This window comes from Corvus moneduloides, chromosome 7, assembly GCF_009650955.1.
Source record: "Corvus moneduloides isolate bCorMon1 chromosome 7, bCorMon1.pri, whole genome shotgun sequence".
NCBI classification, from domain to species: domain Eukaryota; kingdom Metazoa; phylum Chordata; class Aves; order Passeriformes; family Corvidae; genus Corvus; species Corvus moneduloides.
The window spans coordinates 21247197-21358122 of NC_045482.1; the positions used below are offsets into that span (position 1 = coordinate 21247197).

General features: G+C 37.9%; 1 protein-coding gene and 1 long non-coding RNA gene across 12 annotated transcripts; one reads left to right on the forward strand and one right to left on the reverse strand.

Annotated features, from left to right (window-relative positions):
* Positions 1–19312: 19312 nt before the first annotated feature.
* LOC116446427 lies at positions 19313–22462 on the reverse strand. The gene is made up of 4 exons (XR_004241217.1): positions 21913–22462; positions 21445–21573; positions 21243–21312; positions 19313–20826 (listed from the first exon to the last, which is right to left on the reverse strand). It is a non-coding gene; the product is annotated as an uncharacterized LOC116446427 (long non-coding RNA).
* A 170-nt stretch (positions 22463–22632) lies between these two features.
* On the forward strand, positions 22633–104075 carry COBLL1 (cordon-bleu WH2 repeat protein like 1). Of its 11 annotated transcripts, none has more exons than XM_032114208.1 (14): positions 22633–22812; positions 65925–66104; positions 73130–73331; positions 74252–74480; positions 76126–76164; positions 77043–77137; positions 77264–77503; positions 86165–86309; positions 87252–87320; positions 92212–92470; positions 94964–95049; positions 96397–98009; positions 98639–98821; positions 101537–104075. In XM_032114208.1, the coding sequence occupies exons 1-14, from the start codon at positions 22739–22741 to the stop codon at positions 101621–101623; spliced, it is 3501 nt and encodes a 1166-aa protein (XP_031970099.1). In that variant the 5' UTR covers positions 22633–22738; the 3' UTR covers positions 101624–104075. The 11 variants fall into 11 exon arrangements, with proteins under 11 accessions (XP_031970099.1, XP_031970101.1, XP_031970107.1 ...); XM_032114210.1 differs by lacking the exon at positions 22633–22812 and adding an exon at positions 22832–22929; XM_032114216.1 differs by lacking the exon at positions 22633–22812 and adding an exon at positions 28326–28369.
* Positions 104076–110926: the final 6851 nt, after the last annotated feature.

Sequence of the window (110926 nt, forward strand, 5' to 3'; positions counted from 1 at the left end):
AGCAATCTGGTAAGTGCTTTCTCAGAACCTAGGAGGTCTGAATACAGAAAGATAATACATCATAATAAAAATTGTGGTAACCATTGTTTTTTGCGAATACTTAAGACTCCCCAAAATAAAATTGTAAAATCTATTGGGAACCCCTCACAGTCCTCAGCATGTGCAGGATCTCACCACAGTCTTAGTACTTCAAGCAGAGGTGTGCTGTGCACAAAAGTGGAAGTAGTGCTGGGAGTAGCAATATCCCCAACTTCAAATGCTCAGTGGTGACAGAACTTCACGGAGTGCATGGAGGGAGAAGAATGTTCCACAAGCACTTGTTGGCAGGATTTTCACATCAAAAGCTGGTAGTGTGGCTCACTGTTTCTCCAAGTTCCTCTCTCCAGCTGAGAAGGCATTTCAGGACACCAGATGTACAATTACCATTCTCACAGGAGCTAAGCAGACAGTTTGTGACTTTTTAGAGTAGCGTGCTTCTTATCGATCACAGAATTCTGAGCATTCACAAAATACTTCCTCCTGAAAGTTGTCAGATTACCCCACCATGTACCACCTGAGATTCCCTAGGGAATTTTCCTTCTTCCTTAAGTTTCTCTCTGGAGGGGGGAGCAAAATGGCTCACGTTTGCTAAACGGATATATTTTTATATATTTTGCACACAAAGTCTTTATATCTCATATAACGTCCATACATTGCGCACATTATCTGCATCTGATAGGGGAAGGATATTTATTTACTAAATACACTATTTTAGTATTTGTGACTCACTGGAGAACAAAACTTAAAAGTAGTGTGAGGATTTATTTCGAGTCTGGTGTGAACATGGGGTAAAATTTAGGGAGAAAGTAATAAAAGTGGCAGACTAAACAAATGTATTGTGGGTGAAAAACATGCAATTGAACAATTCCCATAGCAGGAATGAGGGAGAAATCCAAACTGAAACATAATGCACAGATGAGTTATATTTTTATAGTAGTTCTGTTATATAGGGATCTAATTTTAAAAGCAGTTCTTGAGTTTTGGCCGAAAAAGTGTGTTGCAACATTTGTTGTTTAGATTTTTTTTTTTTTTTTTTAAGAATTGGTGCAAATTCTAAAATATTCAAAATTTGAATTCAGGCCAGTGAAGGAAATAAGTAGAAGCTTTTTAGCGTCTGTCATTCAGTGCTATTGGAGAAGTTGAAATTCAGGTACATGCTTAGTACATGACTCAAAACTCTTTATGGAGAGAAAGTAGACTATATGGTTATTCCTCTTTCTGCTTATCTTTCTGTTCTCTCCTAACTAAATGTTGATTCTAGGTGCTTCATAAGACAATATCGTATGGCAAAGCTGTAGTTGCTGTATGGAATTCCAAAATTGCATTGAAGAAAAGTTCAGGAAGGTCTGAATTTTCACATGTGATTTCCTAAAAGAGACAGTATCCACTAAATACTGGAAATCCCCACCAAGATCATGGACTTACTGTATTAATACAAATACAGAAGTAATGAACTGAAGACAAAGTTAGAAACAAGTGAAAATTACTATTAGATACTGTAGGAATAAATTACAGATGTCGTTCTGTAAAACCTGCATTGACGTGGGGTCATGTAAATTATCTTTCAATGAGCAGCTTACATCTGCCACAAACAGCACACTGGGCAGACTCTTCAGCAGTGTCCTTTGTCCTGATGGAGGCAGGAAAGCTGACAGTAGTGATTTGCTGTGTTGCCAAGAGTGCCTGCCTGAGTTTGCATAGTGGGATGTTGAAACCACCTCTTGGGACTTTTGTTTCTAGAAGCAGGGGCTGTCTTATTTTATTCTCTGTATTCATACACTGCTTAGCACAGTGACTTCTGGTTGATGACAGGGCCTTCTAGGTGCCAGTAGCATAAGCAGTAATTATTATACTCTGGTCATATTTTACTGTTTCTCTACCATTATATCTTGTTCCAGTCATGAATGGGTAACATAAATACATTACTGGGTGACAGAAGGTCCCTTTGCTTTTATTTTTGGTTATATTTGGGGAAGAAGAAGGTTTAGAAGATATCTTCTTAATGTTTGGTTCATTGCATTTTATGGCTCATAAGAAAAGGACATGGGTGTCACATGCCTTATTAGTTTTTGCAGTGCTGCATGAAAACAGCTGTGAAAAAGCAGTGCATTGTCTATTATGCAGAATATGCTCAAATACAGTTATGGCCGTTGTGGAACAATAATTAACTCATCAAAGGAGAAATAACTGGGGTCATGTGACATTTGATGGAGTGACAGCTGCCTAATTTTGGCCATCTTTCATATCAACCCATTTGGAATGATAATTTTGAGGACAAAAGACAAATATTTTAAAGCTTAAACTGTCTGCTTGGAAAAAAATGGGATATACCCTACAGGGCAACATAAGTTACATGATTACAGGGACTTATATTTAAAACTCTTTCCCTTATACTGAGCACTAACTTTTTCCTTTCATCATACCTTTTTCTGTCACAAAAAAGGAATGTGTCTAATGAACTTCATCAAGTAAGTTTCAGGCTCTTTTCTATCATATTGCAAGAGATACATTACTGAGAGGTGACAAATATCTTCCCATGCTGTTTGACTGAAGAAGTCACTTGACTAGGCACTCACATAAAAAACCCCTGAAATTATAAAATATGAACACATGCAAACAATGTTCTGGTCACATAAATTCACTTCTGCTTTGCTCCTTCTCTTTCTAGTTTTTCTGTGGTTTATTTTTTCCCAGAAAGGATCATCTGTCTTTTGAATTGGGTCCTTTTATATCACAGCTCAGTGTTCTGATGTGTGAAGTGGAAAGTCTTCTCTATTTTTTTTACATTAATATTCTTAGCATCAGCCTACTATAGAATAATAGACATCTTAAAATAACCAGAGTTTTCATAGAAGGATTATTATCTTCCCTGAACTATGTAGTTAGCTGTCTTCCAGAGAAGAGAGAAATCCCTAAAGAGATAGACCCCTAAAATTAAATTTTGAAGGAGGTAACATGTAAGACAATACCATAACAGTGTTTTCCAGCATTTTAAATTAGTGGCATGCTGTATGTTGACACCAACTTTTGTAACAGTGCTAGTCTGCCTGCCGTGTGAGACAAATGGTGTTCGCGGACTTCCATTCATTTATTTAACAGTATATATTAAATCTGTTCCCATTTAATGACTGGGCAGTGGAATGGAATATTATCTTGTCTAAGGGGACAGTAATTCTTAAACTATGCAAAAAGATTATGATATAGCTCATTTTGTACAGAAATCGTATTATCCCAAGAACAATCTGTAGTGTGCTGGTCCTTCTAGGGACTTCATAACCACCATGAAGCCTTCCTGGGAAGGTGGGACAAGTGTACAGTTACCCAGTTATCATAGGATAATTGACATTTTCAGTCTTTCAGAAATCAGATGTAATTTAATCCAGATTTTATAAAAGAAGAGTAGGCCTCAATGGTGAAATGCAAATACAGAATTGATGGCATATCAAATTGTTGCTTTGGGGTTCTGTGCTACTTGTCCCAGCTGTGGGAAAAGCATGTGGATGCAGCAGTCTTAAACGAAGGGGATCTAGACAATAGAGATATAAAGCACTGTCAATTTTCTTAATTTAGGTTCAGCTACAAAAGCAGTGGAAATTTCTGGCAAAATGTACATTTCTTCCTCACAGTTTCTCCCTTCAGCCTGTGTTTCTAGTCTACTGCATTAAGTGGTTTACAGGGCACTGCAATAGGAAAAGACCATGAGAGTGAGTAAGCTGGATGAGTATTGTGACTTTGTAGGTAGAGACGAGTGTGAGAAGCTTGAGCAGAGGGAATGGTGTAGCTGTGGATCCTGTGGATCTGCAGGTGCTCTGAAGGCACGTGCCGTTCTACTTATGGAGAAGTTACTCATTGTGAAACTGAACAAGAGAACACATTGAATTTCTTGCACATGAAAAATACAGATAACATGACAGAGAAAACTTGTTTTAAATAAAGGAGGAATATTTTAGTCTACTTTCTGTGAATATCCAATCTTGTATTGCCTAAGAATAACAACAGAAAGATATTAACAACTCTGCTTGCTGTAAACAAATTCAAGCACCTGGGATTGATTCAGTCACCTCTGTCTACTCTGAAGTCCACTGCAACCATTGACTAAAAGGGCAGGGAAATGCAGAAAGATGCAAGGAAACTTGAAACAAATCTTTCCATTTGGCTGCTTCTGCTGCTATTAAACACCAGCTGAACCAGGAAATCAATATAAGCATTCAAAATGCAATAGATAATAGACAGGAATAATAGATAGGAATTTCCTCTAATACACACATAACTCAATCTGTAGAAGTAAAGAACTCTGGAATTCTTGGAGCAGAATTTGTTCTGAAAGATTTTCTGAGTTCTGTTGCATGCTACTTTGTATTATTAATTGCTGGTAGTCTGTTCCCACCTTCTTTTATAGGAGTGCAGTTCTTCCTTAGATGGATGTTCCATTGTAATTTTTTCCCCTTGGAAGACTGTGAAACTTGTAAGGTGCTTCCAAGAGGGCTTATTTCTTGGAGCTAAAGCAGGATGCAACAAGAAAAACATCCCGAAATTTTAGTAGGGCATCAAAAGAGGAGACTCCTGGAACTGAGTAAGGAACTTCGTTGAAAATTTGCATACACTCTCAACTAATGGTTAAGGCTTACAAAACTAAAGCCGAAAAAGCCCCCAACACTGTTCTTGTTCTTTATTTAGATATAATCTGGGAATTCAGAATGCGTTTGTAACATCAGGCATTTTAAACTTCCCAACACATCCCCTCTGTAGCCATCCATTATTACAGTAATTCTGCTGTTTCCTCTAGTATGATGCTAATCCATGACTCGTGGGAGCTTTTAATAAATATGTAACAGAATAAGTGGTAAGTCAATACAGCCCTGATGATTTTTCAGGTGTTACCAGAAATTGGGAAATTTGGTTGTTGTTTTAGACATAGACCAGCAGATGGTGCTCGAAAATTAGTTCCATCAGAACTAAGTGGTGCATTTTCAGTTTGGTTTTTTTGTTTGTTTTTATTTGTTTGGGGGTTTTTTGGTTTTGCTGTTTCTAGAACGGCTATTACACATATTTCTTCATTAAATGGGACTGTGAGTAAGGATGGAAGAACAGAATACCCAAGAATTTTTGAAAATCAGTCTCTGAATCCTTACTGGGTTTTTTTTCTAGCAATAATTGTTGGGTTTAATTTTGTCATTTATCTTATTATATTGCTTAATTTCAGTTCAAATGCTAACAGCTTTATCTTCAAACTCTGGCTTTTCTCATAATCAGACTGAGATGCTTTGTCTTGTAGATTTAAGCATAAATGTAATAATATTCGGAGGGGTGATGGTAGATGCAGATGATAGTTATTAACTTTTTTTAAAAAAATAGAAAAATTCTCTGCTTGAGCTGAAGTTTAGCTGCAATGATATACAGTAATCTTAAGAGCCTTGGGAATTTTATACACAGTACATTAACCATAAAACTTTCTGCAAGTCAGAACATCCATTGTACTTATGTGTTAATTTTGTGTTCAGAAAATAAGCATTAGCCTGTGTTAAAATGCAGTAAATTTAACATACTCTGCCATGCTGCTGACTCTCAGTCTATGGCTGTGATGACCTGTTGACATGCTATATTGCAGGTTCTGTGAATGATATGCCCAGGTACTTTGAAACTTGGCAGCTTTACAGTTCCTGCTTTCTTTGATATTTCACTTGCAGGCACCTTGATAAATTCCCACTTCAGTTTATGTTATGGAGTGTGAAGATTAGCCTAACTTGGGAGCTGTGTAAGCCCCACCCAAGGTATATAGTCTATTTTTAATTAAATATATTGGCAAGTTAACGAAGATATTTTGTTTGAATAGTGAAAGCTTAACATTGGCAGTAACTGCCTTGAGGTAGCTGTAGTGGGAAGGAGAGAGATTTGATGAAAAATGAAAAAAGTGACGAGTGGTGTAGTGGTGGTGACATTTTGTGAGGGAAGGATGAATTAGACTGGTCTTTGGCAGGACAGGCATGTTATGTACAGTACTAACTTGCATATCAATGGAGACAGCTACAGAATTCACAATGTAAGAAGTCTGTGACAAGTAACAAAGTTTGGGCTACATAATTTCCAGGAAAATGCAGGTAGTGTGCACTACACTGGAGTTTGGGACATACAAATTTTATATGTGCATACACACAAAATCAAAACCACCTGTGCATTCTTTGGAAAGAAGAAAATGCAGCTTAGAAACAAGAAAAACTTGCAAAACAATATGCAAATAAAACAAGGTACTGGTCTTTGTCTCTTGCTGCATAGCCTATTGTCATAGACACAATCTTAAAAATAATCTTTCCATTAGTGTTTCAACAGATGTGTCAGGGGAAAAAAAGTAAGGATTTTTCTGTTCTCTGTTAGGTTGCACATAAAAGGAGGGACCTTAATACAGGATCTTCAGAAAAGCATTTTCAAGTAATCACAGCTCTCATAGTTGATCTGCACATCCCTCAGTTAGTTCTTGGCACACCTGTAGCATCCATGAGAAGTGTGTCTCTGTTGGTTTTCTGATGTCAGCTACTGAGACTGCTGCGTTTCCAGCAGAAAAAACCCCAAATTGCTGAAATGTAAATCAGGATTCAATTCAAAGCTCTGTACACATACAAAGTGATTTTCATGGAACTTAAATGTATGACTCAAGACTTTTGATAGATTGAGGATGAGTCAGACTACCCAGAAAGTCCAAAGCCATGTATATGGATGTGACTGGCAAGCTGTAGGCAGAGACAGAAATAGGAAACTGTTTTTGTAACTGCCATGTCACAATAATCCAGTTTGGAAGTTACATATGCTGTGATGTGTCTTTGAACTCAAAGCTAATCAAACAGTTTTCTATTCCTCAGTTCTTATTCTGCTGGCAGCTGAGGCTCCTGTATGTGGAATACCACTCTTTGCTTTCTCAAATACAGGAATGAAGTAATTTGTTCATATTTTTAGTAACAGGCATTGTAATTGTGTGTACTGATTTGGTGGACTGTATGAATTACCTGAACTTCCACGGCTGAGTTAGGGACAAATACAAGCAAGTATTTTGTCCGTGCATCTGGACTCTTTGAATACACCTATTAGTCTATACTGCACATGAAGTTAGAGCTGCAGCTCGTGTGCAGCTGGAAGTAAAGGCCATCCATTAGAGTCATTCTACCCCAAGGCAAGATGCTTTGGGCATGTGCTTATGAAAGAGGTCAGAAGCTCCTGTGAAAATAACAAAAATGATGGTGAGTAAGTTAAGTATGGCCACAGATCTTTGTCACACTGTCATCTTTTTTTTTGGTTTTGACTGTTAGTGCTTTTGTTGCTTTTTTACTCTTGTTGCATATGACATTTACTGTGCTCCACATGATGTTCATCAGTTTTATTGTTCCAGTAAAAACTGTGCTTAAAATCTTGTTTCCTGCTCTGATTTCATAATTGTCTTCAAACAGTTTTATTCACATTCATCTTTGGCTAAGGGATGAGATCATTCTTCTCTTAAACTGAGTGCATATATTTATATTTTTGTAGATCTCATCCACAGTAGATTTGGCCAGTCAGAAAACCAGCATGAATATGCTGAGATGGAGGTCATGGGGCTGAGGGTCATGGAGTTCAGGCATCCAGTTGTTGCTGACTGCTGTTTTTCTTTAAAGAATAGGAGATTGCTGTGTCACAGGCTCTGAAACCCCTGGCAACATGTAGTGGACAAAGACAGCGGTAGGCTCAGAGCAGGCCTATACAAGCCTGGTGGTGTAGCATCTGTTTTGGTAACAGCTTCAACAGGAAGCTCTTTTCACCTGATGCTTGTGTGCTACCTAACATATGCTGTCCCCCACACTAAATTGGCCCTTCAGAAAAATGCAGTATTGATTATTTCAAAACCTGGCTCTTGCAGTAGGTTATTGAGGCTTTAGAGAGGGGGGACTATTCTCTAGATCAGAGGCCAAATGGCACAGAACTAGTTATATCCACAATATGCATCAGTCCTTGATGTCCCCTGGACAAAATAGAACACTGCTCTGGCTTTAGGCGTAATTTGTGCGTGCAGGTGTTTAGAACTGTGGGAAGGATGCACAACACCTCACACGCCTGGTAAAAGACTTATAGGTAGCATTATACAGAAGGTATGGGAAAGAATAGTAGCTGGTACAGTCAAACCACACCAGGGCTTGATCTGGCTCTATGTTGCTGTCTAATTCAGCAGTATAGACACAGTCTGCCTTGGTGACTGGTGAATAGTGTGTGATAGATTATCAATTGCCTATCAACAATATCTGGAGATGCTACTGTACCATTTAACATTTTCAGACAATGTCAGAGCAGGCTGACAGGGACTAGTATAGACCTCTTTATGTAGTTCCCACTTAAATAGGCAGACTGGAATTAAGTCCAGAATTACAGTGGTTTTCTGTTCTACCTGCAGAGGGCATTCATACTGTTCAGTACACCACTCCTCTCCAGCTGATAGTGAAAGGATTATTTATGGTTATGTCAGTTAAGGGTGCATGAATCAGGAGCTTTGTGATAATTGGATTATTGAGCATACCTGTCTTCTGTGAAGCTTCTGAGAACCTATAGCTGAGTATATATGAAACAAATGAAAAATGTGGTTGTGAGAGGAGTTGTAAAAGCTGGTTGGGTATTTTCCTAAGCAAAAATACATTTTGCTAGCTGAACTACTTTTTCATTTTAGTTATAAAGTGTTTTATATTATTTTTGTGAATTTCTAACCCTTTGCATTTTAATAATTTTTTACACATAGTTTGTGCACAGTACAAAACACTTAAACTCCTTCCTAATAAAGCTACTCCACAAAGCTTGTACTGAACTTGCAGAGAGTGGAAAAAGTTACAAATATGAAAATTTTGGAAAAGACATAATGAAATCAAGCTAGAATGTAGAAAGATGATATTTTAATTTCTTGGAACCAAGAAGCATAAGATGAAAGAGATAATTATATCAGGGCTGTTAATCAAGTGTTTTTCAAAGTACTTGTTTCAGTTTTAAATTTATTATGAAAGTGATCATCGTTTTTGAAGAGGGGAGCATGCCCCTTTGGCAAGCTCTGGAAGTATCTTCATAAAGTATCTCTGGATCCTGGAAGTGGCAAGGACAAGGAATGTAGACTAGCTGGAAGAACAAGTCTGATAAATGGTAACCCAGGCCCATTGTATCAGACAATGGCAACTGCTGAATAAACACTGGCAGAGCAGTATTAGTCTGCACAAGAGACAAGCTGAAGCACAGAACACTTGAGAACCTATTCATAATATAGCTGTTGATCCTTGGATGCCTCTGGAAGTGAAGATGACTGTTAGAAAGTTAGCAGTCTAATAGTTGAGAATAGAGCTTTAAGAAACAGAGAAAAAGGGACAAGAGTGGTCTCTGCCTCTTTTTGAAACCAGGCATTCTATTTCTGGGGATTTGCTCTTAGCACAGACTATCAGACAATATTCTAGGAAGTCTGTATTCATTATATCAAAGTGATTGTGAAGTATCTAATTGAGAATCCAGGGCACTGAGATGAAAATAAGGTGCTTGTCAGGAGGTCATCCTTGGCAGCAGATGGACCTGGATTGCAGTACACAGAATTGCTAGAACTGCAGTTTCCTTTCATGTAATAATCCAGTGTGTATTCATGAAACTGAGTGACTGAATGCTATATTTCAACTTCCACTGCCTGAAAGCTCTCTCCTTGGATGCATATATTTCTGTAGTCTCTTTATACTGTCGCAACCTGCTTGACACAGATTTCTCCTCTGAACTCTCCTCAGCTCTCTGACAAACCTCATTGACTATTCCTTAGTGGAACTTACATAATAAATATTTGAGTGTGATCACTGCAGATGGTGTGCTAAGACTTGCTGCTCTTAATCATATTTTTAATACTGAAACCTTTCTGCTTATTCACACTTCCAGTAAAAGGGTTTATGAGCCTTAACAATTTGAGAAGTGACTAAGGTTACAGTGAATGCCAGGTGCAAGAAATTCAGGAAAGCTTTTATTGTTGACTGACACAGAGATCTTTTTCTGTAGAATCTACCCATCCTTACAATGGGCTCTGAAATACTGGGTTTGTGGTGCCTAGTGCATGTATTTAGGTACGGGAATACAAAAAATACTCTTAGGCCTGCTGGATCAAATGTTGCTAAAGAGATTAAATTGCAACAGTTACCTGACTTTTGTATGCCTTTGGGAAGTGAAAGGGAGAACTGGAGGAGCTGTTGGAACTTGCTGTTTGTTTTAAGTTAGGCAAGGGATTCTACCCATCTTTTCTGTTTCATGTATTGCAGATTAAACACAGGTACTATTCAGGAAGGATCTGCTGGTAAAGTAGATCTCGAAGCAGATGAGGAGAGAGATTTCTAGCAGTAATGGGAAAAGGTGTTACCACCCCATGCCTTTACTACCAGTTCCATGGTAGCAACCATAAAAAATTAAATAGATTAGATTATAATTCCACTGTTCCAAATAGGTCACATTTTTTGTCATGCCAGCTATGTAAATTTGAGACTTGACTTCAGAGGCTTTGAACTGATTTACAATTCAGTAAAATATCTATGGTTTTTTTCATTGGACAAGTTAATAATCTCTGGAAAGTATATTTGGTCTTGATGAGACTTCTCACATAAAAATGATAAACTGTACGCAAAAGCTAAAACATATGGTATAATCAGGTCCTGAGGTTTCCCTATAATTTCCAGCATGCTTTTTTCTTACCTTTCTTTTACCAGCTATTAATTTTCTCCTTCAATAATTTAAATCCTTTCTGTTAATCTGTAACTGAAGTACACTTTGCAAATGAAATGGTACAGTTCTAATCAGATGGCAATCCGCTATGGCATTTTGCTGTGTGTGATACCCGCTGCTATCTGGTGCAACCTGGAGAGATCTCTGGAAAGGCCAGCTTGCTGGATAAACACAAGAAGTAAGCTGTGTTGCATAGAAGGATTTAAGAAATACTATTTCATTTTCTTCTTTCCAGCATCAGGTTAAAGTTCTTACGGCTTAAGCACACTAGAGATTACTAGAGTTCTCTGTCATATCATACTGACTTTGGATACCTTTTTTGTGCTGTACTCTTGGTTTTTACTTGGATGAAATTTGATTTGCACAGCCATCAGAGAAAGCTTCCAGGTTTTAGTCTTTTTTTAAAGTAACTGCGTACAACTTAGATTAGTGTTTCTAACAGTTAGCTACACATAATTGCTACACAATTCTCTTCACGGTGACTGTGATAATGAATTCTGAATGCTGCCCTCACTATCTCCCCCATGTTCTATTTTGCTGAAGATTGTAAAGGGCTTCTTTTCTTATCATAAACGCCAGATGTCTAGGACTCTTAAACAGAAGTAACTTTCAGACTATATCTCATTATTTGATTTAGAGTTACGAGAGAGGCTTAGTTAAAACTAGAAAAATGGGCATCTGTAAGGATAGAACTTCAGTACATCACAAAACTGCTGCTCTGAAATCTACCTCCTGGATTTTTTCTCCTACAGCATTGATTCAAGTCTCTCTCTGAACTTAAACTGTGGAATGTGTTCAAAAATTACATTGAAAAAGCCATCAGTTAGGAGGGATCTTTGCAATGATCAGTAATCTTTGTCAGTACCTGCCCAGGCACATGTATAGCACATATGGATATGCTGGTACAAATTCACTCAGAAAATAGGACAGCAGTTTCCAGCTGTCTGCCTTGTGCAGGTGAACAAGCACGATTTTCTGGTTATAGTCTCAGTTACAAACTATGCATGAAAAAACCTGCTGTATGTAGCATTAGGACATGAATTCTTAATAAAATAAGAAGTTTGCAAGATAGTATTGTGTCATATAAAGCAAGGTACATGTTGTCCACAAAAATAAAACCTATTAGGAAAAAGAAAGAAAAAATTTAAAAGCTTCCACATAAATTTAAAATAGTTTTAAGGTAATTCCCCCTTCCTCATTATTCTCCATCTAAGTGATCCCTAAGTCTAGTCTTTTACCTGCTTGTGTGTAATTTAAAGGGAAATGGAGATTTCAGTATCTGCGACCTTTGAAAAATGAGATTTTCAGCAACCTTGAAAACACTTGTGCATGCACCTTGAAACATCAGGTAAATCTGCACCCTTAGGAATCACAGAGGATCTTGATCTTGCCCTTGAAGCCAGTAGGCTGGAGCTCACCCATGGTGTGTGTTTGTTCTGAATTGGTGAGTCAGTAGAATAGGGCAGAATAGGTTCTCCTCTTTTTCAAGAGTAATTTCTATTATGTTTAACTGGAGAAGCATTACATGTTTCTGTGATGTGACTCTTAGAATAGAACAGATTCACTTTTGTTATTTGCTTTGCTTTCAACAGAACATGTATTTAGTCTGATTTGTAATTCAGAAGCATCATAATAACTGTATAAATTGTATTCATGTTAACTATCATTGGTTTAAGTCTTTATGAACTAGAGTTTACTTTTTTCTTACTATTTTGTAACAGATACCATTTTTATCATGAGGAGTAAAAATCTGTTATTTTATTAAAAGATATGGGCAAAAATAATTTAATTTTATATTCAGTAATTGCAACCAGAAATTGCAGTTGTCTAGATATGAGCAATTTAGTTGTTTCTGCTATTTCAGTTTGAAATACATAATTCGTATTCATATTCAATACCTTTCAAGTTTACATAGGAATGATAGTTACTTGATACAGCTGCATCACTTTGTTTCTGTTCTTTTCATACATTAAGACAGTAACAAATCTGATTTGCTGAAGACTGTTGATCAAGTAATTGGAGCACAGATCTTGAGGAATACTAGCATTAAGCTCTTTCAGTCTTGACTAAGGATGAAATTGTGGCAAAATTCAATTGCAATTTTTCTTTATGCACTCAGCAGTTTTTTTCATCAGTGGCACGTGAAATGCAAAAAAAGGTGATATGGAAAAGTTTAGAAAAGGAACAGGTTTTTATTATTAGCATTAGTATTATTATAGTTGTTGTTGTTATTGCTGCTGCTGTTGTTTCTTATATAAATATCATGATAGTTATACAGTCTATCCTAATAGTTGCTCTGATCTAAAGACGACAGAGTGACTTGGGGATTTAAAGCCTCAGTAAGCAAAGTTAACCATCTGTCCAGCCCAAGGACATTACTTTTACTTGTAATGAATTACTTACATGAATTTGTTCCTGTACCTTTATGTTCCTTAACCATGTAATCTGGCCTTTCCAAACATTTTTAGTGGTTGATGCTCTCTCTCATCTCAGTCTTCATAATTTATGCTGAAAAATGTCATGTTTCCTTTTAGCCTTGATAAGCGCAGTCTATGTTTTAAAACAATTTCCTTCTGCCCTCATAGAAATCTAGCTCCTGAGCCACTGTGCAGCTTTATCATCCTGTTCTTTTTCATTCACTTTAAATGTTTCAAAAATTTTCTGCCCTTGGGCCAAGGATTTTGTAAGGTGCATCTTGAATTACTTAAAACAGGTTATGCAGCAGGGTTCTGTCTGTAAAACCAGGAGACAAGAATTCACTTAAAAAGTGGTTTTGTGACTCAGCTCAAATTTATATCATTGTGATCAGTCTACAATTGCTTATTTCTCAAATGCAGTTTCATAAGTGGTAAAAAAAAAACAAAACAGTACAAACTATTTAGGGTGACTCTTTATTTACCCTTTCTTTCTTCTGCTTCTACATCTGGGCAGCTCAATCCTGTTTCAGTCTTTTCTCTTTAACTGTTCGGCCTAAATACACTCTGAAGCATTAATTAGCATATACATGTTTATCTTTGTGAACCTTAGTCTGGAATGAAGCCCATGAACTTGGATTTGCCTATAATGGCCTGACTTTTAAAGTTCAGCCCAGTCAATAAGCATTTCATACACTCCTAGAGAGAGAGAAAACATCTCCTTGTCCTGGTGCCATCTCTCAGGCACACTGGCCTCAGAGTTGTTAATGAGGCCATTCAGCATTGCCACTTTACACAGCATCTAAAGTCAGTACCCAAGTAAGTCGTTCAGCAGAGCTGTAATTTACCTTCTAACACCACCAAACTGCCTTCACCAGCTCTTTGAATGCTTAAGTGCTTGAAAGGTGTGGTGCATTACAATGTAAAAAATAAGACCAAAAGCGAAATCTTGAAATAATAATTACAGTAGGTTCAAAGAAACCGCCTACATCTATAGCATTCCTTTACCTTTATTAAAAAATGAGGTCTTTCTGTTTTAAAGTCGGACTTCCAAATACATGTAAAGAACCACGAAACATGAGAATGGCCTCTCTGTGTCAGACTGAATGTTTTATCTAGCCTGGTATCCTTTCTCAGGCAATGTCCAAAAAATGGATGTGGAGGGAACACTAGAAAAGGAAGGGAAAACATATATACTCCCATAAATATTCCTATCATCAAGCAGTCTGTGGTTCAGGAACTTCCTGAGCCAGAGATGGTGCTTTGTATTTAAGAACTCTTGTTGGATTTCTTTACCATTAACTTGCCCAGTCTTCTCCAGGAAGAGATGGGGGATAAAATGAGTGTTCTTTTCATTTTCTAACTTTTGTTTCTGAGAAAAACATTGGCCCCATTCCACAAAGTCAGAAATAGCTATAGTGCTGTTATAGCAGCTCAGTGGCCTATGGCTGCAGTTAGAATGACAATAGCAATTTCACATCTCCTGGCATAAATGCAAGACGCTGGAGCTACAGGTTAGTCATGGAGTGGGACTGACATGCATTCAAAATAGTTTTGCTGTATTTAGTTGGATTTTTCCTTCCCAAGGAAAAGCTTAAAAATACCTTTAAGGAGCTACTTAAAAGCTGAATCTTCAGATGTTTTAATTGTACAGTCATACTGCTATGAATAGAAGATTGCACAGAACATCTTCTAAATCTGGTCTAATGTCTGAGTCAAATTGGGTGAGCTAAGGGCATTTCTTTTGCAGATTCCATATGGAGCATTTAAAGCCCTATCCTAGCTTGTTAATATTTTTACTTTATATTTAATGAAAATATTTGGACATTTTTATGACACTTTTGTTTCTGATTAGTACACAGTACTTAAATAGAGTGAATTGATAGATGTTAATGTACAGTAAAAAGCAATGTAAATTGCTGCCTGTATACATGGTAATTAGTATGTGAGAATTCTAAGCATGGTTACATTCATTTTCATGCAATAGTAAACAGAACAAATCCAAACTAGATTGTTAAGCCCTTTTTTCCCTCCTGATTGTGGCAAGATACAAATGAAACTTTCCAAACTGTGCCTTACTCAGTGCATAGTAAGCAGTGATTTTAGCACAGCAATTTGGAATCAAGGAAGACTGCAAGAACAGCATCTCTGATGCCAGGAAGAGTGCTTCCTATGGTGTATAGACAGTATCCCTCCATTAAAAACAAATGGGAAAACGAGTGCTAGAAAATGGTTCAAACATTTCTTAAATAAAATTAAACTTAGCTAAAACTTAACTGCTTAAATTAGAAGCATTTAATGATGCCGAATATATACACTGCAGTCTGGTACAACAATAACAAATAGGTATGGATGCAAGTTGTGTTTTTCTACAACACAAAGGCAAGACAGCTTTCTCAGTCTGTGTTGCCAGGGGCATATTGTTACATGCGAGACTACTTTGCTACTTAATTACCATTTTTTGTTTCCAGGGCAGAAACAGCGATATATACACTGGTGGATTCTTACCAGAGAATATACCTTGAGCTATCCTATCCTGTGTACTGTTGCTAAGCATAGCCAAGGAGAGAAAGAATTTCTCTTCTACATTCTCCAGAAACCTGGCTCTGAAACTGAGTTGTTAGCCTGAGCTGAGCTGAGCTTCACACCTATGCTAATTTAAAACTGTCTTTGACATGTCTGCACAAGCTGTGTTGACTACACATAGATGCTCACTACCGAGGTAATTCTGCAAGGAGACAATGGCAAACTGCAGAAAAGAAGCAGTCAAAGCTGGGCTTTGAAATTACTTGAAATTATTTATGCAAGCTCTCAAACTCAGAGCAGTAATAATTTTCAGATCAAAACCTCAAAGAATTTCTCTAACTAATGTTTCATCTCCCCGTGATGAAACTTATACTAGATGTAAAACCACATTCAGTTGTAATACACAGCCTTGGACTCCTGTCCAGTGTGTTTGAAAAGGTTGGTGAACTCTGCCAGGTACTCTGACTGAAACGTTCGTGTAAGTATATGTTCATGACTTTTATTCAAATGTTTATTGGGGAAAAAAAATCCAGCTTTCTAAAAGCTTAGAACACTAATAATTTCTGGATCTATGAAGAAGAATATGTGCCTACAATGTGACTTAAATAGAACTTGGTGCAATGTATTCTTGAAACTGCCAGCATATGAAGGTGGGATGAGCCTTTTTTCCCAACAAATACTTTTCTCCAGGTCCTTAGAATTCACTGTGTGCACATATGTAATCAAAATTATCTTTGATTTGTCTGTGCTGAACATCTCAGTACCATCTTGTGTTTAAAATAGACATGATGTGTCCCTTTGGAGCTCATTGTGGGGCCCCTTCCAGCTGTAGGTCCCTAAAGCAGACCTGAATAAGCACACTGCACACAGAGCAACTTCACTTTCTTGTTAGCATTCCAGAGGAGGAGCGTCTCTTCCCTCTCTCCTCCCCATTTATTCAGTTGTCTAATCAAAGTACACAGTTCCTATCATCCAGTAGAAGCATTTACCTCCCTCTCCATGCTTCAAAAGCATCTTAACATAACGGCATTAGATTCTACTAAATGTATGCAGCACCTCCGAGGCTGTCCAGAAGCATGAGAGCTGTAAAGTTACCCAGGCTAGTTCTGAGCAAGCTGGCTAAGTACCAAGAGATACAAATTTGTGCAGCATAAGGCTTCTCCTCGGCTAATGTATCTTGTTCTCATGACACAGTATAACCATAGCAATATAGATTTCGGGACCTAAGATAACTCATCTGCTTATAGCATAGCTATTGCTACATTTTCTGTATCACTGTTGAAGAAATCCCCAAATCTCTTTTGGATCTAAGTGAATTTTTCTAATAGAAAAAGGAGATTATGTTTCTTGTAGTGTTATATGATACAATAAGCCATAAGTTAATGCCTTACTAATCAATTGAACAGATATTATGAATGTATTTCTATCCAGAGGTGGTATTCTTCAGAAATGTTTTTTACTGTTTAGGCTTTGCAGACTTCAGTGTTGAGGATTTTGCACACTATGTGCATTCATAATGTGGAAATTTAGTGCATGAGAGAAATTTAGTGAATTTGTAGTTTCTTCTAAACCCCCGCTAAGATTAACATTTAAATTAGTTCTTACCTATGTTTCATTGCAACTACTGTGGCTAACATGATTTGAAAGAATTAGACAAAACTGTTTTAAAAAATAATTAACTTTGCAACAGGATCCTTTACAGCATATGTGATTCTACGCCTTATATCACTCACTACTCAGCATCGTCTGAAGCTTTCTATTACTCAATTGCAATGTTAATCCACAGGAATACCTCACTAATTCTTATTTAATGCATCCCCAAAAATACTGCTCAACAACAAAATAACTTAGAAATCATGACATGTAAGCAGTAAAACATTTGCTTTGATGATCCAAAGGCAAAAATAAAATACTACCAGAGTGAAAACACAAAGGCAGTAATGAGAGTACATCATAGTATTATCACACAGGCCTTAAGCACAACCTAAAAGAACAATGTATCTCTAAGAAAGTGAATGCCTGTAATATATGTATTAGGAGCAAAAACTATTTGGGACAGTATTATATGTAGTATTTACTATTGGGAAAACAAAAAGGCAGAAATTACTTAGTCCTAGTAGTATGTGGGGTACTTTTTTGTAGACTTATTTCTGCTTAGTCTATCAGGCCAAAGCTGGACACGCCCCAGCACCTCAGTGTCTTGTAGTTCAGAACTGAACACAGGATTCGAGGTGTGGGCTCACCAGTGCTGTGTATGGGGGACAGTGCTCTTCAGTGAAGGGCACAGTTTAAATGGGCTCCCAGACCTGTCCCTGTGCCTACAGCAACGCTTTCAGTGGCTGTATACATGTGTGTGCATGCCTCCCAAAACCTAACCCGCATTCTGGAATGCAAACGCAGAAACAGCAGCTGTTCAACAGCACGCAACATAAGCTGACTGACTACTCTGTAGAAAAGGAATTACATATGGATTTAGTTTTCATTTAAACAAAATGAAGAATCATATAATAATTCCTTGTTTTATCTTTATACTAGAAGGGTAAAAACCTGATTTTTATCATGTCTGCTATACATGATAAAATGTATAGAATAAACAGCTCAGCTTTCTAATATATTTTAATTATGCATCAGAAAATTAAGAACACCTTTCAGTTCATAATCTGACACCTACTTTGCACAGTGTTATTCAAAACAACTACAGTGTGACACAGTATGATTTTCAATGTACAAAACTACATTAGGAGTGCATTCAGGTTACATCCTTAAATCACAAAATGTCACTAATAACCTGTTACCTATTAAGAAATTTTAAAAGACCTTGTAAGCAGACCTTTACAGGAGTGAAAAATATTCTAAGGTTCCCCTGGTCTATTTAACACTTCAAAAAGCTTTCACCTTATGCATAATGGGCATACCTCTTTGAAAATCATACTGTCTATTACATTTCTACATTACATTACATTTCTACATCTTTCATTCAAAAATATTTGTATTCACATTTCTGGCAACTTCTTGAACAAAGGAGAGCAACCACAAGTACTAGGACGACTTTGGACTGTTACGAAAAATGCCATGGGATACTGCTGCTGTTTTAGAACAAGCAAAGCTTTGTTTTTAGTGATTTAACTTATATAAAAATCCCATAGTTAGTAAGACACCTGGAACTTAACGTCTCTACCTAAGATAGAAGTTCTCCTTCAAATACCAATTGCAATTAGCAGTTCTCACTACATGCATTGAAAAATTTGAAGGTTATGCTAACAGTAATCAGAATCTGCAAACATTTATGCTAAATACACAATAGCACTGAGTACATGCACCAAGTGCAGTGGCTGGCAGCTTGCCACAGGGATTAATGCCTCCAGATAAATGATTGTTTTACCTCAAACCATCAACAAAAGATTACGTTATTGCAATGGTGCAATTAATAATCTACCACTTGATTATTTGTTACAATGATATCTTCATGGATCAGGTTGAAAAATCGAGGGAACTTGAAATGTTTGGTTGTGGGGTTTTTTTTTTCCATTGGCTATTCAATAGGAGAGACAATGAATAGTGTGTTAATAACCCACTTGGTATTCTCTGATGTGGCCTTCTGTTTACTGTGTATGAGAGTTATGTTTGCTTTGTATGAATGATGTCTTGAGCTCAGGACAAAGTTGGAAACTTTATAAAAATTGAAAAATTTTAAAAAGAGCATTTGATGCTGTCAACTTTTGAAATTTGAACACAGAACTGATTTTCTATTGATAAAGAAATGAAGTGCCATAGGAGTCCAGAATCTGTCTCTAAGAACTGAGACCCCTAAGAGAAATGGTATCTCCGGTAACTCAACTATTTTAAGTCTAGTTACTGTAAAACTGCCACTGCAGACCATGGCCTGCAGGCACTCAAGTTTAGAGCCTACAGTGTTTCTAGTGATCAGAATTTCAGATGTGTTTAGCTAACAACCAAGATAAGAGTAAGACATGTGGCGGTGTAAGACAATAAGCATAACCCCTCCCCTCTTAAAATGAGATTGGCATTATTTAGTGAACTGCATTTTTACATAATCTCCCAGGCTCTATTGGAAATTGTCACCATTGATAATGTTTTTTTTAGTTATTTCCCTAATGTCACTTTTCTGCCTGGCATTGCTGAGTTTCTAGTATGAGCCCATGTGAGCTATTCAATAGATTGCAATCTTTCTGGCATTAATACTTGCCAAAAGAATTAGACTATAGCATGTACTAGTTTTCAAATGAGATTATAAAGGGAGTGCTACAACAGTTCCTTATCTGTTGGTGGTGAAGCAAAGTTTATTAGAAGGGATCACAACATGACACAAACACATGTAATTATTCTAATTAATACACAATCAGCTACAGGGTCTTCAGTTGAAACATCATTATAATCTTGAATCATCTCACACCTTTGCACCATGGAAGTTTCATTACAATTTAGAAGGTGCTGTCACATAATGGTTTTGCTCAAGAAGTAGCTGGTTGGAAACAGAGAGTTCTTTTGTACTTAAACTAATGCTACAAACTGAATGCAGAAAGTTACCGTGGCCTGATTGGAGGAACAGTCAAAAAAGAATTTGTCAACCTTCGTCCTAACCTAGGAAGTTGTGCTGGTGCATCCTCCCTCTTCACCCCCTCAGCCCCTTTCCAGGCTGCAGTGTGATCTGAGAAAATGCTTGTTAGGCCTCATCCTTGAAAACATCACCTGGGCTCAGCTCTTTCTGAGCTTATCAAAAAACACTGTCTGCTCTCAGGAACTTCTAACAAGCTTCTGTTTTTCTCCTGACCAGCCTTGGAAAAGATTTCTCTGGCCTGAATGGCGTAACACTCCTATTCTCACGCTTTTAAAGAAAGTGCTGACCCAAACTGTAGCCAGGATGAAACATTGTTATGACTAAAGCCCACTCTCTTGTGACCCTATAAACAGTAGTCCAAAATGGGGCCCTTTGAGCTCTCCTGGACCACAGTGGGCCTGTGACCAGCATCTCCCTCTGAGTGGGACGCCTCTCAGAGCCAGCAAACCCTGAGGTTTGCTATACCTGGAGGATCACTGAACCACGGCGTCTCCTGGGCTGATATCCTCTCCTCAAGGCCCGATCCTTCGCCTGTTGGGAGATGCAAAAGCATCCGAAGTGAGTATTTTCACTGACCTATGAGGGAAATTTTTCCACAGGTACCTTATCTTGCACTGACTCTTTCTGCCTGCGTGCATACCCTCCGTGCATATGCTATAGCAAATCTGGAAGTTAGGTTAAGTTATAGTTATAATTTAGGCTAAGTGCTGTTAAGTGTTATTTCTCTGTTAGGTTGTTAAGGTTTACACTGTCTTTACACACAGACACACACATACACCTAGGTAGTTACAATTAATTCCTGTTTTGATTGCCTGGATTTTGTTTGGTTTCGTTGTTGCTTGCTTTCCCCTTGTTGTGCCTTAGTTGCCCTTTGTAAGTAGAATGAAATTTGCCAAGGAATTTGTTGTGCTTTGTAGTTTAACAATAAATCTGACTTTTGCTCATACCTTTGCTGGTCATTCTTTGAGCGATCTCAAGCAGAAGTGGCCAAACAATTTGAGGAGTGTGAGAATAGAACTGTCAAAAGAGAAAACAGGTCCAAAACTTACATAAGGTCTTCAATGAAATGGTTCCTGAGACTCTTAATTGATCAATTCATTGAACATTGCCTCTCTGAGAACTGGACCATGGAAAATCCATCTGACTCACCAGTGATTAAGTTTTTGGTTTAAGAAACATACACAGATTAATGAGGTGTGCCTGATAATGGCATGTGGTTATTCAGGGTGTGAACAACCTCTAGGGTCTCTCGAAACAGGTGGCTTCAGGCTTAGTCTCCTGTGAAAAAGCAGAAAAAAAATCTTTATTGAAGAAGCACAGTGCAGATGAGAGGGCATATACAGGGAGAAGCAAAATGTTATTAAAGTACAATAGCTGTACAATGCTACATACAGTATTACACTAGCTATGAAGAATATTAACATCAAGTATTATAAATATTGACATCGAATGGTCAATGATATTAATTTTTTCCAGATACATAATCTTAGAATTAGTCAAAAAAAGGACTTTATAATTGGATGCAACGTTCTACTTTCTTCCTATGGAGAAGAAAGGTATAAATGCTTTGACGTTGGCTATTTTTCAACTTTTGTTAAGCACTGGGCAAAATATTACCTGTATAAAGAGTTGTATGTACTGTGCAATATCATCTGGTCCCACGGCAGAGCAGGAACGGCGCTCTGTGCTGACACAGGTACACAGCGCATTAGTGCCCGATCTGCTCAGCATAGAAAAGCTGAGGTGCCGTCATGCTCGGCGAGCAAACGCAGATCAGGCTGAAATCGCCCCTGACCCCGGGAGCTCGTCACCCGTGACACGGTGGGGCTCAGCCGCGTCCCGGCGCGCTCGGCAGCGGGCACAGGGCGGCCCAGCCCCGATGGCCGGGCAGAACGGATTTCCTGAGGGTGCCGGACCCCACCGCGGGGTCCGACCGCATCCCGGCCCCGGGCTCCGCGCCTGGCTTTCCCCACCTGTGGGGATTTCGCCTCGCGCCCTGGTGGCTGGAATGGGAAAGGGCTGAGCCCGAGGCGGCCGCCGGGACGGTTCGCTCGGGGACAGGAAAATTCCAGCCGAGAGGAGCGGCCCTGCCCCCGCTGGCCGCTGCAGCCCGCGGCCGGGGCCGAGCGGAGTCCCCACTCCGGCCGCAGCTGGAGGGACAGCCGGGTGTGTGGGGGCGGGAGGAGGCGCTGGAACGGGAACAGGGAGTCTCTGTGTCTCCGCGCGTGCCGGAGCGGGGAAGGTTCCGCCTTTCAAGTTTCTCGCCGCCAAGTTCGGTTTTGGGTTGGTTTTTTGTTTTTTTTTTTTTTTTTTTTTTTCTTCTGTGTTTTTTTTCCCCTCCGCCCAAGGTGTGGTTCCGGGAGCGGCAGGAGCCTGGCGCAGCCCGTGACCACGGCCGCCACCCCGAGCAGACGCCTAGTGTCCCCGCTGCAAACAGCGGGGAATGCCCGGGCTCGGGGGTATGGCGGCGCCAAGGGCTACGGAGCAGAGCCGCCCTCTTCAGCCCGCCCCGAGCAGGTGAGGCGGGGAGCCGAGGTTGTGCGGGCGGGTCCCCGGCTTGCGCCCGCCCTGCGCTCCCTTGGCCGCCGGCATGGACGGCGGCGCTCGGCCGGCGGCCGCCTTGCCACCCTCCGGGTAAGCACAGCTGAGGGCGCGGGCGGGAGCGCGGCCGCCCCCGGCTCCAGAGGGACGGACAGCCGGCGGGAGCCCGGCCGTGCCGGGCCGTGCGCAGGGCTGGGTGGGGTGAGGTGAGGTGAGAGCGAGGGGGCAGCTCGGGTCGGGGAGGCCGGTGCCGTGCGCGTCCGGCTGTGAGGTGCGGCGCTTGGGAGGCAGCCAGCGGCGAGAGGCGGCTCCCCAGCGCTGGGGGCGGGGGTGCTGCCCGTGCCCCTTCCCGGGGCTCCCGCGGCGGGGCCGAGGCGGAAGCCCCGGGCGGGACCCGGGCAGATGGAGCGGCGCGACCGTTAAACGGCAGCGGGGGCGCCGCGCCTCGAGGGCACCTCGGCCGCTCCCCGCGGTGGGGCTGCGCCGCCAGCCCGTCGGGCCGCCGGAGCCCTCCTTGGCGGTGCCCGACCGAGCAGCGGCTGCAGCGCCAGCCCCGCGCCGCGGGCATTCCCGCAGGGACGAGCCGCGACCCGCCCGCCGGCACCGCCGTCCCGGTGCCTCTGCCAGGCTGTGGCGCTGCCGGCGCGGGACCTGCTGGGTGCACGGCACTGCCGGGATCGGCGCCTCTGGGAAATCCCTGCAGGTCGACGCTTGCCAGTCGGAGCATCCTCAGGTGTGCGGAGCCAACTTGCAGCTCTCTGGGTGAGAGTGGCGGCGGTGTGGGAGGACTGTGCCCTCCTCGGTGCTCTGGGAAGTGCCGATGCTGGGGAAAGGAAAATAAACAAGCAGCATCTGTTGGCAGTTGTAAAAGGGCTGGCTTGTTTCTTTTTACATGTTAGGGCCCGCTGTTTTAATTTTGCTTGTAGTATGTCAGAAAATACAACTTTATAGAACATGTTTTTTAAATCTTAAATAAAACTACCTCAGTTATAGATCAGTAGGAGGAGGATTTTTCCTTAACTAGTCAGGTACGTTTCAAGAAAATTAATTCACTCAGTGATTTCAGTAGGAAAGAGAGAGTGAATAAAAATACTGGCAAGACTGCTGAAGTTATCTGTAAATAGAATGGACAGAATACATGGTGGGTGTTATTTTTTAACGTGAACATTTTCGTGAAGCTTCCATGCTGTTTACAAAAATGGATTACTTGGATTTCTGACCAAGTGCCTACAGTGTAAACAGGTGCAGATGATGGCAATTTACTGTAGTATTTGCAGCAATAATCAAATCAGTTTGAAGTCATGGCTGTATGGAAGACTCAAAAAGGGAGGGGTATTTATTCACTTAAGGCCTTGTCACCATTCCACATTTATATGTAACCATTAAGAAATGAATTTTATATTGTTAATCAATGTAGAAGGTATAATTAACTTATAGATAATTACTGCATTTTTGAGACTCCGGGTACATAAGCACGTTTGGAAGGACTGCGTGTAGGATAATAGTGCTTTATTCCAAGTTAGAAAGTGGCAAAAGCAGTATGTCTTGAATGTCTTCAGTTTTACTTGTGAACAGGAATTTAAAAACAAGCAAAAATACACAATTAAAACTTTGGCTGTTCTGACAGTTCCTCTAGGCCCGTTGCCGGCCATAAAGTTGTTTCGTGTAGTGAATTTTGGCTGCTGCTTGATGTCTAAATTCCCTTTATGTGTCTTCAAGCATCTGTTAGCATCCATTTCTCAGTTTTGAGAAACATGTAGCTAACAATAGTGCTCATTGCATTAGCTCTGCAGAGAGATTTTCAGGCCCTTTATCAGCTGTTCACATATCATTTAGTACTTAGAAAATCAAGTTGCCATGACTTTCTTGCTGCAGAAGTTCTTTATTGACAGTCTTAACTGTTTCCTTAAGATGGTATCATTTGCTCACCAAGTCGCTGGATTTGAGGAAAAAAATGTGGATATACCAGAAAAAAAGACAACTCCCGGTTTTACTGAAACTGGTCCACAGTTACATTTTTGAATGGTATGCAGTTACTGTGGTTCCCTCTCCCTATGTGAGAGATAGGAAAATTTGTGCAATCTGGGAGGAATTTCAGTTGAAATAGCATTTTTCTTTAAATGTATTACCAAATGATGTAATATACTGCATTAACTTCTTGTTAACTTGTCTAGCCAGGTTGAAAGTATTGTTAATCTGCAGCTGAAAACTGTTTACCAGCCAATGTGTTCTTAAATCACTGCTTGAAGTTCTGTGGAGTAATTGCTGGTAACTCTTAACAGCTGAGAAAGTTTGCTTATGCTAACTGCTAAGAAGGTAGTGTTTTGTGAATTTTCAAGCACTGGTGTTTGTTAAGGCTTGGAACCCCTATATAATTTAATCACTCCTGGCTCTTTAATACAGAATTTTGTTATCAGATCTATGGAGACAAGCTTTGGGAAACGATCCTGTCTCTTTTTTTTTTTTTTTTTTTTTTTGCATGCGGGATTATGCTTTCCTATTGAAAAATTGTTTATTAAAATTGGTTGTGGATAACAATATTTGTCTGAATTTGGTGAGAAACATGCCCATATTATTCTCTCTGTACATCCAAGGTAAATAAGGAAAGATTTTTTTAAAAATGGCCTCTGCTGGATTTTTTTGTCGTTGTTGTTTATAATATGGTGAATAGAGAGTGTGCCCAGCAACTGGCTGGAATATTTTGGAATATGATGAATAGGAGGTGTGCCCAGTAACTGGCTGGCCATGACACATAGTTTCTTCCCCTAGCAGGAGAAACTTGGCTGGACCTACTTTGAAGGTGGTTTTATAGCTCATCTATCTTAGCCTGAATCTGAGCAGCACTCATGGCAGTGAGCTCCTGCCAGGCCAGTTGACAGAGTCTGCTCCTGTTCATCACAGAGCTGAATTTGCTTTATGAAGTGATAGGAAAATGTGTGATTTAATACTTACAAATAAAAAAAGAAGTGGCTGTGGTTGGTATTCTACCTTTTGAACACAATTTTCCTGCTGTTGCTGGGCAGCAATCCTGTACCCTGGAGCAGATACTTTTTTACATTACAAGTAGATGCCAGTAGTTGACACAGGATTTTACCATGAAGAACTGTATTATGGCTTAATGTGCCATTAGAATATTGGAGCAAATGTGGATTTCGGTAGATTTAATATTGATATCTTTTGAAATACTAGAATTCATGTTGAGATCCACCTTTAATTCAATTGTAGTGTTTCTGAGAATATTGCATTATTTAATTTGTTCCCTTAAATCATATTTAAAACTATGTGCTTGCATACAAAATATCAGCTTTTGACCTGCTTTACCCAAGCAAACCCCCTTTGTTTTTGTTATTTTCATTGTGTGTCTAACAAAGACATGCTTAGGAGATAGAGGTGGTTGCGTGGGGAAAGGGGCAGGGCCAAACAGCTTTGATTACCTTAGTGCCAGAAACACTTCTCTGTGTGTCTTCAGGCTCCCATTCACTGTTGCTTGGCCTGGTGGATGTATTTGAAAAATTTAAGGAGAGCAGGAGAGAAGTGTTTTTCGCATGATTCACAGGGCTGTCTCAGGAAGTGAGAGATGTTTTCAGAAAACCCAAGAAATTTACCTTTTCACTTGCATGTAACTGAGTTTTTATCAAATCATTTCAATCACATTACGGGTCTCTGGAGATATCAGCTGTGGCGCAGTGTTGGCAAATGTCTGGTGTCAGGCTTGGAATACTGATTTGAGCTCTCTTCCTTCTCTTTCAAGTGTTCGGTTGAGTCAGCTCACAACATAGCCACAGGTTTGTTCAAGTATAAATGAAAGTCCTTCCTGTTGCAGAGTGTGGGAAGGGACAGCAAGTAGCTTCAAACAAGCATTCTATGCCCAAGCCACAGCAGCAGAGTGGGGGTGGGGACTTGGGTATGCATCTGAATTTGCTCAGTTTGGTGCAATTTAAGTAAGGGTGAAACTACATTTTTCTTTTGCAATGAATTAGCTGTTGCCATTGCTCTGTATATTGTATGCACATGTTTATCAATAAGTGCAAGACCTTTTTTGCTTGTGCTACTAAGTGGTAGTAGCACTGTCTAGGATCAGAGGTTAGGCCATTATGGGTCTAACAAGTAGTCCTTTCTTAGATGTGCTTCATTTCTTAGACCGAGGACTTCAAGATAGTACTTACATGTTCTTCTCACCCCGATGACACTGATGAAGAACAAGTAAATGAGCAATGCCAAAATGGAAAGAATTTTTAGAATTTGGGACTGTAGAGCTTGCTGGATGTTTGAAGCAGGTAGTTAGCTCCTTTGTGGATGGATGCCCATCAGGAGCCACTTGAATGCTAATCATTCCAGGGGCCAATTTGCCAGCTGAGTTCCAAATGTACACATAACTCTTCTTGGGATGATTATGTTGTTCTTCTTAATGTATCTGCCTTAAGCAAGGCAACCTCAAATAGTGGAACGACACTGGTGCTGTTACCTGAATGTTGTATTTAAAAGCTGTTTACTCAAACTTTGTCAAGTCTGAAGTCATAGCTGGGTGCCTATGGAATAGTTACTGGTAATGTTCCCTGCTGGAGTGTGTTGCTGTGGGAATGAGATCAAAAAAACATTAGGGGGTGGCATGTGGATACTAGGGTGAAAAAATGTGTAGGAGGGTAATACACAAATAGAGATCAGCAGAGTTATTTCCAAGCTTTGTCCAAGTGTGTTTGTATCCTGTGAAAAAGAAAAGTGGGAGCAAGATAGTGAGGTATCAAAAGCATTTGAGGGGAAAAAGTGCTTGAGACTGGAAGCTGGGTTTTGGTGTTATCTTAGGATAGGTTCTTTTCTTTTGACTGTTACTGGATCTTTTTTTTTAATGTACTTTAAGTGAGATAACAGTGTTTATGTAAACCTGAAGATCACTATTTGTTTTGAGTAGACACATCTGTGTTGGGTGGAAGAAGAAAAGAGTCTGTTGTAGGAGACCAAAACCCTAGATTCCAGAGGAAACTGAAGGTCTCTATGGAACTCCTGTCGTCTGACAGATATAGTAATTCACTAGGAATATTCAAGTCACGAACAAAAAAATGCCAGATCACTCCTGTAATCTGGCAACATTTAAATAGGTCTCACTCCAAAAAGTGCAGTGCTGTTTCTGACAATCTTGACTGTAGCTTGGAAAAAAATTTCTCAGCATGCTGGTTTTTCTAGCCTGACTGCTGTTCCGAGCTGCCACTGTTGTAGTTTTATGCGTACTGTGGAACAGCAGATGCCAGATTATCCAGCCAGCCCTTGGAGCTGTAACAAGGTTAGAATGCTCAACTAAATATTTATTCTTTTTTTGTAGAAATTGACAAGTCAGTATAATGAGTTGCTGTGTTAATGTAGTGGATACAAGGAATACCAGGTGTTCTCTTTTATGGCTGCTTGCAAGTTAAACCAGATCTGATTGTGTACTTTCTTTTCTTTTCACCTGGCTCTCACTTTCTTCCCCAGCAGCTGCCCTGGTACTCTAACTTAAGTTCACATAGGTGCCTGGAGTTTGAGAAAGTTGCTCTTTGCTGTGAGTATCGCTGTGTACAGCTCTAGCACTCAGAGCTGATGTCAGGGCATTAGAAAATGACAAGAAGCCGAGATGTTGGCTCCTGGATTCCTGTAGAGTTCTGTGGCTGTGCCCAGCCTTAGCACAATGAAGGGGAAACTCTGACTGTGCAGTGTGCAACAGTGGAGGACTCAAGGGGGGCTCAGAACCACCCCTGCTGTTCTGAGCTGTAGCAACCAATTAAAAACTTGACACTTCACCTGAATTCTCTCCTGAGTTAAGGTCCCACAATTAAACATGCAGCTCTTTATGAAGTAAATTTAAACACTTACTAACTGGAGTTCCAGTAGATGTGTTCTGAGTTAAAATCTTCATGGGATAGACAGGTGGATAAAACTGCATTTTTTTCATGGCTTAAGAAATGTTTTTTTTTTTAATGCAGAAATGGAATACCATGGGAATTTTTGTAGAATTCAGGGTTCCTGGATTTGTTTTTATTTGCTAGGAGGTTATCCAGTTCAGAAGGAGCATGTGCTTTGTTTGGCTGTTGTAAATGATCAGAGTGCCATAGGTGGTTAAAGGATGAGTCCCTAATCTATCTATGAAATGTTTCCCTTGGGAACTTGTATTAATGTCAACTCTGCTGCTTGTGTATGGTTATCAGGATTACTATTCTCAGTTAAAGAAAATAGAGCATGTGAATATTTTTAGCTGTGCTTAATCTTTCTTCTGTGAGAAAGCACTGGTTTTGTTGCAAGCTTTAGCTCTACAGAGGCTCTCATTGAAGAAATAGTACAGCTTGGAAGCTTTCTTAGCTGTGTTTTAAAAATACTTTCTGCACGTTTATTTGATTTTCATTTCTCTGCTGGAAATAGAGCTACTTGGTTTGGAATCTTATTTAATAATAGACAAACAAACCTCTCTTTCCCAAACAATGCAAACAGTTGCTCTGTTAAATAAGAAATGTTGTGAGCTTTTATTTTCCTCCAACAGAAAGAGTCAAAAAACCTCCAGCAAGGAGAACACCATCCTATCTCAAAAGAACATCATTAGAAATAATGCATATTTTTCTTTGAAATCAAATCAATTTTTACTCTAATATTCCTGAGTTATTGATATATTGATTTAACAATCTTTTTTTTTTTATGGGCCTTGGTTTTCTGTTGAGAATTATTTTTCCCTTTTGATATTTTACCTTGCTTTAATGTCAAACCTTCAGATGGATTTTCTTCCAAAGACTGAAGCTCTTCTATACACGGGGCTTGACAGGTAACTTTTAAATGTTTTGTAGTGGGAAGAGCATAAGCATTTTCAGCTCTCCCCTTAGTACAGACTTCCCATTGACAAAGTTTTCTGGAGGAACTGCTTCTTCTATTCTTTTCACAAAATGAATTGCAAATTTTTTTTTTTCATTCAGTTTGACTGTTCCATGTGTTGTTTGGGTTTTTTGTCCGTCTGTGTCCCCTCCCTGGTGTTCCCCATCCCCCATTTGATGTGCTGGGATCTTTGCTGAATTAAGTGAGTTAAATAAGAATGTTCAAGGAAATAGGACCATCAGTAGGGTAGCAATGGAAGCTTTGTGTTACTATTGCCCCGAAACCTTTTATGTGTACGTATTAAAGTAATTTGAAGGGCATTAGGGAAGAATATGGTGTGTTGAGTTTGGTTTGTGGCTTTTTTGTCATTCACTAGTTTGCCATTTGTTTAAGTATCATTGTATTGCTCTTGACTTTTGTAAAACCTACATCAGTCCTTTTGTTCTGTCAAACTAGGCTGACAAAACAACTGGGCATAATATTGCAGGTATAGGATAATCTACTGGGCTGGCTACTGTTTAACTGTTCTTGTGACAGCAATGTTGAAAGCACTTTTTATGAGGAATAATGCTTTGTCTCTGATCTAGTAAAAAAAAAAGGAGCCAAAATATCTGTTAGTAACAAAGTTGAAAAAACAAATGTTTACAGCTTGTCATGCTGGGTTGTAACCCTTTGAGGCAAAGATGAAGTATTTCTTTCCTTACTAGCAGCTATGGACTTAAACATTCTTTCTCATTAAAAATTAATGTTGTGCAGAATCAGAAATGTAACCATTCTGGCTTTGAGAACATAGAAATTATTTGCATGGATGGATGGTTTTTTTACTTCTTTAGTTAGTAAGACAAACAAGGTGTGTGTTAGTTGATGACAACAGTGTAATAGGTGGAATTTCCAGAGGTGGAATTTCTGATGACTTTCAGGCATCTTTGTAAAATCAGAAATTCAACCTATGCAAAAAAATTGGGCTTTAATTTTTAAATTTTTTTTAAAAAAATTTTAAATTCAGAATCTTTAACTCCACATAAATCAGGTACCATTATATGTTGAAAGTTGTTCCTAGGTTCCCAACTTTAATTTCTGAAGAGTTACTGCTTTTTCCGTTTACCCTCCCAAGTCTCCAGACACAAACCCTTCTGTATCCTCTGCTGGTCTCTGATTCATGGTCTCTTACTTCCACTTGCCTGCAATTTTGATCCTCTCCTTCCACCCACATTACAAATCAGCCTCACTAATTCCATCCTTGGCACCTTCCTTAAGCTATATTTACTTCATTCAGTTTTTAAAGTACTCACTGCTTGGAGAAAGTTTCTTTTTGCTGAATCTTCAATAAGATTGTAATTCTACAGCTACTAGTAAAGAAAGATGTACTTAATTTTTGCTTGAAGGGGTAAGAACCCAGCAAGTTGAGTGGATCTTTTAGGATTCTGGCTTTGTGCATTCTTTTAAATCTTCAGATTTAAAAGGAGCTTGATCTTTCCATATGTTTGTTGTTTTGTTGGAGTTGTTTTTTTTTTTTCCCCCTGCTCCCATTCTGCCTTTATCTAATTCCTCTTCCCCGACTTCACTCTGAAAATATAAATTCTTCTTTTTGTAAATGTGCTTTTGTGTTTAAATATTGTGTATTCTGTTTTACCTAGCTCAGTGCATCTTATTCCCTTGTACTTACATGGGCATGGAGAATATTTTCACTACACTGTTGAAGGGGAGAAGGGTTTCCCAGGCCCTTTTATGTGGCACTTTAAAGTGAAGTCATTGACTGTCTTTGCAGTTTCTGATCTCATCTGCTTGCTTATCTATGGTTGAGTAATGCCTTGGACATTGCAGGACTTGAAGCTGAGGTCTTAAGGCAGGCAGTGATAGCTAGAGACATAAAGTAGGATGGTTTTTTTTCTTTATTCAAGTAAGTTAAGAGTTTACCTATGACTTTTTTGGGCCAGTAGTAGTAATTTTATTCATGTATTATATGCTGTCCTTTCTCAGAATTTGATACATGTATCTATAATTTCACATCTGCATGATAGGTTATCAGGACATTTGTTGTAGAAATGGATGGGTCAGATGTGTCTTTACTCCTTCAGCTTCTTAATGCTTCTCTCTTGTTTCCTGGTGGTTGATTGGGGTTTTTTTGGGAGTAGGGAGAGGGCTCTGGTTTTCTGCCGGGTGATATGTGCAGGGATCAGAGGATTTTGGAACCTAGATAATTTTTGTGGTTTATTTTGATGGTTCTTTTGCAGCGCAGGGCACAAAATCCCCCCTTGCAGGTGTTGTTGAGATATTCTCAATACATCATGCAATGCTTCTTCACTTTCATAGAAAAGCAAGGTGAAAATGTAGAAGATGAGGAAAACCAAAGCATTTTATAAGCACTTCTTCAGAGCTGGTTGTCAATAGTGAGGGTATAAAAGAGAATCTGAAGAGGCTTATTTTGGAAAAGTAATAAGGATCTGACATCACTGTCTGAACTGTTGGAATCTGTCTTATTTCTAAGCATCTTTCTTTGGCTGTTCTCGTATTTCCACTGCCCAAACATTCTTACAAACTTTCCAGTCTTCCTCCCAAAATACACTGCTGTAGTGCATCTTTATCCATAAATCTTAAGTTAATAAAGGAGGAGAGAAACGCAATGAATTGTAAATGTTAAATTTACAATTAAACCTTGAAAGTATATAATGATTTATTTTAGAAAAAAAAATGGGGATTTGGTACTATGATCGTTTTAGAAATACTCAAATCAATCAGTTCTTTTTTTTTTTTTCTGATGATGTTCTTTAAGATACTGCTTATAGGCGCCTATTGTTAGGTTTTCTTCCTGCTTTTTCTTACCCCAACATTTTCCTGGATTTTGTAGTTATAATATGTAAAGCCTGCTAGCTAACAGGTTTACAGGAATTTTTTTTTTTTTTGAAGACTGCTTGCCAGTATTTAATCCAGAATAAGATTTTATGTTAAAATTGAGACTGTTTGGAAATAATGGCACATAACATAAATGCTGAGATTTTATCCTATACTATGTCAAGCAGTATTTCATGCGTGTTGAGTGTAGATGGAGTCTTTGAAATTATTTGGTACCCTGACTGAGTGGTTTTGTGGAAAGATCTCTGTAGTGTTGGTCACCGCTCTGCCCCTCTGCATAAGAGACAGCTGTCCTGCATTCTGTCTCCACTAGAGAAGAGCAGCTGGATATTCCTTCACATTTCCTGAATGAAATCTGTGTATTCTCTGATAGGCTGATGCTGCCTCTTCCTGCTCACGGTGTGGAGTTGGATGGTAGGAAATGACGTGTCCGGTGAATTGTTTATTTTGTAAAAATGTTTGTCAGAGCCACTTGGAAGAGCTTTAACAACTTAAGGTAGAAATGCCCTTGCAAAATTCTACCCTGGTTCATTGAGAAGTGTGCAATTAATTTGCCAATAATGTACTCTCAGAAAGGAAAAATAGTTGAGTGTGTAAAGAGTTCTTCTGTTACAGGAAAACAAAAGCTCCAAGTTTAGAAGTATTTTATAATGTTTTAACTTTCATTTAAAAATAATTTTAAAAGCCTAATGAGATCTGGAAAACTCTGTCTATACTTACAGGCATTTCCCACATCCTGTCACATCATATTTCACATCTCAGTCATACACTGACTGTTTCCTTGAGTGAGTTTGTGGTATCATGTGAATATATGCTCAACATGGTCAAAAGATCTCCTGTCTTGTCTGCAAAAGACCACATGATCCTTTATCAAAGACAAGAGGGCACAGCTAAACATGGCATAGCATTAGTTGCAATTGTGAACAGTCATTTAACTCAACTCATTAAAAAACTTTTGGATTCTGATGAGAAAATGAGATCCATCAAAAAATGGGAGTCACATTTTCAAACTGTCGTAGGTGTGCCAGTATTGTGCACCAGTATTGTGTACCATTGTGTTTACCAGTGACTTTGATTAACAAATATTTTCACTTAAATATTTAAGTGACAGTGAGAAAGAAGTGACTCTTTATGAGAAAGTGATTCTTTCAAAGATCTGACACTGGACATGGATTCAGATTCTTCCTCTTCCCCCCATTTTTTTTTGTTTGTTTGGGTTTTGATAGTCGTTGAATAATTAACAGAGGTTGCATACCTCTCTCCCTCCCTTAGGGACTCTCTAGGTAGAAGGAAGTTTGTGTTGCTTGTTCTAAATTGAGTAGGTTTGCTGCTGCTGTTGAGGTGGTGGATTCAGGTTGTTGCAACTTCATGTCCTCTTCTTCAATCAGAAGAAGCCAGTGATAGGTTACTGGTAATCAAATCATGGAAATCTGGGGTAGTTCCTTTTTGTGTTTTTAATGTTAGATAAGGCTTTTCTTTGTCTGTATTCATCTTAGGATACTGTAGTTTGGGATGTTTTTGAAGTGTCAGCTTTCAATTTTTGTATCCAAGGAGAGCCTTTCTGCTTTAAGCTAATGGCATTATGCTAGTGACTTTGTATCCATGTAATAAAAATTTAAAATATTCTGATAATTGTCATTTTATGTGTGTCAAAAAACCAGTGGGATGGCCATTAGCCACAATTTCAGTCTCTTCTCTGATATGAAGCCAGAGTTCTTTCCAGGGATTTCCTCCTTTGGGAGGCGTTCAAAACCCAACCCGTATTTACTGGGAGAGAGAAAATGTGGTACTTGGGGGAGGTCGATGCGCTTTAAGTAACTGACACTTAGAGTTTTACTCTGCAGAGTGAGGGTGAACTTTTGAAAAGTTCACAGATTTGCAACTGAGTTTTAGTGCTCCCTTGTTTACGTCTTGTTCTGCTTCTATGATCTGTATAGATAGCTGTTCATGAACTTTTTGTCCACGTTGACTGCTCTGGTTTTCCACTTCTTAGCTTCAGTTTACATTCTGTAAAGTACTGATCTGCTGCAGTTAAGTGTGGGGAAATCATGGCAAATTTTGGAGATTTTAGCAAATAAACTCTCTGCAACTTGCCCCAGACCTAGCTCCTGCCGCTAAGGACACTGGTCAAGGTGGTATTCTGATCTGCATCCTTGTCACTTTGGCTTCTTCTGCTGTATGGTGTTGGCAGTAATTTTGCCTGTTCTTTGCCCCTACCACAGGGTTTTTTCTGACCAGACAAATCCAAGGTTCTCTGTTGCTCTTGAATCAGTGTCATTAACTTCTAAATAAGAAGTTTGCCCTGTATTGGTGTTAGTAATTGTCTTTTTGTTTCCACTGAGATTGTGCTGACACGCAGTTTACCACTTTCTTGAGGATAAATGGATAAAAAATGTGGATGTGTTACAGATGTAGCTAGCAAAAGTTTCCTCATTTTATAAGTTTTAGTGGTTTAATGTATTCAATAAGCAAGAATTTCTTCTAACACTTTAGAACAAATAAAGTGGTTAAGAGTTAAGCACTCTTGATCTTTCTATTTCTAAAGTGTGACAACATGTGAATGGCATGTACATGAGTTACTGCATGGTTACAGAGTATGAGCATGTAAATCATTCAAAATGCTATTTGGCTGGTTACTTTCATGGGCAAGAATGTGGAAAGTACTGCATTTCTGACAGGATTCCGACTGCTGTGATAACACAGGATACAGAATTAATAAGTAATCTGTGTTATGTCTGATCAAATGTTTTAGACATATATTCTTTTAGGCATTTTACAGAGGTTTGGTGTTATATTCAGGGAAAACTTCTAAATCCAGGAAGAACTTAGAGATGGTTTCAGATATCAGGAATTTGTGTGTTTTACAGGCTTTAGGAGATCTGGCAGCTTAGATATTTTTGTCCTTTCCTTTGGCATCCAGGAAGTAAGAAAACCCTTTTTGTCTGAATTTTCTTGGGTGGTTTTTTACATGACTTCTTGAGTGGGAGAAGTATGTTACTTTATTTGGTTAACGTTTATAAACTGAAGTCACATTGTGCCAAAACTCACAGTAAACATCTATGTACTCTGTAGATCAGGTAGGTACCATGTAAGAATGTTCATAAGGAAAGAACCAGGAAGGTAAAATGCTGCTATGTTGAAGGGTGCTGTTTCTTATAATGACAAGGCACTCAGTTATGGGGACTCTGATAAATAAAGCATGTAGACAAAGTGCCTAGCTGTACTGTAAGATGAAAACAGGATGTTGGTTGTATTGCTGCAGGACTGCTGTATAAATCAAAGGATATGCTGTTATTGCTGTTTAAGGAAGCTGTACTCCCTTAGAGTAGTTCTGTATATAAAAGAATGGTAATTGCTGTGCTTATCAAGGACTGGCAGTTCTCCTTTTCCAATTGTGACCTGGTGAATCCACCTCTAGCTCATGACTTAAAGCCTTGCCAGTTATTTTAATCCCCTATTCAATAGAACAAACAGAATGGGGTTATTTTTATCTGTTTATTATTGCTTAGAACAACCCCTTTGCTATACTTAAGTCAAAGGTGATTTAACTGAAGAGGATGTGAAATATTTCCCCAGTGCCTGTTAAACCCTGCTGGTTCAAGCTGTATCCAGTCAGTTGCGGCATCTGGAAATGGCCAGTTGGCTTTCTCCCTGTGCCGGTGTCCTTGCTGGGTTTTTTTGCATTCACTTATAGCTTCTTTAAATTTTTGTTTGATAGCCTAAGCTGGTTTTGGTTTGTTCTCATACTCTCTTTTAAAAGACTTCTTTGCCCTGTTTGTAATGTTCTACTGTTTCTTAATGCCAACTAGAATGCTGTTGCATTTGTTTTTAAAATTAATTTAATAGTTTTTATGCTTCTAAGCACCACATCCACATATACTTACTCTCCTCAAGAAGAAGGTTTGCCAAAATATTTTCCTCCCTTTGATTTCTACCAGTTTATTTTTGTCTTCAGGGGCATCATAGAATTACTTGGCTTGGAAGCGACCTTTGAAGATCTTCTAGGGCAACCCCCATGGCAGATCTGTAGGGCACTGTAGGATGGCCTAGATCATCATTTAGGAAATATAAGTAAGTTTTTCTCAGGCAGAATTAGCTGAATCTGGAACAACAGTAAGTACCTGGATAAAGGGTGAATTGGTATTCCTGTGATATACTTAATGTCCTTAGAGAAATTTTTTTGGAAAAGTCCTCAAAGCCGGAACTATTTTGGTAGAGTGATTTTAGCATAACAATTTGCACTGAGTAGAGTGTTGTCATCCTCTTAGCATTTGTACTCAAATGCACAGTTAGCCTCCCTGCAGTAAGAATCCTGACCATGAATCAGATGGGAAACCATGCTGCTGATGGAAGCAGAGGAACAGAGAAAGAAAGGGAAAAGGCAGCAATGGTGAGTCAGTTGTGCAGTACTGTAAGGGAAAGCAGATATAATTCGTTCCTGAAAAAATCTTCACATAGCACAAACTTAATATAGTTTTAGTATCAATTATGCTTTGTACTGAAACATAAATTCATCTTTCAAATGCATAGTTGTCATGAAGTTGGATACTTATAATGACTACTCCATTGTTTACCATCACTTACCTACATTTAACTGAAGTTCTGTGAGGGAAGGATGTTGCAGGAACTTTGCAGGCTTATGTAGGCAGCTGTGTTTAGGCTCTCAAGGTACCTATTGGTACCTCCTTTTCATAATTTATGATTCCTTATGGTACCCTTTTTTCAGTATTTTTTAATCAAACATGTTGGTAAAATAACTTTATATTTAAAACTAGGATTTGATTGTATTCCAATAACAAGTAATGGATGTGTTCTTGAAGAAGTGAGGCCTTTCTAATCTACTTCTTTCTGCTTTTTCACAGCGGTGGAATAGAAGGAAGAAGGTTCAAAATCTTGAAAATGTTTCATTTTATTATTAAGTAGTTGTAGGAACTATCAGGTGTGAAGTCTTTTTTGAACCACAAGGAGTTTCTGTAGTACAGATCAAGTTATATTGGATGTACTTGGGAGGATACCATATTACATATAGAGATAAAATTCTGGGAAGGGGAACCTTTTCTGGGGCCAGAAACTTAATTTTTGAAAACATATTTGTCAGTTATCAGATGTCCTAGTGTCTGTAGTGGTGGTTTATTAAATCAGGATAAGGATTTAGGGTTGAACAGTGATTTTGGAAAATGCACATAATATCTAAGTAGTCATGCTCTCTGGTTATTAAAGATAAATTTTACATTCTAGCTGTTCATATAAATGCATAGTTCTTTAACAGGCCAGAAGCATGGTTATCGGGAGACATGCTGTGGAATTACCCTAGTGTGACCTTGTAACTGATGGATTTGGAAAGCATTAAGCATTATGTGAACTGGTTCAGTACTCTGAAGGCCTCTTAATTGTACTACCAGTATTGTTTTTCTTGAAACTTCTAATGAAGGGGGACGTATTCTGGGGTCCTTGTCTCAGTTACGCACTCACACAGGCGGTTCTCACTGTGCACTTGCATTGTACCTTAAAATAATTGTGATTTGTTTGCTTGTTTGGTTTATTTTTAGTTTGGAGCAAGTGCTACAACTTTTCATCCACAAAGCAAATAGCTGTTGCTTTTGATTAGTAACTCAAACCTTGGCAAGTACGTAAATTCCTCAGCAGGGCACTGGTTTTGAAGAGCTACTTATGTTCCAGGGAGAAAAGTTTTGAACAGATTGTTTTAGAACATGTGATTTTTATTTTTTTTTAAACTTTTTTTCCTGCTTCTGTACTACATTATCTGCACTGATTTACTCCTTTCCTCCAGGAAACACATTTGCATTAAAGATCCGGTCTTCTGTTTATTTAGTTCCTGCTGCTTATTGCTTCCATGGGGTCCTCTTTGACCTTACAATTAACAGAAAAATAACTGATATCCTGGGAATTAAATCAAGAAGACATTAAGTACACGGAGCCCATAAATTCTGATGGATACTTTCACTGACCAAACTTCTGTTTTGTCATGCTAAGATCGTCAGAAGTAAAAATAAATAAAAAGATTTAAAAAACCTATAAGGAGCATGTTTTTCATAGAACCTCTGATGCTTCACTTAAGGCTTTAAACTGCAAGAGTGAGGGATGTCACCAGTTCCTATTGTTAAATGTTGGCTTTGCCATCAGAAAAATGTCAGTATTTTCTGGAAGGTACTCTGACCTGACCCGAATCAATTTTTATTGTTCTGAGCTGTTTTGACCAACTAACTTTTCGGTAGAACAGTTGCATTGCACCATAACATTTCAGTCTCAGCTGATACACCCCAACTTCTATTTTAATTTGGTCAGCTGATGTAAGGACTCCTTCTGCAATTAGTGCAATACTGAAATAATAGTAAGTATAAGAGATCATTCAGTTTGCTTTTAAGCTTAATTATATACAGCAAATCCAGTGAAATAACAGTGAGAGCTCTGCTTTGTTGGTTTATTTAAATTGTATTGTTATTATAATTTTGTTAGAAATAAACAAGACTGGTGAGAGATAAAACTGCCATATCAAAGAATTGAAAGGGTTGACCACAATGTTGTCTGCTAATGTCATTTTAAATGTCTAGGCTTGCTAATTTAGTCTGATTTGAACGTAACAGTGTCATGTTTGGAGACACAGGATGCCAAGAAAGGAAGCAGATGATTTACATCTCTTAAGCTTCCATGAGTGGGAGTTTCAGATTTGAGTTTGGCAATAAAATATTGAGATTCTTCAGAAAGAGCTACATGATAAAAGAGGGTGGGGTACCAAGGCCTGCAACTGGTTGCTTTGGCAACTAAGCTTGTATGTAACTTGGCCAAAATGGAAGGGATGATTACTTTAATATTTTCGTTATTTAAAAAAATTAAAAGAATATGATCGGGGTGGGCAACCTGAAAAGGCAGTTTCATCCCTCCACTGGAGGAGGTAAGAACCTGGCATTGTTAAGTTTATGGCTGGACTTGATGATCTTAAGGGTCTTTTCCAAATTATTCTGTTTCTGTTGTTTCTTTCACCCCAGTCACTTAGCTGCATCACTTAACATGAATTGTGATAAAGTTATGTGGTCATGTAATTGTAAAATGATAGAGAAATGATTGCTTGGCCTAGCTGTAAAATTTGTCTTGCAATTTTCTCAGAAGTTTTTGTCATTGTTTGATTCTTTGCTTGGTGATTCTTTGCTTTTGACAGTCACCTGGTATCCTTATTTGCCACCTCTGACACCAGAAAGCTAATGATATAGAATATTTTTAAAGGATGTTGGGTCATACTTGCAGTCTGAAAAAATGTTTTACACAGTCTGAAATGTTGCCATGGCAGAAATATCCCCCATTCAACCCTGTTTCACATCAGCAAATACGCAGAAAATGGAATTATGAGAATATAAATGATGGTGAGCTTGAGCACATAATGTGACCTTATGCACAGAAATAGTGTGTCTTACGAACATTTTTTAGCTGAGTTAGGGGTTTTTTTGTTTAGCAAAAAGATTCAGCCAGGCTGCTGCTGATTATTTAGAAGGTGTGGTCTTGTGATGCATATAATGATTAGCAGTGGGACCCAGTGAGGTTGTGTAGCCAGTGGCTCGTCCTTGGATCGAGAACAGGGTGAGAGGTTGGTGGACCTTACGAAGAGGCATCCAGAATCACTCAGTTTCCTCTGTCTTTACCTACTGTAACTCCTATTTTGACAAGTGAATTCTGGCATCTCTTACTAGCAGGTCACAGCTTGTTTGAGACTTTTTACATAAATGAAGGCTCAAATAAAGCTGTATTCTATTTTTTTGCTCCTTGTCAATATGTCTGAGTCAACACTAGACCAACTTTCTCCAAAAAACTTAATTTGTGGCTGTCCCAGAACTTTCAGCACAGAACCACTTATGTATTAGGGTAGTGGCAGTAACATGGTTACATCAATTTTCCATCCACCATCACTCCTCTGTCCTATTGAAATTGTTAAAGAAGTCTTCAAGACTTCTGAGTAGAAACTGGGACAGGGACAAGATTCTCATAGCGTGATGGGGCTTCTGCATCATGGATCTTGGACTCCTGGGAGTGATAGGATAGTAGTCACACGTCCTAAGTTTTTAACTTGGCAGCTCATAAGATCGTTTCACTGAACAGTACAAAACTAGCTTTGCATGTGTGTTTAGCTTATGCTGTGAAGCATGCTATGCTAACAATACAGACAGATATTTTTGTCTCTTCTGGATTTTTTTTTTTGATCATGTAGTACTTGATTGTTCATTTTAAAAAAAAATTGTGTTCTAAAAATAAATGGCACACATGCAGCTGTGTAACCAAGTGACCCAGGGGAAATGAGTTCCCATGATCTATGTGTATGTGCAAGTGATTGGGACCAGAACTTGTTCTTTGTCCAATAGTTCAGTTGTGCCTGGCCTCAAGGGAACATGCAGCCATGCTCCTCGTGCAGTTAACTTTCCATGGGAATGTAAGAATGTGCCTCTCACTGCTGGCTAGGAATAGTTGTGTGAAGGGTTTTGTTTGGCTTTTAAAATTTTTTTATATCTAAATTCTTGTGGGTTGTGCAGAAATTTGGACTAGATATTGATTGCACTTTTGAGGAAGTGTTAAATTGTGTGATACCGCAGTTGTTAAGAACTGGACTTAAATGTTTTTGCATTGCAGTGACAAGAGCTATACAGCCATTTATTTTCTGTCATTTATGTTCTTGAATAAATACTTCTGTTCAAGGATATTTGAAAAATGAAGGGAAGTATTTAGTCATCTGCATAAATAAATAACTATGAAGTTCTCAGATACCTAAGATGTGAAAACATAGATTATTTTTGTTAGTTTTGGATTTTTGTTCCACATTGGGTGAGACAGGACTAGGATTGGTAGAATCCTTTCTTTGGTATTTGATTTTATGAGTCTAAATTAGGCTATTTTTTTTTTTTCCCCCCTTGCTGGGGTTGTGTGTGTGTGTGTGTGTGTGACCTCTTATCTAGAACTGAAAATTCTGTAATGGTGTATCATAGACCAGTTGCTATTCCAGTTACTAATGTCCAACTATGAAAGCCTAATGCATTGGCTAGTTTCTGCTGTCCAGAGATTTTATTTCAAAGCTGTGAAAAATACATACAAATTAATTATGAGCACTAATATGTCTTAAATAAGGAAATTAAAAAGCAGAAGAAAACAAATTCTTACAATTCAAACAAAAGACATGCTAGTTACTTCCATATCTCTTCTTAGACACAGCTTCCTTAACGTCCATACTTTTAAGGATATGGCCTTGATGAACAGTGTAGCTACTTCCCAAATTTGTCCACTTTCATTTAGCTTTCTATTAATAATGGCATAAGTATCAGTAGAGGGGAACAGAGACGCATATTAGGAAGCATACTGGAAGCCTATTAGATTGCATCCAGTGTGTCTATTTTTGCTAAAATAGTTACTTTATTTAGAATTAATGGAGTTCACTTCCAGTAGTTGCATTTAGCACATGACCTTGCAGTGTTACATGTCAACAGTATCATAGCTGATGTTGAACTGATGAACTGGGAAGTTCTTGTATGAAGTGTTGGAAGTGTAGTTACTCAGTGTCTACACACCACCAAGTCAATAGAAGCCCCTGCTCTCCCATTCCAAGCAGAGAAAATAACAGACATATCTTTATAGTAGTAAGAATTTTCTTTGAGTTCTGTGCTTGACTGGTGGTTTGGTTTGGTTTTTTGAGAGGGAGGTGCCTTAATTACTTTTCTATTAAATACATGATTTTTAAGCAATATTGACACCAGGCACTGATGTTTTGGTACTAAAATGAATTTATTTTTCCAGGCCACTAACTTCTTAATTTAGTCTTTGTCAGGCGTATGTTCTGAAACACTTTATTAGAGTGCTTTAGTATGAGTCCACAAAGTAGGCAAATATGTGCTCAAATCAAATTTGTATAGCTTTGGCAATCAATACTGTTACATAATCTGCCTTATCTAATGTTAAAGTCACAGCTATATTGGCATATTTCTTTGCCCATATATTAATGTTATGCTATCTAATAGCAAAGTAATCTCCATATACAAACAGTTTTAAAAATACAGGGAGCAATCTTGTAGCAGAAAGAACGGCTTATAGTTACTTGGCAGTTGGAATAATTAATAAGTCCACTCTTGAACGTCTGTCTGAGGGAATAAAATAAAACTTTCTGTTTTTTAGAATTCTTGCCCTCTGGAGTAAGAAAAATGATAGCAGATGAATTGGTGTTCTAATTTATATTATGGTGCAACTGAACAAAAACACAACTTTCTGTTTATTTTCATTTGTTAGTGATGGTACTTTCAAACTGAAAACTTAAATTGATCTAGGACTTCAGCAACTAAAATGGTTGTGCATAGTCATATAGTGTCTGTTAGTTCAGAATCTAGTGAAATATCAAATTTATATCTTGAAGGGACTTTTTGTTTTATAAAGTAGAAAGTAGCTTACAATCCTGGATGACCTCCAATTTTCCTTTGAAAATCGATTTCTTCACTAAATGAACAGGAATGGCAGTTTTTGCAAATATTTTTGCTTTAACTCAAACGTCAGGGATTTGAAATTTGGGAGAGAAGAAGCCAACAAAGCAGATTAAATAGACTCCTAAGTTTAGCTTTGGAATACTACTGTACTAAGTCATCTAGATTGGATGAAATTAGGTGTGATTCCTTTATATATGAGAAGGAAAGTGTTTTAAAAACATATGATAGTATTGAATGCTGTGTTAAGACTTTTTCACATACTTTTTTTAAAGTTAATACTGTCCTTTCTTTCAGAGGAAGAGAGAGACCTGTTTGAGATTTTGCCATCTCAACATGGATAAAAAGTCATGGTATGAAGAAAATTCTTTAGCTTTTGTATGAAAATGCACATGCTTTGGGAAGATTTTTTCTTAAATTGTTTCAAAATGAACTGAAAACCTCGAAATAGGTATCAATTCCTAGCCTGTCTTTACAATAGCAATCTTGTGTTAATGCTCTTAAATAGCATTTTATGAATTTATAAAATACCCTGACAATTCTGAAGTAGGTGCATCTTTTATGATTTGATTTATATTCTAGGCATATTTGTTGCTGGAAAATGCAATGTTTGAAGATAAACTACTGAACCCCTCTCCTGTTTTATGCAGATGGGATTAGATATGCTCTGATTTGTCTGGAGAAGAATAAACAGCAAAGTAGTTTCAAAACAGCCTACTTGCAGTGCCACCCTGTGGCTTTCTTTTTTCATGGCTTCTATTAAAGCAACCGGTTTCTGCTGCCTCATCCCCAGAGGGAAAGTTACTTGTGAACTTACAAGATGTCTGTGCTCCTAGCTGCCGACCTGGTCTAACCAGGATAGTACAGCACTTTTTTGGAGCCTATCTTTAGCATTATTTGTCCTTGCTGAAACCTGCTTAGATTAAGAACCAGAAACAGAATTTCTGAGCAATACCAGTTCATTCACCTAGTGCATCAAATCACTAAGCAGTGCCTGGTTTGGTCATTGAAAAGGAAAGATCACACTGGAGCTGGAAAGCAAAATGTGTCACTTCTCAGCAATAACTTGAAGTACTATGATAATTTGTCTCATCAGTTCCAGCAATGTTACATATGCAAATATTTTATTTCCAGGTAGTCAGTTTTCTAGGCAGATGGTTTAACTTGAAAATTAGGTTGCCTAGGTAGACACAACACTGCTTATGGAGGTAGTTGATTTTATTTTGTATTCAAGAAGTCTGCATTTTTGTTGACTTGAACTGAGGGATATCAGAGAGACTTTGTTTTTAAAAGCAGCGTTATGCTTTGAAGTAGTAGTGCTTTGCCTTGCACCATTTTACAGAGTTGCTCAAATCTTGGTGGGATAAGTACCTGGATGTTTAAGACTGGTTTTCATATATAGAAAGTAATATCATGTGGAAGATATTTCACACCAAGCAAACACATAGGAAGGAACTTCTCAGCACTGCACCTGCTTGGCATGTCTTGGTGAGGAGAACCTTTCCTTCCTCACAGCCAGCTTAGGTTTGGTAACATCTCCGAATGAAAGGCAGGGGTTTACCTGTCTGTATTTTCTTACCGTCGTTCTGGCAGGGAGCAACAGAAGAGCCCCTTGTACCCGGGTGGGAGCAGTAACATCCCCGCATCTGGGCTCACTGCCACAGTCCACCACCCCTAGGCCTGCCACTCCCCAGGCCCTCACGTTTAGATACATATTTGAGTCAGTGCTTTTAGTGTTGTAAGAGTTTTTAATGTAGCACTTTGAACATGCTTTCGGTATTTTCTTGCTGCAAAGTATTTATTTTAATGAAAGACGCTTCCTACGCGTGCCCTGCTGTTGGCCCATGGCACTGCCTGGGTTTCAGTGCCTGCCCCAGAGCTGCTCACGCTGTGCGGAGGCAGGGCAAGTGACTAAGGGGACAAATCAAGTCTGGGCTAGCAAAGCCTCAGCGTGCCTTACTGAGACACCTCTGGGCTTCAGCGTCGTCACTGAGGGCTTTGTATTTTTCAGTAATAGAAACGAAAAATGTGAGAGCATGGTAAGTATCAAGCTGTATACTTAATGTGTCTAGGTTTTCTCTGATAAGCAGGTGCTTACATTTCCATTTGTCTCCTAATTACAAAAGTTATACTTGGTCTTTTCTGGAAAGTGGATGTTTCTTTTTCCAAATTAATATATTTTGTGTGTAAATTGTAAATAGAGCTGTATGTATGTGGTGTCTGAGTTCCTGCAGAATCTTAAAACCAGCAGTGGAAATATCTGATACTACAGTCCATACTTGTACTGTTTGTTGGAAAGTTTTGTAGTAAAGTTGGAAAGTCTTAAATAGTGAGAAATAAAAATGCAGTTTTCTTTTTGCAGTGTTGGCAGGATGATTCCTTTCTTTGTCAAGAAGGGTTGCACTTTTTTTATTTATTATTTTTATTATAAATGCAGTGTGTATCTAAGCAAAATGTTGAACAAAAAGCTTACAAAGAAGCAGTCCAAAACTGTAGTTTTATTTTTGTGAAAGTTTGGAGTGCTATAATACTTGCAGTTAAATATGTGTTTTGGTAAGTCTAGATTTCCATGTAGGAACAACCAAAGGCAGAAGTGGGTGTGAGGAAAAGGGACAGAGAAGTTTCTGATTACTTGTCTTTATTTAGGAAGCTTGTTTAGTCTTTCTAGTTCACATCAGGCTTCTGCAGTAGTGGGGGTGTGTAAACTAAAGTGTCCGTGATTTAAGTTAGTTGTTGCAGAAGTCCTTCAGGCTGCTATGAATTGCAAAGGAAGGAACAAGTTAATGGTCCTTTAGATTTTGGGTTTTGTTTTTAAAATGACTCAAGTATAAGTCATAGACAATTGTGATTACTCCTTCTTAAAACAGAAGACAGAATATGGAAATGTACACATAAAAGTATGTTCTTTTGTATCACAGCTCCTGAGTCCTTCCTGTATTAGAATTTTGCCTGGCACAATGTCTCCTTCAATACCATAGATCACAAAAGGACTGTAATTTTATTTTAAGAAAATACATTTCAAAACTTGTATCCCATGTATCAAATTCTAGTAAGTCTTCAGCATGGTGATTAAAAGCCTACTAGTGTGTTTTATGGCACTTTATTTCACTGGGAAAGAAAATAGCTGCTCACTGTTGTGGAAGTGAAATTCATGACTGTGCTGTAAGCCCTGCCATATCCTTTTGATAGGTATTTTTGTTTATGTCTTTCTTTAAAATTAAAATTTAGAAAATTGTCACAAGATCTCACCTCTAAAACTTTCTGTCTCTAGGAACCTTTATGAAAAGATGCATTTTGGTTTGTACAAACAGCTGACAGTGGGAGGGGAAAACAGCAAAAAACCCAAAGGAAAAAAACCCCAGTTTTGATACATGCTTTTCCTTCAGTTCTGGGATATGCTGTGTCTAACTTGGGCTGTGTGATGTTTTATAGGAAAAAATATTGCCAGAAATAGTCACTTACTGTAACTGTTTGCCTTTCTGTTGAAGGCTTGCAATGTTTACAGGGCTACAGTAAAACACTGAGTCATAAAAACTTGGTGTATTGTATTCTTGAGTTTAAAAGCAGATAATACAGATAAAGCAGACCAAATGTTCCGTGACTGTAACCATAATAATATAATGCTTTTCTAGCAGCGCATCAAGACAAGACTCCTAGAAACATTTGTGAACTTGCTGTGGTATTAGAGGCCTATTGCTGCATGTGTAAATATATTCCTTTTTCTCTCTCTCTCTCTCTTTTTCTTTTTTTTTTTCTTTAATTTGGTAGAATTTCATGGTTTGTAGTCCGCACAAATAGAAGTGTTTGAATATTTGTATCACATCCTCTTTTAATCTTTTCTGAGTAGGTGGAAAATCAAGGTGATGGTCCAAATATGTGAAGAGCTTTTGAAGAACTTGGGATTTATTAGTATACAAAATTTTGTTAAGCATTTTTGTGCCTTTGTACAGAGCAGACAGTCTGCACAGGCAGTACGGCACTGTGCGATGAGCTGTACACCCCAGGTAATTAGGGAAGGTTATGGAGCTGATTATCTAGAGTGATATCATGTGGCATGTACAGGACAACCAGGGGATCTGTCCCAGCCAGCATGGTTTTGGCAAAGGCAGGTTCTGCTTGACCAACCTATTGTACTCCTATAACAAGGTCTAGTGGATGTTGCTTACCTGGGCCTTAGTGAAGCCTTTGACACCATTTCCCACAGCATTCTACTGGAGAATCTGTGGCTGCTCATGGCTTCGATAGGCATACTCTGTGCTGGGTCAAAACCACATGTAACAGAGACTGAATTCACTTGCATTTCTGAATGTTAATTTAGAATTAGGGATTTGAAGCAGAGAAAACTAAATGAGCCTTTAAAATTTTTTTTTTGGTACAAATAACATTTTCATCATGCTGACCTGTTACATTCAATCTTCTTCAAGATATTTTATACTGTTTTGTAATGGTGCCGTATCATCTCTGCTTTATCTAGAATAAAGTCTGTATTTTGGAAGGCATATTTCCTTATCTTTTATTTTTTTGGCTCTGTTGATTTGAGCTTTCTTCTTCAGAATGATAGAGAGAATCCCCAAATATGACTAGCTGCCCCTTCCAGAAACTGGTGTGTTACACTCCCAGTTTAGTTGTCTGTGATACTGATTCCAAAGATAGATGCTTATCTTAATTAAGGAGGTTATGTGTGTGTGTGTGTGTATTAAGAAAGAACGAACACTGCATTGTTCTTCCTCATTCCTGTCTCTTGGGTAGCAGGGAACCTGAGGCATATTCCTTCCCATGTGCCATCTTTATAACTGTGGACTTTTGCTCCCCAGATGACTTCTTACCTCTCTATCTGATGAATACCCTCTTGTAAATCAGTTTCACCTTCTGTAAAGCAAAACTCTCATTTGAGTTGTTTGATGTCATTATTAAAAAGGGGAGGACTTTCTATACAGATTTTAGTATTTACAAGTATAGTATGTACAGATTTAGTATTTACAAGTATTTATCCTTGTAGTACAATTAACTGTATAATTTTTCCATTGTCTTGTGTTTACTTCACTTTGAGGAAGTACCTGAAACTTGCATGACAAAGTTTATATCTATAATATAATATTAGATTTTGTTCTTTTTTATTTTCTCTGTTTATCATCTGATAAGCACAGAAACTCAAAACATTAAGAGAACTGTTGCACCAGATGCACTGTTCTGAAGAATGAAGTGAGGGAGTGCTGGATGAAGCAAAAACAAAGTGTCCCTGCTTCACAAACTGCTGTTTAGCATTGAAACATTGCAATTATTTTTAATGTTTTGTTTTGAAAGGAGGAGAGTATTACTGAACTTGACCAGAGGTACAGGTTTTTTAAAACTGCATTATGCTGTGTGTAAATATTCAGAACGAGAAACTTGTTTAACTTCTAACTAAAGCTACATCTAAATTTCTTAACTGCAGCAGTGCCATAGAAAGATCTGTCACAGTACAGACTGTTCTGTCAAGGAATGGATATTATTATGGAAACTTGCATGTGAAAGTGGATCTGAAAGCTTCGGAATTAAAAGATGGGATTTTTCCAGAAGAAAATCATTGCGGGAGCTTTATTTTGTCTGTCATTCTTTTAAATTAGCTTTCTAGGCCTCTGGGAGTGATTTAAGTAAGCACTGCAACTCCATTTGGAGCTGGAGTTCTCAGATCCCTAAAAACAACACTGTGGGTTTTTCCGATTTGTTTCTCGATGTACTGGACTGTTGAATCCAGTAGTGACATTTAGTGTTCCAGAAAGTCTTTGCAGTACATGGCTCCCACTTCTGCTGGTTAAGGAAGACAATACTGCTTCAATTCTCCTGAATGTCAAAATAGATTGTGAAATATGGGAGGTCTGTAAAATCGTACAGAATAGTCATTACAATAATATGTTTGTTAGAGAATGCAAATTCTCTTTCCTTGCAGTTCTTTGTCATAAATGAGCTTGCTGGGCCTAAAAGATATTTTTAGCATTACAACTTTTAAATTTTTGGATACTGTCTCTTTTTAACTGTGTAACTTCAGTCACAAGTCAAGTTTTCCACATTATTTGCTTTCATGATGGTTTGGCAGTGGCTATCCTCTTTTGAAGCTCTAGCACTTCAAAGAACTGTATGGTTGTTTCCATTTGTGCTCGGTAACAAGGGTATCACAATTTCTCAATGTAGTTTTTCAGTGATGGCACTTAAAAAAGAAAAAAAGTCCAACAACAGCACTCAGTAATGTTTTGGGACTTAGTTCTGCCAAGCCACCAGCTTCCTTGTACCATAGCACTGCGTGTGGGTGTGGGTTACCTGGAGGTGTGGCTGCACCACCTGGTGAAGGCATGGCTGGGCCAGGGCATGGCTTTGGCTTCAGCCTTTGTGTTACAACGTAAGGAGCGCAGTAATGAGGGCACAGTGTCATCAGGTAGTAACTAGTATGTGGGTACTAAACCCCAGAGGGTTTTTAGTTTTTAGTGCTGAATTCCACATCTTTCACTACTATTTTAACCATGTTGTTTAATAACACAACTTACAGCGGGTAGCAGCTTAATTTGGGGGAATAATCTGAATGCAAGATTTGTGGTGATTCTGTTTTTTTACCCCTCTTTCTAGATCAAAGATTTAGGGCTATCTCAGTATGCTATTAACCATATGTCATATTTCAAGCTTTGGTAGATGAGTATAAGCTGGGATTTTAAAAAAGTAATTATTTAAGCATTAATCAATGATCATATGATAACATTGGAGCAAGAGATGCATAGTTGTTGATCCTAGCTTTTCTGTAGAGTGTTTTTGGTGTAATGTGTATTGGCAGAATTCTCTAAGTTGGTATCTTCAAAATAAAAACAAGCTGAAACTTCCCAGAGGCAGCTGAATTAGGCCTGTTCGTGGCTTTCCTGCCCACATGCTCTGCTAAATATAATAATACAGTTGTTTCACAAAACGAGGGAGGGTTATAAAGGTAGCTTTACTGTGACATTAAATCTGTCTTGACAGCTTTCCCAGAAATATGAATATAGTAATTATATGATTAAACAATAAGGAAACTTTTTGGGTTGTGCACTTCCTCAGGCTATTAACCTAACCACTAATTAACCAACAGGAAATTCCAGACCTGAAAGTTTCATTAGTGCCATACTGAACTGTGAAAATATAAGTGTGTTAATGAGGATTTCATTATAGCCATCTGTAACTTGTTTTTAAATTGTGTCAAGGCAGGAAAAACATAATATACCATCTGTTACCTAGCTGTATCAAATTGACATGAAAAATACAGGAAAAAAATCACCCAGTTTACAACCCTGGTTGTCTCTTATTTCTTATATTTTATTCCTGGCAACCATTAATCCCATGACAATACTATGTACCACCATGTAGTAATGTGTCATTTATTCCTTAAATGTTGTATTTGGTTCACTTAGACATTTCTGTGTTGTAACCTGTATACCTGGGGGGGAGGAGATGCTGACCACCCAGATAATTTCTGGGTGATTAATGACCTCTTAACTTTAGTGTCATATTCTCTCAACTATGTCTGAATCACCAAAATTCGGAAGTTGAGGATTATCTTGCAGTTCTTTTTGGTTTTAAGTGAACAAAATTTCTGGATAACATCTATTAGTATGCTCTTGTTCTCTGACCTAGTGAGCATGAATTGAAGCATTTTGCTCATCAAATGCTTTTGCCACTTCTATCTTAACCCTTGTGTTCCTCTGTAGAGCTTAATTGTCACAAACTATCCTAAGTCCCTTGATTTCTGGTTCTCTTTTACCCTAAACATGAGGGAAGTTGTCATGTACTACCATGCACTTACCAAGAAATAATACGGATTCTTAATTGTCAGGTATTTGTAGGTGTAATGCAAGTGAAGCTGTAGGTGAGAAGAGCATAGTGATCCCATGGAAAAAGTTACAGAAATTGTTCTTTGGGTGGTGGGACAGGGAATTGGGACAGAAGAAGATACTGAAACAATTTTGGGATAGTGAGGCAGATCTTTTGCAGCAGATTGATGAAATAATGACTCAGTTAGGTAAAAACGTGCTAGTGTTTGCATATTTTTGTGTTGGTTGGATCTATAATGTGAAAATGAGGATAAAAGGTTGTAATTGAGGTAGAGAAGTGAAAGGGTCAGGCACCAATTTATGGGAAGTCATACTGTCAAAAGGTAGCCCAAAATACAGGCCTGTCCTTTGGTCCACAGATGTTTTCTGAGTAGGCACTCTCTTTTTTGTTCTGAATTTGCACAGCAACTAGGACAGCTTTGTTGAGGGCTCTTAAGTACTATCTTATTCAAGACAAACTAAATTTGGTGGCTGAATTTAACAATAAAAATCTGTTTTTCTGCAGACTCATGCACCAAGCACAGTTAGAATAAAGTCAGGAACTCTGATATAGTGGTGTATCTACCATGTAAGTGTCTTAAGCTGTAAAAACGAAAAAGAATCTAAGGGCTTTGCTGACCAAATGTTTGAGGAAAAGCCCTCTGGCACAGTTGTGCTCGTCCTTCAAAAGGCTCTTTCTGGTCTCCAGCCCAAAGCTTTTTAAGAAACTAAACATAAGACAGTAAACCTTGCATGGTTATATAATTTGCCCCAAAATAAGAACAGTGATATGGTAAATGTTCTGCTATGAAGGTGAGGGCATGCCACCTTGGAGTTCTGTAGGGATTTGTGCTGGAACTCTTAATTCAACATGTTAATAATGTAGGAAAGCAGCTGAATAGTGAAGTGACACTTTGATGACAGTAAAAAGTTATTATTCATTGTAATAAGAGGAGATATGACTGTGAAGACTTGCAGAAAGGTTTTTCAAAAGTAAATGGATAATGAAATGAGGTTAAATTCACTTTAGATAGACTTACTACAAATCAGTTTGCTGTGTGCATTAGCAAAGGAATAGGGAACAAAAGGGAGAACAGGATTTCGTCCATGTATAAATCTCTAATGACAATACAGTGCATGGTTCTGGTCTCTCTCATAGCCAAAGGGATGTAGTAAAGAGACTCCTAAGGTTCAGAGAGGATCAAGAGAGATGGTCAAAGGTGAGATATGGCTTAAGGGACATGAGAGCTGAGAGACCATGTTCTTACATTTACCTTTTCTACGTGTACCAATTTGTCGTGTTTTATCTGTTCCAAGTAAGTGAAAAGTGAACATACAACAGCATTGTCTGTTGATGATGCATGAAATCCTTAAACCAAATGTTAACTAATGGTAAAATAATTAAGTCCCGCTTAATGTTGAGTGATGATACAATCTAAAATCAACTTTCCTTGTTGATGTGTGACTTGCATAAGAAAAACAAGTTCTTGGTCTGTTTCCAAGGCATTTGGAAGCCTCTTGTCTATGCTCTCTTCTCCAATTCTTTTTGATATAACAAAACTAGTTGCTTTTCCCTGGAGACTTGACTGTGTTGGTCCATCACAGATGAGATGTCATCTCAGTAGGTACAAAGCAACTGAAGAAACAGAGTATTTAATAGAGCAAGAATTTAATCTGGAAGAATGCCATTCTTACCCTGGTAATCTGGGTTTCCTGCTATTCTTGCTGCTTTCAGACTTTCGTTTCTCATGGATATAATTTAAAAAATATAATCATTACTATTTCAGGGTTAGATAAAGTATCAGATAGTTTTAAAAAACAGTCTTTTGTTTATAACAGTAGAGACAATAGGTTCAAAGAGTTCCCAGCTTCACAGATACATCCCTAGTTGGGATATTAAATACTAGATAATTCTGAGAAGCTTTTCCATATGCAGATTATTGATACACAAGCATTGAGTTCTAACAGTGCATTTGGAATTGTGGTTTGGGGGTTTTTTTCTCCCCATTGCAAAAGTACTAAATGCTCTGGGTAATCACTGACAAGTGAATCTGAAAGTACTAAAGATCTAAAAATGAATACTGCAAAGGTTTTGGTTTATTTTCCTCACTAGTACATAAAAGTCTTATCTTTTTGGTCTTGGAAACAATTCTGTGGATTAAAAAGCATGAAAGATCTGTACTGAAATGAGACCTGTACAGGGACCTCTTTAGGAAGTGTTTTGTATTTAGCCCCATAGTGTCATTCTGTTTAGAAAAATAAAATTCTTTTGCTTCTTTGAAATATACACACAAGAAATTATAAAATAAATTCAAGTTTATGGTGCATTCTCATACGTTGCCTTTCATTGCTGATACTATTACGTTGATGTTTCAGTTTTAGGAAGTGTTTGCTACAAGGCAGTGCCAGGATTTGTAATTTAAGTAGATGCTTTATGAAAAAATGAGAAGTACTTTAAAATTCTAAACCAAATTCTAACAAAACTTTTAAATTCTGTTCCCTTATATGGTGGCTTGTTGTTTTTTTTTTTTTCCTAATACCTTGTGTAAGTTCTCCTCCTTCCTCATCTTTTAAGATTCTTATTATTTTACCTTCCAGAAGTATTGTGGGAGCCTAAAAAACAAGAACAAAACCACAAAAACCCAAACCCCCAAAAAACTAATAGTCTATGCTGAGTGATACTGGGGAAAAAGTAAAAGTAACCTCTGTCAGATGAAGGGAAAATGGCCAGGTACATACTTGTAGAATTAGAAAACTTTTCTGTCCTTTCAGGTTATCTGAAATGTTGGACACTTGCTTGTGGTCAGTAGTATTGAATTCCATTGGTCACTCCCTGAAGGAAAGCCATATGATTTTTCAACAGTGATAAATTTACTGCTTAGTCTGTAAAAGCCAGAAGGAAGGTAATGCTAACTAGATAAACTGTATGTAAAATAACCACAAGATAACAGCAGGACTAAAAAAAAAAAATCAGATGTTTTATTACTGTGAGTATTAATTGTATATTTCAGCCCTTAGACCCAGATAATAATTAATGCCTCCAAGTGAAATTTTCAAGTATTGTGTCCTGTGTGGGACATACCAGCCATAGGCAGTATGTTGGTGTTTTAGCCAACATTGATACCCTGTATGCACCGTACTTTTACTGGCAGTCCTGTCCTGCAAGCCTGGCTGCATCTGCATTATTGCCCTCTCCAGCTTATCCAACAAGTGAAAGGATTTTTATTCTTTTACTGTTAACTGTTGAAGTTTGGTTGCCGAGTGCATTCGACTTGGAACACAACTGATTCATCTAATTGTTTCATTCAGCCTTACACATGTTTAGGCAAAGCTGACTTAGATTTCTGTTTTGTCTGGCATAATGCAGGATGGATGCTGGTGGCAGGACTTCTCAGGTAGCAAAGGTTAGATAAGGAACTGTCCGTAATGTTGTTTACTCAGCACACAGGCACTCACACAGGTGTTTCCTCTCACTGAAGCAGTACTCAAGCCACTTTGAAACACACTGTGGCCTGATACAGATCTAGAAGCAACATTTACCCATGATAGAAATCTGCAGGATGTTGCCAGTGATGACAGCACTTGCCCAAAGAGCTTGTTGACTGCTTTCCTTCCCAGTCTCTGGGCAGACGCAGCTGCAAGCAGCCCTCCCATGGCTGCATGCATTAGGTCCGACTTTGGGTAAAGGTAACTGAATTGAGAATTGATTTTAAGATGCTTTTAAGTAGCTTCTGCTTTTAACTGACAACGAGGTCAAGCTTCTGTAAATTATCCTACTTTAAACACTTCTGAGTTGGTTTTGGTTTTGGGATAGCATAAATATTGTACTTTGCTTGTGAAATTGATTTGTGAAAATCTTAAATTTCACTAACTTTGTAGGTAGTACTGATGATGAAATTAACTGGATGTAAATGGGTGTTTGCCTCTGTTGTCTAAATATTCACTAGAATATCACCTGAGGTGTTTAGTTGGATATCTCACAGTCAGAGAAATGGGGAAAGCTAAAAAGCATGGATGGAAGGACTAGTCCTAGTTCTAAAAATTCCCATTAAACATGTTTTGCGCAAATAAAAGGGGTGCAGGAAACAGGATTGGATTCTTTTTATGGTATAAAGCCACAGAAGACATAACAAAGCTACTTAATACTCTCTTTTGAATTGGCTGAAGTAGATATGTCAGGATTACAGGCTGTACAAATCTCTAGATGTACTCTGTAGGCTGTTTGGTCAGGTGGTGGGATTATAAATAGGTAGGCTTATTGATGTCAGCAGTAGCAGAAGGGAACAGCGGTGAGCTTGCCATGCACACACACACACCCTCCCTTCTACCTCCATATGCTGTTGAAGGAAACTCACCTGATATTAATGGAGAAGAACCACCTGTGCTATCTTGGAGGTAAGCAGAAAAGTAGAATAATCAATTTTAGCTATTATTCTCTCTTCTCCTTGTTTAGAGGCTGAACAGAATGGCTTCAAAGTAATATTTGTGTTGTGCTGTCCTAACACCTGCTGTGAGGAAAAATGTTTACCAATAATGATATACCTGCAGTAGCATATAAGTCCTTGCTCTTGGAGGGAATGCAGAATTCGGGTGTAGGGCAGTACATAAATTGCCAGAACTTAAATATAGGCCTGTATGAAGGAAGAAGAATTAACGTCTTTTGTCCTTTTTCAGACAAAGTATGTAGTAACTGTACAAAAGGTTTTTAAAATCCCATCTCTGGATAAAAGATGAGGATGTGTAAAGACCTTTATCCATGTGGACAGACTGCTGAAATTTCAGTGGTACATTTGTGGTTGTAGAAGCTGTTGCCTATTTTATTTGATACTTGCTGCCTAGAAGCTCAAATGAGATTTTTGAGATTATTTTAATTGAGGAATGCTGTTATTTCATGCAGACTGTAAGGCTTTTCTGAGTTCTTTGATTTGCATTAATCAGATTTTGATCTAAAATTTTGTTGGGGTAAGAAGCTCCACTAGTTGCTTGTAATAGCTTGTAAAAGTTATTTTATCTTTTAGTGTTTAATATGGTAGAGTCCTTGATGTGTATTCTGTGTTCCTTGAATATTGTATACCGCTTTCATTTATCATGGAAAGCATTAAAATATTCTCTAGTATCTAAGTAGACTAAATTCCTAAATAACTGCACAATGCCAAGATAGACTTTGCTTACAGCAACGAAGAGTTTAAGAAACAGTGTTCAGTTGCATTTCTTGTAAAAGTCAGTATGCTGCTGGTGCTGTATATCTGTTGGCCTGTTAAAAACTCAGCAGTGAAGTATACTGGCTGTAAACTGCCTGTGGTAGTGAAAGTTGAAAAGGATGCAGGAGTGAATATAGAAGTGTAGTAGTTACAGCAAAACATTCATTAGGAAAGTTTCTTTACATTCCTCAGAGGAGACTGCTGATGATTATAATAATTCTTATATAAATAACAATTTTTTCCTGCTTCATATTTAATGCTGAAGTCCTGTACCTTTTTACAGAAGCTGCAGAGACTTTCTAATGGAAGTAAGGGGTCATCCAAAATAGCTTTGGTGTTACTGTAATGCAGGGAGCCAGCTTTCTTCAAAGAAATATCTTCTTTCTTCAAAGAAATATCTTCTTTCTTCAAAGAAATATCTTCTTTCTTCAAAGAAATATCTTCTTTCTTCCTTGCCTCTTGCGTGTTGCAAGAATCCAGTGAGGAGTGGATCCAGGGGATTTTGAGTGTGCAGATATAAGCAGAGAAAGGGGATAATGTCAGCTCTTGTGTGCAGATGGGGATGAGTTTGGACACAAAATAGGAGCATTCGTTTGGGGCCCTGAGCTGCCAACCAATGAGGGAGTTAAAGTAGGACAAAGGGGAGGGAGCTCCTGCTGTCAGTGGCTGCAAAGGTGGCCATGAGAACTGCTGGTCGGGTTTATGCTGTGAAGAGAGCTGGGATGGGACTTGTGACTCTGCTTTGTGCCACCCATTGCCCCTCACAGAGTGCCTGAGAGATGAGGCTGGGGCTCCAGCAGCAGCACGGGCATTTGAGGTAGTAAATGTGACCCTGGTCCTGAAGGTAAAAGGTTTTTCCACTTTGCTTTTGGAGGATGGTGGAGACACAAGATAAAAGGCAGCTGTAAAGGATGAGCAGGAGAATCTGGTGGCAGGTAGGTACTCAAAGCATTTCTTAGTTTTGCAAGGAGTGTTAGCCCAAGATGCTCGGTATTTCTGTTAGGGGAACTAGTTACAGTCCTCATATTATGGGAGAAACCTCTTCATTACATCATACTTTTCCAGATACTAACTGCCAAGATGCTCCTCTTGAAATCTAGTAAAGAAAATCCTTGGTTTCATACAATTTCTTAGCCTAAACTTAACCCTTTTTTTCTCTTTCTTTCCTGTAATGAGCAAGGATGCCTTATTTGCTGACATTGTTGTCTGTGTAGGAACTCACTATACATTCATCATGTGTCTCATAGCATCTGTGTATATATGTACATAGATACACACACAGAGATATATTTCTATTTAATCTTCTTTTTCAGGATAGGAAACTTTTCTTGCTTCCCATTCCCTTCCAATGCTTAATGTCATCTCTGTTCTTCAGTTTACTAAGTTCTCCTATTTCTTGGTTTTGTGAATGTACAAAAGATTTTAAGTGTTACCAAACTCTAGGTAGATAAAGGATATAACTGCTAAGAGAAGGCTTCTGGTGAATGAAGAACTTTCTACAAGGGAGAAACTTGTTCTGTTCGAAACACCTGCAAGAAAAATGAAAGTAAGTTGCAGTGCTTTCTAAAGTTGCATTGCTCTGCTTTCTCAATTATTCTTCTCGTATCTGAATTTTCATCTGGGAAGCGGGACTGTTGCAGTTGAACCCAGCCTTCTACAGCAGCTAAAAGGAGAGGGGTTAGATTTTGTCTTCCCTGTTACTGTAGAGCTTCATAGCTGCTGCCCTGCAGTACTTTATCTGTCACCCACCTACATTTACACCCATGTACCTATATTTGAGGCATGTATGTCTATGAGGGAAAAGGGAAGGGTCTGTATTAGCCCCTTTCCTGGCTGCTGTGATACTGAGTGGCTCTGCTTTCCTTTTCCTTACTTTCCCCAGCCTCTAAATCTATCCAGTGCCTGCCTCCAGTGTTACTTCTAAAACAAGATTTTGAACAGGAGAGAAAAGCAGCAGCAGCAGCAAAGCTCAGATAAATTGACAATTCTTACTTCTATTGATGTTCAGAATAATGGCTGGAAAAGCCACGATCAGAGCTAGGTGCTTCATCTACAGGCTTTGAAAAGACAGTGGCATTGTAGCTGCTTTCATGACTGGGAGGTAACAACCAGAAGGACAGATTCAGGTTTTGTTCTATTTGAGAGCCCTTAATTGAACTTTCTTACTGGTCATGGAAGAAAAACAGATATATGAGCAACCTTTTTAGTTCTTGAAAAAGATTTGAGGGTTTATTTTTAGTGGAGGTAACATATGTTTGCTTGAGTTTTAAGTATTTGTTAGATTTATTAGTGTATCAAAGGTTAAGCTCTCCCCTTCAGATCAGGCTGCTCTTTGTTTTCTTTTCCTGTTTATTCAGTCAGTTATATATTACTCAATTACTGTTACAGATTTACTGCTTTCTTTTCCTTGCTCTCCTTCCATTCTGTCAGGCTGTTTTCGTAACTGTAAATATAATAAAGGCTAAGTGAGCTATACAAGGTTTTAATAGTTTTGAATGCCATTCAGATTTTTCGTTCTTTCTTTTGGTAGCAAATCTAGGCTACTTTTTTGCATGTTTTACTTTGTTTAAAGGTTGCAAAAATAGATATAAGTATCTGCTTACTGCAGAGATATGTCACACATGGGCATGCCAAGTTCGTATTTGTATTTTGTGTTAGCCCTACTTACTTCAGAAGCCTGAGTTCTCAACCTCTAGAAATAATATCATTGGAACTAATTTTTGACTTCACTTTATTTGTTAGTTTTGATCTGTTTTGGTTTTTTTCCCAGGAGAAAAAGAAATACTTCTCTTGGCACAACAGAATGTTTTGTAACAAAACTCTTGTATCAGAACACATTTCTGTAGTCCCTCAATAATAATAATAAACTTCATGCTAATTTAGAGGAGAAAGTATTGTTTCTTTTTAATCCTCTCTTGTCTGCTAGGATTCTGAGCTCTTGGTTCTCTTCCTAAGAGCAAAGCAACTCTTATGCATAGAGAGGAGCTAACTGTCTTTTGTTGGATGGTACAAGACAACTAAGAAGCTTTCTGTTCTAGGGAGTTGGGTCTTTCATGTGTTTTAAGTGAGCTTGAAAAGATCATTGTAATATTAGTTATGATTTGGCTTTGGAGGGCGATGAATTAATATTTTTTTCTAGAAAAGTTTTAAATTTGTACTTTAATGACTTACGTTATAGGTTTATACCTGAGTTACTGCCCCTTTAATGCTAAGAGGACCACAATTAAAAACATGCCCATAATACAGATTTGTGTTTATGTTGTCTCAGAATTGCCTCTTTTTCCTTGTAATGAGAGAAAACATTTAATGAATTATGGCTCAAATACAGTCGCTTCTGTTTTCAAGACTGTCACTGCCATGGGGACAAATAATCAGAGGGGGCAAGTGTCTGTTCCAAATGGTCTGGAGGGAACTGAAGGATTCATTTGCTGCTTTCTTGCTTTTAGTGTGAACTAGACATCCAGAGATTCCATTAAGCTTTCACCTTACTGTCATGGTTACCGTCCCAGTTCTGTGATTTATTTCTCTCTAGGATAAGACTTTAAAAAAAAAATCTTCACAGCAATGAGGCTAGCTAGGGGGTGGGAGGATGGGGGGGGGGTGGGGGGGTGTAAATCCACACATCCATTGACCAGGGAAGCTTTTTCTCTCACAAGATCTTTGAAAACATGTCCTGGTTCCAGGGATGCCTCATTTTCTTGATCCACTTTATTTATGGAAAGAGAGTGGAAATGCACTTTACATTTTTTTTGCTTTCTTTATAGCAGTCATCTGAATAAAGGCACGAGTAAGAGAACATCTGCAGGTGATTTGTTGTTTGCTGGAACCTCCCTGAGTAAATCCGTAGAGATAATCTTCAAAGATCACTTAATTAGTAATATTATCACCAATAGTGTTACTACTGCCATGTCAGTTGATATATCACTTGCACAATGAATTATTGTGCTGGCAGAGATATATACCCAGTGCCTTATTTGATGCCATATTGTTTTTCTCTATTATTTTTAAAATACCAGTATTATTTACAATACTTGTATCCTTTCACTATTGGGAATCTGTATAGAGAAGTGCCCTGTAAAATAACCCATTATCACAAAAGATTTACAAACTGTTCATGCTTGTTCCTCTATCTGGAAATTGAAGTTAAAATGTATTTTTGAACTTGTTTTTTTTCTTGGTACCTCTTGAGCCACCTGCTAGACTGTGCATATCTGTACAATATGACCTCACATTCTTCCCCAGATAACTAAATGGATGAGTTTAGAATCTGAAAGATCATATTTCTCTCTGGAGCAGATACAGCAAATATTTTTCCTTTCTATTGTCCTACAGGTATCATAAGCCTGGCTTGAGGGGATAACCTAAGAATGGACATTGTTTGACTCTCATTGATCCATACCTTGATCTTAACATCTAACTGGTGCTTTTATAGTAAAAATAAAGAGAGAGATTGTATATCAAACAGTGATATTGATGTTGAGATGAAAGCCCAGTATCAAGGCTGATAGTCATGCTCTGGGGCTGGCACAGCAAATATTTGGGCTGCTTAATGTTAAGGAGAAATATTAGAATACTACTGTATATCTAAGTTCAAAGTAACCTTTTTGAAGCACTAAATGGCATCCCAAATTTTATATAGAAACCTGTGTGCCTGGTAATAATTTAGTGAAGATGAATAGAATTTATTTTTAAAGTATTTTTTCGTCTATACTTATGCCTGAAATACATAGCAGTGATTTTTTGAGTGACCTGCCTTGGCAACTTCAGTCATTTGCTGGACTATGAGGAGCAGATCAGATAGTAATGCTGCAGTTGTCTCCAAGCTTTTTCCTAGCAAGCAGTGTTTGATCTTGAAGATTTGCAGTGGTGATGCTGTGAAACCATTATCCACAAAGAGAGAACAGAATAAACTCAGTCTAGAAGACAAATTTGTTCTGTTAGTGTTAAAAGATGAGTGTTGGGCTGGGAACGCCTATAGGTGAAAATAGGAGCCTAAATATTTTGTATACCTGTTGGCCGAAATTGATGTTAAAAAACCCAAATCCACATTTTTAATATAGGCCTGAACTCTTGTTCAACTGTTCCTTGGCTGTCTGCTTCTATGACATCGTGGTGAAACAGCATTATTGTAATAGTCAGGAGAGCATTATAATAATTGCTTGGGATGAGAAGTCGAAGACAAGAAAAGATCTAGAAGAAGTTTTGTTGCAGTGGCCTTTTTCAAAACTCTCATGCTATGATCTTAGTAGAGTTAGATCCTTTTCTGACTTTGAGTGAAAATAAAACAGAGTGCTTCTTGTACTTGTGGCAAATATAATTTTGTAAAGTTTGATTAAAAAAAAAAAAAAAGTAATTGCTTTTTGAATAAATCAGTGTTCTTCATAGTGCCATAAGTCAAATTAACCAACTGAAGTGTATGTGTTGTGCTTAGAAGGTTTTTAATGCACTATGTTTAGTGAACTATTTCAGTACCTGAGAGATGACCGAATTTCAAGTGAGATCCTTATGACCTATCCTGTCCTAGGTGAATGCCATAGGAAACCTGAGAAAAGGTTCTGATGTTGGAGGTTAGATTCAAAATAATTTCAGTGAGAGTGCTATCAAGCTGTCTTTGTATACTCTCATGTAATTGTGTTCCAAATGGGAAGTTAAGTGCTGTAAACAGTAATATTCCTTGATGCTGTAGCCTTTGATTGTACACTAATCCAGCAGATAGATTTCCTCTTTTTCTTTTTTTCCCTCCTTTTTTTTGGGAAAGAGGTCCTTATTGAAAGGAAGTGCTGGTGAAAACTGGAATATCCAGGTCCAGTTCAAGTATTTTTCATTATTTTATGGTGCCTTTCTCTAGTTACTGATAGTTAAAAATATACTGCTTGTAACTTTTTAACAGGATTTTTTTGAGAAATCGAATAAATAGATGCATTATTTATTTACTGTGTCAGACTTTTATTTTAAAAAGGCTTCTAAGCATCCAGATCACTGACATTGTTATTTTTTTTCTTTGCAAGCAGGAAAGCTGTTGAGATACATCTGTGACATTTTATTCTGTTGAAGTGGGATCTGAAGCACATAAAATGTTGACCTTATGGTCTTGGATTTGATTTAAAGATGCACTGTTTCTCTTAAAAAATTGTATTCTTCTATTTATATTTGGCTGAAAGAATTCTTTAATGCAGGAATTGTATTGTCATATAGACCGGCAGGAATTGCAGGTGGGACTTCAGAAATTTAAAAATCTAAGAGATAGGAATCAGTTGTGTGGGGAACAGTATAATCTCTACTAGATGGGAACCAGCTGAGTGCCTTAGCATAAGCAGTGGGCTCCAGATGCTTTGGTAACAAGGGAAATAGAAACTTTGCCCAGGCTGCACCACCTTGTGTTTGTGGGTCCCTGTGAGAGCATTGTGGGTGTCCCTCTGGCTGCCTTGTCCAGGGCTAGGAAGAATCAGAGAATAAACATTTATTTATTTTTTTGCTTTGGCTCCAGCAGTTGTTTAAACAGCAAATTTATGTAGAAGATAATATGTTGCTGGAATTGTTTATCTTATGATAATCAGTGTGGAGCACATCTCTTCTAGAGAGGTGGGATTAGACAGTTTCAATGTCTGGTGTATAGGGAAGGTTAGCCAGTTGATGGGACTGGGACCCATGGGGACAAGGAATGAGTGAGGACCCACATCGTGTAGGATACTGTAGCACAATTTCCAGAGGAGTTCTTACTGTTATTGAGCTGTGGCCTCATTTGGTTAAAATTTCTCTTTAATTCCCTCTGTATTAACTAATTTATAGCTAAATATGCTGCGCTTTGATTCTTCCTGCAGCTTTCCTGTAATTCTATAGTGGCCATGAAAATGAAGAGCATATTTTTGGTTGTTCTAACTCCTTCTAATGTTTATTTTGAAAATTAGAACAGGTTGGCTTAGGTTCTAGCACATCTGGAAGCTATCTGAACATGAAAGGTGCTGGGAGTAAGACCACTTACTGAGCACCTTTTTTCTGGCCTCTGAAGTGTTGTTTTTATATGATGGGGAATTACTCTCTTTGTTATGATTGTATTTTGTCTTACTAAATATAAGGTTTTGTTTTCAGGAGAAGAAACTAGGTTAACATCTCTCTGCCTTTTTTGCAAAATCATTACAAATCAACAGCTCTGCTGGTTTGCTGAGTACCTGGTATATGTTAAGAGACAAGAGAGAACCAGGCTTCTGTTGGTTCTTTATGATGGAGAAGTATTTGAAATGATGGTATAGACTTGGAGTTACTTTTGGTGTTAGGATAAAAAGTTGTGTGGAGGACGCCTTGGTGAGAAAATCACTTTCATTGGCTTCTTGAATTGCCGAGTAGGAGAGGAGGGTTGGTAGGGAAAAACTACCCCTGCAAGTGTATTTCCATCTTCACCTGTTTATGTAATCATGGTCACCTGGATTGTTCTTGCTGCTCAGTACCAGCTCTGGGGCTGGGAGTGCAGCCCAGCCTGGCAGTCAGGCAACTACTCCTCTGGTAAGGTAGACACAAACTCAATTAATGAAAAAGCAGTGAGACCAAATGCAAATACTTTGGGCTAAGAAAGAGAGATGAGAGAATTGGTGAGAGCTGAAGAAAAAACAGACATGGCATCTGGAAACAGAAAATGAAAGCATTGGAATCCCTGTTGTTTAATAAGAGGTTGCCAAAACTTGGCATGACTTCTGAGAAAGTAAACTTGGGATTTTTCCTCCTTTGTGTGGGGTGGGACGTGTAAGCATAACTAACCATAAAGCACAATCAGATTTTCTAGAGATGGGTGGGGTATGTGGCTCTGCACTGGGGGCTGCGAGGCTTCAGCGACCTTGTTAGACTGCCTGACCCCGTGTGTGTGTTCTTTATAAATACATGGAATTTCAACTGTTGCATATGTGTTTTGGTGAGAGTATTTGGTCAGTTTTAGCTCTATACAGTTTAAGTTAGGCACTGTATGAATAAACCACATTTATTGCTGTGTGTCATTAAGCACTCTGGTGATAGTGTTCCAGTGATAAAATTGCATTTGTCTACTTAATGGAAGATAGAGTCCACTATCATTTGAAAATAAATCTTTCTGTGACCCTTCTTCAAAGATTACATTCTGAGATAAATAGCTTTTAAGTCATTTGAAGTTAAAGGTGTAAGAAAGAGTAAAGAAGGGGGGGACAAGCAGTACTGGTTCACTTTGGGTTTTTTGGTATTAATGTCACAGGGTGAGTTTTTATGTTTTTGAGATTTTATTTATTTCTAATAGTTGTACTGATGCTCTGTACTAGCTAATAATTTGACAGTTATATGAAAGCTAAATATCTTGAAAAAAAAAAAAAACCCCAGAGAAGCCAGGGAGGAGTACAAAGAAGTTTGATTCATACATTTTGCAATGTTCGTGAAACAACCCAGGCAAGCTGCTCTAGAGACCAAAGTCAGATTTTCAGCTTATGTTGCACATCTTGAATTGCATGCAGAGCACACCAAACTAATTTAAAACATTGAGAGAGGAGGTATAAATCTTGAATGTGGATCCTCGTTCAGTGTTTTTGGACGCCTGTGAGTACTCTGGATTAGCTCTGAGGGTCTGTGAATAGTTAATTATTCAGCACAGAGTTCTGAAGTTCAAAACTCTAAGCACTTTCAGCAACAGATCGGTCATGTGAAGCCTCGTTACAGTTGTTTTTTTGCAATGCTGCTCTGGACCTTGTTTGTTCTTCATTGTGAGCGACTTTAAACTTCATTTTCCCGGGAAAGGTTTGTGTTTCTGTTTGTATGCTAGCATTTCTGTTTTAATTCTGTAGGACAGTTATAGGAGTTAATTTCTTTCCCCAAGTTTAAAGTAAACAAACTTCGGTACAGCTCCATCTAAATGACGAGCATATTTTTGGAACCTTTCTGTATTATGTTTGAAATGTCTTTTAACTTTCTGTGAATGTGGCTCCATTCAAGAATGTTTGTAAGAAATTCAAAAGCTCTCATGAGGTAATGCGTCTTGACTCTGTTTTGGTTTTGTTTCTAGTGATAAAAGTCTTAATAATAGTATCTTTTCCTTCTGAATGTCCTTCCTTCTATAATATAATTGTGGAGAGTTATTTAAATAAAGGGAGATGTTAGACTAGATGTTGTGGGACATGAGAATCCTGCATTCAGAATTTACTGTAACATGCATATATTAAGAGATGCAGAGAGTTTTAGACTGTTTTAGAATTTTTTTAAAGTGAAGTAAGTACATCTTATTTAGTGGTCAGTCCTTGTATTCAAGAGTAAACTGTCTGGTCACTGACATGGGAAAGGGTATAGACAAAATTAAAATAGGAAATCAACATAGGTGAGGGGAATATATGAAAGCATATTGTGACTGGAATGTCAAGAAATATTACAACAAAATAGAATTGGTTACACTGTTTTTTTATTACTATATAGAAGTTAAATAATCTAGAGCTGGTAGGATTTCTTTGAATAATTTTAATGACTGGAAGAAGAATTTAGGGAGGAAAAGTTTCACTATTTGCTCCAGTATCTATCCTATATTAAGCACACTGGTAGTGCAATTTGGCTTCATACTGTATAGTACAGTATTTCTGTTTATACTAATCCAGTAAATCTCTTAGGAGAATGCACAAATAGGGTCTTTGCATAACCCAAGGGAGAAAAAAACCAAAACAACTAACTAATTTACTTTTTTATGGTACATTAAAGAACTCTTTTTGGCTTGATGTTTATTGGGTGCTTTTTTTTTTGTGATGGATACCTTAGCCTGTTTTGTCTCCTGTCACCACTGTTTGTATGTTTAAAATATTCTCTCATCCCTTTGTTGCACATACTGCTTTAGAAAAGTATAAAGTGTTGTTCGTTTCTGTTTGGAGACTTGTTAGTTTGCCAGTATGGAATCATATGTATAAATGCATACTTGATTTTAAATTTTTGTCTATTTATTTCAGAAGAAAATCTAAAGCACCACCTCCTCCATCTGAAACAAAATCCATTGCTGTTTCTCCGTTTGATAACACAGAGCCACCCAACCTCATCATGGAACAGAAAGAGAATGTAATTGATAAAGATATTGAATTATCAGTGGTCCTGCCAGGAGATGTGATCAAGTACACTACAGTTAACGGGAGGTACGTTACACAGAATGATAGTCTTGTTTAATTGTCTTTTTTTTTGCTTAAGTTTACTTCAGCCTTCATCCAGGTTATAATCATTTGGTAAAATACATGACTTGTGTAAGCCTGAACATTAAGTGTGTCCAAAGAAGAGCAGTGAAGTGAAGTGTCAAGATCACAAGTCTTAGGAGGGTTAGGGTTACCTGGGGGAGCTGGGGCTGTTTAACCTGGAGAGGAGGCTCAGGAGGGACCTTATTGCTCTCTGCAGGTACCTGAAAGGAGGTTGTAGCCAGGTGGGGTTTGTCTCTTCTACCAAGTAACAAGTGATAGAATAAGAAGAAATTGCCTAATGGGCCTCCCCAGTGGTGAGTTTTAGGTTGGATATTAGGAAAAATTTCTTCGTGGAAGGGGTTTGAGAAGCACTGGGACAGGCAGCCCAGAGAACTAGTTTAGTTGCCATCCCTGGAGGTATTTCAAAGATATGTAGGTGTGGTATTTAAGGACATGGTTTAGTGGTGGACTTGGCAGTGCTGGGTTAATGGCTGGACTTGATGATCTTAAAGGTCTTTTTCAATCTAAATGATTCTGTGATTCTACTATGATTTTTGGGTAGATATGGAAACACTTACTTTATAAATGTACCTACCATTTTGGAAGCCTGGTTTTTTGAGCTTCCGAAATTCTGTATGGTACCTGATGGTATGTGTAGCCACATCTGTTGTTTTTTCTAGTCACTAAAAATCTTTATAAAATATTGGATTGTATGATTCAGTGAGTTTTCCCACATGCATTTTGCTTTTTAAAGAGAAGTTTGTTCATCCTATTTGGGTACAAAGTTACGTGTTCAGCACTTGCTCAGCGCTGCTACCTGTAAACTACTAGCAGTCCTCAAAAAGCATGTCATCACTTCAGACAAAATCTGTAATGCTTCAAAAAAAATTTATAGCTATAAATATATATCCAAACCCTTTGGATTTCTTATAACAATTATGTTTTGCTTAAGCTGGTTTTACTTTGGAATGCATATTTCAGAGTGTTAATTGGTAGGATAGATTGTGCATGTAACTGTCAAGACACCTTTGGTTCAGAAAGACCTAAACATTTACTGTTGAGCTGAAATCATAAATCCTGGGACTTAAAATGTAAGTCTAGTAAGAAGAATCCTGTGCAAGGCTGTGTATGGATCACAGCAATTTGGATGCCAGTTCATTGCTATCCTAAGCTGAAATAAACAAACCTCTTTGTATATTGTCCTTGTGTTAGTGTATGGCCCATGTCTTTCCTGCTGAAACCAAGCAGGCTGACTTATTTATTCATTCAAACCAGGTACTGTAAATGTGTGCTTTTACCTACTTCTTAATGAGAAGTGAAGTCTGGCATGAGTCTGCACGCTGTCATTTGCTGGAGTTCATGAGGTTGTTGCTTAGACATCAAATATCAGCTTGTTCACCAGAACTACAGTGGGTCTTTTTATGCCTCTCCCTGACTTTGTGATTTTTAGGATAACTTAAATGTGAGGTTTTATTTCTCAGAAGAAATTTTCTGAAATAATTTGAGTACTTGATGCTTTATGGTGTTTCTTTCCAGCATGTTTATAGTAAGGAATACTGCAATCTGTAAATGTGGTGCCTTCCTGATTTTAAACCTTCTTAGACATGAGGCTCCATGTGTACACTGTCAGGAACTTCTTGTTCTTCTTTTTGTTCCCTTTGTCCACGCTTACAAGTACCATGGGCCCTCTCTCATTCTTTGCTCAGAACAAAGTGCCAGAAAGGAATGTTGCATCTATCTTCACTTGGTCAGATTACATTGTGTATAATTATTCAGTGTTTGAGACAAGCTTTACAGGCTTATCAAGAATTGCACTTGTTTCCCAATCAGTTTTATTATTCCACAGTTATGGGATTTTTCAATTAAGATGCTGTATATGATTGATTTCATACATGGCTGTCTTGCAAATAAGAATCAGTTTTAGCACTGCTAGGCTCATCTCAGAATGAGGGGAAATGCGGAGGACCTGCAGTCCACTGTGAAACATTTTTCAAGCTATCATTTGTTCCAGCTTTGCTCTAAGTCGTATATTGTGAACAAATAGGCAAGTTCCCTCTAGAAATGACATAAACAGACAAATTGTTACTTTGCCTCTTTCTTCATTCATAATTGGAGGTGAGCAGCTCTGAAGGTCCTGAGGAGAGAACACCTTTTAAATCTCATACTAGAAAAAGCAAAATGGTGAGTTTTAACAGCCATGTGCTCAAATTCCATGCTCCACTAGAAGAAACCTTTTGTTTCAGATTAAGTTGAGTTAATTTGCTCCCTACTTTGGCATAGTGGATAGCAAGAGAGAGCTATGTCGCACAAAGCAAGGTGTTAGTGAGATAAATATCCTGATTATGTAGAAGTAGGTAGAAGAGGATTAGAATGAAATTCAAAAGAAGAATTAGAGAAGAAGATTCCCAGAGAAGAATTATTCATTCTTGGGTTGATCTAAAGTAACTAAAGCGAAAGACTGAGAAAAGGAAGAACTGAAATAAGTCATTCCTCATTCTGAAATTTCAGGAATGGGTGGATTCTCTTCGTACTTTGCAGTAGTTGGTGATAGAGATTCAGTTCATCTCTTCAGAGTCTGACAGTGATGTGTGCACTCTGATAACAGGGTTTGTGAAGGGGGATCTCAGGCAAGCAGTTGTTTTAAAGCAAAAACCACTCCCCCACCTCAAATGTGGTAAGAGCAATGAGTGGTAGGAAGTGAAGGTGCAGTGTTCTGAAGAAGGAATAGAAAGATGAGTGGAGCTTTTTGTTGGTTTTGTTTTGTTCTGCTTTTGTTTAATTGGAACATTTTTCAGAGTGATTTAATAGCATAGAGCTGAAGAATTTTTTTGCAGCCAAAGGAGGGAAAAAACCCAAACCCAACTTGAAGAATTTTTTTTTTTTTAGCAGCCTAATCAGTTTGATAGCTTTTTTTGTTTACCCACAGGGAATAAATGCAGAGTTTGAGAAAGTTTTCTTGAAATTGTATAGTTTCAGTTGTATGCATCAGTAAATTAACTTAGCAATTTCAGGAGCCAATATGATAATGACATATTTAATTTGGAAATGGTGTATTTAAAAAATAGTTGTGCAGGGTAGTATGTTTGGGGCTTCAGTTTCAGATCTCTTTTAGAGAGACCTTAGCTTTGCTGAATTTGTTTTGTATTATAAGAGTCCTTTGTGAGGTTTCATTTGCTCCATTCTTGAGTATTTCCATTTATTAAAATATTAATAAACCGTTGGTTTACTCTCTGTAGCTAGCTGGTGAATAACAAGCTTTGTTGTGTTGCCCTACTTTTCAAAACCTATTGTATTTAAATTTGTTAGTAACAGATTTGCTGAGTTTTGGTGGGTTTTGTTGTTCTCTATGAAAACAAGTGTCTTTTTTGCTTTAGAGAATTGAATTAGCAAATATTTTTGCAAGGAGGGCCATGAAACCATTATAATTAAGTAAATGGAGATCTATAGAAAGCCTGTGTGTAGGTTTCTTTTCTCTCTTTAATATTCCACCCCTACTTAGGGATACTTTTGGTGATTATTGAGACAGTTTTGTTTGTTTGGTGGTGCTTACTGCAAATCTCATGATGGGAAGACGTAGTTCCTAAAGTTTGATTGTATCAGAAATCTAGAATCTCAACTTTTTTTAAGTAGCAAATTTCTAGCCCTTGTTTTTGGAGAGGAGTTTGGCAGTTTGATGCATTTTTTTTTTTTCCCTTTGAACAGTTGAGCACTTGAAGTGACACCTTACACTGTTAATTACAATAATAACAGGCTTTGATACATTCCAGTGAATGTGTAGTTCTAGTGAAGGTTCATCCTTTAACTATCAGCTATGTGATGTGATGAGAGGCTGCTTTTAGCTACATTTTATTGTTATTTAGTCAGGTAGGAACAACCAGAGAAAAATAGATGAGAGATGAAGGGTGCAGGAATATGTAAATATATTTACACTCAGAGATTTCCAGAAAACCTAGAGTAATTTAGTGAAGTTAAGTTGCAAATAAGTATTTTACTGAAGTAGATAGATAAAGAAGGACTAGCAGATGATGTCATCTGAGGTAGCTGATGGCCACTTCTTGGTGGTTTGCTAAATATTAATTATGGAAGCTGTTAAATGTACTGTGATACATATATTCTTCCACCTTTAATCCTTGCAGACTTTAGGAAAAAAGAGTTTTACTGTCGAGGGATTCCTTGTGGAACAGGGGCATATGATACCCCTGGGAAGATTGGACAATCCAGGGTTGCTGAGGAAAAGCCCCTGAACTGGCCCCTGGCTGCAGGCAAGCCTGGAAGGCCCCTGGCTGCAGGCAGCCCTGAAAGTCCTTGGCAAAGTTATACACTGGTTGTCCCCCCGCGGATTAGAGGCCGTCTAGAGGCATTGGGCGTGAATCTTTGCAAAAGGAGATAAAAGCTTGCATAGTTGAACAATAAAGGGAGAACGATGCTCAAATCGTATCAGTGTTCGTGTTGTTACTCTGGCCAGCTCTCTGGACTTGGTCCCTATCATTTTACTAGTTTTGGAGTCTATGATTACAAGAAGAGCTTGTTTGGTTGGTTTTTTAATCTCGGTAGGAATATCTCTCTGAAGCAGTTGTTGGAAGATGTCTTGCCTGCAGTGGAGTGGGGGGACTTAAAGTCCATCTTCCTCCAGTCAAACACATTGTTTCTGGAAGTACCAGTGGAAAGCAAATTTGTACTGAATCACTGTTCTCATGTACTAATTTGCATGTACCTGTTGTTTGTGAGCAGCTGGTACTGACTTATCATTCTGTCACTTGCTGTGTGACTGGTTAATGTGAGGGCTTGCCCCTGTCACTGTGGTGCATTTCCATGGGATGGCTTTCTGGGATCTTTGCTTGTGAATTCTTGCTCTGGTCATGTTTAATAATCTTACTTCTCTCCAGTAACTGAAGGGCAGCTTTTAAAGCCAGTGTATAAAAATTCACCAGAAAAAAAAGGTAACAAGTAACTTATTGGATACACTAAGTAGCCAGAAAGACCACTACAGAAGTTGTGTCTGCAGCCTCCTCTGGCTCCCTCCTCCTCGGCCCTGCCCTGCTCTGCCCCCAGTGAGATGGGGGAATGATGATATTTGCATTTGCAGCCCTTTTCTTCTTAGGGTGGGATGGATGTACTTGTTTCATTAGGGATTAGAAGTACAAGAAATGGAGTATTTCCTCCTTCTGTCGTGTAACTGAAGCAGGTTGTGCTATATACAGGAGATTAATTGAAATAAACTTTCTGATTTAGCAATGTGAAAGGGGAGGTGTAGTTGTTATTCTGCATTTTGCATGGAATTCCTCAGACTGTCACAGATCATCTAGGTGAAAGTACGGGAGTATATTACATTCTCCTATGCCTCTTCAGACCATCTGAAACTGCTTTTCGACACATTGGAGTACCATTTCTGTATGGGTTTTTTTTGTTTTATTGTTCCTCCTGCCTTTGTCTCCTGAGGCAACTGTTCTCCTGCCACTTAAACAGGCAGAAGCTTTCCTCTGGAAAAGAAATATCTGTCAGCCTTCAAACAGTTTCCATCTTCCGGAAGTGCAGCATGTGCACTGGAGAGTTCAGCCCTGCTGCTAGAAATTAGAAGACAGTTTGCTTATGGAACATTTGTCCTTTAAGAGGAAGGGAAACGGGAATGATATTCTAGGGTAAATTAAAGGGGGGAATAATTCAGTGTTTACAATAACTTTTAACATTGAGTCATTCTTAATTATTTTTACAGAGCTGCATCATATGAAAAGTCTGCTTTAACTTACTGCTTAATAAATATATTCATGATCTTTGTTATCTAGAATTCTGCTTAATCTGATGGTTCTTTGTAGAAGCTATTTCCACATTTGGCTGTGCTATCAGAATACTTGCCTCTGTTATGAGATTACATCTAGAATTTAAGATTTCTGATAAAGCCATACCAGCCAAACCCTGTATTTCTCATAGACACTTCAGCATTTTTTTCAACATACCATTTGATTGCTTCACAAGAATACTATTTTCATAATGTCCTTGTGAGACAGAGCAGGTGATGGATTTCCTTGTTTATAGCTGTAACTGAAAGATGCAGAGGGTGTCACAATGAAATTGTCCTTACCCACCTCAAAAAAAATTATTGAGGAATAATCTGATAGTGCTATAACTTAATTCAGTTCTGTAACACGCAAAGTAAGGATGTTCTCCTTACTTTTGGTCTATTTAAACATCTATGACACTTCTGTTTCAAGTACAACTTTAATAGATGTATTTCAATAGCAAATGGAAATAGTCTTAATACCCTGTTCTGCATGTTCTTCATTAAGCACTGAGGGAACAAGGACATACAGGTACTGACTACATCTGACAAGTTCTGTTGGCCATTCTTCATTGCAGGAAGGACACCTTGCATCACACAGAGCTTCTAAAGAAATGGCATTTGCCTACTATATTGTCATTTAGCTTTTTTCTTGCTGTTGGTATTAAGAACCTAGATAATTCTGGAATCCCTAATGCAAGACCTTCTTGAAATGTGACTTTCTCAAGCCTCATTTCTCCTGCATCTTCCAAGTGGCTCATGCACAGACTTTCTGAAAATAAAGTCCCTTGTAACTCAAAATGGATATAAAAATGCCAAGCTTTGCAAAAGAACTGTTTTTAATGAATAACAGAGTATTTATCACCACTGTTAAAGTTCCCACTAACTGTCAAATGAGGTGACTAATCCACATGTCCCTGTTGACCTCAGGAAAAGCTTCGCACAAGCAAGCAGGTCCCACTCTGCTCAAGTACTTGGCATACTTTTGTGCAAACTGGTTTCATTTTCTTTTTAGTGGCTTTTTTTGGGAATTGGCCTTTTTTTTTTGTAATTATGTTTTTTTTAAAGCTCAAAGATATTTAAAGTTGGTGTCTGGCAGTAATTGTTTAGTCCTGGAAGGGAAAAGATGACTTGGATTAAATGTTTAGCTGCTCGTCTTGTTATAGCCTGCTTAATTGTCATCTGTTGTGACAGTTCCATTTGTCTTTTACAGGAAGCCCATGATGGACTTGCTGATCTTTCTCTGTGCACAGTATCATTTAAATCCATCAAGTTATACCATAGAGTTGGTATCTGCAGAAAATAGCCAGATTAAATTCAAACCCAACACACCAGTGGGAATGCTTGAAGTGGAAAAGGTGATTGTAAAGGCAAAACAAATGGATAAGAAGAAACCTGCACCAGTTATACCAGAGGTGAGAACTAAAATTAAGTGTACTGAGAAATTAGAATCACTGCTGTATTCAGCATATTGAGCTGATAGCTCATCCTCTTGTTTCAGCTTTTCCTGTTGTCTTTCATCCTCTCACCTTGAAGCTCTGTGAAATGCTTTAGTCTGTTTTTGATAAGCTCCTCTTAGGTAAAATACATCTCAGTTTGTTGCAGCAAACATCTTTGCTGCTGAAAGAAGGAAATATTACAGTATTATTTGAAATCTCACACCTTATCGGCCTTTTGAAAAATTCTGCAGATGAAGTGTAGCTGAGTACAGCCTTGAACAAACTGAAAATCAACATCTTGTACCATCTGTCATGCTGTGATATATGTGCCCTTCTAATTGTATGTTGATTTTCCTTTAACATGCTGTTCTCTCTTGGCTTTTTTTGTATACCCTGAAAAGGGCGGGAGCTTTAAGAGGTATTAAATCGGTTTCTGGGTCTTGCCTAAATCTTTCCTTCCACCTTTGTCCTTCTGCTGCGTAGAAGAATACTGATTTTTAATTTATCTAAAGCACTTACAGAGGGCTGGGAGAGCTCTTCCGCTGCCCTTCTGCCTTCCTCCTACACACGTGTGCACAGGCACTTGCTTGTGGCTCATCACCTCACTTCTACAGCTGCCCAGTATAACCCAGTAGGGCATCTCCCTCCAGGCACGTACCCTGGTGCACAGGCAAATGGCACTGCTAAAGGAGAAAGCAGTCTGCTTCACGTGTCCTTTTCTTGCATGGAAGGGAAGAGCAAAATAGTTACGTTTCTGAATCTTATGTAATGTTTCTGAACCTGCATCACTGGTGAAGTTGGCCATAAGTGAAATTCCTGTGATTACTGTGAGGCTGATGTAAAAATGGCAGTTCTTTCAGAATTTGTGCCATTAATTGGAATTTTCTTCTCTTTAGCAAACAGTAAGGGTAGTGATAAACTACAAGAAGACACAGAAGACAGTAGTAAGAGTTAGTCCACATTCACCCCTTCAAGAGCTCATACCAATTATCAGTAGCAAATGTGAGTTTGATCCTTCACACACTCTACTACTGAAGAGTTACCAGTCTCAAGAACCCCTTGATATGACAAAATCTCTTAATGACCTCGGACTAAGAGAACTGTATGCCATGGATGTCAGTCAAGGTAAGATAACTTCTGTAAATTGCTGCTATATAACATTTTTAATAATGCGTATTTTAATAATGTATACATGTTGGGTTTTTTACTTAGGAAATTATTTTCTAGAAATTTAGTATATATTTCATTAGTCTTTCACAAAACTGGAACTGACTCATGTGTACCTGGACTTTTGTTTTCAGAAGTGCTGTATAAAAGTTTTATTTTCTAACCAAGTGTTCGCTACCAGCAGAGGTTGCTGAGTACAAATCCTCACTTAAATGCAAAGCCTTTTTTTCCTTTGCTCACACCCTCCCCAAAAAACCCAACAACACCCTATTTCCTTTAGCTCCTGCACATCATCATGATGACCTGAAAAGAACAGATATGTTAGAGAAAGTTAGTTTTGTATTTAAGGTATTAGAATATTCTGATGGTCTTGATGTATATTTCTGAAGGCTGCTTGCTAGTTTTATAGATTGTGAAGGAATAATGATTGTCTTTTTAATTGCGATCCAACAGGGATATAATGTATTAACTTTCTCATATTTGTACAGACATTCCTAGGCCAGATTTTAAATTCATCTGGGCCAGTGACAGGTTTACTATACCGTAATTAAAAATTTTGTATGGTGTGATTTGTTCCATTTCAGACATTTCTTGCAGAAAATTTTACCTCAGTGTAGAAAGCAGTAATATTGATTGACTCACTCCTGGTTTTGACCACTGTTTTATTTGCTTGATTTTATTTCTGCTCTAAAACTTGTGGGGCTTTTTTTTTGTCTTTGCCCCTCTTTCTACCTAAATATGGTAACCTTACTGTTTGGTGGTTACAGTTTCAAGAGTTCTCTCAGTTTACTTGCTAAGGGTCAGAATGACAGATTTGGACAGTATGTCCTTTTTCCATCGAGAAATCAAAAATGAAATACCTTTCTCTTCCACACTGGAAACAAACATATTTTAACTTGCCTAAACATGCTACTTTGACTACATGGGCCCCAAGTGCATTATTTGGTTTGTTGTCTGGTTATTTACTGCTTTCATCTACAGACTGGCAAAGCTGCTTTTTGCACAATATACTGTGTGTTTCACTTGAATCAACAGCCAAAAATCCTTAGGAGGGCATACAAAGGCTTATGTCCTTTCTACACAGCAGTGCCCTGCTAGGAAATTTAGATATTCTTCAGTTCTCTTAATAAGAAGTAGTTCAGCATTTCAATTTGGCAGGCAGGTTCAAAGCTCTGAATTTTCCATTATCTTTATGAAAGTAAATGGTGAGAAGTATCTTTTACTTAATAGAATTTAAATTCAAATTTTATTTTATTAACATTATATCTTAATTATACATTCCTGTTCATTTTCCAAGTTTGGACTGCCTGACCATCCAAACCAGAGCAAACTATTCTACATACTGATTTTTCTCTTTGCTTCAGAAAGTGGAGCCTCCCTCCTTATGTACACAGTTGCAGCCTCTGTTGCATGTCTTCAGGCTCAAGTTCTTGAATGACTTAAGTATTAGGCAGTAAAGATACACATCCTTTTACTTCTGCAAAGTACCCAGTTAATTTTTCCCTAATGTTGAAGATCCAGCTTGGCTTTCTGTGTTTGTAAGTTGTTACTGCGTCTTTGATTCAGATTCATACTTTCTGTCTTTCTTTTTGTCTTTCTGTAGCTGCATCACCAGTTGATTTAAATTTACCATCTTTTCAAGGTACGATTTACTGAAATAGGTGGTGAAACTGTAGCACTTAAGGGACATTAGCACCTGCTCCTGCTATAACATCTGCTTAACTGTGACATGAGTAGTATCTCTGTCCTATCTTAAATGCATATTGCAAATAATAGTGCAGAATTGAATATACCCAGTTACATAGAAAGTATTTTTGAATAGTTTTACCCTAGATCAATTTATTAAATTTAGGATCATGTTTATATTGATACTTGTACCAGACCTGCTGATTTGTTGCTCATTACATCTGCATTCAACGGGATTTCTTCAGAAAAGTTCATTCTAATAAAATTTTTAAAAAGTCAGTCATTACACTTAACAATTCCTCAGCATGAATACAGCAACTTAAGGAGGATAAATTCTGCAAGATAACAAGAATGGATCTGAATGTATTTACTATGACTGCCATGCAATTATGTGTGCACTGATTGAGTGTTTGGGTGATCTTTCTCTGTAGTTTACACCATGTGCAGTCTGGAGCCTGGCTTGTCCCACTTCACACTTTACCATAAATTGAAGCTGGTAGGAATGGAGAGCTGAAAAGTGTAGTGCTCTTTTTGCCTTTTACTATGTTTGTGATATGAACCATAACATATGACAAGTGGGGTGGGCTGGACAAAGTGCTGGGGCTATTAAGAGCAGCTGAATCTCATTTGTCCTGAGTTCTGAGAAGGAGAGGAAGAACATGGATGGTAGGCAAACTGTTCACTTTGCAACATGTAGAAAAAATTTAATTTAGGTGATTTATGATATGTTTTGTGTACCATTGCAGGAGGTTTATGACACAGTGAAATAGTAAGAATGCAAGAGAAATAATCTCTGCATGAAATAACATCTAGGACTATTGTTTTCTATTTTAGGCTCCTACCAATCTGAAAACATGGATGTTCTGAAGGAGAAAGAAAATAAAGGATTCTTCAGCTTTTTTCAACGAAACAAGAAGAAAAGAGAACAAGTAAGGTGTAGCTTTGTATAAGAGAAACTTCTAGAAAACATATTCCAGTTGGGCAGTCAGTACTGTTGATAGTTTTCCAGAAAATGTATGCAACTTGGATTTTTTTTTTATTTCCCACACCCCAAGGCTGCCAGTGCCCCAGCAACTCCACTGATGAGCAAGCCAAGGCCAGCATTCATCACGAGATCTAACACTGTCAGCAAGCAGTATGACTCAAACACTCTGCCCGCTGAAATGCCAAAGAAACGCAGAGCTCCTTTGCCACCCATGCCGAGCTCTCAGAGTGCTCCCCAGGAACTCGCACGAGGCCAAGTCAGACCTGCATCTGATATGGTGAAATCCAACAGCTTTGATAGGAATGAACAGGTTAGTTACATTTGCTTCACTTCTCTTAATAAGTACAGACATAGTAACCCTGATAACCCTGTTGTTAATATATGATGAGGCTTGAATTAATAAATAAATTAATAAATAAAAGTGAAGTAACTGCTTCAAAAAAATTTTAGCTAGAAAATAACTATGGAAATTGAATGATGCATTCCTTTTAAACTTTATAGCTGAAGTACTTGCTGTATTTTGAAAAGGTAAAACCAACTTCTTATATAAATTGATCTTGTAAGCACCTTTTTGTTCTTTTGGATGAATACTTTATATATTTAAATATGAGAATGTGGTCTCACTTTATTATAAGTAGTACCTGGGGTTGGGATATTCCTGTTAATTTTGAATGTTTTAGTTACATGGGATAATGAGTAGTTTGTTCTTTACACTATATTGTAGAAAAAAGTGGACATGGGGAGCAGTCTGAACATTGTTGTGTTCCTAGCAAGTTAAAGTAAGGTTTTTATTTTAAAAATTGGGCTGTATTTTATTGAAGCTACGAGATGTGGGCTACCTATCTGAGTAACCTATACATATCCCATGACATGCAAAAATTCTGCCAATAGAATTTGTGAGAATTGACTCATTAACTGCTATCCTGGTATTGGACATATTGTCAATTGTGAATTCCAGTTAAAGATCAAAGTTAAAATTTTTGTTATATTTAATTTTTAATTTTTTTCATACCTTGCTTTGAATACAGTATCTAAAGGTGGTCTTTAGATATGAAGTTATTGACATGCTAGAAAAATTAAATGCAGAACTAAATGATATACAAGTCCGAGGGATTCATTTTGAATTAGACCTGGAGACAAGAAATTTCAGACTGTGACTACCTTTATCTTTATACAATGATTTAGTCTCTCACTGATGCACAGAACCACAAGAGAGCACTGTTTACCAGAAGTTGTGTCTTTGTGTATTGTGTCCTGCTGAAAAGCTTTATCATTTGAAGAAGACAAAGGTTTCTTTCTGAATTTTAGTAAAAGGAACCCTTGGGGAGAGTAAGAAAATAATAATTTTTTTTTTTACTTCACCATGTTTCTCTTTTAATTGAATTCAATTTTTTAAAAAACAGCTTATTAATGTCAACATGCTTTAAATGATTAATACCCTATTACATCTAAAAGTAATGTATGACTGCTCGGCTGTCACTCAAACAATTGCTTAGATTTATTATTTATTATTATTTACTGAATTTCTTACTGAGCTAAAGTGATCTGACTGAAGTTGAATAGCTCTCAAAGAGAGGACATCCAGATGAAGGTATATTTTTGTGTGTATTTTCTATTTTGTACTACTGTGTGCAACTCACTTAAAACTTAGAGGCCTTTGGCACACATTTTTAAGGTGACTTCTATCTCAGTGGGATTCGACTGCACAGTGATTTATCAGAAAATGCAGCACTTGGGACTTAAATGTGGGCAAATATTTACTCTTCCCTTTGAATTTTATTAATTCAAGTAAAATATTTTGTCTTTTGGTATCTACCTTCAATAAATATCATCTAGTGAATGAATTTCACATAGTACATATTGCTCAACTTGATCAGGGAACTACTAATAAGGATCCTGTGAGAGCCTTCCTTGGAGAATCAAGTTGCTGATTGGATAAGTACTGCAACATTTTAAGAGACAGCCTTCCTGCAGCACAAGAGTGGTCCATTCTCCTGAGTGGGAATAGGTGTAGACATAAAAACAAACAGTTAAGTATTTTTAAACAGTCTCATTTAAATGTGCTGCTGAGAGAACTCAAGTGCAGAAATAAAAGGGGGAAGAACAATTCTCAGAAAGAAATACAGAGATACTTCTTGGACATGCAGAGCTGCTCTTAGGATTGTGAAAGCGAGCCTGGTGCTCCAAGTGGCAGAAGATGTCAAGAGCAAGAAATTTGTGAATTAGTGGTAAGCAGAAATCCAAGCATAAAGGATGAGGTCATCTGCCTTTTATTTTAGCAAGGTGTTAATCACAGTCTACATCAATTTTTTTTTTTTTTTTAAAGTATGATACAAACCAGACAGACAAAACCCAAGATAGGATGAAAAGTGGCTGCAGTTCAAACAGTGGGGGTAATGGCTGCAAGTCAGACTGGTTGTAATGTGGAGTTCCTGAGAAGTTGGTAGTATGGCCACTACTGTTAAATATCTTTATAAACAATCTACATCATGGAACTGAATCCACCTTCAACAAACTTCGGCACCAAAATGGGCAGAGAGGCAGGTACTCCAGCCACCACTCAGGGAGGCAGTGACAGGTTCAATGAGATTTTAAAAAGAACCATGTGAAATTCTCTGTGCGAAGTAATCCCAAGCATCAGTATGGGCTGGGGTCTGGTCATGTCATCCACCTTGAATCCAGTGTACCCAATAATTTTATGCTACACCTGCACTGCTGTGTCCAGATTTGTTTCCTGCAGTTCAAGACAGAGACTGAAAGCAGGCCACCATGGTGTTTAAAGGTTTGGAGAAAATAAATGTTTTAGTGGAAAGAAGGCTCAGATAGTATCTAATCATGTTCTTCTGATACCTGGATGGTGTTAAAGGGAAATCAGAGGTATATTCTTCACAAGGGTGCATGGGGACAGGATGAGAACCAATGGGCATTAGCTTCTCCAGAGGAAATTCCATTCGGGCTGAAGAACAAAACTCAGCACTGTGAGAACTGACTATTGGAATAGGTCACTCATGAGAAGTGGTAGAAGCTTCTTTGCTGGAAATGTTTGAGATGTTCCTTGACAGGCTCTTGCAATAACCAATAATAAAGTGTAAGAACTTGTTTTTAACAGAAAGTTGCACCAAGTGATCTCAAAAGGTCTCGCTTAATCCAGGTCAGCTCTCAGTAAGGAGGCCAGTACAATGGTTACACTAGATCACAATTATTTCGTTGTAAACAATATAACAATTTGGTCTATCATATTCTCTGCTGTTGAAATGTGTGTCCTGCTGGTAGGACTTAGTCTCTCTCAGGCTGCTCACCAGGCTGATTGGTGTGTTCTCTGGGCTATTAAGTATGTGTGGGAATTTCACTGTAACTTCAGTGTCCAATTAAGTTAATTTACAAACATGAAGATATACTTTTTTTTCTTAAGGGTTACTTTTTATCACTTTTTGCCTTACAGCAAGCATTTCATTGCAAATCATACTGCTCTTAAGAATGCCTAAGTTGGCAGACTGGATACATACTTAATTTCTTCTATGGACCAGGATGACCTTCTGCATGGGCCCTATTACAGGCAAATCTCTTTCGTAACATCCGCAAGGAAGACAAAGTGAAGTGTCAGTTTTGCGTGGATAAACTGTCTGCCTGGTTTTGAGAAACGTGTCAAAGTAGTAACATCAGACAACAGTGGAATGAGCCAACTTTAAGGGAACAGAGTTCTCACTGTTGTCTTTCTTCAAATTCTCAACATACTGTAGTCCAGTTTCTCACAGCATGAAAAAGGGTTTTAATGTTTACTTCCTACAGCTTCTCTGCTACTTTTCAGTTACAGAAACTGCTTTTTCTTTGAGTAGTTACATTCTGATATGAGGATTGGAATTTTTTTTGCCTCCATTTCAAGGTGATTATAGAATTAGTTTTTATGTACACAATGCTATTTTTAGGGGAGAAAATAGTACAGTGCATGTTAGGGTACCTTTTGCAAGTTATTACACAGCATGACTTGCTTATTCTTCTATATGAGACTTGGAAGATGCCTAGTAAGCTTAAATGGTTAATGCTTGTCCAGGAAATTTCTATGTTAAATCAGGTGGGAATTGAGCATGTTAATCTCTAATATTGAAATCCCTCACTTATTTGTCGGTTCTAATTCTGGGCAAGATGACTCTTGCCAGAAGTATGTTTAGAACTAGCAAGTTTAAATACACTTGCAAGTAGAGAGGACTCTCAAGGGTTTTTGCAAAGTGTTGTTGTATAATTTAGTGTGGGTATCTTCACAGTTTTCATAAAAGTGGTTGCAATTTTCTAGTAATAGCACTTCTTTAAAAGAAAAGCATTTGATTATGCCCAAAATGCTGTGGCTGATTTTCTTTCTACTCCTTTATTTATAAAAGCTAGACTGATACATCTGCATTTTATCCCATCAATGTTTCTCTCCTTACACTATTTACAGGTATTGTATAGGAGCATGCATAAACTATGCTTGGGTAGAAAAAATTAAGTGCAGATTTTTAGTCAAAACACTTACAGTTTAAAATAATGGATGGATCTTCTCAACTATAGAAATACAAATTGCCATTATTTACACAACCCTAACTCCTAAAGAAATCTAAATCTCCAGGCTACCTCTTAAAAAAGAAAGGGAAGAAGAAGATGGGAGACTGGGGGAAGGGTGGGAAGCAACTAAATCATAAAGTATTCTGAAAAGATTTTTTAGTCACTGTCACAGGACAGCTTAATTAGGATTTCTGTGAGGGGTGAGTTCCGTGCTGAAGAAATTATACCGGAAGCTTTCTTGCCTGCAACTTGATGGTCAGCCCTTTAAAGGAGAAGTTGGACAATGATGCTTTGAGCACTATGGATAGCAGGGAGGTTTTGGGTAGAGTCAGGGTTACCTGGGAGAAGAGAGTGCTCAGGACTACCTGAAATTTGCGTGAAGATAATCTCATATTATTCTGAGATGTTTCAGAATTGGTGGTGAATTTTGCCTGCATTTACTTTTCAGTATATCAAATGCATAACTTTACTCCTTTATTGTATTTTCTTCTGTACCAGCAAGATAAATCCTAGGAAAAAATAGTCATATCGGTTGTTTGGACAGAATATCACCAGCTGAGTTTCTCCAAATACATTCTGTATGTCTTTTCTTTCCAACAGATCAGAGGTACATTACTTACTTTGTAGTACTTAGGATAAGTTTAAGTATTTTGGGAGGCTTAAGTCATGTAATAGAAATCGAATGCATGAGTCATTGTAGGAGCAAATAGATATTTTTTTCTGTTGGACATACATTTGCCTGCATACACAAAGGGAAGATAGAAATATTAGCAATGTGACTAGCAATGTGCTTTTCTATCCCCACATGACACAGTCACCTGTATACCTCTGTTAAACTTAGATATGTATGGAGCAAAAGAGGTAGGATGTAGTGATACGAAAATGTCTGTCTAATGACCTTTGGTATGGGGTAGACTTTTCAGCACACTGAAATGCTCCACTACCACTATATTCTTTCCCAAATGCTTTTGAATTTTTGTTTCCATTGTAGCTGCAAAACTACTGTGCCTTAGTTACCTTTATTTGCTTTTTGAAGTGATAAAAAAGGCAAGGCACTATGTCTGCCACTGCATACAGAGGCTGGAACTTGGGAAGCACTGGCATCTACCAGTGTTTCCTTTGGGTGGGATTTGGTGTCAAATTTGAGACTAAAAAGTTTTCATATCCACCCTTGCTTGTTGCAGGATGAAGAGGGTGTATGGTGTTAAAACTAGAACTCCTGCTTATGTTATAAAAGTTATGACAGAGTTCACTGGTGTTTCTGCATAAACACCGTTAACTACTTTAGTGATCCTAACAAGAATTTTGATGTAAATATAACTGAAAAAGCACTGGTGTTATCATAGGCAGTTGGTATGACACATGAACACCCAGATGTATATTCCAAAGCTTTGTCAGATATATCTTAATAACATTATTTTAGTTTTTTTCCATCTGTGTAAAGTACTATTTTCACATTACAGCCTTTGTTAGGATTTGAAAGCTCTTAATATTCATATGTTGAATAATTCCTGAGAAAATCTGTTCAACACTTGAACCTTAACTGGAACATTTAGTACTTTCTTGAAATCTCTCTTTGCAAATTGTTTGTTTCTTTGGATGCAAAGGGCAGTAGAAAGGCTTATAAAAATCTAGTAGCATTTGTGCTCTTATGCTGAGAACATAATTCCCCCCCTACACACACACTTGTTGAGTGCAGAAGGGAACTCTGGTGACATCTGTTCAGCTGAGCGAGTGTGTGCAGAGTGCAGTGCCAGCCGAGTCACTGAGGGAGCCTTTGTGGAGCTGGAGAGGTGCGGACCTTGGGGCAGGGAAATGTGGCTTTGTGCAGAGCCTGAGCACAGCTGCCAGAGAGGAGACAAACACCACTGCCCAACTGCAAGGAGGAAATACTTCAGCAACAAAAAAACCTGTCATTTGGGGAAATAATATTGTATTCGATATCCCCTCCTGAATAAATTCAAAGGATGAATACTATTAATTATTTTTACTTTTTAAGAACTATTTTGGAACTATGAATAAGAAATTATACAAGTGTAAAGTGGTTTTTGTTATGTGACATTTTATTCTGGAAACTGACTTATTTAAAAACTACTCAAGCATGCAAGTGTTTTTAATTAGGAGTGATGTGTTCCTATCCTCTGGTGTTCTTAAAAGAATATTTCACCCTGTGTTTTGTGTTTTCTCTCTTCAAACCTGACTCTTGCTTTTCTGTAAAAGGTTTGAGTTGCCTGCTTTGGCATTAGAGTGATGGGTAGAATTGTGTGAACATTTTTGGACAGTGGTGCTCCTTACAGTGCAGTATCTGTGGATCTGTTATACCTGATACCAGGGTCGGACAAAGCAGATGACTGAGGGTGCCCAGGGTGGCCCAGAGGATAGTTTTTCATTCATAGCCCTGTTCATTCATTCAGGTATTGTACTGGAATCTCACAGGAGCTGCCAAACACTGCCTGCCAGACACCTTGTGCCAGTGTCTTTTCTGTTGTAATTTTCTTTATAGATTTGATTGTGTGCAACCAAATACTCTGGCTTTTGGTCTTTGATATCCCACTTACTGTGGAATGTTTGGATATTTGTTCAGTGATAGCTTTCTAAATGATAAGCATCTTTTTCCGTGGAAATTGACACGGTCAACAATTCTATTGTCTGATGTTTTTGAAAGGATTGCCAGTGAAACAAGAATATGCAGGTGTCTTTATATGCCTTCTATGTTCCTTGATATTGTGCTTTGTGAAGTGGGCTGGTTAACTGAAGCACAGAGAAGTTCTCTGAAGATGACCCCACACCCAGCTGTTGTGTGGATCCTTCTAGCCAGAAATGAATGTCACTGTAAGATTTTATTATATTGTTGAGAAGACAAGTGATAGGAATCAGAAACAGGCAGCTGTGTCTAGTTCCAAAATGCATTCCTTTATTGCTGGGATCCTGACCATTGTTATTCTAGTAGATGTGGATATAGTTTTCTTCAGCATAAGTGTACCAGTTTGGCCAAATTTAGAAATATATCCTCTGAGAGAAGGCACAACCACGCCTCCCCCACCAGGTTCAGGAAAAAATAAATTTTCCTCAAAGGAAAGTGAATAAGATAAAACTATTTATTTAACAAACACATGGGAAAGGAAAATAATGTTAAATGGTAAAATCTTTTGCTGTGGAGGAAAAACCTGGGAAAGTGTTAGAGTCCTCCCTTTGGTCTCCTCGGAGCTGGGGCTTGGCCCAGGGCCAGGCCCTCTGTGCCCAGTGGAAAGTCCTCCTGATGTGTTCTGATGTTAAAGCAGTCCAGTAGAAAAGGGAGAAAATCCGAAATTCCAGGGAAGGAAAAATTCAACTCTCAGTCTCTCTCCGGAGAACAGAGCAGCTGAACCACTGGTCAAAAAAACTGTTCTGGGCGCAGCAAGCAGGGTGCTTCCTCCCTCCCCTGCCGCAGTGGGGAAAACCAATTGCTATCTGTGTGTGACCTTGAGCAAGCTGCAAACTGCTTTGCAAAAGTTTTGCTCAGGTTTTTCCTTCCCCCTCTCAGGCTCAGTTTAGAGGCATAGAAAGGCACAGGAATTAATTTCTGGGCATAGGCAGCGATATGGGATACACATCATAAGGTCACCCCAAGACAATAAGGCAAGCCATAGTTAAGAATGGCGAGCAAATTTACTACTACTGTCTTTCTGAGACAGACAATGTGTTTCTAAAACAACTTAAAATGCAATTGGACTGCTATATCATAAAAATACGAGGTCTTCAACAGGTACCCTTTATCCATTTTTTAATTGTTTTGATTATTTGTGAATTAAGACTTTTTACTTTTACTACAATAATGAAGACCTTACTATGCTGTAACATCAGTAGGTACTATAATTTTTTTTTCGCAACTTACTAAAATTTAACTTTGTTAAATATTGTAATAAGACAGTTGTACTTGATAAGTATTGAAAGCAGGCATTCCAAAAATTTCTGTGAAAGTTCAGGTATTTCAAGGAGGGAAAGAAATTCATAATAATTATGTATACAGGCCAATTAGGACTGCTGTTGAAGGAATGGAGAAGGAAACATTATGTTATGTCATTGCAGTGGGGTGTAGTTGAAACTTCTTTCCACAATGAGTTTAGCTACTTTTAGAAAAGAATTATTTTGGGTTTGTAGAATAGCCTTTGGGTGTAAAAGAATTCAGATTTCTTCTGCACTATATGTAGCAACTGATTTTCTTTTACTGCTCTATGTTGCACCTCTGTGAATATATTCAATTACTTGAGAAAATATTTTTTTTTAAAAACAACTCCTTGGAGGAATTAAGATGAAAACCATAATATGTTTGGTAATACATTCTCTCTTTCCCAAATGTATATTACAAATACTTTTGGAGAATAATTACTAGAGCTATTTTGCTGTTTTTTACTGATTGCTGATAATCTTCCTGCCCTGTCTCCCTTGGCAGGCCCCTCTGGGATTAGTACGGAAAGGTTCCCTGCCACTCAGTGACACTGCTTCCGTGAACTCCTCTCTGCGCAGGATGAAGCGCAAGGCACCCTCACCACCCTCTAAAGCACCAGAAGATCAAAGTGAAAGCAGTAATGAGCCTGGTAATCTTTTTATGCTGTTTAATTGGAAGGCAACTGAAAGTATAGCTGGCTAAACATTAAAGTAAGCCACCTTATGAGATAAGAACCTCAAGTGAGCAACCACAAAACTGCAGATGCAAAGTACATTTATTTTTGTTACCTCACCAACTGGGGAAGCCTCGAAGCAGCACCCGAGCAGAGGCACCCAAGTGGGAACACAGACACCGAAGAGCTCGGTCCATGCCAGAGGATTGCCAAACCTGCTCCCTTCCCTCTATGTCAGGGATTCACCCAGATGTATTTACCACAGTGCTTTGATCTTTCCCACAGCAGGGCAGGAATCTCCAGCATGTTCCATAAGATGCCTTGTAAGTCTATCACAGGCCTGTGTTATCTGAACACAGGTGTTCCACTTGTCAAACACACAAGATTAAACAGCAATTAATATCGTATATGTGGGATTTTGCACCCCTACTGCAAGTCACTTGAGCGTGTTTACAATCCTCCTCACCAATCTTCTGTTATTTTCCCTCGAGTGTGAGAAAAAGAGGTATTTAGAACATGCAGATCAGAAAGCACAATACCAAATTAATTATAGCTAGGTTAGGTATAGAATTATGTTTATGTTACTCAGGTGGACTGCTTAGGGTGGGGAGAAAAGATTAGCTTCTCTGGATCAGAGAGAGTATAATAGCAAATGGACTTGCTAGAAGAATCTGGGAGAAAGTTCAGTATTGTTTTTTTGTAATTCTTCTGTTTGATCAAAAATTCAGTTTTCTGGTTCAAAAATGCCTAAGAGTTGAGATTAAAATATCTGGAAAATGTGACAGTGAGCACTAGTTGCTTCAGAGGAGTTTCTTGAAGAAATCACTAGTCTGTATGACCACAATATAACATTTTATCTAGAACTTTTGTTGGTGCAAAAATTGAGAGGTGGTAAGGTTGTTGCTTCACTTTTTGCAGTAACAGAGTCGACAGAATCAGCCTCCACTAAAGTGGAAGGAAGAGCCACTGAAATGCAGCCTGAAACAGGTTGGTTCTTTTTACAAAAGTATTGATAAAATCTACTTCGTAGCAAGCTATGGTAATTCATAGCAATAAATTACTATACTATAGATGTGTCATAAGTATAGAATTAATTTTAATGCTTCAGATCAATTAAGTTTTCCTTTGAAGTAAAAATATGCCATTCTAAAATAAAGATATTTTACCCTTAATGTCTACAAAAAACAAATACAATATATTTTGTGTTGGTATCTGTGCTTTACATTCAATAAACTAAACATTATCCTGGTTTTCCCTCTTTCCTCACAAGTTATAGAGAAGAACTATCCAGAATTTCTGTGATTTTTTTTTTTTTTTTTGTACCTCATAACAAGCTTTTCAAAAGCTAAAGCCCAGTGTTGTTTTTAGAACCCTGCCTTGTGCTGCCCTTGACCTGCATAACATAGGGGCAGGAGCAAATCTGTGCCTGCCTTTTGGTTGGCATCTGAACAGCCTTGAAAACATAAGTTGTAAATCTAAACTGAATGCATAAATAGTTGTTTATATATTAAATTATTTGTTGGGTGTTATGGGAAAAATGTGATACATAAAAGTATAGCTGTTTAAAATACAATTATTTAGCTGCTGAACATAATCCTTTTTTTGATTTATGCAGTTTGTACTGTTAAGTACTGTTGTTTGTAAGCACCAGACTGTAGGGTTCAGTTACAAGATACAACATCTAGAAGTCTTCTAAAATTTGCAAAAGCTTTTAGAATAATCAGTGCCAGTGCAATCTGAAAAAACAACTCTTCAATGCATTTCATAAGAATGAAGTATATAAATGCTAAGCCTGTGGAGTGCCACTGTCATTATATGAGGCTAAACACTCAGTTACTGTGCTAGTTGACAGGAATTTTTAAGTAGTTTTCCGGCTGTTTTATTCAGGATGCCAGTCAAATTGGTTGGAGTGGTAAAACACAAATGTACCACAAGAGTTGAAAAAGTCATCTGCTAGGATGGTAGGTCGCTGGAAAAGGGGGAAAAATAAAAAATCAGTAATCAGTAAACTTGGGCTTGGTTTGTGTTTAGGGCAATTTATGTAAATTATTGGAAAAGACATTAAGTAGAAGCAATACATAATGTAATAAACGGGAGTATGAACCTGTACTGTGGAGTCCAAGGTTGAAGATCTAACAAAGCTGTAACCTTTCCTTGTCCTAGCTGTTGTAGCAGATGAAAGAGAATAATCAGTTCAGAGTGAGTGGCTTGTTTTTTAGTACTGAATTTTGTGTGTTGAAAACTGTCTTATCTACATGCAATGGGTCTAAGATGAGCGAGGTTATCATACTGGGATTTTAAATCAAGTTTTTCTTGTTTTCTTGTACTTGTTTTTATCTTAAAGTTGTTGATCTGTGCTATAATTTGTGCCTTTCCCATCACTGTAACGTCCAAGTGCTGTGTAGGTAAACAGCCCTGAACTTCAAAGAAATGGCTTGTTTGTTTTTCGATAGATTTAGAAACTTCTGATTGAGGCATTCGAGTTCTGTAATTAAATACTTTAATTTAAGCTGTAATGGAAAGAAATAGAGAAAAGTAATCACCTTCACTGGGCTTAGGGCAGTCTATATTGAGTCCTTGGATTTACCTCTTCAGTTAGTGACAATCTTCAATCTCTAGTTCTCGTGTCTTCATGCAGTGTCCTTTGCTGAAGACTTGATGTAGTGCAGTTTTTTAAAATGTACATACAAGTCACATAGCACAGCTTCATTGCCTCTTTTTTTTCCTCATGGGATACTGCTGCTCTCTGGTGGCATCTCTGAAACTGTCATGAGGCCTGTGTATAAAGGGTCCTTTCAGCAAAGCCTGTCGTGCTGTGAGAACCAATATTAACCTGCAGCAAAATCAGATGCAGTACACTTGTCCTATTCCTAGTCTGAAAATTACCACATTTGGCAACTGTTTTAAATGGATGGAATAGTTCAGTATATCTTTAATTGCAAAGTGGGACATAATTTTAACCCTACAAAACCCCCAGAGTTCCGTCCATTTGGTTTAATACTGCTTTGATTGTTGGGCATCTGGGAAGCATTGTGAGTTTTTGTCCAGCTATGACTGGCATTCCATAGTAGTTCTGTTATGCAGTGCTACTTCAGCAAATGAGCAAAATAACCTAAGCTGCAAGTACAGCATTACCTTTTGCCCTAGAATGAACCACTGCAAGTATTCAATTTGGTGTCTGTTAACTATGCTCTACTTAGACACATACACATTGAGTGGAGCTTTATAGTATGGAATAGGCAGCATTTCTCTTGTGAAATGACAGTTTTCCCATGGTGTAAAAACAGTCTTACTTTGACAAAAATAGTTTGAAGGCACACATCTACTAGAATAAGCATTGACAAAGAATTAATGTGAACATTTAGGATCATAAGCAGCAATTCACTTTATCAATTATGATTTTTGTTCGCCTTCCCAAAATTTAATTAATACTTAGTCTTTATTTTTCTAGGGGAGAGGGTAAAACAGTGTTCAAAACAAATTTTGAAATTAGAGATGTTTAAAAAACTTCCCATCAAACAAATCTATATAATCCTATTGGTTACAGTATTTCTTAAGCACCTTGTTAAGGGCTGTAGAGTCAGGAGCAGATTTGCATGATGCAGTCAGGCTTTTTGGCTCTGGTGCTTATGAGCATAAGAGCTCACAGAGCAGCACCAGCCTGTTCTCTGCTGGGCAAAGGGTATTCTTACTGCTGAAAGGAGAGTCGCAGTTGGTATGTCAGTCGTCAGGTGTGTGTATATATATCTATATCTATTTATATATATCTATCTTCACAGTGGCACACTGTAGATTCTAACAATGTTGATTTAGGGCTACTTAAAACCCAGTGACTAAAGTTCTGAGAGAATAAATTATATGCAGGTAGAAATGCAATTTATGTTACATATGGAACTACAGATAGGATGTATAAGCAGTAAGGCAACAGTATATAGCCAGTATTGCTGTAAGTTCTTCCTAGCAGTATGTTGCACGTAAAAGCTATAGACTGAGGGTTTGGAAACAAATCAGAATCTGACCTGCTCCCCTAGGGAGTTAACTGCATGATGTAAGTGAAGGACGGTTGTTAAATGTTGTTTGTTTTCAAAAGTATTCAGACTTTATTCTGCTACAGCAGTGATGGCCCAGGTCTGGAATGAGACCCAGTAACAGATGAAAACCCACTAGCAAGCAAAGCTGATCTTATGCTGACAAATGAGGTAGAGCATTTTTTTAAGAAGTGTGAGGGCTGTTTTTGTTTGGTATTATCCATTTGTAGGTCTGGTTAGTCCACCCCAATGCTTGGAAGTGTTTCTAGCACAGCAAAGAACAGACTTTCACATAGCAGGAATGTTAGGAATGTCTCCTACCAACCCAAGCTGAGTTTCCATCCCAGGAGTAGAGATATAACTCAGCCTTTGTTACACTCCTCTCCAGAGGAAAAGCAGCAGAGAAATGACAGCAGTGCCTGGGCATAAAACCGTAACAGCTCCAGAATGCTTCCATTTTTCTTGTCAGAAGTCCTGGCTATTCTTTGTTGTATAATTCAGTATTCAGACTGAAAAATCTGGCTTTGTTCCTGTGGCTGGTAATGGCTCAGGCCCGTGGTGTAATAGGTCTCACCAGTGAAGGAGGCAATGTTCTTGAGAGCCAGTTATGGGCTGTGGGATAGTCTTGACTGGTTTAATGTTTGCTCACATTTTGTTATGCTTTGTTTGTGCATTTTGACATATATATTTAACTTCTCACACATAATGATACTGCCATTACTAAAATGATCTCTATTGTAAACATCAAAGTTTCTGTTCTGTACTGAGCCTTTCTCCAATACATACATTCTCTTATTACTTTTCTCTAACAGTGTACTTCTCTAGAAGTACTGGAAGCATTGTAGGATACCAACTGCTAAAAAAAAGTTAGTCTAAGATTTTTTTTTTTTTTTTTTTTTTTTTTTTTTTTTTTTTTTTTTTTTTTGTACTCTGGGATCTGTGACTTTCCAGTATTCCTTACTTTTGCTTACTTTGTTGACTTTTACTCTTGGAAATTTACTGCTACTACTTAGAAAGACTGCAACCTAATTTTCCAAGTGCAAGGCTTGTTCCTAATAGGTATCAGTGCACCCAAATCTGATGGGAGTACCCTGGTCAGGTGTATTTATTAGTTCAACTTCAAGTACACTGATTTATCTTTGTCCTAATCCAGCAACCCAACCTTTTAGTTTAACTATGCTCTGGTTGCAAATGTCAGTATTTTTATGGATTAGCACTTTTCTATGAACTTTATTTTTCTACTGTAACATGAGGCACTGCACAAGACACTTTAATAAACTTAGGATGGTTATGGGAAATTTTTGCTAACAGTGATGAAACTTGTTCAGGCCACAGGCAAAATTGATATTTGGGTCGCTCTTTAGTTCTTTAACATTCCTGCTCTGATATAGAGGAACTGTGCATTTTAAAACCCACTGGAAAGCTAATGGAAGTACAAGAAGTCTGGGTAAAAGAAACTGTCTGCCTCCATGAAATTAGGGGTTATGAGATAGATCAAAATATATTTAACAATCTTAATCCAGTACTTGGGTTAAACATGGAAAATGTTTTAAAGTAGGTACAGATACAGAACCAGGTGGACAGTAGCATGGTCATGACCATATTCTTGTGTCAGAAGAGAGAATTGAAAACAACTAGAGAATGCTGTGAAGTCTGGATGGATCTCTTTTTATTTTTTTTTTGAATTTACCTGAACTATGAAAAAAGTCAGTTTTCCTTCTTCAAACTACTTAGGCTGCCTTCAGCAGTTCCTTTTTATCTACAACCTGCATTGAGAGCTGTGGTTTGGTTTGGGTTTTGTTGGGTTTGGGGGTATTCTCAATTTTTTTTGCTTTCCTTTGTGAGTGTAGATGTAAGGAGCTCAGAATACAACCTGGAAGGAATTGATGAAAGGGAAGAGATAAGTGTGCAACAGGGAGAGGAAAGTGAAAGTACCAATACCTCTCCCAGGATAGGAGAGGTTGCTGTAGCCTTCAGCTCTGCTGAGATACCACTGGAAAATGACAAAAACGATCCTGCTTCATCAGCTCCCGTTCCTGGCAGTGTTTCCGTAGACAACTCGCAAAGCTTCGAGGAAGAAAAACAAGAAAATATGAGCACAGATGGCAAGTAAGTACGTTTTGTGACAAAGAAAGGAGCATTGGGGAGACAATGGGGGAGGCAAATAAAATGCAGAGTGCTGTTTCATTGTACAAAATAGAGAATTGTGAGAGAGGAATGAGCTTTAATATGCTTAGCTTTCATTGTAGCACTCTTCTGTGCACAGTAATTCATGGAGCTTTTCAGCAGAAATGACAATGAAGTGTTCTGCAGTCTATTCTGTTTAATCTTCCCTTTCCTTACTATTCAAACACCTGGAGCCCAGAAAAGCTGAACCCAGCTCTAAAATGCCCAGTGTATTTACTAGAGCAGCGTGCTGCAAAAAATTTGGCTTGATTAGGTAAATAAAAATACACAAATTTATTCTTACAGATGGGGAAAAATGGATACATCAGCCATTTCTGGTTTTTTGGGCATGATTCTTATTGCTTGCATATTTGTTTTGGCTTTAATTTTTATTTTTTCTTTTCCTTATGTGTGGTCTTGACCTGTCTCAATCCATTTGCTCTCAGGAAAACAAGTTAATTCAGCTTTTTTTAAAGAATAAACACATTAGTTTCCTTAAGCGCTCTTTTTCCCTTCTGGTGATGCTGTACCTTTGCCCTTCAGCATGTTTGTTAAACTACCTGACTCAGCAGGTTTCCAACATGAGTTAGTGCCTGCTTGAAATAAATGTTGATTGTCCAGAGAAGTCCCATTGTGTTAATGTAATTCACTATTTCTCTGTTCCCTGGGGCAACTAAGCTGGCTACTGTTCCCAAATTAAATTGAAAGAACTATTTCGATTATTGTACTGAAGCCAAAACGTGTGACTGCCCTAGTAGCCAAGAACTTTCAAGGTAGTAAAGAGACGTTTAACTTGTATTTGAAGGGACGTTTTTGTCAGTCCAAAGTCAGATGTGGCTTTGCAAAAATATTTGATACTCTGTCCTGGCAAATATTGTCCCAGTTTTTCCTCTTTGGGGATCTAATAAATTGTCTTGAATTTGCAAATTATGAGGCCTGTGTTATTGGGCCAGTTTGCCTGATTGTCAAGGGGATGTTTCTGTCCCCTCTCCCCTGTGAATTGGTAGTAACCTTTCATGTTTTATAATCCTGGTGAGAGTCAGCTAGAATGTACTGCATTCTGGTTTTAGAGTTTGGCAATTGCTTCCTCAAATATCATGGGGATTCCAAAATGAGGAGTAGTGTTTCTCTGACATCATATATCTGGAAAACAAGGTAATTTGAATCTTATATATAAGATCCAGTTACTTTGAGAAGTGTTTTCTTTTTTTAATCAAACCAGGGATATATGCAAAATATTCCAGTCAAAACCACTAATTTCAATAATGATACTCTGTGGTGTTTTATGGCTTTTGGGTTTGGTGGGTTTTGATTTGATTTTTTTTAAAATTCCTATTAAAAATCTAGTTCAGACTGTTGTTAATAGTTTTAGCTCAGTCCCTCAGCTGTGTTAAAAGGAGTGGAGCTAAGTAAGAGTACAGAGTGCAGGACTGAGCTCTAACTTTCTTCCAACAGTAATTTTGAGAGCATATGCTCTCAAAACCATTTGGTGGTTTATTGGACACTTACAGTATGTTTGGGACTACACAGGCAACATGAGCATGGATGGTTATTGAGAAATGTATCATTTTAAATGCTTCAATGCAGATGTGTCAGCTCAAGGCACTGATTCTGAAAACTGATACATTTGATGTGGCAAATTAATTGGAATCTTCATAATGCCAGTATTTCTAACTACATAAAATAAAAATATCTTGAACAAAGTTTGAAGTTGTAATAACTTTCTATAAAGAAATTTTAAGTATTTTTGCCTTTTTCATTTACCTTCTGAAGCCAAGGACTTAATATCGCCCCCCACCCTCAAAATGATTACTTTTTTATTCAGCATTTTTGCAGTTCTCTTGTGCCCCATGAAATGAGGGAAATAGATATTGTATGTATTTGCAAGATGTTTAGCATGCAAGTAACATGTTGTGTGTGTTTCTTTTCTGTTCTCAAGGTATTTCTTGAAAGGGACTATTTTGCGAAGTCTGTACTGCTCAGTTTGTGTGTTCATACACAGTGTCTCATGGCAGCTTCCTGTGTATCATGCTAGGGACAAAGTCAGGGACACATTTTAGATGGGGGGGTGTCAGAACACTTTATATAAAGTGAAAAACCATTGTGGCTTCACTGGAATGGAGTTGTTATTGGAAAGTGGCTTGTTCAAACTGCACGTGTAAACAAAAGGAGGGGGAAAAGAGAAGGGAAGACAGATCATCTGCTTACACAGAAGCAAGTGGAGCTGCATGTCATTTTGGTAAAATACCATGGCAGCATTTCCTCTTGTTTTTTAAAAAAAAAGAAATCTATTCTGTTGAGTATTCCAGTGTTTGGCAGAGCAGTTCTGTTTTGTCCATCTGTGTTTGGAGAATATTGCCAGTTCTCTTGCATCGTTCCTTGTGTTTACTGAAATGAATGATACCAGCATATTCAATGTACTGTTGTGCTTTGCAGAGGACTACAGACTAAGATAAGCAGTGAGGATGCTGGATTTCAAACAGACGGGAAGCTTAAAATTTTAGCTCAAAATAAAAATGATGGTGAGTAGTTCCCACTTGTTAATACTTGAAGCTTGAACTTTTCTATTCCTTTGAAGAAATGGCTATACAGTCAATTCTTGAATTGTTATAATGAGATTATTTTCTTTACACCTTCTCTAGCTCTAGTGTATTTTCTTTGAGATGAAGTGGCAAAAATTGGCTGCAGTTTTGGTTTTTTGGGGTTTGTTTTTAATATACTTTTGTTTTAGCAGTAGTCAAAGCTGTCTCATGCTGTTGTAGGATGGTTGGGTGGGACAGTGCTGAGGAGGGGGAAAGCTGAACACAAAAGTAATCCTGCCACGCGGGGTGACATGGCTGCCACACCCCTGTGGGGAAGAAGAAGCCATCAGTTGTTCTTTGCTTATGAAATTAGGGTGAGTTTTCTGCATGAAAATACAAATATTTTTAAGCACAAATAAAAGAAAGTGACACACTGATCTGAAACAAAATGACGACATCCTGTGCATCTAATGGGTCATAAATTTTCCTGTGGATTTAGTGACCTGACTGATTTATTTTACTCTTTTGTGACACTGATTTTCAGATTTATATATTAGGCCTTCTATAGTCTTTTATACTCAGTATACCTCTGTTAATAAATCATAACAACACAAGTCCTGTTTATATGTGATATAAATTTTAACTGCCATTTTATAGCATACATGAAATGAGGATTTTTTTTCCCTACAGAATACCACTCCAAATTATTATTTCTGAAGAATTTAATTTTTCCCAATATTGTGTTTAAAACAATTTGACTCAAATATTCATGTGTTTGGGATTTGATCACATGCTTAGTTTAGGGGTAGAAAATTGAATTATCAGACCACCTAAAGGGTAGGAAAAATAGGTTTGCCAAATTGCTCTTGTCCATAATGTTTTTCAGTTGTTCCTTGTACAAATACATAAGGCGTAATTGACAAATAAGATTTGTAACATTAAAACTAAAGGACAGAAGCCACAAATGTGTGGAACTAAATAAAACCTGCATCTAACTCGATATTGAATAGTCCTTGAGCTCTTGAGTCACTGATGCCTATATAATGAACTGAAATTCATTAGCACTTTTTAAATTGTTTGAGAATAGTTTTTTCTATTAAGTCGATGCATGGCATCTGTAACCTGTTTATCAAGGAAAAGTACCTGAATCAGAATACAATTATTTGGCAATATTAGTCAAATATATTTACATCTTTAAATAGCCTTTAAAAGTGTTAAGGAAAAATTAGCATCAGTGAAAAGCAGTCATTGTTATTAAATACATAGAATGTAATGAGGAAGATTGAATCTTTTTTGGCATTTGATTTGGCATTGGTATTAATTTTGGAACCTTTCTTTAACTTAAAGATCACAGTGATACAAAACTCCTTCCAACAACAGAAGAAGGGAAAAAACTTCAGACAGCTGAAATTAAAACAGTAGATTTTAGAGAAAATAACAAGCTTGAAGTTGACAGACTATCAAACTGCCAGGCATGTGAAAATGACATCTCTGTAAGTCATAGAAATTATCCTCAACTGATTTCAGAAAAGCAAGATGACAAAACAAATCAAACCAGCTTGGACACAGTAAAAACTCAGGATGTTGGAATCCAGACTTTGGATAGCAATTTGGGAAGGACTACACAGAAGGAAATTACTGTTCCTCAAGGTGTTGAATCATCCACATTTAGAGAACTAGTCCCTCAACACAACAGAGATAAGAAGAACCCCCTTCTTCAAGTGATGCATGGAATGCATCAAGAGAGTGAAGATACTTCAATAGAACAAAATCTTGAGACACAAGAAGTTACTCATGAAAGAGTAATTCCAATGAAAGACCAGAGTCACATCTGTATAAATGGCAGTAACTTCGCTTCACGAGAAACAACTGCAGAAACTCCAGATGATTCTCCTGTAAAAGGTCACCCTTTTTATAGACAGGACACCAAACCTAAACCCAAACCTGCTAATGAAATTACAAGGGATTACATACCAAAAATTGGGATGACTACTTATAAAATAGTGCCTCCAAAATTCCTAGAAATGATGAAGAGCTGGGAATCAGAAGTTCCATTAGATCATAAGGAACAAGAGGTATCTACTTTGGAAGACCCCAAAGAATTCATAGTGCAAACTGAAATTCCTCATCTGTCAAAAAGTGTGGGTCCTTCACAGGTTGGTTCACAAAATGAAGCTGCAGCAGCAAATGATCTGCTGCAGAGAGTGAACAGCACTTCTGACCATACTGTGACCTCTGGAGCTGAGATTACTACTGAGAGCAACCAGATGGAAAGAGAGTCTTTCAAGCAGTGTGCCCCACTGCTGCTAAGTTTGGATAATACAAATGCTTCTCCTGAGACTCAGGACAAGTCAAATGCATTAAGTCCATTAAGTCCCACAACAAAGCCTAGTTCTTTTTATCTGCAGATGCAACGAAGAGCTTCCGGTCACTATGTGACATCTGCAGTTGCCAGAAGTACAGTTTGTGCTCCTAATTCAATTCAAAATGAAATTAAGAATACAGAGATGGGTAAAAAAATCTCGTCACCTGATTTAACTTCTTTGGCTTTACAAAAAACAAGTATTCCCTCTCCTCCAGCAGATCAAGAAAAAGTTGATGATGGAAAAAACATTGAATCTTCCACTTCTCCTGTTAAAAGCAATAAGCTTTTAAGTTTTCCCTCCTGTCCTCCAGCACCATTGAATCTAAGAACTCTCAGAACTTTTGCAGTTCCAAAGCCATATTCCAGTTCAAGACCATCCCCTTTTGCTCTTGCTGTCTCATCTGCAGTCAAAAGGTCACAATCATTCAATAAGACGCGTACGATCACTAGCCAGGCACCAAGAGAGGAATTTCCAGTGGAACTCTCCTCTGCCCCTTTGGCAGCTGGATTCTCCTCAGCTACTTCCATGCCTGAAGTGAAAAGCCCTTCCTTACAGACCGTAACAGCGGGGTCACAAAATAGTCTAATGGATAAGGTAAACTTTATTTCTAATACTAATTGACTGTGGATCCACTGCCATCAAGTGCAACCAGTGTAAAGTCTTGTTTCTGAATTGCTTCCTGGTCAGAAAGCTCTATATTTGTACAGGGAAAATACCCTGTGGTGTCCACCAGTAGCACAGCATTATAATGAAGTACAGGGATACAGGGAATGTTAAAAATGAGAGCAACATCATTCAGATGATCGGAAATAACTTTTCCTGCCGTAATTAGCATCCCCTAATTTAAAGAACTGTCAATTAATTAGTTATTCCTCTTGTGTAATACTTATTTTTAAGCTTGGAGTGCTTATGATTTGTTCTTTATAGTTCTGTGTGTTGATTCCTTAAATTTAATTCTGAGTGGTGTGCTCTCTTTGGCTTCAAGTGGTCATGCCGCAAGCATGCTTGAATGGAGATACAAAGTTTTGCTGGCGTAATTACGTGAGAGAGAAACTGTGCTATGCTGGAAATGTGGCTGATCTCTGAAGTCTTGAATCAAGCGAACACTAGAATGGCAGCAGTTTGCTATGCAACCTTGTGTCAGGTTGATTCAGATTTCCATTTATAACTAATTCAGATTAAAGGTTTTTGGCTTCTTTTCCTTCCACTTCCTCCCTTTATAGAAAGGCAGCCATGTGAATAGTGAGCAGAAGAGTCAGGCGCAGTCAAGTGCTTCCCCTGACCACCCACACCCTGTCACTAAGAGACAAACCACGATGACGCTCCCGCGCGCTGACCCCGAACAGATCCACCAGAGCTTGCTGGCTGCAATCCGCTCTGGAGAAGCTGCTGCCAAATTGAAAAGGGTGAGTTTTCATCATTGCATCCAAAACAAAGAACTCATGGTACTTCCTTCAAAATTACCATACTAATGCCTGATTCTAAAAGCAGTTAGTTTTGGCACAAACTGCTGCCAAGAGGTCTCTTAACAATGGGAAGGGGAGATGGGGAAGAGGGTCAGTTTTGCAGAATAAAGTGGTGAATGCACCCACAGAGCTTTGAATGTCTGTATTTTGATACAGTACAAATGTAATCAAAATCTTCTTGAAATGAAATATAAATCTCTAGGTTATCAGTTAAGTATCTTGTCCATAAAGTCTGATTTGTTTGTATTTACATTGTTTGAAATTATATGGTTTTAGAAACCTGCTGAGCAGCTTTGCTCTAGACCTGAAGTGGCTGCAACCTTTTGCAGGCAGATAACACAGTTCTGAAGACTATTTCCTATTTGTTAGACTTTATCAGGTCCTTAATCTGTTTGGCATCATAACTAAGATTTTTCTCTATATTTTGTCAATGGTCCTGGAAGGACCATCTTCCTCTACCCCCTCTGGTTAAAAATTGTCTCTCCTAAAATTAACCTACACATCTCTCATTGTGTAAAACAGTGCACATTTCTAAAATCTGTACTGTTTTAAGTTTGCAACCAATCATAGTCTCACAAAGTTTTCTTGACATCACATTAGTATTTTGCATTCTGTTTTGAGGAATAGTTTCTCACTGCAGAAGGTCAAAGAAATTCAGTACTTTTTTTGGTTTTTTCCCCTTTTTCACTTGAAAGAAACTTATGTTGTATAGTAGGTGGATACAAGGGACATTTTTGTTTATGGAAGTCTTTGATTCCCTCGGGTCAAAATCTCACAGTGAGTGGTCAGATAGTGAAACATTCCATTTCATAGGTTTTTGGTTTCACCGTAGCAGTGCAACAGCCTCTGAGGCTTGTAGATCTCCCATCCTTTCTACAATGAATAGGAAGACTGAGTTTCCTGGAAAAGTTACAAGCATGCTCACGTAGGTTTTTGATCTCTAGTCAGTACAAGTGGTTTATGATACACTGTAGAATTGCTTCTCACTCTATGTCAGCAATCACATTAAAAGCAGGATAAAATTAAGAAAATGCTGTATTGTTCAGAATCTGTTAGAGGCAAAATCTGTTCTACCAGAAATACTGTTTGGATTGTATTTGCATATATATTTTTTTCTCTTCTAATGCATAATTACATTCTGAATAATATGACACTTTACTTACTTACTCCTTTTTATAGAAATGTTTTTAGTGTAGATTTGACCCATGTAGTCTTTATCAGTCTAGGTACAAGAATGACATGGGGAAGAGGAGAGAGATAATGATTGAAATTGGTTTTCCCCTCCCTTTCTCTTCTGTGGGTGGGAGATGTGCTTTGTCAGTAAACTACATGTTGAGACTGGGGTGATGAAAGGGCTGTACTTTTTAAGGAGACATTCTAATAATGAAGAAGCTGTAACCATAAAGAAGAGCAGTCTGCAGCACAGAAACCTGAACCAGGCTTTAAAAAAACCCCTGGAACACAAATAAAATGCAGTGAAGAACTCACTGAAGTTTTGCCAAGCATAAAATTGTACATGCTGTTCTTTTCACTTTCAGAGTGCATATGCTGTGGCACAGGTATGTCTGACAGCAGAAGGAGATTTTTTTGGCCTACAGCAAATTTAATAAAAACATGGTCTCATTTTATGTTTAACCTGGAGAACTGGCAGTAGTAGGACAGAGAAATGAAGCATTTTGTATCAATAAGTTATTTGCACCCAAAAGTGCTTTTGAGAATTGAGGGGACTTGGAGAATGCATACACCTCATAGCTTCCAGTATCATACTGCAGTCAGGAAAAGGAGTAATAATCTGATCCATTTGAATTATGAGAGACGTCCATCAGGTGCTTGCTTCTCTTTTTACCTCTTACCCCACACTCTCCCTTCTTGCAGCTCTGAGAGTCATTTAAAAAATATAATCCTGGCACCACTTGCCAAGTTCTTAATTTTTTTCACCCTCTGTTTTACTTAATGTGTTGTGAGTATGCAGTGCTGAGATCTGTGGCCTTTTATGTTGCTGGTCTTTCCTGTTCAATAGGGCCCTCAGTAATTACTAACCTAAAATGGGTCAAGTGAGGTTTCTTTTTAATCATTTTTCTCTTGAGAATGTTTTCATCATGTTTAGTAAACTGTGTGCTGTGGTATGTGGTTCTCATGGCTGTGGAGCATCTACAGCTCCCATTAACTCTAGTTGGAGCTGTTGGGCTGTGCAGTTCCACTGAAAATCAGGCTTTGGCTATCTGTGCTAAAAGTGATGGTTTGCTTCTGATAAAAGAAACATTACCATGGTATACAGGAGTGTTAGAAGATTTAGTAAGAAATCAGGTCTATTCAATATTTAATAAAAAGTGTTTGGTTTAGTGATATTTTTCAAGTATTTCTTTGCAACCAGGTGTGGAAAAGGGCTAAAAATTATGCATTTTTTGAATAGTTATACATGAAATTTTTTGTCAAGAAAAAATGTGTTTTTAAGTAATGTCTTATGTTTCTTTCTGCTTCTGTAGCATATATGCTTAGTTCAGAAATCATATAGGAGGTCTTCCATTGCAATGAGAAAAGCACTAAATGAAGTAACACTGTGTAACATATTAGAGAGATAAAAATCCGGAAATTTACGTTGGCATTTTTTTAATATTTTTTTCTCTTTCTTTTTTTTCCCCTCCCTGCTCCCAGGTTGGTCCTCCATCAAACACCATAGCTGTCAATGGAAGAACCAGGCTTAATCCTTTGTATTCCGCTGAAGCTAAGGCTAATCCCTAGATATTATACCAAATATTTTGCACTTTACTACTGCTTCATAGGCCAACTTAATACTAACTACAATTTTTGAAAGTGTAAATGCAAGTATATATTAATATATTTTTGTCAATGGTTATAAGAATTTCAATCTGGGTCTTTTGATGCCTTGAAAAGATTATTAGAATATGTAAATTATGGTAGTATTTTGCCTTTTTCTCTTTATAAAGTTGACTGTGCTGCTAAAATGTTTTAACACGAGGTGTAGGTGAGCTTTGCTTATGATAGAATGAGAATTGCAGATTCTTGCTTTTAGCCTTCAAGACTGAATAATATGTAGCACTATGCTGAAACTATAGATTGGAAGCAACCTAAAAGTTTTAGCTCAAATAATTAGTTTTCAATTGTGTATTACTTTAACAGATTGTAAGAACCTTAATCTACCACATGCTGCCTCCATATTACTTTATTAAATCAAAATTTTAATTAGTAGAAATCTTATGTCTGAATCTAATGTCTAAAAATGATAGATGGATTTGTTCCTTTAGCAGAGAGTAATTGGGATATGTGGGATTTTTTGGTTTTTTTTTTTTACTCTCCTGTCATTTTTTTCCTGGTAGCGTGCACACACACAAAAAAATCAGGACATAAATTATTGGAAATTTTTGTACTACTCAAAACCTTTTCTTAACAGTAGCACTACATGATGTTTCTCAACTACTCTTTAAATATCTGTATATAGCATTTACCTAGTACTCAGATAAGCAATACTTTTTGTGAACTAATTATATCTTTAAGTAGTCATCAACACATAGTCACTAATAAAATACAAATTCCAGTTCTGATACTTAATTAAATAGAATATATTTTTTTCACTGGAAGCATAACTAAAAAATGAACTGCTTTGGACTTATTCATATAAAATATTTTAATATTAAAACAGCACTGTAACACAGAAATCATGCTTGTGTCAGAGAGCATCTATTTATAGATTAAGCATTAAATACCAAAATGGGAATATATATTAAAAGAAAGTGTTTCATGTTATATCAATTTTGAGTTTCTTGTCAAGATTATACATTTTGGGGAGGGGATGGAAATATGATCACAGTCATGATGAAATAGCTACATTATGGATGCATGCAGCAAGTGTTGGGGTATTTGCCATATTAAAATATTTTCTTGCTGGACTTGATTTAAAATTAAGCAACTGTATTTAGTTTCTATTCTTTAACAATATATATATTTTTTACTTTAGAAACATTATGTAACTCAGTTTCAGAAACTGATCTATATGTGCATTTTCAAATTGTTTGCTGCAAGGTTTTTGTGCAATAATCTCAAAGAGGTCTAATTACTTTCCTAGTAAGGAGTCAAGTACTGATTTCAAGTTATGGTGTTAACTTAATGCTGAAACCCTTTAAGGAATGTTTTAGTAAATAAAAATTCATAAAGAGAGCTGATGAACGTTTTTTCATTGCTGTTCTCTCCTGTTTTCTCTCCTGTATCTTATTCCCCTGTCAATGTGTGTTACCACTTCCATCTCCTCCTTGTTCTTGCCTCCAATCAAGAGCTCATTCCAAGGGTGGGGGAAGCTCACATCGTAGTTCAGAAGATCTGGTTCAGGGTCTGACTGTGAAAGAAAGTTTCAACTTTCACTTGAAAGTAGTGAGATAAAAGATACAGGGGCTTTTCTAGTTTCCAACTGGGGCTTGCATTCTAGATTTCACTGTGTCTTGAGGGACAGACTTGAAAATTTTAACTTGCTCCCTGGATTCTAGAGTCTATGCTCATTGTGATATTTGAAGTCTGTGTTTTAGGCATTCTTATACAACATGCTGATCTGTAACCGCCAGAGAGAGGTTGCACTGTGAAAAGAGTCTCTCCCTTGTACTTTGGGTATGTGGGGGTTACAGGGTTTTTTTCAAACCTTGGTATTCTCTGCCAAGGTGACCAAAGTTATGTCATAAAATTACTTTAATCTTCGTCTGTGCTAATACAAATATATACAATCTTTCACTTTTTTCAAATGAATCAACAGAGTCCAATTATTCTTCTTTTGGGGAAAGCTCAAATAATTGTATGTTGTTCTTTTCTTTAGTTTTGACTACAAAACTGTATACTGTCTGTTTCTTAGTCCCATATGTTAAAAATAAACTGCCTTTTCATGTGAACTCCTGAAGGCAAATATTATTTTATGTAACAGAGATTAAACCACCTTGCTTGAATTTTAGGGTTTCTTCTTTGTGTAACTGAACTTGCTTGATAACTAACTGAAATGTCTACACGTGCTATAGTACTGTGAAACTTTTCAATGAGACTTTTTGTTACTAGGTGGCAATTTTGTTTAGCAAAACTTTCTCTTTCCCTCTTCTTCCAACATGTGTATGTAAGACATTTTTAAATACTGCTATTGTATTTCTAGGGATGCTTTTTTTCTTACACTCTTTTATTAAATTCTACCAGAGAAACTCTTGATGAGCTTGATGTGTTTATTCATTATTCAACCATGAAAACATTTCTGCTCAAGTAACAAGTTAAGTGTTTCTAGTAACTGCAAGCCCAAGATAGACAGCAGTAAATTTTTGTTGTGAATGCCTTACATGCAGGGTAAACAGACTTTTTTGAGCCCAAGAATGCTTAGTTTGACAACATGTATCACAGATGTCTTCCAACAGGAGGCAACTAGTTATGCCATACCTCTTATAATCCCCTTGATTTTGCATGGCAGTCAAAATGTTTAGGAATGAAAGGATACTGAAGTAAATGAAATGGCAATGTAATTGTCCAGATGAAATAGCAGGCCCCAGTGAAGGTGCATTATGACCTACTGGTACAAGTTCTTTGAAGAAGCACCAGGTATCCATGTAGCACGGTGCACAATTCAGACTCCAGGGCTTCATAAGTTAAGGAGGGCTAGCAAAGAAAAGAGAGGTAGGTACTAAAAATGATCTTATTAGTAATTATAGAAGAAATACTTTTTAATTTATTCTGCAGAAGAATAAAATTAAGACTACAGATGTACCTGGAGAAGGGAGCAGTTTTGTTGGGACAGCATCACCAGATAACTTTTGGAAATATTCTTGTGACTAAAGATTGTAAGGCCAAGGTAAGAGCTCTCCTACTTTGCAACTGCAAGATGTTAAACAACTCAGTGTCTCCATTTATGGGGTGTATATTCAGTAATCAGTGCCCTGGTTTTTCCAGCTACGTGTAATTGTAGCATACAACATGATCTCCAAGGAAGACATGAAAATTATGTTGATATGAACCAAGAAGCATGGTATCACACATGACAGCAGCTAATAATTCTAACTTTGTTTATTACAAGTAGCTGTTACCAGCGAAAGCAAACACTTTCAGTTGGAGCTGCTTAGAATCCTATTTTAATATACAGTTGCTAAAACATTTGAAATACTTCTGTTAAATGGAAACAAGGAAAAAGTGCTGTTGAGCAGTAGGGTGCACATCCTTGAATGCTTGGCCAGACTGCATCCTATGAGGTGTTGGACAACTACAACTAGTTTGAAGACTAAATGTAAATGACTAAGTAGGTGGATTGGTAGCCAAACAAATAGAACTCTTAGCAGAAGGGAACACACATCTTAATTTGTCTGTCTGTGGTAACTGAATGTGAGGCTGAAGTCAGAATGGTGTGTTTGGACCGGAACTGCTGTAATCACAGGCCCCAAACTGTTTGTGGGTGCTGTGAATGATCTGAGGTTCTGAAGATGTGGTGTTCTGTTAGTGCTTGGCTGCTGACAGCACAGCTGAAACATCACTTGTAGACAGATTGCTTATGAAGTCTATTTTGATGATAAAGCTGTAGCAATATCAGTGGAAATGTTTCACAGCTTTTAATTGAAAAGCATGCCTTCTGTGGGGACTATTTTATACAATCCATTTGAAAATCACAGCTAAGATGGATTTTTTTTTTTTTTCTTTAAAATTTCTGATTGGGTAGCTGATTAGGTGAGAGGGAAGGTCTCCTTGTTAAAATGACTTGAAATTTGCAAGTATGGGAAACTGTTTGTTAAAAACTTAAACACTTAGTTTTGTTTGGTCTTCCTTGAAAGAGCTATGTGGCATAGGAACTAACACAAACTCTGCGTCAAGAGTCTATTGCAATATATTGTACATAAAATTGCATTATTTTTTGTCAGCTGTTCCTACTTATTAACACAAACACTTTACTTTTGGGTGGGTTTATGTCTTCAAAGAGCATATTTTGAAGGGATGTATAATCTTCTCTTTTTAGTTGTATTAAACCTCACATTCACTAACAGTACAACAGCTAGTGTTCAGGTGAAAGAGATGAACACTTCCCTTCTCACATCCCTCCATCACCCTGGAAAGACCACCAAAACTGTTAATAGCCTAAGTTATTCCTAAATTATTCAAGACAGTTAAGGGAAAAAAAAATAGTGGGAGGGTGAAGGAGAAGGGATGAGGTAGAGATAAAAGGAATTTTGCTTTACTTGATCTGGATGCTTTTCTTGAACAGATGTTCCACATTTGCTAATTTAGTGATGGAAGAAAATCTCTTAGCATTGGGAAAAGGAAAAATACATATATCCAAAAAGGACACTAAAAATTTTAGGAAATTTCAACTCAGTAGTAGCATTAGTAGTATTATTTCAGAGTGATTGTGCATGAAGGGGCAAGGGCTGTATCATTCCCAACTGAAATAGAACTCTAGTGCCAAAAAGAATCCCTGAGTTTAATTTGAATCTAAGTTGGTAATTCCTCTGTGAACTTTCCAAACTTTGAGAACAGTCTTGTGCCACTAACATAGCAGTGTCATTATACACAAATGCCAGTGATGTTTGCTTGTTACCAGTTTGTGATTATACAATGAGTGTTATTTTTAGTAGCTGTTTTGTTGATAGCAGCTGTTCTGTGTGAAGAACAACTGTCTTCTGTTTCAACAAATCTGCTTGGTGATTTCCATGAGTGTCTGGGCATTCCCAAATAATGCTTAAACGGGAGTTTAGGGGTAGGGTGGAAAGCTAATTCTTAGGTTCACCCTTACTCATTTGAATATTCTCAGAACAACTGGTACAATATCCTTGATGCCCACGTTTTACTGAGAATTCGGTCACTGTTAACACAAATAACAAACATGATATGTAAGCTGTTATTGTTAAGACAAGATTAGAGTGTATTCTTCAGAAATTCCTAGTCTTCCACTCTGATAGAATAAATTTTCTTTAGCCTCTTCATCTATTTTATCAGTTGTTCTCAGTACTGCAGGGCAGACCTTGCTTTGCCTGTTACATTTGATATCATCACAGCCAGAGCAACAAGAACATGCTAAAACACCGTACATCCAAGGAAATCTTCTCAAGTGACATAATAGTTAAAGGAACTGGAATATTAAAGACTAGGCTTGTGTATGTGGTAGTGAGTATCCAAAGGAGTAAAGGAATTGAAGCATCCAGTCAGCTCAGGGCAGAGGGGGAGTTCAGTCCACAGAACTTGCACCTAAAAAAGTTATTAAAAAAAAATCTGGCCAACAGTGGCTGTTTGCAAATACGAGTGTACTCAGTGTGCTAGTGCTGGTGTACATTAACCACTAGAGTACTTAGTAATGGTTAAAATATTTCTAGTTAAAAAAAAATTATTAAACTACAGTTGGACTCAGAATTTCATCATTTCTCCTCAGCTTTGTCTGTCTGCCTGTTTGTTTAATGTCTCTTTTTCCTTTGTTTTTCCCCATGTGATCCTGAGCAAGAAGTAAGGCTACAGTCTAACAGGATATAGTCACACTTAATCTGAAGTGGCAAAGCAAGAAAGAATGAATTTATTTCACATTTGCTTGAGGCTTTATATAGCTCTGATTTATCAACAATACAATAAAAATAATATTTCAAATAGTTAAGCTGATTACAGTTTTCTAAATTAAATACTTGAACTAAATGGGGAGATGGAATGCAGAAAGAGCTGCAACTGTGCAATTGGTCACCTTTGGTTAAACAGCATGATTAGTCCCATCAACAGACACTATTCCATTGCTTCAATTGCTAAAAGCTAATTAAGCACTTGCATTCCCCTAACTGAAGTGTATTTGGCCACCTGCAGCTACAAAGTACACGTACCAAAAAGGAAATCCCTATGTTACAACTGCCAAGCTGCTGCAATTCTAAACTTCAGCACCTACGTGAAACAAGGAGGTGAGGCCAAGGTTGAAGAAGTCGGTTGCGAAAACTTCCTTTTTAAATTGCAGAGGACTGGGAGCAACAGGGGCACCCAGGCAGCTGCACAGGTAGGTGCCTCACAGTCAAGCAGCCAGGGTGGCTCTTGAATGGTCAGAAGGCAGCTGAGCTGCTGGTGGCACCAGCTCTTCCAGCATGTTTTGGCCATCTCCAGAGTGCTGAGGAGAGAAAGGTGCCAGAGGCACTGTTTACCTGAGTCTCCCTTTATCAGCTGAGTGGTAGAAAGAGGAGGGCATCCCAGTTTGTGTAGGTGCTCGTAACTGCATGGCACCCCTCTTACGCATCTGTGTAAGCTCTACCAGAGCTCTACTGTGAGCTTTCTTAAGAGCTTTAACAGAAGCTACCATGAGACACAGGCACAAGCTCTACGTATGAAGTTCACCTAGGGCTTGGCCCATCAGGAAAAGGAACCCTGAGAGAGGGAGGTGGGCTGCAAGGCTCTACCTGAAAATGGTGAGTTTAATTTTTTTTGTTATTCAAACTGTGTCTGGTATGGTGTTCTTTTAAAGAAAATTTCCAAAGTAAAAAAAAAAAAATTTTAGACTGTCAGGTGTGCTTGGAAGTTCAATAGACCTGAAAGGCGTAGTCTTTGGTGCCAACTAAAGATAAAAGGCTGAAAAGGTGTCAGGAAGGGTCTGCTAGACCATATTTTCAGGAAAAGGAAGTAGGTGTGTCTTGTGTAACTATTACATTACTTCAAAAACATAGTTTGGAGGTGATGTGAAATGTGAATTGCCTGATCATCAGTGGGAAAAACAACATAAGCAGGAATCAAACGAATCTCCAAGTGAAAAATAAAGGAGTTAAAAGCAGAAGATATTTTAGATTGAGTTCTGACTCTTTAGATTGCTTATCTAATAGTGGAAGGCAATTTGGGTGAGAGAATAAAACAAGAATTATAAGACCTTTAGAAACCATGTCAAGAAAGATTAAAGGAATGGGGCTGCTTTAGTTAAAAATGGAAAACTGATCAGGATGACATAACCATGTATCAACACGAAAGTTGCTACATGAATACAAGTGATTAATCATTGTATCTTCAAGCAATAGTCTGTTCTAGCTTTATACCATAAAGGATGAATAGTTAAACTGGGTCAAACTGAAGGTTTATTTAGCCTGTTATCTGGCTTTTGACAATGATCAAAAGTATGTGCCTAGGGAAAAACATAAGATTATAAAATACACAAAGTAATACTTACCCCTAAGTATGCTAAACCTTCAACAACTTTTAGCTCTGAGAATGCCAAAGCGAAGATGATTTCTATGTATTTAACAGTCTTAAATAATCTTGTTCAAGAGCTCAGCAACTTATTCTTTCAACTCCCATAAATTTTGAACAGTGACACATTCCTGTGTGACACAGAGTTCTTTGACTTAATGATACACTGTCTGAAAAACGATTTTTTGTTTGTTGTGAACTTCTACTTGCTAGCTTAATTTAATCCTCTCCAATGCTTTTCCTGAAAGAGACATTAACTCATCAATCCCCATTCATGCTCTCTGTGCCACTCATATTCTTACAAAACATCAGGAGTTGTGCCATAGGCATTTGAGGCTTGTATACTTTTGCTGTTTTATCAGTTACATGTCATCAAGGTTTGCCAAAACAAATATGTAGGTCTGAGCATGCCTTATGCTTCATTTCCTTCAGTATCTTTGGAAGAGGATTTTTTTCCCTTAGACACAGTTATTTTTTTAATTTGTCCCCTTTTGCTATTTGCTATATCGAGTCACCTACAGGATGTACCTACTCTTTACAAGATCAAAGTTTGAGAAAAGTGTGTGGTGCTTCTAAAGCACGAAATATCCAGCTGAATACAACCTTCCTAAGTCCTATTTATTCACAGATGTGATTATCTGATTCACAGGTGATCTTTGCAGTTCTCTGGCCAGTGAACAAAAGAACTTATAGCCTTAAGGATATGATACCTACTTGCTCATTAATTTCAACTTAAAGACCATGTACTTGCATGGTAAGTACTCTTGCCTACAAATACAAGTAGCTGTCTGGAAATCTGAAACAGGGCAAATGTACTGCCTTTAGTTCAAACACTCTAGACTGGCTTGCAATCAAACACTATTTTCTCCTGGACTGTTTCTGCTGATTCATTATTACCTTACTTTGTATTGCAATGTTAAAGTGAAACATGCTGCTTTAACTGTCTTTAAATGAACTACCTTTGTGGCAGTATTTTTAGATGGGTCTTTTGATGCCTTTTTAATGGTACATTAAAACTTAATGAATGCTGAGTAACACTATAATCCCTATGGAAGCACATATGGTATCTACATTAATACTGAATGAATGCATAATGATCAGTAGAATTTCAGTGATTTCCACATGAATCAACAGTGATGAGCCACTTAGTGTTACACTCAATTACATCATGTTTAATTTATGTAGCATTGTTTGGACATTGTGTTTAAAATGTCTTTAGTAAATCATTGAGGCTCTAATTGAGCCTCTATTTCAGGGACAAATTGCACTGTAAACATAAAATTCATTTTTTTACACAACAATTAATTTATGTTGGAGCCCACTTGCAAAGGGTCAACAATTTGATATACTCCCACTATTACTCCCTGAAAAATGGAATCCTAGTATGAAAACAAATTGCAGTAGCTGTTAAATTGTTTCTGTTCCCTTAGTTATGCAGCCACCAGACACTGGAAATGCATTAATTCCCTAAACTCTGGAAACAGTAGCAATACCTCACCTGCCCTATTTGACTGCTGCCAAGCAGTTCAGAAGATGTTTTCAGGTCAGAGTGTCTTGCAGACTCAGGAGAGTTCTCCACAATGCCTGACTAGCACCACACCCCCGCTCATGTTTGGAAGGCCATTCTGGCACATCCATGACTCCCTTGCAGTACTCCCTTGCAGCAAGGTGTACCAAGAGCTTTTGAAGAGTGACCATGCCATCAATCTGCCAGAGGTAGACAAAGAGATGGTGAGGGAACCTACACCAAAAGCAGACACTGTCTTTCAGCAGTTCTCCCACCTTGTGCAGGACCAGGAAGCAAATGTGGTGTTGATTGCCCATGCAGAGGAATATAGTTTTGCCTCATTTCCAAAGCATTAAAAAGGTATGAGGACCTAATGCCTCACTTCA

What these genes read in the sequence shown, in the direction of transcription:
- COBLL1 (XM_032114206.1), top strand. Translation starts at nt 55,050, where the DNA reads ATGTCAGCAGTAGCAGAAGGGAACAGCGGTGAGCTTGCCATGCACACA. An exon ending in TACACTACAGTTAACGGGAG is followed by an intron (nt 66,105 to 73,129) that starts GTACGTTACACA and finishes TGTCTTTTACAG; the next exon opens with GAAGCCCATGATGGACTTGC. An exon ending in AAATTTACCATCTTTTCAAG is followed by an intron (nt 76,165 to 77,042) that starts GTACGATTTACT and finishes TTTCTATTTTAG; the next exon opens with GCTCCTACCAATCTGAAAAC.